The 144,179-nt window shown below is 36.1% G+C and overlaps 12 protein-coding genes and 1 long non-coding RNA gene across 17 annotated transcripts; 8 read left to right on the top strand and 5 right to left on the bottom strand.

The window, feature by feature from the left end:
- Positions 1 to 23,353: 23,353 nt before the first annotated feature.
- Positions 23,354 to 31,007, bottom strand: LOC6644078 (striatin-4). Of its 3 annotated transcripts, none has more exons than XM_015178009.3 (5): positions 30,891 to 31,003; positions 28,969 to 29,551; positions 25,486 to 25,954; positions 25,198 to 25,395; positions 23,354 to 24,590 (listed from the first exon to the last, which is right to left on the bottom strand). In XM_015178009.3, exons 2-5 carry the CDS (start codon positions 29,332 to 29,334, stop codon positions 23,479 to 23,481), a joined length of 2,145 nt encoding a protein of 714 aa, XP_015033495.1. In that variant the 5' UTR covers positions 29,335 to 29,551; positions 30,891 to 31,003; the 3' UTR covers positions 23,354 to 23,478. The 3 variants fall into 3 exon arrangements, with proteins under 3 accessions (XP_015033495.1, XP_002066783.1, XP_046866844.1); XM_002066747.4 differs by having other exon boundaries at positions 25,198 to 25,419; XM_047010888.1 differs by lacking the exon at positions 23,354 to 24,590 and adding an exon at positions 24,684 to 24,876 and having other exon boundaries at positions 25,198 to 25,419; positions 30,891 to 31,007.
- Positions 31,008 to 31,814: 807 nt separating this feature from the next.
- On the bottom strand, positions 31,815 to 32,517 carry LOC6644079 (barrier-to-autointegration factor). Its single transcript, XM_002066748.4, has 2 exons — positions 32,306 to 32,517; positions 31,815 to 32,191 (listed from the first exon to the last, which is right to left on the bottom strand). The coding sequence occupies exons 1-2, from the start codon at positions 32,429 to 32,431 to the stop codon at positions 32,045 to 32,047; spliced, it is 273 nt and encodes a 90-aa protein (XP_002066784.1). The 5' UTR covers positions 32,432 to 32,517; the 3' UTR covers positions 31,815 to 32,044.
- A 5,374-nt stretch (positions 32,518 to 37,891) lies between these two features.
- On the top strand, positions 37,892 to 39,205 carry LOC6644080. The gene is made up of 4 exons (XM_002066749.4): positions 37,892 to 38,145; positions 38,213 to 38,510; positions 38,570 to 38,785; positions 38,840 to 39,205. Exons 1-4 carry the CDS (start codon positions 37,981 to 37,983, stop codon positions 38,962 to 38,964), a joined length of 804 nt encoding a protein of 267 aa, XP_002066785.2. The 5' UTR covers positions 37,892 to 37,980; the 3' UTR covers positions 38,965 to 39,205.
- A 3,020-nt stretch (positions 39,206 to 42,225) lies between these two features.
- On the bottom strand, positions 42,226 to 61,493 carry LOC6644081 (protein pinocchio). Of its 2 annotated transcripts, XM_023176631.1 has the most exons (6): positions 61,386 to 61,493; positions 61,208 to 61,326; positions 60,659 to 60,818; positions 44,620 to 44,692; positions 43,562 to 43,811; positions 42,226 to 43,494 (listed from the first exon to the last, which is right to left on the bottom strand). In XM_023176631.1, the coding sequence occupies exons 3-6, from the start codon at positions 60,816 to 60,818 to the stop codon at positions 43,285 to 43,287; spliced, it is 693 nt and encodes a 230-aa protein (XP_023032399.1). In that variant the 5' UTR covers positions 61,208 to 61,326; positions 61,386 to 61,493; the 3' UTR covers positions 42,226 to 43,284. The 2 variants fall into 2 exon arrangements, with proteins under 2 accessions (XP_023032399.1, XP_002066786.2); XM_002066750.4 differs by lacking the exons at positions 60,659 to 60,818; positions 61,208 to 61,326; positions 61,386 to 61,493 and adding an exon at positions 46,220 to 46,577.
- LOC111518811 lies at positions 47,323 to 49,116 on the top strand. The gene is made up of 2 exons (XR_002724093.2): positions 47,323 to 47,864; positions 48,804 to 49,116. It is a non-coding gene; the product is annotated as an uncharacterized LOC111518811 (long non-coding RNA).
- On the top strand, positions 60,829 to 64,511 carry LOC6644362 (TBC1 domain family member 23). 2 transcript variants are annotated; one of them, XM_023176630.2, is made up of 2 exons: positions 60,829 to 60,851; positions 62,010 to 64,511. In XM_023176630.2, exon 2 carries the CDS (start codon positions 62,086 to 62,088, stop codon positions 64,087 to 64,089), a length of 2,004 nt encoding a protein of 667 aa, XP_023032398.1. In that variant the 5' UTR covers positions 60,829 to 60,851; positions 62,010 to 62,085; the 3' UTR covers positions 64,090 to 64,511. The 2 variants fall into 2 exon arrangements, with proteins under 2 accessions (XP_023032398.1, XP_002066787.1); XM_002066751.4 differs by lacking the exon at positions 60,829 to 60,851 and adding an exon at positions 61,657 to 61,833.
- A 5,088-nt stretch (positions 64,512 to 69,599) lies between these two features.
- On the top strand, positions 69,600 to 71,450 carry LOC6644363 (UDP-glucosyltransferase 2). Its single transcript, XM_002066752.3, has 3 exons — positions 69,600 to 70,724; positions 70,786 to 71,002; positions 71,074 to 71,450. The coding sequence occupies exons 1-3, from the start codon at positions 69,605 to 69,607 to the stop codon at positions 71,366 to 71,368; spliced, it is 1,632 nt and encodes a 543-aa protein (XP_002066788.2). The 5' UTR covers positions 69,600 to 69,604; the 3' UTR covers positions 71,369 to 71,450.
- A 4,354-nt stretch (positions 71,451 to 75,804) lies between these two features.
- Positions 75,805 to 85,501, top strand: LOC6644364. Its single transcript, XM_002066753.4, has 5 exons — positions 75,805 to 76,183; positions 81,536 to 82,000; positions 82,059 to 82,281; positions 83,804 to 84,096; positions 84,162 to 85,501. Exons 1-5 carry the CDS (start codon positions 76,003 to 76,005, stop codon positions 84,281 to 84,283), a joined length of 1,284 nt encoding a protein of 427 aa, XP_002066789.1. The 5' UTR covers positions 75,805 to 76,002; the 3' UTR covers positions 84,284 to 85,501.
- A 5,012-nt stretch (positions 85,502 to 90,513) lies between these two features.
- LOC6644365 (sialin) lies at positions 90,514 to 95,138 on the top strand. Its single transcript, XM_002066754.4, has 4 exons — positions 90,514 to 90,785; positions 93,195 to 94,223; positions 94,287 to 94,573; positions 94,641 to 95,138. The coding sequence occupies exons 1-4, from the start codon at positions 90,746 to 90,748 to the stop codon at positions 94,827 to 94,829; spliced, it is 1,545 nt and encodes a 514-aa protein (XP_002066790.1). The 5' UTR covers positions 90,514 to 90,745; the 3' UTR covers positions 94,830 to 95,138.
- Positions 95,139 to 110,554: 15,416 nt separating this feature from the next.
- On the top strand, positions 110,555 to 112,257 carry LOC6644366 (5-methylcytosine rRNA methyltransferase NSUN4). Its single transcript, XM_002066755.3, has one exon. It carries the CDS (start codon positions 110,641 to 110,643, stop codon positions 112,156 to 112,158), a length of 1,518 nt encoding a protein of 505 aa, XP_002066791.1. The 5' UTR covers positions 110,555 to 110,640; the 3' UTR covers positions 112,159 to 112,257.
- Positions 112,258 to 113,418: 1,161 nt separating this feature from the next.
- LOC6644367 (general transcription factor IIH subunit 3) lies at positions 113,419 to 114,716 on the bottom strand. The gene is made up of 4 exons (XM_002066756.4): positions 114,397 to 114,716; positions 114,143 to 114,338; positions 113,665 to 114,083; positions 113,419 to 113,601 (listed from the first exon to the last, which is right to left on the bottom strand). The coding sequence occupies exons 1-4, from the start codon at positions 114,624 to 114,626 to the stop codon at positions 113,535 to 113,537; spliced, it is 912 nt and encodes a 303-aa protein (XP_002066792.1). The 5' UTR covers positions 114,627 to 114,716; the 3' UTR covers positions 113,419 to 113,534.
- A 66-nt stretch (positions 114,717 to 114,782) lies between these two features.
- On the top strand, positions 114,783 to 115,521 carry LOC6644462 (vacuolar protein sorting-associated protein 29). The gene has a single exon (XM_002066757.4). The coding sequence runs from the start codon at positions 114,872 to 114,874 to the stop codon at positions 115,418 to 115,420; it is 549 nt and encodes a 182-aa protein (XP_002066793.1). The 5' UTR covers positions 114,783 to 114,871; the 3' UTR covers positions 115,421 to 115,521.
- An 11-nt stretch (positions 115,522 to 115,532) lies between these two features.
- Positions 115,533 to 119,705, bottom strand: LOC6644463 (adenylyl cyclase-associated protein 1). The gene is made up of 7 exons (XM_023176542.1): positions 119,381 to 119,705; positions 118,313 to 118,835; positions 118,111 to 118,235; positions 117,308 to 117,638; positions 116,697 to 117,244; positions 116,115 to 116,632; positions 115,533 to 116,057 (listed from the first exon to the last, which is right to left on the bottom strand). The coding sequence occupies exons 1-7, from the start codon at positions 119,688 to 119,690 to the stop codon at positions 115,974 to 115,976; spliced, it is 2,439 nt and encodes an 812-aa protein (XP_023032310.1). The 5' UTR covers positions 119,691 to 119,705; the 3' UTR covers positions 115,533 to 115,973.
- Positions 119,706 to 144,179: the final 24,474 nt, after the last annotated feature.

Here is a 144,179-nt window from a genome sequence, read left to right on the forward strand (position 1 = left end):
TTTCGTATTGAATTACACAGTTAAGAAATCCATCGTACGTATCAAATGGTTTGCCGACTCGAAAAGTTCAGAAGTTCCTGAAAGCAATAATGTCTTACCGTTCCAGAATCTAGAAAAAACGAACAAATACAAATATTAATACAAATATTTAAGAATTTATAATTATAATGGTATAAATCAATAGTTATTAACAATAAATAGATAATACTTATAAATGAAGTTGTTGTTTTTTTACGCCTTTTTTTTTGGTGTTGACCAAACCTTTTGTTTGCTGTTTCGAGGTTTAAATATAAACAAAAGTTTTTCTAACAATTTTATATCCTGCTAACCAACCAATCCGTTGCATAATTAATCAACTTCAAGTAACATTATGTAAAGATAAAAATGGAAGAAAATAATTTGATATTGTTTTTGAGTGGATTGACAGAAAAATTGTTAATAGTTACAAACCAATGATTCCAAACACAAAATTTAAAAATAACTACTTGCTTAATTATAATAATGCTTTAAATAAGAAACAATTTAAGATGAAGATGAGGTTAATAAGTATTAAGTGCAAGTCTGAAAACTAAAGTAATTAAAAGGTATTCCAAGAGTAGTTTAACAGGCTCACATTCTCTTACAATACATGGAAATTCAGGCCATCAGTTCTTTGATATCCTAAAGAAGATCGCAAATGAAAACATTTAGAGAGATCTTTGCTTTATTACATATCAAGTTTACCCAATGGATTCCTTTTAAGAGTAATTACTCTTGTTTAATAACAAATAGACTAAATTTTTTGAAAATTCATGGTGCATATTTTTGTTATTTTTCTGCTGATTAAAGCAATAAATTGTCCTGAAAATGCAGCCGTCAATTAACATCAATTTATGGACAGAGGACGAGCGGCACACGTTTCGTTCTCGACTGAGATTTCCGCTTCCTGGGCAGCAGCAGCAACAACAACAACAACTAAACTGAAACAATTAACAATTGTTGTAGTTGGCAACAAAGCTTCTGCGCCTGCGCGCCCCGGATAACAACGAAAACAAACAACAAATCAAAAAAATATACAAAAAAACAAGAAACATAAAAAACTGAATTCTACTGATGGCGCGAAATGGAGTGCGCTTTAATTTGCATAAATTAACCAGGAAACCTGGCAAAGCGGAAGGGGAGAGGCAAAGAGTTGGACAGGGAGTGAAAGGGTTGCAAGGCTGAAGTGGTCGACGCCGCCGCCGCCGTCGCCGCCTTCTGCACTTGAACAAATCTGTTGCAAATGTACAGACACCACATGAACAACTCGCAACGGGCAACTCAGAACGTTTTGAAGGCTCCAGGATATCTTTTTTTTTTGTTTCTAATAAAAAAAAACGGTTTTTTTCTATGGCTGGTTGAAGTGGTTGATTGCATTTATGGACTGAATTGCCCTCAGGACGATCTGTGCGAAAGATGCAAAGGATGCTGGATGGACGAATGGTCGGATGGATGGATGAATGGTCGGATGGCTGGCTGAAGGTGTGGCCGTTTAGCTCAGCCGTGAAAATGTAATGTACATGGCAATTCCATTTAATATAGACACACATGGAGAAGAGTTAAGCAAATAGCCCAAGGGCAGCTCGAGAATGGGCAATGCAAAATATTGGAGTGAGTGGAGTGGAGGAAACGTGTGGGTTAGCCTCTCGGTTAGCAATCATTTTAAAACCCGCATAATTGTCAGGATTTGCACGCCAACTAACAAAAAAAAGAGTATAAAACCCAAGTAGGGTGGCATAAAAGGGTTGAAAATAATTACAAGTCTCAATTCTAGATGAAACCGTAAACTATATACATATTTGCGAAATGGAAAAGAGGAGGGGTATACAGTTTTCCAAAAGTCAAGCTAAAAGAGAGAAATTGAATAAAATCTGGTCGACCTATATGATGAAAATACTCCAATAGCATTTTGACTAACTCTATTAATACTACTAGACTTGACCATATTACATACAAGATACATATACATAAATAAGTAACTTGTTATTTTTGAACCTTTTTTTGGATTTTTTAGATTACCAAATAACTTAATGAAGATTTGAATATGTTTTGCTTAGAAGTTTTGAAACATTCAAAACTATTTCGATTGTTATGCTATTTACATGTAAATTGTGTCATTTGAAGAGGAATTTGATTCACTTTTTATTTGTAGTACATGAAAGAAAATAATTGAGTATAATTCAGTGTTTTAAAACCAAAAATTGCATAAATAAATATGAAATCCAATTGACCCCAAAACCAATACGCAGCTCTAGAATCTAGAAACCCATTTCCAAGATCAAAAACTTCTTCAAAAATGAAAAAGCAGTTGTTGAAAAAACGGAAAAGGCTGAGATGATCAAATGAGATGATGAAAATTTTACATGACACAATTGTACATCTACATGCTCATTTTTCTCATAAATTATTTCCAAAATTGTATGTTTATATAAAGTAAATTATACCTTATAAGAAAATTGATCGAAGATAAGATTCTAATGTCAAATACTTAGATTATTTTCTGTAAAAATGTATGAATTTTGAGAATCAATAACTTTAACAATGCTTCTTTATTAGTTAGGCGATTGGGTATATACATATATTACGTTTCGATTTTCAAAATACTTAAAAGAAAGAACTCCCCAATTGGGAATCCAATATCTGGATCATTGATTAGGTCTCCAGGTCTTACTAATGCGTTTTCTCTTCAACTAAAACGAAATAAATATAAAAATCAGTTTTTCGCCTTTATCAATCGTAATTTATTGATCTCATTGTTCACTATAAAGTTATGTCTTTTTTTTGCAAAACCTCCAATTTCGAAATTTGCAAAGTATTGTGAAATCTATAATATCCTGTTATTTACTGCTAATATCTACTTAATCATTCAATTTATGGTCAAAACTTCCATAAAATATAATTACCAAATAAAACCAGGTTTAAAATTGTTAAAACTATTGATGAAACTGCACAAATTTTAACCGTAGAAAGCTGAATTTTTAATTTTCATAGTTTAATTTAATTTTTATGATTTTTTTTTTCTTTTTCAATTTACTCATTTATCGATTTAGCATGGTCCAATACTTTTGACCACATTCGGCTGGCAATTAACGGGTATTTAATTTCAGATTGTGCATAGTGACATTTCCTTTATACGACAACACACACACACTGACACACACAGATACACACACCGCGGGTGACAATTGCAGACATTGCGTATTGAATGACAACCAACCGCAAAAACCAAATAATAATAAAAAAGAGAAAAAAAAAGTAAAATGAAAGGCGAAAATATAAAAATAAAAACCAGGCTCAATCAACACGCACCGCAGGATACTTGTGAGCCAAATAATAAAAAACACGCACAGGATTATAAAAACAAAAAACAACAACAACAACAACAAAGAGAAGAAAGGTAAAGTATCTGCGTCTGGGTGAAAGGAGAAAATAACTAAAATTAATCGCTCGCACGTGCGATTCGATTTCGATTTTCGTTTGCAATTGAAAGTTGAGATAAGAATACTTCCCCAGAGGAGGAAGCGGCCTCCATCACCTGGTAAAGCCTCTCAAGCAATGACAAAGTGTGTCTCCGTCTTGACGACCAAGACGTCGACGTCAACAATGATGATGACGATGATGATGATGATGATGATGGGCAGACACTTGATATGTCTATCAACAACTTATTGTTGTTATATGGCATAATAATTGTGCCTCATGTGGTGATGGCATAAAAGAAAGTTTTCCTCTTTCGATTTTTTTCTCTTTTTTTCGGCTTGTTTTTTTTTTTGGCAACGAGCCGAGCATATAGAAACTGAGTCAAATTGAAACCAAATAAACAATTTTGTATGATAAATATATTTAATTATGTCATAATGGCCTGGATTATAGGCACACTGCTGTGATGATTGCTCCGATCCGAGGGTGAGTAGGTGCCAGGGGGGAGAGAACCAAATTGAGAGGAAAACTCATAAATATTCATGGTACGGATTTTGCTCAATAAATAAAATGTATACCATTTATATCAAATTTATATCGAACAATGTTTGCAAGAATTCTTTTAAATCAAAATAAACTATATGTAGGATCTAGTCGACATACAACAGAGCAACGAAAAACTGCCTTAATTTTTAATATAAAGTTTACTAAAGTTTAAAAAATGTTACGCTTTTAGATCACAATTGATAAGGACACATTCTGCAACTAATATAGCTCAGTTAAAAGTCCAAATGAAAACAATATCCGGCTTATTATTCAAAGACACAATTCCAATTTCCAATTTTTATTTTAAAAAAAAAACCTAAAGGGTGAAGTCGCTTAAGAAAATCACTTGTCCCATATTCTAAATGTCTTTTAATATTCATTATCATTTAGTTTAGATTGAGAATTTATTCTTGAATATTTTTGACTTTTTCGTATTTATTATGACTCGCATATTTTCAAAAATTAATCCATCAACCAAATCAATAAATTTTCTAGTTAAACTAAAGATGCAGTAAAGCAATAAGAAAAATTCTTTAAATAAATGGTTCGAATCCCTTTAAAAGCTTTTTAATCACCGTTTAGTCAAAATTTTGAAAAATATAATTCTTTTCACATTTAGTTCAGTGTCAGAAATCTTATGTAAATCATTTTTATGAGTCAAAGTCGACAAAATGTAGCTAACAGGCATATGAAACATACATGCGATCGGCATCAAACAGGCAGAAGGAAGCTTCTTCGACTCCACAAATTATATATATTCCTCATGACCATCAGTAACCGAATGCATCTGACCATGTCCATATTGATATGAACAACAAGATGTCAAAGACTATACGACTTATGCATCGAAAACTCTTTTTGGAGACTCGTGTAATAAGTGAGCATATAAAGTTTCCTACAAACTTATTTACCATGTTTACTTCACTTCCGAAAAACTCATTAAAATTTTGTAACCTTATACATGGTGTGAATATCTATCGGCCTACTAAATTTCATAAAAATCTAAAAATGACAAATAACATTTTTAGGCTAAAGTGTCAGTGGGCTTGTAAGCGATGGAGCCTGTGATTAAAGTTTTGCATGGTGAATCACAATAGGCACGACGATTTCCTTCGATTAGTTTTACATAGACATATTGTCACTTGTTTATGCATTTACAAAATTTTGGATACTGTGTACTTACCATAATCCGCGTAATCTTATTAGTATGTTGGGTCTGTCCTCAAATCTTCATTAAAAAACTTTACATTAGGTAAGAGTTTAACCACCAAAAAACGAGAGACATTCGGCCAAATTCACAACTAAATGAAATAAAACATTTTATCAAATAACAAAACGCCCCTCGACTGTTCAAAAACTCTTTAGTGCATGTCTATCCAAGCATATATCATAAAAAGTCCGGTCCGTCAACACAAAAGTCATATAAAACACTGCGAAAAACGGCAAAAAGAATTTGGTCCTCAGGCCAGCAACCACCGAAAAACGAAAACGTTGACAAAATGTTAGGGCTAAGGGGACATACCTACCTACCTACCCGAAAATACATATAAATAAAAACAAAAAACTACGCGGCGTATTCCTCCCCCCGTGTATGTAGTAGGTATGTAGGAGGTCAACAACGTGAAGAGGTCACTCGTAAAAAAGCCGTGGAAAATGTAGTCGAAAAGCAGAAAAAAATGTTAGGAACTGAAATCGGAGTGGCTAAATGATTAACGATCTGCTCATATTCACATATTCAGTCGATAGACAGATGGACAGAATAAAAATCGCCTGTGTCGATGCGTCGAAGTTGCGCCTGCGCCTGCGCAGCTTGCTATCAAAAACACTTGAGGCTAATTTCCCAGCGGCAGTTGTCGCATGAATTGATTTTCCATTTTTTCTCTCTCCTTCTCTCTTTTTTTTTTTTAATTAAAAAAAGCGCCATGAATTTTAATAGCCGAATGTCGACGCAATTTGTTTTGAATTGAATGAATAAGTAAGTGAGTAGTGAGTAGTCGATTCGAGTGAATGACAACAACAACAACATCAGTTGTGTGCACACGCATATTGAATTTCCTTGGCGACAACGAGAACATGTTTTTTTCTTTTTGTTCGTTTTCATGCGAGAATAATTTTGAATGGCGGAAAAACTGGTGAAGAAAAAAATCACTGACCATACATAAACACTTGCGAGCCGCGGCCAATGGACTGACATTGACCATGTTCCATGTCTCAAGACTGAATCGTTTGGCATCTCAAATTGCCCAGATCTAAATAAGCAACGTTTATTTCTCTTTAAAGTTTGATTCGGCAAATGATCGTTAGATAATGGCTTTCGGCTAGTTTTATGTTATTAAATAAAACGGTGACTCCAGCGTTAATATGTATATGTATCTGATATCAATGATATAAATACTTCTATAAGTATGTAGGTAGTTTTTGTCTAGTAGTCCAAGTGCCATTTCACAATTAAAGTTGTCCATAAATGTTTATTCAGTCGTATTTAGTAATTGTATTCTCTTTACGACTTATTCTCTATTAGGAATTATACAAATAAATAAAAAAATCATATAACAGATTTATATAACACATAAGTCCACCTAAATAAGATGTAAGCTTAGGATGACCATCCATCCCAAAACTCTGAGAAATGCTTCGGTGGTAGTTTTCGTGGTCATTCCGTTTTGGAATAGTCTCTGGCCTCGATGGTCACCATACATAAAGAATAAGGAAAGGGATATAATTTTCTACCAAAAGAATTCTCTATTTAATAACTGCCCTTCACCTATTGAGGAAAATCTTTGTACACAAGAAGGAACCGTCACTGATAACATATATAAAATATAATTCTTTCTCGTAATCATTCAAGGCATTTAGATCATACCATACTTAAGAGGCAAATCTGAAGCCGATTTACACAAATTTCCTGATTCCATTAAGCCACGATCTCGCAAGAATAAAAAGTAAAATCGACAGCCGATCCGTTGATGTCTATCTCCAGTCACTGAAGGTGCGATGGTAGAAGATCAATTATTTTAAAAGTCTGTTTACAAAATTTCTGATTCTTTCTCAAACTCGGATCCCAATGGAAGATTTCATTTTAATTTATTATTATTATCAGTATAGATTATAATTGTAAACTATAAACTTAACTATATTTCACAAGCAACTACCAACTAGCAAGCAACCTTTAATTTAGACGAAAACTACCATCCATACACTAGCCTACAAAAACATCTTCTAAATCGGAGAAGTTCTTCAAGCGGACATACATTACCATTTATGTGCTTCAAAGCCTTATTCAATTATTATAACTATTTTCGATTTTAGAGTTTGATTAACTCAATTAAATACAATCACAGTTCGATGATAAATCTGAATAAGTCATAAACGTCTAGTACTTGGAAACCGAAACCCGAACTCCTTTGATTTAAATAATTTTTAGGTTAGAAGTATTCTTTTGATTCTAATATCTATTTCTCACGGCAATTTGTTTAACAACACTTTTATACTCTTTCTATATTTTCTAAGCTTTGAACTTTTCTTCAGATTTCTAATCTTTAGAGAACTATTTTAAGTTCTTATTACTAAATATTTTGGATTCAGGATCTCATCAATCGTATTATCGTAAAACCTGTTCTCAGGAAAAACTTCAAGTCTCACTGTTATCCTAGATTTTCCTAATATTGCCTGTCTTTTGGGTACGAGTTTGGTTTATTGTAATTCTATGGCTGAATTGATATTAACTCTAGTCTGACTCTACTTTATCTCTTTTCTGTTCTACTCTATTATCTGCTTTCACCCATAAATCTCTCCGTTCGATCTCAGAACGGCAACGCCCCATAAAAATCGAATCGTCAACCCTTGACAGAGACCATAAACCACTCAACCACTTCAAAAGGGAAATCAAGGCTATAAATCTTTTGAAAAAGACAACTACCTAAAATTTGTCACTTTCACCGCGGCAAAAAAAAAAAACAATTGACAAATGTGCGAAAAGCGACTTAAAACAGAAAGAAAAAAAACATGAAAAAAGGAAAAATACAAAAAAATTTTCCACAATAATAACACAAAAGTAAAAAATTGGTTGAGAGATGGATAGAATGAGAGAATTTTACGCTAAATTGGTCGGGGACAAAGGCAACCGCGAGAAGTTCGTTTAATCCTTTGAATGCAACCCAACGAAATTGCCACTCAAAAGGTGAAAAACTACCGAAAACATCGACAGGCTGGACCCTGTGTCCTGCTGCGAGCACGCGCTGACTTATTGCCACAGGACGAAATGAGGATAGAGCAGGCAGCTGCGCCTGCGCCCAAAAGTTGAAACTGACCAAAAAAAGGGGTCGAAAAAGAGCCGCCCGCCTGTGGTTTGTCGGGGGAACTAAAATCCATTCGATTCCATACCAAATATATGTATGTATGTGTGTACATTTGTCTGTATGTATGATAATTACAAAAACCAACAACAAAATGCGATTAACTGGACAAACTAAGCAGAGCGCCGCAGGACGAAAATTCACGCCTCGCTACACAAAAGCATTGTAAATTATATTGTTATTTGCTTCTGACCAGTGGCCAGTGTCGAGTCCGAACTGTAAAATTGCCCATAGATTTCGAAAAACATAATTGCCAGCTTCTGAAACAATGGCAACAATCAGTCACACCATATACCAGGACACAGAACACCGGACGACCCCTTGTCGAACAATTGCTCAAATAATTTTATTAGTTTGCTGTCATATGTGCGCATCGATTGTTTGTTTAGGATGCTGTGTGAAAAGGAAAAGGAGTGGTAGTGTAGGAGAGGAAACAGGAATTCTGACATGACAGGACATAATAATAAATACGGCAACTAAATTATGAAATGGGTCACTGTCATTCTCTCTATCGTAACAATTTATGATTTCGTCACGCTTGCGCAACTTCCTCACCCAATAACCAATCTCTCTGGTGATGCAATTTTCTTAATAAGAGGCTCGCTCTAAGTTGCAGGGAGTGGTAACTTGGGTTGATCTTCGGAATGGCAATCTCTGGCTACTAACAAATGATCCATAGAATTCCTGTGTTGGTAATTTATCTTAATTGGTTAATAAACTGGGAAGACAGAGTGGGATATAACGAGAGATTCTTGGCCGACTTCAGCAATTGGGTCACTGGGAAACCTGTTCATGTTGTAGGGAAAAGTGATTGCATAATCGATTGGAAAATTTGAGGAAGTAAGTTATCACATCAATTGGAAACATTTTGTTACATTTTAAGCGTAATTATAAACATCTTTTAAATTGTAAGAACCATTTGGTTGGGATTTAGGTTTATATCTGAAAAGAATGATATGTAAGTGCTCAATCCTTGCCTTGTGTAAATTATGGCAAGAAATTTGCATTTGCCCATAATCCATTTTTAAATATTTTTAGTTTCTAATTTTGTTCTAATTATTATCCTTAATTGGAGATATAGGGCTGTAGCTGATATAGGGATATAGCTGAATTGCCTTTTAAATTTTATTACACGATCCTCTATGCTGTATTGTACACAACCCGGAATGAATCCAGATCATGTTCATCCCATCTTAGTCAAAGAATCTTCTTTGATCCAAGAAGAGGTCAGGTTTAGCCCCTATAGGTTGTCTCTCACGCAGTCCCTAATCATCAGATGGGCAAGAGTACCACAAATCAGGACGAAGCCAACAAATACGGGCTTAATGTATCGAGAAGTTTGGTCCGGGTGAGACTTCTGGCCGTAGGCTAGCAAACATTCTTGGGGGGTTCTTTGGCCCAGCATTACTCAATACAAAGTCCCTAGAGCACGAATATTACACAATAACTTAATCAAAAGAGATGAACTAGAAGGATAGAGAAAAAAGAGTATATTAGTATCACACGAATAGGGAAGCTATGGGGATGTTATTATAGCTCCGCGTCTAAACCCTCCCAACCAATGATTTTCCTGTCCCAAGATTCTGAAAAATCCCAATACAATTTGGCTCGCCGCTCACATTTCGCCACAAACATGATCACACAACTTTTACTCAGACATTATAAATGATATTTATTCACGAGGTTTACGGAATACCAAAATACTTCAATAAGTCGGAAACATAATCCGACTTGACTAAACTAAAATGATAGTTCTTATAATAAACGGTGGATCAATTTGGGCATCCAAAAGCCAAATTAGGGATATTATTTTGTTTTGGTGCATCTTAGTTGTAAGGGTGATATATTTGTTTTTATAGTTTTTTTTTATATTCAAAATAAAAAGTGTCAAATGGAATTTGGAAGTCTCCAACTTAAATTATGATATCAAATTTAAATAAATGTAGGCGATTATTAATGGCGTCTTAGTTTTAAAACAATTCTTGGCTATTTTCTTTTCATTTTCTTTTAGCTTTACTGTACTAGAGAAAGTTTTTCTAATTTGCAGATAATTTGACACGAAACTTCCTTTGTTTTATGCAAATGAATCAGGGAAATACCAGAACGATCATGATTTTCTTGTCAAGAACTTAGGACTTACCCATCCGTCCGGTCCGTCGAAGGCCTTCGTCGTCCGCTGGATGATGCTTAGGAGTAAAATGTTAGGTTAATCAAGCGACTGGTATTCCCATGCAATACATTCGGTCCAAGGGACTCTCAATCCGCAATGAAGAAGTTTCTCAAAAGTATCCCTTGCAAATTTTCGGAATTCAATTATGAAATTCCTCGCTGAGGTTTCCAGCATATACTTTTTATATCTCTAAATTTCCAAAAGAACTTATTAGACAGATTCACAAACCTCCACAATAATTATTGTCCTATAGGCTCCAGATTAGTATTAAGTTAACAATTCGGCTTGATGGCCGAGAAAATTTCAGATTTATATTTTTATATTTTTCCTGGAGGAACAGCGTGGTTTAGGCGTCTAGCCAGGGCGGAAGTTCGTCAGAAAAGAGGGTGACCAATGCACTAGTAAAACTATCGAACTTCTAAGCTATGCTGATTATTTTTTGAGTATTGTGATTGCGATCTAGTATTATGGGTCTTCTTGTTTCTGTTACTTATGGGACCCTCGGCTTGATCTGATATTATATGTATATTGGACTAAATTTTTCTGGTGGCTTAATTTCTTGCAGAAGTTATATTCCTGATGTTCTTGTATATAATTTTCTATACACTCCTGATGGAAAACGTGATTACATTTAGTAATCCTAAGGCTATTCTGTTTCTAATAATACTTTCGAGCAAATTGTACATTCTGCTTCTGGTAGCACACTCAATTCTTGCTTTCAAGTAGAAATATGGGGAATGTTTATAAGCAAAAAATTGGAGACGTGAGCTACAAGTTAAATATTCACAAGATTTTTTGGATAGTACAACATGTGACATTAAATCATGACTCCACACTTTCAATGTTAAAAATCTTTGAATCTAATAGACCACTAACCTTAGCATTTCTTAGTTTCAGATGATGAAATAGTAACAAATAATTTATCAAACCATATGATGATCTAAACAGAAGCTTTGATCAAGCTCGGTTTGCAATGCTTTATGACATCTATGTGAAATTTCAAGAGAGCTACTACATGAGGGCACCACAGCCACTTTTAAGTCCAGAGGAATTTAAGCAAAAGGCTCCCATTATCGTGATAGACCTTTCACATCAGCAGGAGGCTGTTAAAAGTGGAACCATTGATATACCTATTAACGTCGATCTATCAGCAACCACAACAGCTTCAAATACTTCAACTGGAGCATACTGCGTTCTTATTCATGATCAGTTAGTTGAGTACAATCCATCAAATAACTTAGTTAGGCGGCCACAGTAATACATTTTCAAGACGACCCAATCTTACAACACTCGAAAAGTCTTACAAAGAAAACAGCGATAGATGAATGTTTATCAAAACTCAGAAATTCTCAAAAAAACTCTCCAAAAGAACCAGAGTCTTATCAAATGAAACAAAAGGCTAACATAAGCAAACGCTAACATACATAGCGCAGGAAATAAGAAGCAAACGGAAGTATTAACTTATCCATATCAGTAAGAAACAGGAAATATCAAGCAAGTAAGCGATAACATAACAATTGAACAGAAAAGATGTCTTTCTTGTTAATTTTTAACTACTGAAGCCATCGCACTCACTTGCTCCACAAAACAAAACATAAAAAACCCCAAAATGAACTCCTGCACCAACATGCCTCTCGACTGACGCTCAAGTAGCATTCATTGTAACTTACGGATGTAAAGGAAAGAATAATGAATATGTTATAAAGGAAGTTGGACTGGCCTTCAGCAACTATCTATATGGTGGAATACACATATTCATAGTGAAGGCGCCAAGTTGAGGATAGTAACACCGACATCAGTTGGACTGCTGGACATGATGGCTTTCAGCATACAGTAAAGTTTTTAACAAAGAAATGTGCGACTTGTATAGTCCTGGCAGATAGTATCAATACACTACAATTTGTGAATGACAATGGGATTGGAGCGCGGAGAGAAATATTCAATCAATATGTGTTTGATAATGAATTAGTTGATAAAACAAAAAAAAAAGTTTATCTCAATTATGGGGAGTTTATAAACAACTCCCACAAGATTCTACAACTTTCTAAAACTTTTCCTCCAGCTAAACTATGTGAAAAGAGAGATAGTGAAAACTATAAATATTTTAAAAAGAAAATTTCAGAGTATTAAATTAGGGAAAGCTGAAGCAGATTTACAGCTAGAAGAATCATTGAGGCCAATAACAACTCCATTAGAAAAGCATATAAATAAAAGTGAATCACTAAATAATCATTTGATTACCATCAAAAAATAAGAAGAAGAATCAGCTATAAGCTCAATTCTTGTAAAAGAATCACTTTTCAATACTGATGTTAAAAGAGAAAATGAGCATGATAATGATGATGTTACTTTAGATAATAATCGTAGTCAATTATTGATTCAAGATGGCAATTATGAAATAGAAAAAATATTGAATAATTGAAAAGAAAAAATGTTCTTCTTGTTAATTTTTAACTACTGAAGCCATTAGGCATATGGTCCTTATAAAGATAATAAAAAAAAGTGTGGTTAGGTAACTCTGAAATACACATATCAGATGGGAAATTCAATATTTTGGGCAATAGCCAAAATTGTCTTTTAACAACTGGTCTATATTCATTAATTTATAAAAATTAATTATAAAAATTATAAAAATATATTGAATATAAAAAATGCTCATAGACGAAATCATATGAGTAATTCTCAAATGAATAAAATATACGCAAATAATCAAACCTTTTTTTCCCAAGTGAAAAACTGTTTTCTCAAATGTCTTCTACCATTTTACCAACTACTCATTCATTATCACACTCAGGATCATCGTCATCACCATCCATTCTTACTGGTAATGGTCTGATGAAATTGAATGTGGGTAAACCAAATTATATATATTGGGACGATCCTAATGAAATTGTAGATAGACTAAAACTGTTAGTTGCCTCGCAAACAGCGGGTCATAACAATCATTATAACGAAATAATATCAATAATGGAAGAATTTCGAGAAGCTAAAATTATATACTAACATATAAAAATTCATTTTTTAAAAAAGTTAACCATTTTCAACATGCCCGTTGATAAGTTTGGACAACACTCATATGAGAAATATAATTTAGATGGTTTTAAGAGAAATGTATATAAACGGTTGGGATTGTTTTTGGACTACAATCAAAATAATAATCTTCAAAACAAACGTCTTAAACGTTGCGATAACTCAAGATAAATTGGTTCATATGAAAAAAGAAAATTCATCAGTTGAAAATAAAATTAATGAAAATATTAAACTCCATATAGCTAAAAGTGAAGAAAATATTAAAACCTTCGTATCATCATACATAATTGTCTTAACAGAAAATCTAAACGCTCTTGAAAATTATATCTTCAATTCGTTTGAACGTCCAAATTCACGAGTGAAAGAAAAGATTGAAATAGAAGGGGAGCTTGTAAAGAATAGAAGGCATGAGTAAGAGAGATATTATTAATGAGATTCACGCTCCTGCAAGAAAAAACTTTAGGCGGCGGAGAGTTATTATGAAGCATATTGATGATCATTGGCAGGGTGATTTAGTTCAAATGGATAATTATATATCATCATATTTAAATTATAGATATCTTTTAACAGTAATTGATACATTCTTTGAATTCGCGTGTGGTAGAGCTCTTACAATCAAAAATGCAGAAGAAGTCGCTAAAGCAATGTTGAGTATTTTTGAATTGGGGCGGTCACTCAGGAATTTACTAACTGATGATGGTAAAGAGTTTTTTAACAACAATTAATGAAGCAATATAATATAAAGCACTATTCAACATATAGTAGTTGAAAAGCTTCAATTGTTGAAAGATTTAATAGAACTATTAAAGAAATAATGTGAAGAGAGTGGAGAGGGCAGTAGCAATCGAAGCAGAATCGCAAATCCCGACAACGTCTGGATATGCCAGTTCTTCGAGCTGCTAATGGGGAACATATGAAACAACAGCAGGAGCAAGAATCGACCCCAGAAAACTCTATGTTCATACCTCCAATTCAGGATTCAATGCAAATGGCGAACCAATTTAATGAAGTGTCAAAAAATTAAGTGTCTCAACTTCTAACCATAACTAAAATGGACTAAAATGGAAAAATGCCACATTGGCCATACCTATCCTAAGAGGTTGGTCGAGCCTAAACTAGATATGGGGAATCGATTGCTTTGAAACTCCCGGACCATGTTTTATATTTAACCAAAAAATATAATTCTATGATCAGTGATGCATTTATTGATCAATGGAGCAGTCAGCGATTTTCAGTTGTTAAAATAAGTCATAACAAACAAAATTATATAAATATCATTTCACAAGCAATGTAAACATATATGTGAGTATATATGAATTGACTCAACAATAAATAAATAAAAAGAATCAAAAATAAAAAAATGTGATTTCCTTCATTGTCAAACCTTGCCTTCGCCTACTTCATGGCGATCCTGCCTACCATTGTCAACAAATAAAAAGACAATAAAAAGCATTGCAAATGTTTTAACTGCTATTGATGCAAATAAAACATAAATATTTGAAAGTGTGTAAAACCTACAAAGCGTAATGCGTAAACTAATAACTGAGTCGAGTGATATTTGACCATGAGAGAGAGAGAGAACAGTAAAAACATAGTTTAACAATATTGTATGTTTGTTATCTGTCTACAAATTGAATATTAATAGTGAAAAGAAGAACACTAGTTTGTATCTATGCCTCAAAGTTGTTATAGACCCTTAAATTGTCTCTAACGGGTAGCAATTGATAAAGAGATTATAAAACAACCCGGGAATATGAGCGTTTACTTTTTGTAAACGCTGAGATGGACTTTAATGTACGGGATACTCGTGTACCTCTTATTGAACTCCAAGATGTACCCGTTTTTAAGCAAACCCCATATGTAAAGGAGCTTATGAACTGTAAGCAGTCAGAAAGCGAAGTAGTGTTTGGCTTACTCCTAAAAATGTATGACTGGAGCGAACTATCTGCTGATAAACGAGCTCAAGTAAAGGCAAAATTAGCCACGTTTTTTGCAATACCAAAGGAATTTGTTTACTTGGATTCGATTTCAAAACATGAGTTAAGCGCCATGCATTTGTTGTCCATACACAAGGAAGGACAAAAAATACTTTTAAAAAATGAGACAGGACATAAATTAGAAAACAAATACACAGGCAAATATAAAATACAGAGCATAGGTCCTAACAATCATATTGTAATAACTGATGATAGAAACAAAAAGCAAACAGTACATTTAGATAGAATAAAAATAATATAAATAAGATATAAGAAAAATATAAATATTTTTCTTTTTGAAAAAAAGGAGGTGTAGTATAGGATTAGGCCACATACTTTTAGGGATAGATTATAAGTAAGATTATAAGGACACTAGCCATAAGACCAATGTAAATGGTCCCCTATAAATACCGGGCTTGCGGCCCCAATAAATCACTTCAAGTCAAACCTTGCCTTCGCCTACTTCAGACTCCTTCAAATTCAAATAAAAACTGATTGATTCTAATAATGTTAGAAGAAAACATTTTTAAAATCTATCTTAATTGCCCGATTTCTTGAACTTTTTTAACCTTGATAAAATAATAATAAATAAACACAAAAGAAGGAAAGGATTTCACAACACAATAGAAAAACCAATGATTTTCGAATGTCAAGATAAGACATAACAATCAAAATTTCTAAAATAACATTTCATAAGCAGTGTAAACACATATATGAACATGAAATAAAAGTAAACACCCGTAGAACATGAAATAAAACAAAGTCCCTAGAGAACGAACATGACATAATTACTTAATCAATAAAGATGAACTAGAAGGATAGAGAAAAAAGAGTATATTAGTATCACACGAATAGGGAAGCTATGAGGATGTTATTATAGCTTCGCGTCTAAACCCTCCCAACCAATGATTTTCCTGTCCCAAAATTCTGGAAAATCCCAATACAATTTGGCTCACCGCTCACATTTCGCCACAAGGGAAATTACACATTTTTTACTTCACCAGGGTTACGGAATACCAAAATACTTCAATAAGTCGGAAACATAATCCGAGTTGCCTAAACTAATATGATAGTTCTTATAATAAACGGTGGATCAATTCGGGCATCCAAAAGCCAAATTAGGGATAATATTGTTTCGTTTTTGTGAATCTTAATTCACAAGATATTCAAAATAAAAAATGTCAAATGGAATTTAAATTATGATATCAATTATAAATAAATGTAGGCGATTATTAATGGCGTCTTAGTTTTAAAACAAAGATTGGCAATTTTCTTTTCATTTTGTTTTAGCTTTACTGTACTTGAGAGAGTTTTTCTAATTTGCAGATTATTTGACACCGAACTCGCTTTCTTTGATGCAAATGAATCAGGGAAATACCAGAACGAACATGATTTTCTTGTCAAGAACTTAGGACTTACCCATCCGTCCGGTCCGTCGAAGGCCTTCGTCGTCCGCTGGATGATGCTTAGGAGTAAAATGTTAGGTTAATCAAGCGACTAGTATTCCCATGCAATACATTCGGTCCAAGAGACTCTCAATCCGCATTGAAGAAACTTTCTCTGCCCGTATCCGATTGGGGCGGCTATTCCAAGCTAGTTGACTTCGTCGAATTGTCTCTATGCCTTTCACGGTGTGCAGATTTTGGCCTCACGGTGTCTCAAAAGTATCCCTTCCAAATTTTCGGAATTCAATTATGAAATTGCTGGCTGAGGTTTCCAACATATACTTTTAATATCTCTAAATTTCCAAAAGAACTTATTAGACACTTTCAAAGACTTAAATATCCACAAAAAAATAACATACGATAATAAGATTCACAAAACTCCACAATAATTATTGTCCTATAGGCTCCAGATTAGTATTAAGTTAACAATTCGGCTTGATGGCCGAAATAATTTCAGATTTAAATTCCTATATTTTTTCTGGAGAAGCGGCGTGGTTAAGACGTCTAGCCAGGGCGGAAGTTCGTCAGAAAAGATTGTGACCAATGCATGCGATCGCGCATTATGCCACTTCGCTTCTAAGCTCAGCTGATTACTTTTATCGACGCAGTCCCCCACCTCTTACCGAAATTGAAACTAACGCCTCAAAATTAAAAAAAAAAAACTAACGGCAGAAACTGGGCACTACAATGCTCAGACCAAATCAAAAACTATTCATATCTATTTTTTTCCTTCTTCTAGTTGTAATTTTTAACTACTTTGTTAGAGATACATATGTATACAATTTTAAATTCTGGAATTCTTAAATTGCAACCTAATTCCTATGTTATGATCCACATCTTCTTTGTTAAAAATAGTCGGAATTCTTGTATTAATGAATTTACATATATAATTCGTAGCTCACTGCATATGATTTGTAAATCGAATGTCCCACACACCAAAAAGTAATAGAAAATAAAAAAATTAATAATCAAATAAATATTCATACTAAACATCATTTCAGAATATAAATTAATCAATCTTATTTTATAGGAAAATTGATTAAAGTTCCATTAAATATGATTAGTTTTTTTTTTTTTTTTGATATGAAGCGCTGGAATTGAATTTGAAAATAACGTGCTCTACAACAACGGCGAATTCAACTCGGAGTGGCGAATTCCATTCCCTTTCGGCGAATTTCACCCCGAGTTCACCACAAATTCACCAAAAACGTTACGAGGTGAATAGGTAATTTGAAGGAACCTTTTCGTTTCATTTTCAATTTTAGATATTTACTTCGCAAAGATGGCCAGACGGCCAGATATTTGCATATTTCCATATACATCGAAATATAAGGCAAATAGGGAACAATTTTTAAGCATCGTATATGGAATATATAAAACTACCTACAAATACGAAAAATAAACACTTTTTGAAAATTGTCTAATTTTAGCTGAGATAGAAGCGAAGAAGTGAAAAAATTATAAGTATACACTAGTAGTATTATATTTATAAAAGTGCAGTCCTCTGTAGATGAGTTGTCTAAGTGGCTTCAGTCATTTAGTCAACTTAAAAACGAGGATCCGGGTTCGAATTCCAGGCTAGTGTATGGATGTAGTTTTCGTCTAAGCCGAAGACCTTAGTTGCCAGTGCTTGTAATATATAGTTACGTTAATAGTTTACAACTATGTATATTCTATTCTTTAATAATGATAATAATAAATGTATAAAAGTATAGTATATACATAATATATGATATTGTTGACTGCAAAGTAAATATATACAATTTTAAATCCTGATTTTCGTCATGTTTCAACCCTATATATCCCGGAAACTACAAGAATTAACTAACAAAATTCTTTATGTTATAATCGCGTCCAATGTCGATGTTTTTTAGGAAAGTATATATATTTAACAATATTTCCTGAATATTTCAACCAAATTGGCTAAAGAATTTTAGAGAATTATGTTTGTATGAATTTGCAAATCGGTAACCAAAATTTACCAAAAATTAATGAAAATTTGTTTTTCTTTTTTTGTAATTATTCTTTATAATCTTATCTCTTTTTGTTTTTTTTTTTCCAGTCGTTTAGTTTTTATTTCACAGTCTAAATAATATAAAATTTGTACCCCAAAAACGTTCTTTTCTCTACATCTATCCTTTTGATCAAAATTAATGTCGTCAAAAATATAACAAATACTAGATTTCAGCAACTTGTTTTATAATCTTCTAAGCTTTTTAATTTCTTACAATATTTATGAGTGCTAAATGAATAATGATGCTTTTTGACCTTTTTAATAACATTTAATCTAAAACTGTTCTAAAAAAAATTCACAAAATTTACTATTATTTGGAGCACTTCTTAAAATTGTCATTGTCATTGAACCAAAATATTTAATATGATTTCCAAAATATAAATATACATCTACGATAATACATATTCTTTGCAAAGAGTTGGGGAAAGGGCCCAGTTATGAGCCGGGTTTTGAAAAACCTCAAAATTTTTTCCTCAGTTCCGGGAAATGAAAAATGAAGAAGTTTAACATTTAAATATTAACCAAACGCAACTTTTTTCCAAAGAAAGTATGTTTATTTGAGTTACTCAACAAATTTTAGAACAGATTTAATCTGGATAACTTTTTTTAGGCAGTTATGAGTCACCTTAAGAAATTCACTGAAAATAAGAAAATATGAAAGGAATGTCACACGAATTGTTGTGATTTAATGGTTTACTTATTATGAAGGCCTTCAATAGCAAAAACAATGAAAAACACATAAGAAAATGGCCTCCAATGGCCATAAATGACAATGATTTTTATTCCTCGTCGTCCATGTCACTTTCGCAGCCTTTCAACACGATATTTGGTACGCGTATATACAATGCGATTATTAACGTTGGTGTCTGTCCAAAAACTGCAGAACGTCTAACGAACATGATTTACAGGACTCAAACTGTCATTCAATACCGCATTTCAAAAATATTTGAGAATGTCATAACTAGGCACAACTGGGACCTCTCCCCAATAGAATAAATGTACATTAGTTCCTTTCAATATGCCGGGAGATCGATCCATTGCTCTATTATTTCCAACTCTGGTAGTTACAAATTTTGTTAAGAGCGAAGCTCATTTAAGAATTCTTATTGCGATACAACGATTAGATGTAATTCCCAACTAGTTTTCGAGTGAACAGACGGTTTGGCGATGGGATTTGTGATCTTCAAGAAAGTTTGCTGATGATAAAGCTTAGAACCCTTGGAAAAATCTATAGAAGATTCACCTCAGTCGGCCCTAACGCCAGGGTTGAATTAAATTTCCGAAATGACGTTACCTAGACAGGTTTCCAACAATCTCAAACTGCTCTCCCAGACCACAATTTATCGAAATGATGTAAACCTGTGTGAATTAGATTACCAGCAATTTTCGATGATTTATCATTGAAAACTAGATATTAATTTGATGTATTATGTACTTTTTATTTGTATTTGTATTCTTCTCATTATTTTTAGACTCGGATTATTATGTTATGTTATGCACGTTTTCGTTTCCGTATTTCTATTATAAAAGTATTCGTGTTCCGTTAATAGGGTTTCGGGATATATCGAAAAATCAATTTAGCCCTAAAAACGCACAAATTTACATAGCACCTTTGGACTAAATGGATTTTTGATGATACCCCGCATATGATTTGTATTATATTTAATATATGTATTGTATAAACTTATGTGCTGGGGGTGAAGGGAATCTCTTTGGGCACCTTCACTTCGTATGTTCAAATCTACAATGAACTTTGTTTTTCAATTAGTTTAAGTTTGTTTTTTGTTTGTATTTTTCATTTATTTCTGTTATTTGCATTTCGCCTTTGACTTAATGTTTAACTTGTTGTTGTTGTTGTTGTTGTTGCTTATTACTGTTGAATTCACGATCCTAGGTGTCCTTTGAATTTGTTGAACAAAAAGTTTTATTTTTAACTGTTGTGACTTATGGCAGTGGATTTTAAAAATGTTTTACAAATTATAAACAAAAACCTTTCGTTTTTTGCAATAAACTTATGGATTTTGTTACAATTTTAAATGATAAAATGCTGCCAGCAGCGGAATCTTTTCTTATCTCTTGTCTATAAACTTTTAAGAACCGAAAATTGAACTCAGTTTAAGTGATTTGGTGTTTTGTTGCTCCTCCGCAGAGAATTGTGTTAAAACTAGAGCCAGCTGGTTCTAACAACTTTTCCAGTAGATCAATAAACAAAAATTAATTAAAAAATTAACAAACCATAAGATGAATGGAAAGCCAATTGGCATTGTCACACGGTTTTTGTTTGTTTTGTTTAATCATTTTGTAAAACTTTATTTCAAATAAAAATACATGGTAATAAAAAAATCAAAAAATGTACAATTATATTAAGAAATCAATAGATTTGTTTTATGTATATATATATATATATATACATATACACAGGACATATATATATACACATATATATATTGTGTTTGTGTGTGTAAAATGTATATCCGCTATATAACTGTGCATATGTGTGTGTTTTAAGGCAGGAAATGCAATCGAAAATTTAATTATCGCAAACGAATTTCAAAACTGTTTAACCAATACGAAACAGAAGCAAAATTAATTTCGAATCTTTTCGATTGCATCTCCGCATTGGGGTATTATCATGTTTTTTTTTTATTTGTTTTTTGCATTATTTTGGTTATCCAAAATGTCAACAACTAAAAATTAAATTAAAATTACATACATAATTAAAATTAATAGAGGATTTTTCATTATTGTTACATGTATTCTGTTTGTTTGCTTGTTTGCATGGATCGTTTAATCGTTTCCTTTCCACATTTGTTTCGAATATCAACATTTCTATATGTGTGTGTGTGTTTTGTGGTGTAGGGGGGAGGGGGGGCATTAATTGCTGAAACGCTTCGCATAATCATCATCTTTCTCCATCATGGTCATAATAATAATAATAATAATAATTTGTAATACTAGAACTAATATTGAGTTGCTCGGCATTCATGTTCAAGTCACGTATGCTATGTTTTATCATTTTAATTTCTCTTTTTTTTTGTGGTTTTTGTTGTTTTTGTGTTTGATTACAATTACGAGTACGCACATCCGATATCGTTAAGCGATTCTAAATGTATATTCAACTACGAAATCCATTGGATCAGCGATTGGCTTTTAACATTTGTTTCTTTTTTCCTTTCTCAGTTTTCGTTAATACTAGGCATAAATTAAATAAATAGCTTAGCATACAAGTTTTATAGCTTGCCGGCAATTTTAATATATTATAATATATATATATCTCTCATCTCATGGATTAAGCAGTGGGTGGTACTCATTCATTATAATGTACGAAATTATAGATGCATTTTTATTTTTCTTTTCTTTTCTTTTTTGTCACTTAGTAATTAATAAAGTTCATTTGTGGTTTACTTTTCATACTACTTCTTATTGTTTGTTTTTTGTTTTTTAATAAATAATAAACATGATCATATTTTTGTTAATTTACAATTTGCTCCCCGCCTTCTCTATCTCTCTCTCTCTTTCGCATTACGTGTGGTTGTGTTGAAGGAGTAGAAACAGGAGTAGGTGGAGGAGGAGTTGGTTATGTTAATGCATATTGTATGGTATATATGCCCATCGTCTTAGTCTATATAGAATTTGATCGTCTACATCTTTAGATTAATTCTTAGATGAGTTGATTTAACGTTTATCTTAATGCTCATCTTTGTGTGTGTTTTTTTCTTATTTTGGAATGAGTAAAATTGAATTTTAGAGCATATAAAATTGAATTTTACTCGAATTTTGTCAAACCAATTTCCCGGTATTAGCACATTAGTTTCGTTTCGTTTCGTTTTGTTCAGATTGTTGTGTCACGGCGAATGTCATTAGTTTTCTTATTCGCATTGTTTGCACAGCGAAGTAAACGGAATTTCCACTATGCAAAACTTATAGTAAAACGAAAAATATTGTACAGGAAAAGACTTTAAACAATCGCTGTGCAGGTGACAGAACTTATAGCTAGACTAAATATCTGAGAACTCAGACGGACAGAATGAAAAGCCAAAAAGGAAAATCGATTTTAAGGCTTGCAATGCCTTAAACGATCAAGAATCCTTTTTGGCTTTTAAAATGGATAATTAAGGTGATTAATTGCTGCCCTTTTTGCATTAATTTTAATTTGGATTTTACAATTCTTTCTCTTCGACTTTTTGCTTCTCTTCGAAATGCAATATTTCTTCATTTTATGTTTATTTGTTAATTATATTTTTCCTTTTTTTTTTAATTTTTGTAATATTTTGTTGTTTTCCTTTTCTTGATAATGAGTTAATGCATAATTTGTTGTTCTTCTTCTTGTATTAGTTTTTTTTTCTTCTTTTAATTAAATTTAAATATATAGTGTGGGTTTGTTTGTTATTGGTGTGTGTGTGTGTGTGTGTATTATATATATATATGTATGTATATATATAATATATGTATGTATATTTATTTAACTTGAACTCGTAATCGCTGATGCGGCTGCTGATGAATCTTAGACAAACACCTTGGCCAAACCATCAGCTCCAGCACTAGCTATATACGGCTTGGTGGCATGGAAGGCCACATCGAATATGCTCTCATCGAACTTCTTGCGATGCGCCGTTATTTCCTGCACGCAGGTCTTATTGTCCAAATTCCACAGCCGTATGGAGCAGTCGTGTGAGCCGGACAGCAAGTACAGGCCATGTGCATCGACCGCCAACGATGTGACGGGCTCCAAGTGCGCCACCATCGAATGGACCAGAGTGCCCGATGTGTTGTCCCAGAAGCGTATATGCCGATCCTCGTGCGCCGTGATCGTGATGGGCAGTGTAGGATGCGAGACGACCTTGTTGATGAACTTCCCCGTGTTGCCGGACATCTCCTGCGCAGCCTCCAGCTTTATCACCTGCTTGCCCGTTTCAGTGTCGTAGATGATGCAGTGCGCACTGTTGTAGGCCACCACGATGTGATCCACCTCGTTGCGCACAAAGTCAACAGATGAGGGCCCGCCCTCTGCCTCGGCAGCCGTGTAGGTGCGCAATAGTGGCTCCTTGTTGTATGGGGACCACAGCTTCACTGTGCCATCGGCCGAACACGAGACAATGTTGTTCTGCATGGTGGTCAAGCCCCATACGGCATCCGTGTGACCCTCCAGTGTGGCGGAATGAACGCTCGGATCGTAGCAGTCGTATGGATCAATGTTCGGCGATGGCAGTTGCCAGCACTCAATGTTGCCGTCCAGGCCGCCGGAATAGCATGTCTCACCGTTGGTGGACATTCCCAAACATAGCACGGGACCAGTGTGGGCACGGAACGTATACAGCGGCTCCACATCGAGACTAGCGGACTTTTTGGCTTGCACGGTCTTCTGTAGATTCCACAGCTTGAGCGTGTGATCCTCGGAAGCGGTAATTAGAACCGGCTCCTCCGGATGGAAAATCAGCGAGCGTACACCATCGAAATGGGAGCGTAGTGTATACTTGGCATTCCAAGTTTTGCGGTAACCAGCACCGCCAGCACTGCCGCCAGTTCCGTCCTTGGAATTTGCATCATATGAACCATCCGAATCATTGTTAACCGTCAGCTGGGCCAATTCACCCAATCCTAATGAGCCGTCCACTTCTGAGAAGAGAATTGAAATGAAAATGGATTAACATCAGTCCAATAGTTGCCATAATATTTAAATGAATTACACATAGAAAAGCAGAAAGCGTTTGTTTATTTCTTTCAGGGATGCAGAAGCAAATACACCATCGATATCTAAATTTATCCCAATTATTTTATTGTTATGGATTTCTGATCTGTGTGATAAGCTATTACTGCATCCCTGGATATGTTTTAAAAGCACCTTCGGTCATAAGATTCATATCGTTCAAGAGCTGCTCTCCCACCTCGGCCTCAAGATCTACTACATGTTGAAAGCGTTGAAATATATATGTATATTCGTATAGAAAAAAGATTTGCCAAAAAAGAATGGAATGAAGTTTAAAGCATAATACATAGAGCATAAGAAAATGCGGCTAAAGCTATATATAGTACAGGATATACAGGGAACACATTCAAATGCGATAAAAATGAATAATGAGTGTTTTCGAAATAAACTCTGAATATTTATATGTAAAATCGAAATGAAAATTAATGAAATGAAGTTTTCTATATATGGGCCCATGCGATAGTTAGGTGGAAGAGGATTCTATTGGTTGTTAGTCATTTCAGGTGTAAGGATTACCTTCTGTCAGCATTTCTTTGCCAGACTTCGGCCGCTTTTGATCCAGTTTAACGTCTGTGTCATCATTGTCGGTGGCCACCATTTCCAGATCATCGGATATTTCATCATCATCGGACATCTCTGTGGTGCCAAGGAACTCAAAGTTCGCCATAACCGCCGCCTCCGTGTCCAGAATAATGGCATCGTTCGATTGTTGCACTTTTTTAGCGGGAGTATGACGGCCTAATGTGAGCACATTATTCAAATCTTCAACAGGGGGGGAGGGGTTCGAGGGGTTGGGATGCTTACCTTCAGATTCAGATGCCCGTTTATTGCTCTCGTTCCCATTGATATTCGGACTGAGATTCTCTCCACCGCCAGTGCCAAGACCAACACCACCGCCGCCGCCATCGTGTTCGGCGTTATTGTTTAGGCCAAGAATAGAACGCACCCGATTTGATCGCACATCGATAATGTTGTCTGTGTAACCGATTTCCGCCAAATATTGCCGTAGCATTTGCCTGCCCTGACGCCACGTGGTATTTGACACCGAGCTGTAGGGCACTTCCGAATCGGTAGCCACATCGCCGGCTAAGCCGACATCGTCATTCGATGGCTTGAACTCGTTTAATTGCGGCGGATCGGTTCCATATTTTAATCGATAAGTTTTCGATCGCTCCTGACGCAGGGCATATTCCAGCATCTTGATCCGCCGCGTCAGATCCGATTTGAGACTCTCCAGGCACTTGCGCTCGCCCAACAGCATGGCAATGCGAGCCTGAAAAAGAAGAAAAATTAATATAAAATCACTTTAACTTATTTGCTGAAGGTAATTTTAGGTGAATGAATATTTATTCATCATCCGAGCATCATCAAACACTGCCCCGTTCAGTGGCCTGTTGAATTGGCTTAAGAAATTCTCGATAACAATTTGGTTTGAGGAATTGAATTAGGAATTTTTCAAAGGATTCAAGTCACAAGATGTAGGATTCATCAAAGTAGTATTCAAAGCCCTAGTCGAAAAGAACCACTTAAAAACAGTGTTTTAGCCAATTTAAACAGGAAACATGAGAGACAGATCGATTTAAAAAAAGAATATTATACTCTTTAAATTGTTCTGAACCATTAAGAGCCATTTGTGTAGAGATGGCATAGACATTCCGCCACTGGGCGGATCATGTGGGGCGGGGAAAGGGGCAAATTGACGACAAATTATTGTTGTCAATATCTTGATTATAAATAATAAATAGAAATTTGATTTAACAAATCTTGGGCGGAAACTTTCCACAGGCTTCCGCTTTTAGTTAGCCCCGTTCAACGTTTCTTCTGCTCTCCCATGCTCCGTTTTGTTGTTGCAATCCAATTGCGTTTAGACAGCGGCGTCGCATAATTGGACGCTTCGCTGCGTCGATGCAACGAAAAACAATTAAATTCAATTAATAGTAAATACGAAAAAATTACAGACAACTGGCACAATTAAAATTATGTAGAGAAGACAGAACGATGGGGGAAGAGAGAGACAGCAAACGTCTGTTGAAATGCGTAAAGAGTGCACTACTACCACCTCACATCCTTCTTCGCATCCTCCTCCTATTTTAGTATTATACACACACACACACACACACACGCACACACTTTGTGTGTTCATTCAACAGCAAGAAGCGTAACAACAATGTGCAGTTATGACTGCGCAATTGGCAGCGAAAAAACACACGATGCGGGAGGGGAAAATTTGCTGGCTGCACCTGACATACATCCGTAAATACATAGTTACCAATAGAGGAGCGAGACAGACGGAGAAAGGGAGAGAGATTGCACGATAAGGAGAGAGCGAATGTTGTGCGTACAAAAACAAAAAGTGCAACTTTTTCTGCTTCCTTTTCATCCGCCCACGAACAAACGTGCATACCACACACTCACACACAGACAGATCCGAATTGCAAATACCCTTTGCAAAATAAATTAGATTCAAAAATGAAAAGGAAAATCTACAATTACAAAGAAACACACGTTCTTTTCGGTTTATCGATTGTTGTTTGACAAATTGATCTATTGGTTGGTGCTACTCCACTTCCCTTTTACAGGGTATTCAAAATGTTGCTGTTAACGAAAACATGTTCTGCATTCGAATTAACACTGAATGGCATTTCGCTTGGCTAATTAAAAGCAAGTCGTTAATTACAAATGCTAAACTCATGAAGATCATCTCAATTTAAGAATGGGTGAGACGAGAAGTACAACTATTTCCTTCTGCACAAATTGGCCCACAACATGCAACAACATGTGAAATTACGAATTACAAATGGCATGACAAATGCGCATTTATGAAAATGATGGCAAAATGAAAATTAATATTTGAATAATTAATATAATCGCAAATAGAAAAAATAAAAAGAAAACGAATCAAAAATCGCAAGAAAAAGAGAGAGAGAGTAAGAAACAGTGAGAAAAGACCATTTGCATTACATAATACCCCGCTTGGAGATATTCGTTTTAGCTAATCAATGAGATAAATAGTCGACTTGGAAATACCCGGCAGAAAATTGATATGCTGTTTAAACCATTAATGTTAGGGTATAGCAAAACATATAGATACATACAAATGTGTCACTTCCTCTAATCTAAATCTAAATGTGAATGATTGAAAATCAATTTATTTCAAATTTGCCCTCCATTTGACAGTGAAACAGACAAGTTCCATCGATAAGAAGTGTATGTAATGAATGTGTAGGTCTTACATTTTCCTAAATGTTGATCGAGACATTTAAGCCAGTTAACGAATTAAGTCAATCAGGCATATTGAGGATACCCTGCATAAACTGCAGAACAATATCATTTAATAAATGGCAACATAATATAGGCTTTTTGTCGATTTTAATGTATCCCTTTACTTATATCATCTGCCTTCTATAGTTTGTCAACAGAAAGAATCTTGATAAAATCAAACGATGGAATGGAATCCAAGGAGTGAAATAGTTGTGAACTTAAATTGCAATATGCATATCAATCAAGTGAAACTTGAACACAAGGACGTTAGCCAACAATTCTGGGCCACACAAACAAATGGAGCCAGAAATAGATGCAAAAATCGCAAAGAGAGAGAAAGAGAGAGGGAAAAAGGCAACTAAAATGGCGTCCACAAATGGATTGCTGATGGTGACGGTGGGCCGAAGTCACTGCCCACTCAAACTTTTGTGTAAACACAAGGCGAACGAACAGGTTCAGTATTTTTTTGCTTCTTTATTTCTTTTAGCGACAACTTGTTTGGCAATGAGAGCTGCAAGCAAAAGAAGAAGCACAGCAAACAGATTTGAATGTCATTTAGAAGAAGTTCGCGGAGCGGAGGAAGCGACACCTCCAAGGTAAATGTTATCGATAACTAGTTGACAGGTGAAAGCCTTAACACTTCTGGCATAGAACTTAAAACAGGATTCACAATCAACAGATGAAATCTGCATGACAAATGGAATATCTAAAATGTCAAGTCTATGACAAAAATTTACATGTTTTCAGTAATTTTCGTAACCTTCTAATGCCTTTATTTGCCTCAAAACCGTTAGAAGGTCGTTCTTTGACATTAGCGAACCATATAGAGTGGTGAGAAGTGATCGTTGGCAAACTGATGCACTGATGACCACTAACATCTCAAAGTCCGTCACTGTCCACCTTAGTTCGCTTCCTTTGGTAACAGCTCCTCCATGGGCGATGTTCTATGATGCCTCGGCGAGGGAAATTCATTGAAATGGAAAGTGATTGCTCTTATGGGTAATTGGGTATGGTAAAAGAACTCACCTGCAATTCAGCCCTATCTACATCCCACTGTGAGCGCTCTAGTTCAAAGCGCGACCATTCGTGTTGAATAAAATGCAAGATTCCGGGTATTGTGTATTGGGGCGTAGTGGCCTGCTGATTATTTGGACCGCCGCCGACACCGGGCATACCATTACCGTCGTCGCTGCCATTGTTGCCGCCGCCGCCCACAAGGCCGCCAACATTGGCGTTCTGTCCGCCAGCGTTTAGGCCGCTGATGCTCAGACCGCCGCTGCCGACACCGCCACCGCCTAATAAACTGTTGGATAGGACACCGCCAATTCCAGAATTGGCACCGCCAACCGGCTTATTGTTGATGCCAGCAGTGGCTCCCGAATTGGTTCCCATTTGTTGTAGTTGTGTCGTCGTCTCCGTCGCCGTATAGCTTCTCTTCTCTGTTTGCCAGCTGTCCCGCGATGTTGTAGGAGTAGCTTCCCTCAAATTGTTGTTGATGTAGGATGATGATTTGTTTTTATTTTTTTTTATTTTTTTATTAATATTATAGATGATGAATCGAGTTCTCCGAGTTTTTCTTCTGTTGATTTCAATTTTTTCTATTTTGGTCCTGGATTTTTGGTTAGAAAGAAAGCAAAACGAACGGAACGTGAGACAAATGAGGTCATTGAATTTTCCATACGGAAAAGGGGGAGTGGGGGGTGTGGGTAGTCACTGTTCAAAAGGATACTATACTACTCTACTACAGATTTGAAGGCTCCAAACTCATGTTGGCTCTGCTCACTGTCTCAATCTCTCTCTGTCGCAAACGCCCCCGCCCCGCTCTCTCAATCTTTAGCACAGCCTTTTTCTCTTAATCTCTCTCTCTCTCTCTCATACACACACGCAGGTCACGTATCAGTGTTGCTCATCAGGCAATAGGTAAAATGGCTAAAACTTTACGTAAAAACAAATCTAATGCACGCAAATGCTCAATTCTCATTACTTTACACTTCTGGAAATATTTTACAAAAATTTTGATACATTTATTTGAAACTACTTTTCTGAATTCAAGAAAGATTTAAGAAAATTGTCTTGAATTTAGCTATAAGCTTACATAAAATGCTAGTTGACCATATTGTGGCTAACATGTCAACACTGGCACACTCTCTAATTTCTCTCTCCCCTTTTCGTCTCTCTCACTATTCCAATCACTTATTATTTGAATGGCGTTGAGGATGATTAAACTAAGCAAGTTTTAAATATTATTGAAAGAATTTATCCCGGTGAAAATCACGCCCTGATGCAATTTTCGAAATTCCTTTTTAGAAGCCTTCGTCTCTGCCCCGCTCTTCAGGATGTTAACTATTCCCTTCGGCATGCATTGGCAATACACTTGCATTTCAACTTAACCGTTGATTTTGATTATTTTACTTCACAATTTTGTTTACTATTTACAGCTTTTTCCAAGGAAACGTCGTTGCTACCTTTTTAAGTTCCCCGTTTCTCGTTTCCCTGTTTTTCTTTTTACTGTCGTTCTTATGAACAGATCGAATTAAGTTAGTGATGGAGAGACGCCGCAAATGAATATAACAAAACCGACGCTTCCATACGTTTTTGTTTATAATTGCGAACCCAACTGCTATTCCTAATATAATTAATTCGTTTTTGTTCCCTTCTTGTGCTGCTGCTGCTGCACCACACACATACGCACACAAACACACACACAAAAAAAGTCGATTTCGGAATGTCTGGCTCTCGCTCGCACTCGCGACACCTGCTCGCCCGTCTGGCCACTCTTTGGTATTGCTATCTCACTTTCTGGTGAGTCTATATACAAAGAAAAACACACACATACACGCATACGCAGCCAAAGCCGAACTATTTTCACTTTGTCGATTAATGCTATGCGTCTTGTTTTTTCCGTCTTTTAACACTTGTGGGTGTGAAACCCGTTCGTATTTGCTTACTTTGCACTTAAATGCACCGTACAGCTAAGTTTTAAAAATTTTTTCACTTGATTTTCATTGGTATTTTTCACGCGTAATTCCTGTTTTCCGCTAATTCTGGCAACACTACTTGCCTCAAAACTATGGCAGCACTAAACTGCCAACAGTGCTGCCGGATGGACATACAACTAAATCGATACTTTTTAAGTCACTAAATTAAATATTTTAAACAAATTACCAAGCCATTTTTAAAATATATAATATCAAAATGCAATTAAATTGGATTTTGGCTTTTGTGGATTCCCTGGGTCAACAAAAATATAGACGTCATTTGTAAAAACTAGTGATGGCCATTTTAAACGATAGTTAAATAAACAAATTTTTCTTTCTTCGCTCTTTTAAAAACTGTACCTTTTGATTTAAAGTGGTCCAGTCAATTAGGCAAACGAACAGCGAGTAACCGGGTTGAACCCCAGATAATTTAATGGATGTATGGATTCTCGTCTAATCCAAAGGTCATAGTTGCTATGGCTTGTAAAATATTATTTGTTGTTTTGTTATTAAAGTATAGGATATAGTTATAAACTATCAAACCTAACTATATTTTACAAGCACTGGCAACTAAGGCCTTCGGCTTAGACGCAACTACATCCATACACTAGCCTGGGATTCGAACCCCGATCCTCGTTGTCATCTACCGAGGACTGCTGTAAAATATAGTTAAGCTAATAGTTCACAACTACATCCTATACTAATATTTAAAATGTGCATCCTGCAAACATTTCCTAGAGGAATGTAACTCCTAAACAACAATCTAGCCTTGAATATTATTGTGCCAGTTAACACATGTGTATGTAGTTCGAACTTAATTTCCCGCGATCGCGGCTGCCCTTGCCACACTCTGCGTCGTTGAATTCAAGAATACTCAGATAAAAGTCCACTGGATTAGTTTACATTAAATATTAGTTTACATTTTAATTACATCTTAATGGAAATACACATGAAGTTGTTAATTTCTTTGTAACGACTTTAACAGATAGATATTGAGGATAGTGTCTACATATAATTGTTGTACTCTAACGCTACTGATGTCCATTTAGCTTCGAAACGACTTGTGTTCCCGAGCAGATTCTCTCTTCTTGAAAATATTGCATTTATGCCAATCGCATCGCCGTTTACAAGAATTCCTCGCACCAATCGTTCAGACAGTTGTAGCAATCGGAGGCCTGCTTGGAACTAGCATGGCACACTTCCTTCATCCATTCTTTGAAAATTTCCTCATCCTTCTTCAGCACCAAGTACTGACCGAGCACTGTGTACGCCTGCAAACGAACAAAAAAAAAAAAACAATGGTCAAATTTCCGTTGTAATCAAACACGCGCGTTGTTTATTTTAACACATGGCGTCATCTGCTGGGTAAGCATCGTCATGCATACTTTGTCGAATCCAGCTTCCGTCAAGCGGCCGCCCAAAGTCTCTCCAATTCCTGCTAATTCCGTCACTGACTTCTCCCCCATGGGTTCGGCAACGAAATTTCTGTACTTTTGTGTGGTTCCCGACATTTCTTTAATTTTTTAAGGAACAAAACGATGCGCAAATTGCTAATATGTAAAAAGCCGCGATGTTTTGTCTCTTTTTACTTCGTTATCGAAACAGGAAACAATCGATTGTTGCCGATATACATCGATTGTTTCGTACTATATCGTAAATAATCGATTGTTTACGATATAAAATAGTACGATAACAATCGCTTAATCGATATATCGAGCTGAGGCAAATATTTCAATTAAATTAAAAATTCAAATATGAGAGCATTTTTATTTAAAATATCTTTTGTATGTATAACGGTAATAATAATGTATTTACAGAAACTTTTTTTTTGTAGCACATGTTTGGAATTGGTTTAAGACCAATTTAACTATATTAGAACAGTCTTAAAAGAAAGTAGTGGACGCTCGGAAATTAGAAATCTTTCAACAAACTGAACTCTCCAAAATTAGAACCAATTATTCTTTTTCTTTACTTTTGCTGCGATTTCGTCTTTTTGAAAAAGGGGGTTTGCCATTGTGGTAAAGCCAAGGCAAAGCCAACTCAGTTCAGAAGAGCCAGGTGTACAACGATGTATCGTTAGGAAAATGTCTAAGCTAAAATAAAACCAGAGGGCCGGGGCTAGTTTGTATTCCCTTGCAAGTTTCTTTGTTACTCTTCCCTTACCAATGCCCATCAAAATGGTTATACGTTGTATCCAAAAAGTCTAATGTTCGCGATAAACAGCCTTCAAGCTTAGGCTGTAGCAAACGCATGTAGTATGCTACTTAATCGTTTGTTTATATGATAACTATATAATTTAATTATTCGGTCTTAATCAAATTTGGCAGAGCCATTAATACAAATGCTGAACTGAGAAATATAAAATTTTCATGACGAGTGCGTAAATAAGTGACGAATTTATTGTTAAAAGTTACTGTTTTCGACCGATCGTTCCTATGGAAGCTATATAGTCATCCGTTTTTGATCAAATTTGGTACAATTATTTGTAGGTATACGAAACTAACAAATATTAACTATTATGGCTCAGAAAATAACGAAGTTATTGAGTCTATTAGAAGATTGCGTTGATCCAGAAGAACAAACGAACGGACATGGCTAAAAGGAAAATTTAAGTGTGATCATGGCATTTGTTTTTTTAAGAATTATACCCACCTTATTTAGAATTTGGTTCTAATTAATATATAATATTCTCTTTTGTAAAGGACTCTTTCAACTTCTTCGTTTTCTTTGATATTCAGATCAATACTATCAGACTCCATATTAGGAACAATATCAAAAATTTTTGAAGCGTTCAACAAAAGACAAAAGCATAGTATGGACCGGGAGAACGTGTCATTTTAAAACCGTTTACTTTAAGTAAGCTCTGTTTTTAAAGTATTTCTATTTTATAGAATTTGACATAATGAGAAATTTTCTTAATATATCTACTGATATATTTCTTCTTCTTTCTTAAGAGCGTAAAGTTAATAAACACAGACAATCTGATGAACATGGCTATATCGATTCGACTTTTCAGTCTGATCAAGAAAATATGTACATATTTGTTTGTGGGGTTAGAAACGTCTCCTTTGCTGCTTTACATAATCTGACTAATTTTTTAATACAATCTACATGGTATATAAACTAATTATAATCCCTTCCCATTCCACTTCACGTAACGTAATTTGATCAGATTTTCTCTTTTAATGCCACCTTCCGAATCAGTACTTAAAGTGAAGGCATCCTCCGTGTCTTGAAGGCTTTTGAAATCAATATTTATGTCGTTTGATTCTGTTTCAACAATTACGACAATGATATAAGGATCATCGATTGTATTTTCACTTAACTCTAGTGACAAATAAATGAGAGCTAAAAATAAAACAAGAAAATTATAACATTACCTAGAAATCATATCACAAAAACAACTTAAACCCTAAAGACTTCAATCATGGGGTTACAACTATATTCTTGAAGATCCACGAACGAAAAAATGCCTATTTGAATTCATGAATCATAGCTATGGAGACAAGTTAAAAAAATTAATTGCTTAAATCGAATCTGGGCTAAGTGTCTGAATCATCAAGCATTTACTCTGCCTCTCTATTATATTTAGGTGCTCTATCTTACGTTTCAAGTGGCTCGAACAAGTGTATCAATTAGTTACTCAGAAATGTTTGATCAATCAAATTTATTACTCAACGTTTGTAAGAATAATAACACTTTATTCTGTACAATTCAAATCATTCATTATGATATTATTATCTCTCTAACTAAATATAGTTCTCCTATCGTTTCTCATCCATAAATAGCAAGTCAAAATAATATACGAAAATAAAATAAAATCAATCAATCATTAAAAATCGTAAAAACAAATAAATTGTTTTTGTTTAAAACACCTAGTATAATTGTGAGCAAATGTCATGATAAGGACGATATTTTCCCAAAAAGATTTCTGAAAATTATGATTATTAGTCTGTCAAAAGAATCCAATGTCCTTTGTGTAGGATTTATTAAATTGACGAGGACGAACTAGGTTGATGAAAAAACCAACATAACAATAAGAGAGAAGTCATGCAAAAAGTGATCAAAATCGTTTTTAATAACAACTTTATGAGTTTGGGATATAAATATAAAGGGTATTAAAGCAGTCACCAAACACAGAGAGGCGTTTTAGATTTTGTATCGGATATATGTATCTTATTTATTTATTTATTTATTTAGACTATGATTAGTAGGTAATTGCAAATTACCTCTAATCGATATGCTAGCTATAACTACTATGGTCTTAAGCTAGTTGTAAAATATACAGTTCTTTATAATTAATACTAATTTTTATTTCTTTTGTTAACCTATATTTACATGGGTTGGGTAATATTTTACAATAGGTGGTATAGGTTTATTTCTTTAAAGAATTGGGAGATAGCGACAATATTGGGGTTACTTAGGGATAGGGATTCAATAGGGTTAGGGTGTAGGAATTTTTTCCTCGGCTCATTATATTCCTTGCATTCTGTGAGTATGTGGAGAATTGTAAATATTTTGTTGCAATGTACACATTGTGGGGGGGGTTGTTTTTTGAATATGAATTCGTGGGTGAGTTTTGTGTGTCTTATTTCCTCTAGTTTCATTAAATAGTAAAAGGTTATTTAAAATTGTGTGTGTACCTTTTAATTATACAAAACAATTCCAAAAAGGGTACAAAAAATACAAGCACAATAAAGGTTCAAGTACATACATAATAAGGAAATACCGATTTGTGTTTGAATAAATCCGATCCGTAAATACTTAGTAGGCTTAAAAATTCAAATTTTATAGAGTGAAGACACATGGACACAATCATAGATTTTCATTTTTTTCGACCCGTTTTGGTTTACCCTTTGGCCAGAGCTGCTACTTTCAAACAATAAAATATGATTATATTTTCACTCGAGAACCAATCCAAAAATGGTCCGCTTTTTGTGAGAAATTTTTATTGTCAAATGACTCGACCAAATGAGAATTTAAATGAAATAAATAAATTTTGTGTTTCATATAGATTCCTTCGAATTTAAAATGGTTAAGTTGTCTTCATTCAAAGCGTACCAAATATTTAAAAGATCTTTTCGAATTGAAACAAAAACCACTAGAATTTAGATTATTTTGATAGTACTTCAAAACAAATGTATCGAGCACGGCTTTAGTCTGTATCAACGCCAAAATGAGAGAAAAAACAAGTCGAATATCAAATTTATTGCAAATTCTGACCTAAATACTTGTTCAGTATATTGGAATTTGATACAAAACGGAATACGATTTGTTCAGTTGTATTTCGTAACGACGCACAAGTATATAGAATATATCGAAGAGTTGGGGGTTTCAGGGATTCCTGAATCGTTGTTTCCATTATTGGCTTCCATTTGTATCACTAAAATTGTGCAGCGATCAGGTTGAATTTCAATAGTAAAAGAGACTGAATTCTCTCAACCGCACACTAAGCCACACTCAACGACAGCATATAATGTCATGGCACATTTCTAGTGTTATACAGTTATTTATCAGTCATGTTATTCATTACTCAACACTGATCAATTCGCCTTAAAAGAAGGCACACATTTCAAATTCTTAGAAATTCAATCTAATTCAATCTTCGACAAATATTCTTGATCAGCATCCACGGCCAAGTGTCCGTCTGTCTACTTACATAGATATCGATGACTATAAAATTACCAAATTTCAAATGTGGTGAACTCGCATAGTAAAATTTTTGACACGCCCCAAAACTAAATTTAATTAACTTGCTATCAATTCTATTGGCAAGCAAATTTAATGCCCGATCAGTGTGTGGATTAATCAAAATGACACCTCAAAATACTCACTGAGAATAAAAGTCGGATATTGGTAAAATCAAAGTCGGTTCGACTACTATTACTTTCTTAAAAATGTTCGAATATCTGCAGTTTCCAAATCATAAACACTAAATAGGTTCAAATTTGTCTATTCTCTACCCCACCTAAAGAAAAGGCCTCCATCATTATATAAATATCAGTGGCGTAGCCTGATGGGGTCCCAACTCTTTAGGGGCGACAAAATTTTTCAATATGCTTTGTTATTATTGAATGTATTTCAAATTTTTATGGAAACTACAAATTCGGCCAATTGGAAAACGAGGAAATGATACATACATTTATAGGTAGTTGATCGGTCTTGTTGAAACTTTACTGAATTTAAGAAGAATCGATTGAATAATGACAAAGGTATGGATAATAGGCACTTTTTTGTACGATCCTTTCAATGGAATCAATATTTCTAGTATGAGATTCTCTGAGATATACAATGGAATAAATGGATGACTGAGAAATTTCACCACTTTATTATAAGTAGAGACAAATTCATTTAGTCGAGCTGATCACGAATGTATATGCTTTTTATGGTTGAAGAAACTTATTTCAATACTGCTGGTTAAAATTAATGTATCATCCCTACAAGGCTATGAAATAGGTATGTATGTATGTACATATATACATAAAGATACCATATTTTTCCTATTGGAGCAGTTTTATGAAAACTTTCCGCAAGGGTTTAAAGTTTAAACATTAAAGCCTGGAAAACTGTAGTAAACAAGTCTTTAAAGGAAAGTTCTTACAATTAGTAGATACCTTAAAATTCTCGTACATAGTTAAAAGTGCGCCAAATTTGTCTTCCGCCCCCAGAAGGCTTTTTAGCTTACGATACTCTACGCCTCTGTGAAATATGCAACATTATCCGGAACTTGCAACAGGGGGCTTGGAGGTTTGGACCTTTTTTTGTTTGTTTGTTGTTACGTGGCTCATTTGTTGTTGTTTAGCAGCCGTGACTTGTTGACACAAGGTAATGAGACGGCTGCAATTTGCTTGCATAAGATGACACACACCCAACAAAATACACATACATAAATACATATATACATACATACATATATTTCTATGTATGTCGTTGCAGATGCTGTTGCAGTTGTCTAGTTGCCTTGGTGGTAATAGAGGTGGCTTGTGGCTAGGACACCCTCTTGGCCTTTTTATAGAAAACCTAGAACATAAACCATTCACTCTGCAGTTAGCATTAAAACATGGCTCAAGTCGGAAGTGCAACGGTAGGCACAGATCCCTATTTAGAAAAGCCAACTGGAGTGGCTAGTAGCACGGCTCTGGCTATACGCAACTCGACGATAATTGCCCATAGGTTGTCCATCTATTTGCCCCAATTACTCTTGCCCTCGAGGGATCCTCAAAAGGTTATATCATTAGTTGGCAATTAAAAAGTGTTTTGTTAGTATTTGCCTTCTCTTCCACCTCCTGCAGCTCATTATGGAAATCAATTGTCAGGTGGCTCAATTCCGTGAGATGCTCATCTATATTGGACAAGCGCGTGACTCACCCGAGTTGCGTGAGAAAATCCGAAAATTACGACGCACCTGCCTGGAGGCTTGCAAGAATACGGCTCATCTGATTACCCCTCAGTCTCGTCACTGTCTCAGTAGTCCTTCGGAGAGGTCGCATCTCACTTTGCTCTATCATCTGATCCAGCAATTCCAGAATGAGTTGGTCAAGAGTCATCGCCTAATAGAACTGGTGCCCCTCGACATGACCGACTACTATGGTTAGCCAATTCGTAGGATGATTCCGTAGAGAAACCTATAAAGTAAACTCCTTTTCCAGCCCCCTCACGAACGGCTCCGTCGAATCTAGGCAATGTCCTGAGTCAAATTCTATTGTGCAAGCAAATCAATCCAGATTTCCAACAGGAGGAATTATGTAGCATAACCAAAGATTCTCAAGAGCTAAGTGAGCTATTGGATCAAATGCAAGTCCATTTGCCTGTATATGATCCATCCACCGTTTCAGATGACACGGACATGGATGCCAATCCGAACAGTGAGTAGAGTCTGGCCAAGTCGTTGTCCCAACTAACTTTTTCATTCTTAACAGGCAGCAGTTTTATATCCCTCAATACTCCGGCTTGGTATACCCGACATCGGCGACGTAGCTGCAAGAGTCGAAGCCGGAGTCTTTGTTGTTGCTTCACCCCATCGCAGGTCAAAAAATATTGTTGAAAATCCGGTCACTAACCTCAATATGCTTCGTTTAACTTTATTGGTCATAGTTAGAGTATATTAGAACAAACATTTTATATCCAATGCTTCTAAACGCTTTACTTTGATCCCCTCTAAAAATCTTATTTTACTATAAACGTTAAATAGGATTAGAAAGATTCGAGTTTCGTTCCAAAAACAGAAGCTAAATGATTTTAAATAAATCAAGTGAAATAGGATTTCCTTATGGCACAAGATCATCTTAATCTTGATCACACAAAATTTTATGATACTTTCTACCAATCTAAACTTTTTTTCGTTCCTGAGGAAACTAAAACTTAAATTTTGTCCGATTCTATTTTAAGTCGACAAGGTTTCCGTAAATTCATTTAACCCTGTGATTGTTACCACTTCGTTTTATTAAATAGTCTCCTATCAAGCAGAATCCGAAATAAACAATATCTTTAGTTTGAACATATGTATATAGAGTCCTATTGAATCATACAGATTTATAGTGCTCATCAAGAATATATTCATCTGTGCTTAAATACATATTTAAATTAATGTAATCTTACATGAATACATATCAATAAGCAACATATGCATTTAAATACTTACGATTCCCAGTAGCACAGCCGATCCGTCAAAACAATTAGAAAATAGTTAGAATGACATAAAAAAAACTTAACAAAGAAGTACAAACGAATATAGTTCAATAGAGATTCGAGTACATACATATATTATGCATGAATATATTAATCTATTCAAATCAACAACATAAAACATTCAATCCCATAATGAATCGAATGATTGAGGCGTTTATCTAAAGTGAATGAAAATAAACTCATTCATTAATTTAATGTTCTACTAATTTAAATGAGTAGAGAACCAAATCAAATGAATGAGACGAATGAGTACTCATACACAGGAGTAAAAATTAAAAATGTACCTACTAGATCTAAACAGATACTCAATTGTTACTCTTAGCGATATTTTACAAAATCTTTATATTCTTCATATTCATATGATAACATATTATTTAACCTGCACTAATAATGTGAATGCATTTACATTTGTGGTGTTTAGTGAATAAAATGTTTATTATTATTATTATAGCCCCTGACGATATCGCTATGAGTGACCATTGGGTATCTGTATATATCCGGAAAACAAAAAAAAGTTCAATCTAGTGTGAATCTGTAAAACTTATGAGCAAACTAAGATTACGCGTGAACAAATCCTTCATTCATTCGGTGACGGTTGAGAATGAAAAAACCTCCAACTACTCAGAGCAATCTATTTTGGAGTCTCTAATTTCGATAGGTAATTCGTTTTATTAAGTTTCGTTTTTGTTTCAAAAACGTTTGGAAATTTCTATGAAATCAAATTAACTAAAGTTGTATATATATACCTATATATATATATGTACATAAATAATTACATAAGTTAGTTAACAATTAAAATTTTTAGTTAAATCATTTCTATCAGCAATAAGAATCATCTCTACAATTCGTAGAAACTTTAAAGAAAATAAAATACACAAAATTCTAGACTTATATTTTCGATTAGTTTGTAATTTGCATGTAGATTTATATTCACAGGATACCTTAACTCAGTCATGATAGGTATAAAGCCTAGGCTCACCAGGAGTGGGATCTGAATTTTAAGCCGGGTTTTTATTAAAAGTTTTTTACGTGATAACGTGGTATAAATAGTATTCTGTCCTTACCCGGCCACCGGCTAGCATGCACGAAAAAAGTGTCCCGAACCATTTCATCATGACGGTGCGAGCGAGATAAAACAGAAAACTTTTTGACGCAAAATTTGACACTTTTCAAAGAAGCACAGGGCTTGAAAAACATCGCACAATAATTTCTTTTTACAATAATTTCTTTCTGTAAATTGAAAAAGGTTTCAATTTTACTTTTGGGTCTTATAAATGTTTCATAAAATGACGTTGAAATTAGTGTAACCCAAATGCTAAAAGGAAATTTCAAGCCAAATTCAATGATATTGGCTATTCTCAATGACTTTGCTTTTGCCATATTACGGATCTAACATATCGTTGGCCCGAAATACAAATACAAAAATACACAGGATCAGTATGTGGAAAAATTTGGATAGTATTAACTATTGGAGTTTATAAGATTCGAGATACTTTAAATATAATCAACTATGGGAGTGTATAAAACATTAAGAATCGAGATAGTACGGCTAATCAATAAAAATGATTTCGAAACTGTATTAAATACTTTGAGGGATGTTCTAAACGATTTGAATTTGAATGAAAGTTTTACTGTTTTCGTAGAAGTTCTTTAAGTTCGATGATTCTTTGATTGACTCCTTGTATATTAAGTCGTTTAGATTGGGCAAACTGGTGTCGGAATCAGTAAAGTTTTTTGATGTTTTGAGCCCGAGTTGTGAAAGAAAACTTTACACTTTACACATCGATCTCATTTAATGGACTTTTTTTTGTATCTCAAGAAACTTAGTAATTAGGAATGAATGAAGTTTTGAAAAAAGGCCTAAATGTGGCAATCATCAATAAAATTCTGTTTTATTTTTGGGATTTTCCTTCAAAAATTCATGAAAATTTAAAAAACGAATACGTTTAAGAAATTTGTATAGAGCAACGACTTTAGATAATTTATATTAGAGTTTTTTAAACCCACATATATGTATTTTTGATAACATTGGATCAAGAAAACATAAACATCAAAAGTGCAAAAAATAAAAAAAAAAGAATAAATAAATGAAGGTGTTATCAATGAGTAATGCATTAATTAAGTGCACATTGCACTGTGCTATAAAATACAAATACCTCCTATATATAAACCATTGTAAATGTTTCCACGAAAAGAAGATAAAGCCAATATGGGACATCAAAGAGCCACAAGTCAATAATTATTATGGTCTTGCAGCCATTAAATAAAACGACACACAATTTCTCCATAAAGATGCCCTTAAACCGCCGCTGACAAAGTGAAACGACAACAACAAAAATAATAATAAAATAAACAAGATGAGAGAATGATGATGAAATTTGTTCCCATTTTTATAACGACCAGCAAATCAAGTTGAGTGTAATCCGAAATTCGTGGGAGGTGTAAATCTCCAGCTGGTGTAGAGACAAGTAGCAACTAACCAGGTGACTGGAGGCCATAAACGTTGATTAAGTCCACACCTAAGCACTTTTATATAGGTGGGTCTAGACAATGGGAATTGTCTAGGGTTGAGAATTGGCAACAAACTATAAGTCATCGGAAAGGAAAAACATTTTAGTTTAAATGTATTATTGGTTTTTTTAATTTTAAAAATATGCTTTCGTCTTTTACAAAAGATATCTCTACATTAAAAATATAAATATATAGTATGTATATTGTATGTAGATCTATTTAGTATATATATATATATTTAATAGGTATATATAATGTAGGCATATAAACTTCTATGTCATTTGGATTTTCACAGAAAATCTTTAACTTGCTGAGTAATGCTTTTTAGTTGTTTCTCCTTGTGCGTTTCCTCTCTCTCTCTCTGTTTCTCCCTTTTTCCTTTCTTGTGCACTATATTATGTGTATATCTGTACAATTCCTCTTGTTTTTCTTCTTGGCTTAATTTAGTTGTTGAGCATTATGCATTTTGGAAGATTCAGTTATTGAGCCAACGAATTCTTAACTTTATGTAATATTCATAGTTCTCAATGAAAAGAAATATTAACAAAAAACACTTAAGCGCACGCACAAGGCAAAAAGCAACAACAACTAAAACTAAAAACTGTTAACAACAATCTCTAAACGATTACAAAAATTATCTATATAGCTATATCGTTAGACTTTTGTTACCTTTTCTTTGTAGTTGTTTTGTTTTGTTTTTTGCTAGTTGTCTGATTTTTTGTTTTCTTTTTTTGTTTAAATTCTCTATTTGCTTACGATTCTTTCTGGCTAATATCACCGTTATCACTTCGGGTGCCTAAACTTGGCTTAAGTCTAGGCAGAAAGTAGTCTTTTTGTTTAAACAAATTTTGTGTGCCATTAAGAAGCAAGCAAACAAATAAAAATGAACCAAAAAACTGCTTCACATACAGTCCAAAAAGTTAAATAGGCAAAAGGAAAACTAAAGTAAAAAGTTAAATGAAAAAAAAGAAAGAAAAACGCGACAACAATTAAGAACCAAAAGCTTAGTAATTAAGCCTTAAATTAAAGGTGAGAGACTGCGTTTTGTGTGGTGGTGGTGGTGGTGTTGGTGGTGCTAATGAATGGGCCCATTTTATGGTTGGGCCCATGGAGTTGGGTGGTGGAGCAAATGTAGCAGGAACTGTTCGACCAACGAATCAAAAATTCAAATGCGTGTAGTTTTATTCGTCGCCGATGTGGTCGATAATTGTTCCAGACGCGAACACAGCTCCTGGGCCAAACGCAATTGATTCGCTGCAGCAGCAGCGCAGGAAGTGGCGGCGGTGGCGGTCACTGGCAGTTGGAGACCAACAGCCGATGATTCGGGATAGCTCATGCACACACCCAACCAGCGGGCTTGACTGCAGGCATGGGACTGTAAAAGGGGAAACAGAAAAGGATTAGTTAGCCAACCGAGATGGGTAAATGCTGCTGCAACTCACCATGGCAAAGTCACGCTTCCATTGGACACCGCATTGGCCATCACACAGGGGGCAGGAACGCTCGAGACTGTAGCCACCGCATTCGCTGCAATCGAGGGAGACATGATCATCGGTCCAGGATACACCGCAAGTGAAGCAGGAGCCCATATGTTGACGCAACTCCTCAATGGTTAAGACATTATCCATGTTGATCTCCAGGGGACTACCAACCAGATCTGGCAATGAGGCTGACAGGCCAAGATTATGATGACTGCAAGGAAAAGAAATTTTTGAGCAATTAGAGATTAGCCATTATGACAAATCACATTGGAAAGTACACGCGTTTTTGACCTTGGCGTGATTATGATAATGAGTTGCGTGTCAAATGGGCTGAGGGACAAGTGGGGGGACGGAAACTGTACTCGACGGCGGCGGCCACGACGAATGAGCAACCGATGCGACTTTCGCTCGATCATGTGAGCAAGCGCCTGGCGTCGTTTGTTGGTTTTATTTTAGTCAAAGAGCGAGAGCGAACGAGTGAGAGAGAGCGAAAGGTGAAAATGATAATACAGATATTCAGGGGCGGATTAAGAAGTTAGTCAAAATGATTGATATGTATTCCCTATTCTCTTCATTGTATTCTGGACACATTTTGTTGACTTTGGTATTAGGTGAATCCGCCACCGACTTTTAGTTGGATACGACAACAACGAAAAACAACGCCTTCTTTCAACTGAAATGGGCCAAAGTCGTGGCCACATATTCATTCGTATTGCAGGTGCTTGTAGTTAGTTAATGTGTACTCTGCACCGATCGATAAGATTGCAAAAATCATGAATGAGTCTATATAATTTACAGGCGGCGTCAACGGCGTCGACGGCGCCGTCACCCGCCCATTTCCATTTCTATTTGGTATTTTAGCCCTGACATTGTTTATAATGAAAAACCACAAAACGGAAACGACGCTTCCAGCTAAATGTGAATCATTTAGATGTATTCAAAAATGTGTAAGCAATCTAACAATACTGTGATGAGTTTAATTATAAGTATATATACATAGATTCCATGGAAATACTTACGATAGGGGGCTGCAAATATCGGCTATTTGGGGACCATGAACGCTGGCAATCGACATGTTGGCTGCTGTGGGTACTGTAAATATAATAAAAACAAAAGAAAAACATAAGGAAAAGTTCATGTACAATAAAAACACAACAACATGCAAGGTAAAGAGTCATTTAACATTAAGAGCAGAGACTGTGGAGAGTGCGGAGAGTGGGGCAAGTGGAGAGTGGGGAGTTCAATGCTATTTGTTGCAAGGTAAACAAGATTGTTGTACAGGTGCGTGCGTGTGCCATTTAAAATGTCACAGATCACAACTGTACCTCGAAACAAAAACAAAAACCTAAACATAAACTCAAACGACATTCTTTGTAAAAAAATTAACAACTAACTGTGTGGAGGGGGGTGCGGGCCAGAAAAAGGGGAGGGATCGGTGGAAGGCGGGGGTAAATAACCGCTAAAATCCGGTTAAAAGACACAATGGAGGCCACAACATTATTACTGCTGGACACCATCATGAAGATCATCATGATGATGATGATAATGCGTCATCTTTCTCGATAAGTCTTCAATGATTTTTATTTTGCGTTAGTTTTTGGCAGACAATTAAAACCAAAAAGCATTAATGAAACAATGTCATTTAATGGATGTGGGGGGGCGGTTGGACAAATCGGGGGTGGTCTGAGTCCATATAAAACATTATTGCGGCACGAGCGCCACATGCCAGTCGTTACGCTGATTTTGGCAACGTTGCAAATTTAATTTCTGACATCAAACAGGCCCAGAGACCACGGAGCCAGAGGCTGAGAAGTGTCAGACGGACGGATGAACACATGACTTTTCGTCTCATTTTTGTTGGTTTTTTGCGTTGTGCTATTATTGTTGTTGTCTGTATTCTATATTTAGTTAATATATCATATGAGGAAAATAACATCAAAATATAACAAAGAGGAGACGTGCTAAATTTAAATTTAACCATGGCATATGTAACCGAGAGAAGCCCCCAAGAGATCTTGCATTGCATTGCATTGCACTCATGGTAGCCAGAGGAACGGAATGGACCAGAACGTGCTTTGGCATGGACTGTACCAAAACTATGGAACAGCTGATTTGAATCGAAATAGAAGACAGGATCAGTTCCAAGTCCCTAAATGTCATTTGAAGGTAGGCAAACTAAACAATCTTCAATCAAGGCGAAATATCACCCACGATAGACAGATCTGCGAGATTAAATTAATATATTAAATATATGTATGTATATATCTTGTTTGTGTTCATTTTCTTGTCTCAGTTGTAAGCGAATAATGTCAGGGTAGGATAGGGGGTGATCGGCCCTAGTCTAGCATATATATCTTTAGTCGTTTCAGATACGTCGCAAAAGCACACAAAAAATTGCTGTAATTTATCCCATACACACTCACACACACACACACACACACACACACAATGTATAGTTGCATTTAATTTGATTTTATTTATTTATAGAAGGCCACTCACACACACTCACACTCTCTTTCTACACAGAGACGACGATTTGTAATAGTTTTTATTTCTATTTTAGTTCATTTCATTTTTGTGTTATGTTTTATTTAGGGAGTCACGGAAATAAATACTTACGTTGGGGCTTGTTTTAAGTTTTAACAATTGAAATTAATAAATCCAAATTGGGCTTTGATTTCAGCTTAGTTGTTCACCTTGTTTTTGTTTTGCTTTTTGCTTTTTTAATTGGTTGGAAATTAACATTAACCGTTGATTGGTATTGTTTTTACTTGTTGCTTTTGTTGTGATTTGTTGTTGTTTTAGTTGTAGTTGCTAACTTTTCACACTCGCTAGACAGTTAACACTTTTGGGGTAAAATTTGCTTAATTGTGTTTTGAGGCTGCAGCGCACTTTTATAATTGGGGGCAATAATTTATTATTATTATTATATTTGGAACCAAAAGACCAAGTGGCATGCACGACAAACTGAAAGACTCAAATGAAGCCGTTGACTGAATTCACTTTGCTTTTATAGTGCGCGAGAGACAGAGAGAGCAACACAAACAGACAGAGAGAGAGAGAGAGTGAGTGCGAGAGCAAACGAGGCACACTCGCTCAGAGACAGCCAACGTACACAGTGGGTCGGATTATTGCAAAGACCATTCATAAATCACGTTGAACACAGTCACCTGATCTGTATTGAAATTGCCCGATCGAGCCCAGAAATATACCTAACATGATCGACGAACCTTAAGAGAGATTTAACACAAAGGAAAATTCGAAAACTACATACATTTTCAAGAAAACTAAATGTGCAGGTGTTTTTAACGGTTCGCTGAGTGTTGTGATCTTTTGGGAAATTTCCACTTCACCAATTTTAAGAGAATAAAGCAAACCAAAATGGCGGATTTAGTAATTGCTAATTGTTGTTGTAATTACCTTCTTCCTTAAATTTAAAGTTTGCAGTTTTTAAAAATTTAAACACTTTTGCTTAATGAATTAGAAAATTTCTACTCTCGATTTACTATAATTTTACCACTGTGAGTATGGCGTCGATGATATTGCTGGGCATATGGAATGAAAAAGGCAAAGCTAACGAACTGAACTTGTCAGCCCACTCACACGCACACACAGGAAGAGATAGAGAGAGAGAGGGAGAGAGAGACAAGCTGATACACATGATATACGGACACACGTCGGAGACGTAATAAACCTTAATATGAGGGGGGTCTAAATCAATGCGAAATGCCAAAACAAAGTCAGATGCTGACCAAATTAGCGGTATATATGTAGTTGGCAACAACAGAGAGACAGCAATCAGAGAGAGAGCAGCAGCCATTAACGCAACAATATTGAGAAAGAGTAACAACAAGAGGGAGAGAGAGAGAGAGAGAGACAGATAGGGAGAGAGGGAGGACAATAGGCTCCATCATGAAGCGGTCAAACCGATGCAGTTCAATGTGAAATCAAGTCAATACGTATACGTACCATGGGACAAATCGGACAGTTTAGTATTTTTAACTAAATGTAATCGTCAATGATGATGGGGTTGTTGACGTAGGCAATTTGGACAACAAGTCGAAGACGAGCAAAAACAAGAGAATTTTGAATAGGAACAACACGGTTGTCAGGCGTCATCAATTCATTTGAATAACAAATCATTTCCCTCTGACAGGTAGTTCGCAGCGCCGCGAACGCTGGGAAGGACGGGGACAAAGAGTAACCCAGACACTGGCCAGGCACAGAGGGTGGCGGGCAGTGAGGCAGGTGCAGTTGTGGGCAGGTAAAATGCCGCCTTTTTATGATTAACCTGAAAGTTTGCCCTTTTTCCACACACATAAATACACGCTACATAAACAATTGTTCCGCTTTATCAATAACCTTAATCTTATCTTTAGCACCAATTTCATTATAGTTTATTTTGTGTGTTTTTTTTCGCATTTATTACACGGGGCAAATTCCCAAACAGCTGTCTTTCAAACTGATTTCAAAGTGTAACAGATAAAGTGGAAATTTTGAAACAAAAAAGAACATTATTCGCATGTTAAAAGGAAAAAAGTTTTCCACACATGCAAGGTCTAAGATTCTTGAATAATCCACACTGCAAGTCGCACGACACAAAGATCAAATTTCGCCAGCTTAACGAAAAGGGCGCACAACTAGACAACTAAAAAAAGAAGAAATAACACCTAAACCCAGACCCCCAACCCGGCTTTCAAAAAAAAAAATTAATGCAATTCAGCAGGCACGTTGAGGTTCAACTATAGTTTATATGTACATACATACAAATGTACATATATTATAAACAATTAATTTTTATTTAGAAAGCTAAATCGAGACCACTTACACACATGTGTGTGCATGTATGTGTGCCTGAACATTCCCTACTATTCCTATGCCAATCATTTTACTCCTCCATTCCATATTCCATATTCCGACACACTTTTCGCGACTGGCATTCAACTTTGCTGCGGCGCAGTTTCATTGCCTTTTGGTTCGGAGGGGTCCATTGTCATCTGGGAAGGTCGCACGGCAATTGCTTGGGAAGAAGACACCTCATACCTCGCAAACACACACACACACACACACACACGCGCCAAAGCTGACTGAGATTGCGTCAGACAATGGAGATGAGGATAATATTAGTCCAAAAATAACAATATTTGAATAATATTCATAATTTCCAAACCTTTTCATACCCCTTCTCAAAACATCTGCTTAGCAGGGAGTTATAAGATTGTCAGGCCCCTTGCAATCGCCTTCCTCATCAAAGTTCGATTGAAATGGCAAAAGGGAGATGCATTAAACTAGTCGTAAGAAAGGCATAACTAAAACTATTATGGCTAAGCGGCGCCAGGATGACAGTAAAAGCGGCGTCTGTGCGAGACATGACAGGAAGAGGAACTTATTTAATAATTGCTTCCCCCACTTTCCATTTATTTAGTATCTGTACGGTATTTTAGAGTCGATTCCACAACTTGAGGCGCATAAATTTTGCGTTTTTTTATTTAATAAAGAAAAGTTTTGTATTTTAAGTTTACTCTGTGCTTTTTTTTTTTTGTTTTGGGTACTTATTTTTATACTCTTGGGGAAACAAAATACTCGAATTTTCTCAAAAATAGATTCAGGTGAATATGTATTGATAACTTAAACGTTATACTTGCAGCAGTTGTGCAGTGATATCAAATTACCCTATATAGAGAAATATTTCGATTTATTAAGTCATGATTCACATTTGAAATAAATTTCCACTGGTGATATTCGATTAAAAGTCATTGATCGATGTATATTGTTGGCAGATTAACCGTTATTTAACCGTAACCGATGACTTGAATCAAAATGTTAATTTAACTGATTCATCATTGTTACTCAGACTGAACTTACTGTGTTATAACACTCATCAAAGTGTCTCAGATCAGCAAAGTTAGCCAATCATTCAAATATAATATAATTGATATAATTTCCGTTATTCATCGTATAACCGATTTCACATGAATCGACAGCTGTTTTCTGGTCTGTGTTTTACAGAGAAAACACATTTTTACTAATAACAAATTGACTTCACATTTGCCATTAGCCATCTAATTGTAAGTACAGAAAAGTGACGAACTAATGGCGATATGTTCTAAGCTTTTGTAACTAGAAAACTAATTGAGTTGGAAATGGATATCTATTCCGAGATGTGTTGTCCTTGTTGTCCCTTGAAGTATCTTTGTTGAGTGTACTTATGGAATTAAATCTCGATTTGGAAACACTCGCCTCATTCATGAATTCCTGTTAAATAGACATGACATCTCTCTATATAATCCTAGAGTGTCTTAAATTTAACACACGAGAAAGTAGTTCATTACTTACTCTAATCAAGAGATTCCCTTAATAACTCTACATTAAATCTACAAGGGGCACATTTATACCATCTAATATAACCTAAATTCCATCATAAAATATATACAATTATATATACACTATATACTTATATATAACTACCACTATCGCATGTTCATAATCCCCATCTGTAAATATTATTTTAAGTAGACCAATTAAGAATAATTTAGCTTAAGGCCTATCAACTATACCTAATTTTAAGAATCGGGAGTAATTTGCAATTACGATTCAAATTAGATTTGAAGTAAATTAATATATTTTCAATATTTAATACAAAGTGAAATCAGAAAACAGTTAATAGATTCTATTTGTTTCTTTTTGGCAATTTTGAAAGGGAGAAAAAAAAGTAAAACTAAGAAGTAAATAAGAAAGAAACATTGCTATTTTACATACTTATACCGAAAAAACTATAGAGACATTTGTTTAATAAGATCATATTGTTGTTACTACTAGTCTACTTCTAGTCTAGTCCATTGACTAAAGAGCATTCTTGGGCTTGACAGAAAACATCAATGCTTACAGTTTATATAAAATACTGAAACATTGATGACTTTTCAGAGGTCTAGCCAATGCATTTAGATGATGCCAAACAGATTCCTTTATTTTTACTTAAATAATATATATTTCGTTTAATGGATATGCGTCTGTATCTCTCTCTCTCTAAGTTAAAGAGGTATTTGTGAGGTCGGCTTAGCCAAGGTTTGGCATGGTTGGTCTTGGCATTTGTTTTTCAAAGTTAAACGCTTGAATTATACATAAGAAATAACTGTGCGAGTGCAGAGACAAGTGCCGCTTGAAAAGACATGCGCTTCCTCTTTGGCTTTGGCTTATTTGTTTTTGTATTTCGTATTTTGTATTTTGAATTTTGTATGTGTGCTTTTTTATTTCTTTCATGTCGGTTTATTTTTGTTTTAAAACTTTACTTCGCAGCTATGTAAATAAAGCTGCTCCTGAAAGTAGCAAGTCTTGTATTATTTTTTATTGGTTTTGTGAGTAAATAAAAATAATAAATGGGATGTATGTGCCCCCCACCGCCACCCCTAACCCTCTTGGCCGCCTTAATGAAGCCAAAATGCAAAGACAAAAGGCAACCAGGGCTCCCCCTTTAAACTCATTGACGTCAATGCGAAATCAGGAACAGAAACTCCACTCCCCAATCTCATCCAGAAGTCAAAAAACAATACATGCTTATTTTTACCTATAAATGTACATATATATATGTAGGTTTCTTCGATCATGAGCCAAAATGGTGGGCGATATCATCTGATTCATGACTTACCAAGAATCTTTATCTATCGACATACACAAACACACACATACATACTACATACTCATGGGTACATATATATGAATTTAGAGCTGATATTGTTCGTCACATGTTGATGCTAATGAGTTCATTTGAACTGAGAAACGTAAACTCGTTTCGTGGGATTTCCTTGCATAGCTCTGTGATTTCGTGAATAAACAAACTTTGGCTTAGTGGAATTCCACCAAAAGTCGTTTACTTATGTACTTAATTAATGGGGGAAAAGTACTTCAAGTTAAGTAAAATGTAGGTAAACAGTTAAAACGGGCGTGATCGAACGAAAGTGGGCAGAGATTGTGTGCTTTCGATTCTGATTGCGATTGCGAATGCGATTATTGCCGGACGGAGACGGGCCCCAAAGTGCCCCTCGATGAGAGACAGAGATTTACGAGCTGTGCCAGACGCAGAACTGTTGACAATGGCAATTAGAATATGGCTAGAGCAAAACAAAAAGCCCTGAACTTTGGCATCGTTTTGAAGGGTAAATGAAACAGAAACTATTTATGAAGATTTCTCTACAACAATTGCATATGTTTTGTAAGAGTTCCGCATAACAAATTTACATACTGTGAAATATGGAAAACTATTTAGAGAAAGAGAGAGAGAGACCGATAGGGAAAGAGGGCGTCTCTATGACGGATATAGCCTATTAATAGACTAACGACTGCCTGTTATCTATTCAGATGCAGTCATTGAGTGCAACCCTTGAATATTCTACGTAGAAACACACAATGAATGCGTTGCGACTTACTGTGGGACTTTCCCTTCTTTTGCTAGGTTTCAGATGAAAGGTCATTGAGGGTGACCCCAAACTAAGAATATGACCCAGCTCTAGGTTATCGCTATAATATCATTAGAACTTCTTCATGGTATTTCTATTTTTTGTTTTAACATTCCTCTTTGAAATCTGAATAAATATTTACAAAATCTGTTCCATTGTCAACAATGAACTTTAGTCTCATTTTCTTAATGACAATGAATGTAATAGTTTTGGAGTTTCTTAATGACAATGAATGTAATAGTTTTGATTCTGACAATTCTGGGACAAAGCCATAAACTAAAGCCCTTTCATGTGACCCAAGACACCTCATCTTACCCTGTTCAGAACCCGATCTCTGTAGAGCATTAAGCGACAAACTCTAACTTGTGTCCCTTTTATTACTCGAAACCTTAATATTTATTCAGACAAAATATGTCTGGATTAAAATTGTGTCGTCGCTTAAGTTTAGAGCAAAAAAAACAAGAGGCAGGTCTATCTAGTTAAATACCTTACGTGTAAATACAATGGTTATCCAAACTAAATTGGAAGAAGTTTCCTAGACAAACTAATGAAATATATTGTTAGAACGGCATAGGACTTATGTATACACCTAGAAGGTCAGAACAAATCGACCGAATCACCAGTTCGTGTCCGGTCTAAAGGGTCAAGAGGGTAACTTTTTTTCAGACGTTTGGTCTTCATGCTGGTATCTAGCAGATTCAGGACCAGTGCATTGTCATGGGTTTCTAGCCTGGAGAGGTACCGAATGCCGTACCTCCAGATCTTACATTTAACTGACGAGATGTAAAGGTCTCTTTGGATGACTGAGTTCCGCACGTAAGGAAGCGCTTCAGCAATTTTGCGTAGAAGCTTGTTCTGGAATCGCTGAAGAATTTCAAGGTTTGCCCAATTGCTGTGTAAATAAGTTCATACAGGCTTCAGAATGGCCTTGTAGAGCAGCAATTTGTTGCAGGTGCTGAGCTTAGATCTCCTGCCTAGTAACCACTGCAATTTTGAGAGTTTTAACTTTAACTGAGTTCTCTTGACTTGGATGTGAGCTTTCCAGGTTAAACGCCTGTCAAGGGTGAGACACTTAATCTAATCCACACTCGGGAGAAGGCTGACTGGGGGCAGTTGCGCCTGCGAGTAGCGAAAGTCACATGAAGCGACTTAACCGTGTTGACGGAAACGTTCCATTTGCGCAGCCATTGTTCCGAAAAATTGGTCTTGGGTCTTAAGAGAAAAATACAAAGACTGAGTCGTTGGCATATTTGGCAATCAGGAGCTGCTCTTGTTCTAGTGCCGGCAAGTCGGCATAGTAGGAATGAGTCTAGACCCTAAAGGATGGGATGAGACCCATGTGTTCTGGGGGACACGCCTGTTTTAATGCGCTTAATCCTAGACATCAAGCTCTCACACGTGACATAGAAGCGCCTGAAGCCATAGAAGCGGGTAGTAGTAATTTCAGAATCTGTACACATATAGTTAGCTTATCTACTGACAAGTTGAAGCCAATTCGACTACGTTAAAATTTATGTAATCGACAAGAATTTTAATAAGCTTTCACATCGCTCAAAATCCTCTTTAAATTTATCTATATTTATAATTTATATATATAAAATGCCAAATAATAAATTTTTAAAAGTTCTTTCTCGGGATTCCAGCTGTATATGTTCCCTTAAAGAGAACTACTAAAGGTGATACTAGAATTGTTAAGAAAGTTCTAGTTTATTCTGATTTACTGTAAGCAAGTTGAAAGTTGTTCGTATTCTTTTACATGAAATTTTTTCAATATTTCGTTCGATTTATGAATTTTGTTTATAAATAACTTATACCTTCAGGAAAGCAATTTGAAAAATGCAAAAGGTAAAACTTTTCTAAGCTATTTTAACTGCATATTTAGTATACATTTCACTACCTGAAATACGATATCTAAATTTACTGAAAATAATGACTGTCGCTACCTTAACACATAATTAAATATTTTTTCTCCGTTTTATTTTGCTTTGTGGTTTAGAATAGGTCCGGAAAACAATTTTTTTTGTTCTACTTATCGCTTTGATCGTTCAAAGTATTAGTTCAAAGTTTGCATTATCGCAACCGCAATTGCGTCTGGCGCATATTGAATCTGATGAATAAATAAAGCGACTATATGTGTGAGTATATACTATTACTTCAAATTCCAATTTTGCCATCAAGTGAAACCCCCAAGTGGGGGATACACAGAATGGGAACACAGAATTTTTTTCTGGCCGTTTCCTCCGTCGTGCGCACAATTAACACTTTGCAAAAGTCTGGAGAACTGGAGAGACTTAATTAGCAATTTTGCATAATGCAACAGTTTGTTAATTACACGTGAGACAATGAAGCGGGGGGCGCAATGAAGGGCCCAACAAGTGGCTGGCCCCCCATGCTAATGGGAATCAACAACGACAAGTTATTGCGGGTAAACCTAGTTAGTCAATATAAAATATATACTAAAGTCGTCTGACGCTGTGCCCATCGTCAACGCAGTCGTTTTTGTCGTCATCATGATGATCATAATGGTTACTCGTCTCTCTGTTAGATTTGCGTCGTACGAAACGTTTACTCAAATGTACCAACCAAACAGAGAAACTGAAAAATGGACGAGAAAAATGTTGAGCGAGGTACCAGTTTAAACCGATTTCTACTGCCGTGACAAGAGTTTTTCTGTATGCAATGTGGACATGTTTTATCAGCGAGAAGTTTGTGTGTGTGTGTGTGTGTGTGTGTGTGTGTGTGTGTGTGCTCGTGTGTGTGTTAAAATTGTAAATTAATAAAACAATGAAGCAAACTAATAAATGAATGAATACGGAATTCGAATTGAAATCAATCCTCCATTCACACACACACAAACTCACACATCGATCCACAAATCTGTACACGGCGAAAACTACTTTTACTCCAATATTTTCCTAAACAACTATTCACCTATTAATAAGCATAGGGTTATATCTAAAAATTCACTTGAAAAGTGTAGAAAGACTTCTGTTTTTAGGACTAAGATCAGTCATATCGTTCTACAATAGTTCTGTTTTGTTTGCTTTACTTACTTCAGACCGTGGGCGGATCCACAAAATAGTTTCAGAGAGGGTCCGATAAAAAAATTCCAGACTTTCTGCTCGGAAATTTGTGTAATTTTCAATAAAAGTCTCTTTTTAAGTATGCGGATTTATCAAAATTACACGACGTCTTCAAGATAGGGGTATAGAGAGGTAAAAACATTCAAAAAATATTAGATTTTATTATCATTTTGGGGGTGTGCAGACCCCCGGATCCGTCCGTGCTTCAGGATGATATAGGTACGAAAATGACTTTAATTTTTTTCAAAGAAATAGATTTAATTCTTTTAAAAATGTTTTCTTCCAAACATTTTAGGAGTAATATGAGAAAACTTCTTTGAAATCCATGTTGGAGTTAAGGAACTTATCATACTTATCAAATTTTTTATAAGGAACTTATCATACTTATAAAAAATTTGACGTTTTGAAGAAAAGTAAACGGAAAACAATTTATTTTCTAGAGTAGATTTTTATTGGTATAAGCCACTTAACTTTGCAGAGAAACTTTCTGATTAATGTTACTTTGTTCAAAATATAACTCACTTTGCCTTGTGTACATTATAGACAGATCAGAAAGAAAAAGTATTTCTGAGTATTTCTCCCAATAAAAAATAATCAAGATTTTGCAACTCAAAACAATTTGAGTAATTTTCGCTGTTGATCACTTCAAAGACTCACAGGTTGAGCGTAAAGAGGTCAAAATATGGTGGAGAGCCCGATATTTGGTGGGGTGTACAGACCTGCCTGCTGCCCCCAAAATCCACTTGAACTCAGAAGATTGCAATCAAGAGTTTTTAAATGTGATATAAATAATTCTCAATATCAAACATTGGTAGAATGAGGTAAACATTTTCACTCTTCACAGTTATGCGTAATGTAGGATTAAAATTTTACTATAAATCAAGCAAACTATATATTTTTTATATAGACTTGCCCAACTACCAACTTAATAACTGCTGACTGATGCAACCAATTCCAAAATAAACTCCACTTTTTTCTCACAGTGTGGAAAATGTATAACCCCCTATCCAGCCCTGAGACCGGCTGAATGCCAAAAGAATTGCTGACAATGTTCATGTCGTTCCTTGCATTAGAGGAGTCAACGGGGCGGGGGCTTGGCTTAGCTGGGAGAGGTTATAACCAGTTGCTTCTCAAATGAATCGGCGCTTGGAGGCCGATTCAGGTTGAAACCAGAATCTAACCATGAACTCAGAGCTGGTTAGCTCGATCGATGGTGCTAAAACCTCAAACAGAATTATCAGATTGCATACCGAATGGGCATTTTCCATGATCACCTGTGCCCAGACGGTCGGTCGGTTGGTCAGTCAGCACACTTCCACTTTTGTTGCTATTACTGGAACTGCTGCTGCTGCGGCTATCAACTTTCGATGCGGTGCCAAATTGGAGGTGGAACTGGCTGCTGCGTAATATGAGGCCATCCAATGAGACTTATCAGCCGAAAGAGAGAGAGGCTACGACGTCGTCCCCTTTGCCACAAGTCCGAATGGACTGCGCGTGGCGTTTCGTTCAGTTTGACTATAATGAGCATGGGAACATAAAAATTGACAGACAGACAAAATACATACCTACAAGTACACACATGCACACATACATATGTATGTGCGACGTTCTTATTTTCACTAAAACAAAAAAAAAATTGTCATTACGTTTGTCATTTTTAATAAGCGTTTATGTAAGCACCTTATGCACACGGGTTGCATGAGAAACCGCCAACTGAATTCTAAGTGCAATGAATTGTGTAAGGAAAATGTTGTTTAGTCTAGACTGTAGACAACTCCCGCGACTGCATGAATCATGAGAAGATCTTTCAGTGGAAGCCACTAACAAAGCGAATTAAAAAATTCCAAAAAGGAGATAAGATGTGCGGGATGATCACTCCCGCATGATAAGGAATCTAAATATGTTAGCTATAGAATGTACATACACACATATACATATGAAAAGATCACCTGAGTCAGGGTAATGGAAAGCAAATCATTCCCCGAACATCTGGATTACAACATACCTAAAACCAAAGGAATGTTACTAGTCAAAGGCCTAATCTCAGTACGATGGCTTTTAAATTTAGTGACTAGTTCACGATGATTTAGCTCTCAGCTCTTCTTTCTAATCAACATATAGTTTAATATTAACTCTGTTGATATTAGAGATCATTACGAAAAGGGAACTTTCTTTACCAACAATCATAAAAGCGGCATTTCCTTGGGGGATATGGCTTTAACTTAAATTAATAGTGGACCGAAATTCACGATAATTTTTTATTATGCATATTTTTTATTTGAAGGGTATACACCACTTGGAAAACATACACTGCCATGCGATTGAATAGGGACAAGATTATTACTTTTAAATTGACTTCTTTTTACCAAAAAAAAAAACCAACCTTGAATATCGTTTTTAGCCATCAATATGTCATTAAATGAAGTGATAAAAAAGAAATTAATCTCTTATTGACAGGACTTTTTCTAGAATTTATATTGTTTTCTACTGACTACTTTTTCAAATAGGACTACTTTTTTTGCAGCACTTGATTAGGAACATCTTTAAGTTTGTGTAATAATTAGTTTAATGACTGAATTCGCAATATTTATATTTATTTAAAAGGGGGAATTCGTCCCACCATTCTTCGAAATAATATCATAATTGTGGTTATCAAGGGAATCATACTGGTTCCTTATAGAATTCAAAAAGATTATATTCCTGGCTTTGTATATAAAGTTCAAAAATTTATGATAGTTAGGAATTTATTATTATTTTCCGTAATTACCATCTCCAGTTGATATGACAAAATGTTGAATAAAATTTTCATACAAATCCCAGAGGCAGATAAAAGAAATTGACACCTAAATTGATTGAAAAGAAATCCAAACAAACGAGTGGGTAAACATTTGCAAATTACTTTTTTTAACTTTGTCATGACTTTTATTTGCAGTTGAACCAGAGACATGGAAATATTCATGTCGTGCTTCCGCATTTGAGCCCGGATCTTAAGGACTCCAATTTCTAGCAAGCTCATTGCTTACAGCCAGGCCCATTCATAGCCACGACTCACGCAATTGGGTCTTAAAAGCCTTAAACGACAAACACGTGTCGCCTAGAATATTATGCATGCCGAATATTGGAGACTCACGCTAATGTCATAAAGCACTTGTTTTTTTTGTTGTTGTTCGTCTCATTTGTTATTTAATTTCGTCAAAATTTCCATTCCCATTGAATGTCAACTGGCACAATCCCACAGATTGATATTTGCACAATTAGTTGACGGTTTAAGGAAGGGTCGAACCGGCGGAGTCACATGCTAAACTCGTGAATTTCACAAATTCGCAATGGACAAGCGGAACGTGTGAACAAAAGCGAGACAAGTGGAGCGGGCGCGTCGCACGCCTAATCTCAGATCGTAGATAAAACGTACTTTCAACAACAACAACAAAAAACACAAAAATATTAGTAGACAAAGCAATTAATTTTGGGACTGGACACGTAATTGATGGATGGATGAGCTAGGTGGGTGTTTTTTGTACTGCCTTTGGTCTTCTAAAAAAAGTGGAGACAAAAATATCCAGAGTAATTTATATATATACCTATATATATATATATGCCTATATATAAAACAGGCGATTATAATCAAACATTCTTTTAATATAATAAATTGTATAATTGATAGCCTTTTAGTATTTGCTATAATAAATATAAACTTATTGTTTGGGGCTGGGGCCTGTTGTTGAAAAGCGATAACTAGACCAATTGATGGGGATTAATAAAAGTATTTAAGACCAAACAATCAGTTTCCGGCCAAGTGAAGTCTGTCCCCTTCTCCCCAAAGAGAGGACTCTCCCCCTCTATATTGAGCTATCAAATGGCGGTCAAGAACAACCTCTTGATTACAAATTTTCCATTTGGTGGCGAAATGTTCCTTGTTCTCGTAAATCTATTACGGCGGCAATCTCACTTAAAGGAAATGAATTTAATACCAACAAATTTGTTAAATTGGGACTGACCAAAAAAAAAAGTAAATAAACATATTTAATGATAAATGGTTTTCAACTTTTTACGATTCAAATAAATTTCTAAAACTGTCTAATAGACTGAGAGAGAAGTACTAAACGTTTCTGGATAAATTCGGTTTAACTATTAAGTTTTTAATAATCTTAATTAATCAATAACACAGGCCAACAAAACTGAGACGAGCCTCAGACCGAGACTAATGGATTTTAATGCGTTGAATAAAGAAATAAAAATAAACTTAACAGCCTACAAATGAACCAGTCATACTCTCAACTACAGTGAAAGCTCGGTTTCCGCAGGCGGACATCTCCCGTAGCCGGACGGAAAATCCGTTTCCCTTTGGCGGCAAAAACAATGGAGCCGTGTCTGTCCGCCTACGGGAGTTTTCACTGTATATTCATTCTTTTTCGATACGAAAAGTGGGTTTTGATCTCTGGGTTAGAGTTTTGTCGGCTTGCGTAATTATCAGCAGACAACTCAATAGAGTCCGAAAGAATTTCACTATTACTTGTTTTCGATTTAAAAAGGGAATAAATTAATATGTAAATGGCCCGTTCTTTGTTAAAAGGAACTGGGAAAGTATATCCCTTATTATCTTGGTCTTAAAAATGTTTTGGACTCTTTCCTGCTAATACCATTACTGGAAATAGTATAAAGAACAACATTTTCACTGAAGGAGATCTGTTCAAAGAATATTTCAAGACTAACATAGGATCGTTCAAATCCTCCCAGAGAATTTCGGATACAGCCCTGTTTCCTTTCACAAAGAACGCGCCATACACATGAGATTAGCTTTAATGGGATCTCGGTCGGACTCGACTATATATAATTTGCAACTTTGGAGCATAGTTTGAAGCTTCAAATATACATATATTGACATTCTGAAGTCCTCGGTAGATGAGTTGTCTAAGTGGCCCAGTCATTTAGTCAACTGAACAAAGAGGATCCGGCTTCGAATCCCAGGCTAGTGTATGGATGTAGTTTTCGTCTAAGCCGAAGGCCTTAGTTGCCAGTGCTTGTATATAGGTTGATAGTTTATAGCTATATCCTATACTTTAATAATAATAATAATATTGACATTCTTTGTGGAGGCACATATGTATATGTAAATGCTGTTTGGAATTTGTATTATTTATGTCAAGTCATAAAACCTTTCAAAATCGATACAATAGACGGACTGGAAAACGCCAATGTAGTAGATAAGTGGCGCTTATCTAATACAGATAGTCTAGTATATTATATAGGGTATTTACAGTTTTAGAGTTAGCACAGTTTATGGCTAGGAAAACCCGTAAGGCGTTCCGTTGATAAGGGGGGTAACCAGGTCTGTTGCAAGGCCAGAACAAAGGTAAACATTGCAAAAAATTTTCCAGCACGCGATTAACGCGTTGAACGTTGATAATAATGGGGAACAATAATCAATTGATTAACCAGTTCTAGTAGCTTGTCTAGACTATAAATACACACTTGGTTGACTCTACACTAGGCTAATTATAGTCATATATGAATGTATTTACCCATAAAATTCAAATTGCTTAGAGCAGCAGCAGTAGCACCTGAACCGGCAATGTTACAAAAGTCGGGATCGTCTACATCGAAGATGATGCCATCTTCCCACTCGGTTACAATATGAGAATCGTTGTTGTTGTTGTGGCTGCTGCTGCTGCGTTGTTTCATCTGACAAAGAGGAGAGAGAAATCGAGAGAGAGAGTGAGTGGGAGAGTAAAGTAATGCATTTTATACACGTGGCCAAAAACAAAACCAACAAAAAAAAATGCACCAAAGTTAATGACAAGACACAAATAGTAAAATTGATGGCGTGGGCCAGGTGGATAGTTGGAACAGGGCGCGGGGGAAGAGTGGAGGACAGCTGTTGCTATCCCCCTGCCTAGTCACACACACACACACTTATGTACAGACGCGTGCAAGTATGTACATACATATTAAAGTGTCTTTGGTGATTGGACTGCATGCAAAATCAATAGATAGACGCGATGCATTTTATTAATGTAGGTGAAGTTTTGTTGTTGCTTTTGCTATTTATTTTTGCCATGTGCAAATCTCACCTTTACTCCAAGCTCAAAGACGAATCTTGGTTTATCCTGCTGCCACTACCTGTCTGCGCTGTATACGTCCTGTTAGTCCTTTGCACAGTTTTTACGAACACGAGAAGCAAGCGAAATATCTGCAAAATAAATACTTAATGTTAATTGTTGTAAATAGGAGCGAATACTTTGCACCCACCAAGAGCGACAAGAATCCATTGTGCACAGATGACAGCAACAGAGATTAGGGACCCCAAAAACACAAGATTTTTCGGATAAATACCGGGGCTTGAAAATTCCTTGGTGTTTTATTTTGTTTTTAATTTTTTTTCCAGTGCAGACGATAAATTTGTATCGTTTATCAAAATGTTGATTTGTCATCGATAGACGGAGCACAACCTCGATATATTATCGTTTATAGTTAACGAAAGAAATGCAGATGGCGCCTCTGTGAAAATGGGGGCAAATGGTCAAATGTACTAACGCCTGATGAGACGAACAACAACAACAAGTATTTGGCCAAAATAAATTTGGAAAATCTTGAAACAATCAGAATAAACAACTCAAGAAACATGCACATACGGATTTCGACCAACTAAAAGAGAAAAACAAAATTGAAAAATTAACAAAATGGAAGAGAATATGTGGTAACTAAACCGTTTGAGTCAGCAACAGAAGTAATAGTAATGACATTGGCAGAAGCAGAGGCAGCGCTGCGACATCGGCGTGACGTCGACTTCTTATCAGCGCTGCAGCTCACTAATTTAAATTAGACACGTTGACGTCGCTCCTGCCATGACTAATTCTTAATTTTCTATTACAGGATAATTGAGCTGGAATCGGCTTTGCTTGATGACTGCAATGTTAACGACATTTTCACAATATGCCAGGGGAAAGCAATGCCAGAGGCACTACGTCCAGATGTGTGGCAAGTGTGCTTGGATGTGCGCCACAAATCGGATCAGATGTCGCTCTTCAATGAGATATACGATTTGCCATTTCAAAGCCAGTTGCGTGAAGATTGCCAGCGACATGTGGATCGGATGGGAAATGAGGAGGAGGACAAGGTGTCGGTTGTCTCGGATCTCGAGTCCATTATGACTTTCTACTGTAAGAATCGAAATTTGCAATATGAGCCGGACAATGGCTGGATTGAGTTGCTCCTGCCGCTGTTTGCTCTCAAGCTGAATCGCTCGGACACTTTCAATCTGTTCGAAGCCATACGGGACACTTATATACCCAAAGGATGTAAGCCGAAGGGCAATGTCTTCCACGTGTTTCGTCTGCTGTTGCTCTACCACGATCCAGAGTTGTGCAGTGTCCTGGATACCAAAAAGATTACACCCGATCTCTATTCGTTGTCGTGGTTCCAGTCCTTATTCGCCTCTTGCAGCAGCCTTTCGGTGATAATTGCCATGTGGGATCTGTACTTTCAAAACGCTGATCCGTTTATGGTATTTTTCCTGGCGTTGATTATACTGATCAATGGCCGCGAACAGATACTACAAATGAAGAACAACTCTTCCTCCAAGGAGGAGATTATCAAGTTCCTTAGCAATATGCCCTGTGCTTTGGAGGTAGATGATGTCCACGACTTTTGCTCCCTGGCCCAGTATTATGCCCTGAAGACGCCCACTTCATTCAAAACGGATTTCCTGAAGGCGCTGTATGGCAAACAAAACGACTCGCCCCGCAGCCAGGAGGAGTCCACCAAGGTGTCGCAGGCCCTGTGCCTCCCCGTGTCTGTCTATGAACTTGTAGAGAATTCGGCCAGTGAGTTTCCCATACCAGATGCAGTGCGTTTCTTTCTGGTCGACTGTCGTCCAGCGGAGCAATATAATGCTGGACACTTGTCCACAGCATTCCACTTGGATTGTAATCTTATGCTGCAGGAACCAGTGGCCTTTGCCACTGCCGTGCAGGGCCTTCTGGCGGCTCAGCGCCAGTCGATCGAGGCCAATTCGAATGCTGGCGGAGAGCATTTATGCTTTATGGGCAGCGGACGGGTGGAGGAGGATCAGTATACACATATGGTGGTGGCCTCATTCCTGCAGAAGAACACCCATTACGTGTCCTTGCTAACTGGAGGCTATACCTCGATACACGATTACTTTGGGGATCACATGGCCGACTGTCTGGAGGATCACAATGTGGCCAAGTGCTTGGTTTGTCAGCAGCATCAGCAAGTGAAGCAGGTGCCCCTCAAGGCATCCTCTGCGTCCGCCTCTGGCCAATCGTCCACAGATCTTTTCAGCAAGTTCTCGGCTGTCATGAAATCGAAATCTGCAGAGGTCAAGGGCAAACTATTGGACATCATAGTGAATCCTAGTGCCCAAAATGGTAATCACAATTTAGGCGCCGGCGGTCAAATGCAGGCAGCCCCCTCCCAGGATCGCCATGTAAGCGCCAAGGAGCGCCAGGGCAAACGTTACAGGAATGTGGCGCCTGTCTTTAGCATCGACGACGAGACCGAGGACACCTTTAATTCAGACCTCAATGGGGCGGGTGGTGAAGTTGGCACACCGACGGCCGATTCCAAGGAAATCGTTCAGCTGAATCAATATTTCAAAACGGCCGACATCATCAATGCATTCAAATGCCAGGAGGTCCATATCAATGGCTATATGTATGACAGCCATTTGATCATCACGCCCTCTCAACTGGTCGTTCTGCGGGAACTAGGCCGGGGCCAGGCCCAGGTCATGGTGCGGCGTCCATTGGCCAGCATTGTCAAGATCACGGCCAAGAAACGACATCGGGACCTCATCACCTTCAAGTACGGTTTTCCCGATGGCGATGGCCTGCTCATTACCGATATGGATCGTTTCCTCATACCAAACGCCACAGCGGCCACTGCCTTGGTCGCCAAGCATATAGTCAATGTGCTCGACGATCCCAAGTAGGAAGAGCGGCAAGACAACCAAACACACCCACACACACACACACACATAAAATACACAAAGTGCAATCTTCAACTAATGTAGTTTTAAACAAAAAATTGGCAAAATGTTTTCCTTGTAGTCAGTAAACAATTTTCTAACCAAAGTGGCAACTGTAACATACGAAACACACACACACACATACTCCTCCAATAATTTCAGCCCATTCCCCCTACCTCCAACCCCTCACCTTTCTACCCGCTCAAATGATAACCAGGTGCAAATCTAATGGAAACCTTTACAAAAATTCTGCCTTGTGACTTATAAACATGTAAAGATACAAAAATGAACGCAACGTAGAGAAAAAATTTAGGAAAATACAAAACCGAGAACTAATATTTATTGCAATTATGAAACGTATAAATAAAACAATGTATTATATTCAACACGAAACATTCTTTGTATCTATAGAAATCAGAGGAAAATTCATTTTCCAATAGCGACTTGTCCTAAGTGAAAGTAAAGAAATGGCTTACATTGCAAAGTGTTTAACTAGTTTAGTAGTTCTGCATAAACAACCGAGTTGGAACCGATTTAGTTTCACTTTGAACGTGTCATTTTTACCCTTGCAGTTAGATGTTTGTAACTTATAGTTAAAGGGCTAAATTTTTAGTTAAATTTCGATATTTAAGGTTCTTTTAAGGTCCCATCTTCTGTTTCAAGAAATTAACGTAACTAACTGTATAAAGTATAAAAGGACCTTTATACAGTTAGCTTAAGTTTTTTGAATCAGGAGATGGGGAACAATCGGTCGACAAAGAGTTCCTAACCAGATTTTGTACGAATCCATTTGAATAGGATTTCCAGGGAGAAGGAAATAAAACCATTAATTTAGTGAATTGAAAATGTGAACTGATGTTTTTTTTCAAAAGTACGGAGTTTATATAAGAAATATTAGGCCCCAGTCAGTGACAATTGTTCTTAGATGATCTTATCATAGTGATTTCCACAAGTTAATGTATGATATTTTCTTTACTGCATCTGATTTAATGACCCACTTCAGATAAACACGATGATTAATTAATCTTAAAGATTTTTAATTCAAAATAATCCAATTCTTATGATTAAATCATTCTCTACTTTACTTTACTAGCTATTCATAGAATTTTCCAGTTTCTCATATAATACTCATAGGATTTTCAAGTAAAATTTAATGAAAGATATGTATGTAAAAGCTTAAGCTTTTAAATATTTTAACTAAATCATTAAAATGACTTAGAAATCCTTTTCTCTATATATCAATAGCTGATTTATCCTAAGGCCGCTGCTTGTTGTTGGGACTACCTAAAATCTTACAAATTGTTCATCCAATGTTATTATTTCTTTTAATTTTTATTAAAAGATTCCGCTAAATATGCAATATTGAGGACCAAAAAACCACGAATTTTTGAATTTTCAAGTAGTTTCGGTTTTTAAATTTAAACATAGTTTTAGATTGAACTATATACTTTAGCCGTTACAATTCTGGAGATCTTTAGCAAAGCCTCCTGATGTTAGAGTGGAAACCTGATATATATATATAAATAGACAACTTGCTCCTGTTTTTTGCCATAATAATTAGCCAATACTATCCTAAGTGTTGTTAGTTCATTTGTCCCATCGTGCGTATACGTGATGACAAAGTGATGAGTTGTAAATGAGTTGCAGCTAATGTTAGTGAACCTGGGGCAAACCCGACATTGCTCCATATAGAACATGCAATTTGCAAGGGGAAAACCTTTTATTCAGCTCTAAGCTGTTTCGATATCAAATTCCCCCCCATATGTTTTTTTCAATAAGTCATCAGTAATTCCTCATAAAAATGTATGTCAGCTGTTTTATATTATACACATTTTAATTTTAAAAGTGCAGCTGGTTTCCGACCAATTATCATTGGCTAAATTGGAAAAAGAAAAAAAATAAGAAATAAATTAATGGTTTCTTCAAAAGATTTGAAATTTAACCAAGAACCAAATGAAACGTAAATAAAAGTCTTAGATAACTCAGCCCCTCGCAGGATAATCGAGATGGCGGTTAGCTTTCAGAATAGAAATTGTTTGACACTTTCATCCTGATCCTCCATGGGACATGCGCGATATTGTTGATTGAATGATGTTTTTTAAGGGAAAAACTCCTTATATCGCAGCTTTCTGCAGAATTTTCCAGGGTCTGTCAGTCGTTATTTATCAAAAAAACCACTAAAATTTTTTGTAATTATACAGGAAGATAAAAAATGATGATCGACACTAAAAAAAACGTTGCAACATTTGAACTTCCAGGAAACTTTAGAAAGTAATTCAATTGAATAATTAAACGAATTTAAATTCGTTAAAAGCGAAAAGAAAATGAGACCCCTGGGCCAGGCTAACTTAATACTTAATAGAAGTATAAGTATTAATACTAAATATTAATAATATTAATACTAAACACCTACAAGAACACAAATTCCATACACTTACATTTAAAACAAGGAATTGAAAAATTAGATTACAAGTTACGATATTATCATCGTAATGAAGTAGATCATCGTGGAGTAAATCTTATACAGAACTACTTTTGAAACTTATGACTCACTGAGACTCACGTTTGGTATTTTGGGTCTAAATTTTGTCAAGTTGCCGGTAGATGTAGATAAGAAAAAATAGTTAAATAAGCTAGTTTCATGGCGTCTAAGATAACACACGCAATAGTTTAATAGTTTCTAATCAGTATTCTACAAATCGGCATAACAACAGATCTTATGAGGTAGGTTAGGGACTCAAAAAAACTTTAAACTTTGAAGACCTTTAAATTGTGTATACATAGATAAGCGTTTTGACGGGAGAAATTTAAGCTGTGACTAATTGAAGGTCTGTTAGTTAACTTGATACCCTGCAACTAGTGAGATAGTGGGTGTATTAAGGTCATCGAAGCCGTAGCCGGACAAATTTTACACTCCCAAGAGTACGCCGACACTATTTTTTAAAGTGGTGTGTTAATATTTTTGAAAATTTTAGAAATCAGCGACCTTAAAAAAAGTAATGAGATTCTTGCCGCAAAGTGGTTGTTGACTTGTAGGACCATAAGAAATTGCAATTTGGTTTATGGAAAATTCATAAAATGGATATATTAAAGCATAAACAACATTTCTACAATAAATGAGGATGATTTAGATCGGATACATGAATAAGAAATAGACATAGACCTTATATAATATAAGTCATATTTAGCTCTTATGACCAACTAAAAAATATATTTTAAAAAACGAGGTAACTGTTGTTCATTATGTGCACTTACAGAAAAGAAAAGTCCGGTGGGCACTGATTTCAAGAACCTACAATTTGTCGCACAGTGTAATCCGCATCAACTATCGAGGTGAACTCACTATGTCAGTCTGTATGAATATCTAGATCTCGGAGAGCAGTCAAGGAAGAGACAGGCAATTCGGTATAAAGACTTCTGTACATTGTACACAGATTAAGTTGGTTTTACATTTTTTTCACGCCATCTTCCGCAATTTCGAATAGACTTATTTCCCTCCGTAATTTGGAAAAGACTTTATTTATTGGAAAGCTAAAGATATCAAATTTCGTAGTATACTCGTGTACGATGTGGGCATATTCAGTTGGATTCAATCATTTTTACACTCTCAAATTCTTTATTTCTTTTATGTTTCAATATAAGAGCATCAAATTAAGATTTGCTATTAGTCCATATAGTTCTGCCAAAAATTATTCAAATCGTATGGAACAAATCATGTTTTCAGTTTAGGTTAAGTTAGTCGTTGTGCAAGCGAGCGAGATAGGATTGAATTGCTAAACCGCCTGTGAAAAGAAATTACTATACCATTTATATTAAACCTATCAATTAGGTTTTATCAACATCAAATAATAGTTGTTAAACTTGGTACTTTGTCTACTTAATTCTATTTCTTTTTATTTTTAAAGTATAATTTCATGTAAATAGATTGTTACTAGATTTTATATATAATTCCTTTTCTTCTATACTCATAGCAAATTTTATCACGATACTTAATCGTCAAAGTTCTTATAAAGAGTTTATTATTTTGGTATGTTTTTTGAATCGTTAATTTTGTCACTTGGCTTATCGAATGTTGAAACGAAATTGTTAGAAGCCTATGAACTTATATTTGTTTGTAAAATTTGAGAAGAAATTTGTAGCGAATATATGTTGTACAACACAAAAAAAAAAGGTTAAGGATTAATTCACTTAAAAAATAATTCTTAAGGTTACAAGCCTTTATATGGCGAAATTCCTATTAAGTGGTAATCAAAATCAACTCTTATGGCGATGTATACACATGGAAGACCAAAGAATGATCATTTTTAAAAAATATTCCAACGAAAACTGTTTAAAATCGATCATTGGGAATTTATTTATCCTTTAAATAATTATATACCAGTATATTTAGTTATATTACTTATCCTTTAGACCAGAGATGGACTGGTGATTATTTTCCAAACAATAAGAATTATAATAAAAATTGTTAAGTCCTTGGGGCCTAAAAAAATACACTCCACGGTATTTAATGATGTTCCCACAAAAAATTGTCTGATTTGAGAAAATAAAATGATTATGATACTAGATACCAATTTACACTTTTTGTCATAGCCGATTTTGAAGATATTGACTTTTGACCTTGAAAATAAGTTTTGGGCCCAAACACTTCATCCTCTTGGAAAATTCCCTGTCAAAAACTGCATATTTTCCTGTAGAGTATTTAAAAAAATAAGGGAATTAGTTTTGTAGTTTTCGAAAAACTATGGGCACCGATTCGAAAAACATGGTATTGTGATAAATACGTTTATCAGCAGTTCCTTGCACTCTATTCGATGTGGTACTTTAAATTGAGCTAAGTAAATATACTTATATATATACATACATTCCAAAATTGTGGTAGTTTGCTTTATTTTTTATCGACTTATTGATTAATGTTTCTTAACATGTTTTTTGACATATCAAAACACACGAGTTATAGTTAAGAATATTGCGAGATAAAATTACTTATTTTTCAAAAAACAAGGTCGAAAGTGGACGTTTTGAAGTAAACTTGACTTGTTTACATCCTTGACGAGTCTGCATGTTAAATTTGGTGGCTCTATCACGCATAGTCTACTAGATCTAGGTGTTTATAGAGACGGGCTGACTAAGAAAATATATACATACATTATGAGGTCGAATTAGCTTTCCTCTGTCTGCTACATACATTTTGGCGACTTTAATATACCCATTATTTCACCCTCTGGGTGCGTGGTATATAATTAATATAAAACAGATTGCAGTTGTATTTGTTATCACCTGAATTTATTTATGCGTCATTTGGCAAATGTCCAGCCAGTTACCAGGGCTGCGGTTTGTGCAACTTTCACTTGTCTTTCTAGCATTTTGGCAATGTCAAGTCTACACACCTGCGAACTGAATACGTTATCAAATGGCGGACGAAGTGTAATCATGATGATAGGAAAAGCATTCGATCGAGAGCAACGCAGCAACGATGTTGATGTGGTCGTGGGTGCGGAACGGGATGAGTGCCATAATTTCTGTTGTGCTGCTGCTGGTGTTCCTTGGTGGATCAGGATCTCTGGTCTCGGCTGGCAACGTGCTGGTTGTGTTTCCATTTTATGGATTCAGTCACTTTAAAGTGCTGATGCCCATACTGAATGAGTTGTCCAGCCGTGGTCACAATTTGACAGTGATATCCTTTGTGAAGAATCCGCATGCCGACGATTTTCCCAATTATGAGGAGTTATTGATCTCGGCACCGGATAAGGATCAATCGAACACCACAATCAATCTGGTGCCCTTGACCAAGTATATTCCAACAAGAAATCTGGAAGCCTTCTATACAGAGTACAGAGATCTATATAGAATTGGCCAGAACACCTGCGATCAGCTGTATTCCAGTGGACATGTGGAGACGGTGCTCAAGCGCCACCAGGAGATCCCCTATGACCTATTGCTGACCGAGTTGTTCAACACGGACTGTCCCCTGGCAATAGCCAAAGTGTTGAATCTACCCATCATCGGGCTGAGTACCAGTGCTCTGATGCCTTACTACTACGATCGGATCGATCTCCCAGATACACCCTCGTTTGTTCAGTCCGAGTATATTGGCTATGCCGAACCCTTGAGCTGGACCGATCGTTTGTTTAACTTTTGCCAGGCCAAGTTACTGAAACTACTCTACAGATATCATTCCAATCGCAAGGACAACGCGGTGGTCAAGAAGTATCTTAATATCGACGTAGACGTGGACGAAGTGGCCCGCACCCAGACCGCTTTTGTATTGGTGAATCAGCATTTCTCCCTCATGGGCAGTCGTCCTCAGACCCGACAATTTGTCGAAGTGGGCGGAGTGCATATAACGTCGCAGGCCAAACAGGAGATACCCAAGAAGATAGCCCAGTTTCTGGATCAATCGGACCAGGGTATAATATTCATCAGTTGGGGCTCCATGGTTAGAGCCTCTAGCATGGACCCAGAGAAATTGGAGGCCATAATCAAGGTGCTGGAACAGCAGCCCCTGCGAGTGATCTTCAAGTGGGAAGGTGACGTAGCCCCTCAGGTCGATACCAAGAAATTCTTACTCGTCAAGTGGGCACCTCAATTGGCCTTGTTATGTAAGTGAAGCAAATGAATGAGTTCTGGTCAAAATTATTCAATATTTTTGTCTGCCCCTAGGCCATCCCAAGGTTGAGCTCTTCTGGACACATGGCGGACTTTTGGGCACCACCGAAGCAGTCCACTGTGGCACCAAGATGCTGGTGACCCCCATCTATGGAGATCAGTATTTGAATGCCTATGCCGTGCAGAATCGTGGAATGGGCCTGAAACTCGACTATCACGACATCAATGTCCAGACCCTGAGCGATGCCCTCAAAGAGCTGAGCAAACCAAGGTGGGTCATCTTCAACTGTGCCTGATCCTAGAGTGCACTTTCTAAAGATTCTTTTCGTTTCCCTTCTTCAGCTATGCTGTGCGTGCCCGCAAAATATCACAGATATTCGAACAGCGTGAACGATCTCCTCTGGAGTCGGCCGTGTGGAGTGTTGAATATGTCATAGAACATGGCCTTTTGGCTGCCGAGATCCTGCAATCGCCGGGAATCAAGCTCAATTGGTTTGTCTATCATTCGTTGGATAGTCTAACCGTCATACTGATTGTCATTGCCATCCTGATGACCAGTTCGAGCTTCATTTGTCGGGGAAAACTATCGGATGCCCTTAAACTTCAAGGCAAACGTCATAAACGGAAATTGCATTGACATTGACTTTCAATTCAATATTGTTATAGTGACTAATTCCAGAAATGAATCAAATAGTTTACAACTCTACATTTTTACATTACAATAGAAATAATTCCTTTTCAGTTTTTTCTGATATGAATATATTTTTTTTCTTGAATAAATAATCATAATTCATACTAATACTTTCATCTTTTCCTTCTTTATCTACCGCAGATGGAGACCAAATCTTGCAAAAAGAATAAGTAAAAAACAATACTACTAAAACGATATCTTATCAATTGTATATAATGCGTCTCAACTGGCGTGTGCCTCAAGTATCATGCATTGATCGACTGATTTTCTAGTATAATTCAGCGAAAAGCGAATTGCAAAAGCGCATTTAAACCTCTGAAATTTTGTTATTCGGAGAGATATTGAGAGTACTATAAAATATTATATGGCATAAATAATAATTGACCTTCGGCGCTGGCATTTCTAACGAGTTGTTGCTACCGTGCCCAAGTCTATGTTGATAATAATCAAAACGTTTTCAAATTCTTTGTTTTTGCTTTCGGTTCTTTCTTTCTTTCTCTTCTCTGATTTGGGTTTGGGGCTTACGTCGGCAATGAAAATGAAACTGATATACTACTCTATATATATACATACCTCTACTTATTAAAGCGATTGGCATTGGTAGACGGTAAGTACCATAAAATATTTTTGCCAATTTTTGCAAACATTTATTGTATATACTTGAGAAATTGAAGCGTGGTCATTATTCAACAACTAGTGCGTGAAAATAGTTAAACCTGACCCACCACTTGGACCCTCTATAATCTGATTAGTCATTATTTCGGGTTGACAACGTAAGTAACATATGTACATATAAAGTGCGTTGGGCAACTAACGTCTCAGACATCTCGGAAATCTTATCAACTCAAAGAATAGTTTGCAAGTTTTTAGCCATGAACTTAGTTGTTAGTTAGTTGCTAGACTTATTCCCAGACGGCTGAATCTTATCAGAATTATAAATAGTCATTAGTTTCCACTATCGGGCATAGGTAGTTGCAAAAATTTGGCAAAAAAAGAAATTATAAAAAAAGGGAAACTTGTGAGTCTTATCAGATGAATTGATATACATACTTCATATAAGTTTGAAGTTTTTTTTTTTGTCGTTAATGCAAATCCAAGGTCTTGCACAAAGGTTAATGCACAGAAAAAGGTAACTAAAATAAGTATATGGGGATAAAATCGTTTAAGTGGATACTTTCTAGTTACTAGTGTAATCGAATCGAATGCTTTTTACTTTTGGTGTAAATAATTGGTTTCTTTCTTAATACTTATAGTGAAACGCCATAAAGATCAATAAAAATATAAGATTTTACTAATCCTAGATCCAAATTAGTGGCTTCTAGATATCGGTAGTCAGATTGGCTTAATTTCTGCTAAACTTTCTGAAGACTGTACTAAAACAAATCTTACGTTTAAGTCGGTTCGAGGTCAATCTTCTAACGTATAAAACTATACAAAAAAATATTGATGTTTCAACAACCACCAAGTTCTATTATCAGCTGATTTGAATAAAAAATTGTAGAATGGTAATGGCCATACAATATCTTTAAAGCTTAAACTAATTGACACACCCAAAATCTCTTTGGCGGCAGAAGATCCTTTGCAAGTAAGGATTATTTCTGTCATATATACATAAATTTGATTTGAATTCATTAAGTTGTTGCATGGCAAATGAAAAGATATTAGCTTAACGATTGGTATTAAGAAAAAAAAAGTATGATAATTTCGATCTTGCCGAAGTTTTTTGACCCTTTTAAGTTTTTGGGTTGGCCGCTACCCTGCAGTTTGTGTAAAAGCAGAGTCGTTGATTAAATTCAAAGAATTGAATTATAAAAGTTAAAATCATTGTCAGGTATAGTCATCCATATCAGCTATAGATACCAGATTGTTGACTATAATAAATACCCTTAGATCCTGGATTAGATTGAAAACAATCAAGTGATCTAATTAGTTGATTATTTCTTTCAGTGAGTTGATTGTTGTTTGGCTACACCCATAAACATTTTATTAACCTGTCTTTTATTGTATGGTAGCAATAAGCAAATTTATTGTTGAAATAAATTATAGAAGTATGACTGTGAAGAATAACTTCCAACGACTTTTTTGTCCGATCTAGATGCATTTGGAATATGCAATGATTACAAAGAATTCTCTCGATCCGTGACGGAGACGCCTTTTCTGACGAAGATTAATTAACACTTGGGATCTGAATAGGCCTTTTACGACTTTGGATAAGAATTTCACATGATTAACATGGAAGGGGCATCCATACTCAGGTGTACAAGAGAGTGAATATACCATTATTGTGAAGAGTATCAAGAACTTGCTTTTATGGAATAGCAAACAAATAAAGCAAAGAACGTGTAAGATAAGGCTGCGAGGCGCGTTTCAAGTTCAAGTTTCATGATATGGTGTAACACTTAGTAATACGATTTCAGCGAGTGAACAGCTGTCAGATATAGCGAAGAAAATGTTTCACCTAAGTCAACTTAACGACGATTGTCTACGGTAAGTGATCCTTAGTTATTTGTCTCTATTTACAATTAACAACCAAATGCATTTGAAGACAACTTATGGACTACTTGACATTGAAGGATCAACTGACACTTTGCCAGTTAATTGATTGCACTTCACAATTGGGTTGCAGAAAACCAAACATATCCAAACATATGAATTCGAATTGAGTCCGGAAGTCAGTGAGGAAGTAGAGGAATTTCCCCTAGCACAATGTCTGGACAGAGCAATGCAGATATTTTTTGGTTTTTAAGCGAAATCGTTTGATAAAAACAAAAGAGATATACCAAATTCGGTGTTATACTTGTTAGCCATGCTGACAACCATCAAACACAAGGGTAATGAAGGTTAAGACAATCTTTCTGAGACTCGCGTTACCACTTGATTAGAGAATCATTCAAGGGAAAGAGAAATATAATCCCCATATAGAAAGCATAATCAGAGTGCACAAATTGCCTGAATCGCAAATGAAGTAGACAAACCTTGAACGAAATCGTGTTAAACAACTACACAGCGATGGTGAAGACCATCACATCTTTAGTTAAACAACAGAGCTGACTGGAAGTCAATAATACTATGCCCCATTGAAAAGCATTTCCTGGCATTTTCCACACTTGAACTAAATAAATAAATGTGGCTGGGAAACTAGTGTGGCATTTTGGTACAAAAGTCTGGCATTTGGTTTGAGATTGCCCAAGTCTCAGATTTGTCTCTTGAATAAATTGCCAGGACTTTGATGGCGGCTATCAAAATTTGGTAAGTATAGAGAATATAATTGAAATTAAAATAAGTAAGCATTATTTAAAAATTTGTAGATACGTCAGCGTTTCCGGCATAAAGCAGTTTAATCGTTACTTTTGATAAGAAAACGAGAAAGAACTTTCCAAATATTTTTGTGGTTTATAAGATTTTTCTATATTTTGAAAAATTTCTCACCTATCTTAATCAGATTTTTCTATATTCCTAAACGAACATGGCTTCATAGACTAGGCTTTTCAAGCTGATCAAGTTTATATTTTGTTTGTCGTCACCTTCTCTGCATTTTAAACATCTGACTAATTTGAAATACTCTTTACAAAAGTACAAGTCTATGAAAATCGAAACCTTAGATAAATTTTCTATTCAATTGAAATTTGATGAGCCTAATGAATGATTTGAACTTACAAATAATATAAGTGCATAGATACATATTGTACATTTGCATTACTTCTGTTTTGTTACATCTTAAGTTAAGTGGAGTTCAGAGTTAACACTTTAAGGATGAACATTAATTCAAACTTAGTTGCTAGAATCATAAATTCTAATGGACCTTAGATATTAGTCTTTCGGTAGTTATTGTTCATAAGGCGACAGATTAGTCATATTCACAAGGGCTATGATAGTGCGAAAAATATAGTGATAGTCCTCGATAAACTTAACTTCTATAGTTAACAAAAATTAAAAGAAATTGCATATTAAAAAGGTCAATAACTGCAAAGCTAAATTGATTGAAAATAACTTTTTCGTTAGGAATTTTTGTTCAAAGAGAGTCCCAATTTTCGAGATTGGATTACCAAGTTGCTTTTAATACTATTTAATGGAATTATTTTAGTCCAATTTCTGATTCGCTTTAAAAGAAAATGAGAATGATCGTAAAAGTTGTAACATAGACATGCAACAGTCTCGGGTTGTTCTGTTAAATGAGGGGCAAGATTGTGTGCAGACATTGCGCATGCGTTTTGGCCACATACGTAAGCAGGAGGTCCGCAATTCTTATCAATGACAGTGACGTAGGTTTTGTACAGACACAACAGTTCCCATCGTTGGGTGTAAGGGTAGGGGGATTGCGTCTGCAAACTCGAAATCGAGGCCAGTACATTAAAAACTGTTGCACCGCAGCATTGGGACGTCAGTTCATTCAGAACAGTCGTAGTGCGCGAACAGCCAGCCAAGCCAACGAGCCATTGAGGAGTTGAGTTCTAAAAAGGAGTCAAAGTGGCCGTCCCACCACCATAACCACCAACACCCACCAAAAACTAAGGAAAACAAAACCATCATCGAAAACATCTCCATAACACCTTTTTGGTTGGCTTATTTTTGACTGAAAAATGCAATTGTCCATTGTAATGGTAGTTGGCCTGATAGCCCTAATTGGCCAGAAGGTCAGGGCAGTGCCAACATCTGTGTTGGCCCAAAATTCGGAACTCTTGACAAATGCCAACAATAAGCTACAGGAGCAACAGCAACAGCAACAACAGCAGCAGCAGCAGGAACAACAGCCGGCAGCAGGTGAGTGTTAAAGTTCAATTTTTTGTTTGAAAATGTGTCGGCGGAGCTCCGCCTTCTTTCGCTGGCTGGAGGCAAAGCACGTACATACATAGTTAATGTTAAAGGTCATTGAAAAATTTCATGTTTGAAAAATGGACAAGGCATTGCCGAACAATGTAAACGATTGTGTGTGTGTGTGTGTGTGTGTGTGTGTGTGTGTGTGTGTGTGTGTGTGTGTGTGTGTGTGTGTGAGTGTTGGCATATTAACCAAGAGTAAACGCCTACGCTTATTTAAGCTTAGCTTTTGCTAAGGGTCTGTCTGCTGGCATCCGCTTGGCTGCTTGGCTGATTCCATCTTGTGCTCTGTGTTCCTCATTTTCGTTTAGTTTTTCCCATTTCCCGCTTAACGTTTGACAGGAAATTGCGTAGGTGTTTTTAGCCCCGACGCAGCTGTCGCTTCACTTTTCTCTCTCTACCTCTCTACCTCTCTCTGTTTTTCACAAAATTTCCATTCTGCGTTCTGGCTTAGTGTATCATTACTATCACATGTACATAAATACATACACGTTTACATGCATATATGGCTCTGTGTGTGTGTGTGTGTGTGTGAGGTACGTAGAAGAAAATCGCGTAGGCGTCTGGCATACAACATGGCGGACGACAGCCAGCCTCTTTGAGTGTGCACTTCTCTATGTGTGTGTGTGTGTGTGTGTGTGTGTGTACGTGAGCGCGATTTCATTTCTATTTTTAGACTTTGAGTTCAGCAAAAGTTTGGTTCTTCTTTTTTATCGGTCCTGCTGCTGTCGCCCATCTCATCGCCCACTCCTCGGCTGCTGGTGCCCATCTTAACCGCATCGCCCACATTATAAATTTGTTTCTTTAAGACTTTCTTGCCGCAAGCTGTTAAGCCTTACGCTTACAACTTTATTTCTCTCATCTTAAAGGATGCGCCTGAAAGTATGCACTAAAGATCTAAATAAACCCTACACATGCATACGCACATGTGGTTCCCCTTCTTATTCTTAGAGAGGGCGAGCAATATCTAATAAATCCATCATCATTGTGTAAAGAAACTTGAATCCGTTTTAACCAAACAAAGTTTGGCAACATTTTCTGACAACTTCAAGTCCGAGAATTAAGCAAATATTTCAACCCATTTCCCATTAAATTATCAGCACTTTTAGTTAGTTTCGTTAATAAACATTTATAGTGAAAATCAACTAGAATAAAAAATCTCTTTGATCCTACTTAAACTTAATCTTCCCGCTGTGATCTTTGAGATAGGATTTCCAGTTTCCATATTTTAAGAAAATTTACCTTAAGTAAATTTATCTTTGGCGTATTTATCATATATTCAATGCATATAACTTCAATATGTATGTAATTGTTATATAACTGAATTCAATTAATTATGATATATAATACATTAGTTTCCCATGAAGAATTCAAATCTCATTAAAGCCAGAAGCCTTTGAAAAAGTTTAAATATTAAATATTTATGCCAAAGAATGTGTTTTGGGTGGGGCATGGATTTCTATAGGTACATACACCCACACAGAACCATCATTGAATGGCTATTAAATATTCATGCAATAGCAAGGACTCAATAGCTGTAACCAAAACCAAATTGTGACTCCAAAGTCGACCGCAAAGTTCTATTACTTTGGCCATATAGCCGCCAGGCTAAGGCTTACCCAAGAGCCAAGCGCCAAGGAGACATTTCCATTTTCGTATAATACATTTAACCATATGCTGTTATTATTAAGTTATTTCGTAAGTGCTAGTCCCTGGTCCCTGGTCCAGTAGCACAAAGGCAGCCTCAAGGATGCTTTTGCCGTTGTGTTAATTGTGTTGGTTGTTCTTGCTGTTGCTGTTGTTGGGGCTGTCCTTAAGCAGCAGCTGCTAGTCCATCACTTTGGGGCCAACACCCAATTGCCAGCCACCCTCTATTCCATAATGATGTAGCTAGGTAGATAGGTAGGTAGGTGTGTGTGTGTACGGTAGGTGTGTGTGTGTGTGCGTGTAGTAGGTATATGGTAAAAATTGAAGAGCAAACAACTTGTTGATATTTTTACAGTTCAGTGAATATTTTCATGTTAGCCAAGTGGCAACAACATTCCCTGCTTTTGCAGTGAAAGGACAATGACAATGATGAGGCATACACACATACATACATACACACATACATATGTATGTACGACCACACCGACGTCAGCAGACGTCAGCGCATGTAATTTAGTTTGCCTGTTTTATTTATTTATGTGTATACCCATCGCTCGACGGAAATGGTGAATGGGGGAGGAAGGGGAAAGAGCTGTAGCAGGGTGGTATATTTTAGATGTTGTTGTCGGCAGAAAATATGAAAAACAGTGCAGGACTAAATTATGGCTGGGGGAAAAACTGTGTGGACTGTGTCTCCGCCTAAGGATTCTTGGAATCGTTTAACAAGGCAAACACAAACATATGCTTGAGTTTCTGGAAAATGCTGCTGCTTATGCCTCAAGGGAGCTACTAAAATTGGGTTAAGTGGCGATTATAAATAGTGAGCAGGACCAATGGAATGTTGAAAAAATATGTAAACGTACGTTTTTACAATTTTCCATTAGGATTAATTGAAAATAGGATAATAAAACAGTCAAGAATATTGAGCAAAACAAAATCTGTCCGAATAGAAAGTTCTCAATCATTTTCAACAGTTTCTTAGAAAAATGTAATTAATTAGTTGTGTAGTAATTTCTACTATACGTACACAGGTGGACGATAAAGTACCTGGTTTAATAGGTTTATAGATTCTGGTAAATGAAACATAATTCCATTTGATTTTCGCAATAGTTTGAGTGGCCAAGAGTGGAGCAAAGGCAAATGTGGATAATAGTACGATAAAAGACTCAAAAACTTTCCAATTTAAGAAGATTTGCTATGTCTCATATTATTAAATAAAAGTATCCCTTGGCCAAATTGAGAAAGAAGTAAGATACAGTGGTGGTCACGAATTTATGACGATGTTTTTATACCATACACCCATAGGGTGAAATGGTATATTAAAGTCGCCAAAATGTATGTAACAGGCAGAAGGAAGCATCTCCGACCCCATAAAGTATATATATTCTTGATCAGGATCAACAACCGAGTCGATCTAGCCATGTCCGTCTGTCCGTCCGTCCGTCTGTCCGTATGAACACCTAGATCTCGGAGACTATAAGAGCTAGAGCCACCAAATTTTTTATGTAGACTCGTGTAGTATGTAGAGTGATCAAGTTTATTTCAAATTTTTGCCACGCCCCTTTCCGCCCCCGCAATTTAAAAAAAGTGTTTATCTCAAAAACTATTCTAGCTAGAGACACCATATTTGGTATGTATATTCGCTTAGTAAATGCACACATTTTGTATGTATAAAAATTTTGCCACACCCTTTTCCGCCCCCGTAATTTGAAAAACTTGATTATCTCCCGTATTTTTTTACCTCATGCAATCAAATTTGGCACACTTAAATTTAATACTAATATCTATCAAAATACCAAATTTGATCAAAATCGGATAAAAAACAGTCGAGTTATGCATATAAACGTTTTTCCATAAGGCCGGAGTTGGCCGTTGGCTGGTGGGGGCGCTAGGGTGCTCGTATGATTGAGTGAGCGAGATACTAAGATATGCTTGTAAGAAGCATGTGAAAATGCTTGAAATATTTGCTTTACTGGTGTATGGTATACCAAAGTCGGCGAGACGACTTACTTACTTCATTTTAATTTAGTTATGGTTTTCTCAGCTCCTAAGTAACTTAATAAAATATTTGTATTGATACAATATCTTATTTTCATCCTATTTTAATGAAAATTATGTCATTCCACGGGAAATTCAATTCAAAAGTACTTTAGTATAGTTCTTTAGTATAAATTAGTGTCGTAAAACGTCCTCGACCAAATGACCAAAAAAATCCATACAAAATTCAGGGTTTAAATCGAAAGTTGAGGCTAAATTAAAAATTCGGTAATTCAGTTAATCTTATTTCTGCTAGGTCTACAACTTTTTCAGAGTTTATAGTTCTTTATGTTATATTAAAGATTTTAGCAAAAAGTCTTAAACATGTGCCCCGCTAAGTTGACCATTTTTACGGTCCATCATTTTAATACAAGAACGAACTAATTGCAGAAATATATTTCATTGGGTTACTTAGAAGCTGAGGAAATCATAACTAAAGACAAAAACAAAAAACGTCATAAATTCGTGTCCACCACTGTATGTCAGGCAGAAACCTTTTCAAACCAAATACATCAATGTGGTTGTCTTTTAAACTAATCTCTTAAACTATTCTAAACAAATGGATTATAAAGTAAAGCTATTAACTGTAAAAACTATTCCAATTCCAAAGTATGTTTTATGGTTGAACTTTAACTGCATTGTTGCAATAAATTTAAAGTCAGTTATTGATATAGCATGAATAACTAAAATTCCTTTCAATTTGAAGTGCTCCAAAATTAATTTTCTTTATTACTTCTCTTGGGTGTTGGCCCCATAAAAATGGCAACAAAAACAAAACAAAATTTGAATGTGCAAAGTTAATAACATCCATAATGATTGTCAATTATATAGTATAGGTCATAATCGATTCCGTCTTATCTACGCTTAGTTCCCGATTCCCCCCATAAAGCATTCCGCTATCGAGGGGTGCTAAGTAGATAAGCGTGTTGTTATCAGTATAGTAAAAAATCCCCATCATACTTTATTATATATACCCACACACATACGACACACACAACATTGATTTGACAAACATTTCTTTGGCATTTTATGAAAACCTTGGAAATTTGGTATCTGGTTGGTTTAAGTCACGTCAGCGACTTGGTTCACTTGGTGGACATGTGAATCTCTCATGGTTTTTCTCAGCCAGATGCGTGTTAGTGTTAGGAATAGTTAATTGATCTCGGGTTAGCAGTTGTGACGGAGCAGATGGAGAGAAGAGTTTGATTAACAGTTGATCCAGTTTTAATTAGCAGGCTCAGCGTTGCGTGAATTGAAGGAACAGAAAATATGATTAGGTCGACTGTTAGGGGTTTCTGCTAATATCACAAACTACCATATTCTATGGTCATAATATACAAACAAGACTTTGACAGCGCCAATTCCAATTAGCGGTTGTGGCAAATGGGAAAAAATATGTATTCGAGTGTATAAAACAATTATGGAACTTGGCGCCCGTGTTGGCCTGTGGCGGCTAATTGCTTTTGGCAACGCGGTGGGGGGGTAAAATTGAATTTATTGAATCAACTTCAATGTCGAGTCTAAATGGAAATGGAAATTGCAGGCAGGCTATAGAAAATTTCAATTTCATTTTCCCTCCCTCTCTCTCTCTCTCTCTCTCTCTGTCCCCCATAGTGAAACGGTCACCAGAGGATGTCAATGTGGCGGCCACTGTGGCACCTGCCGACAAAAAGTCAAGTCCGGAAATTGTTCCAGCTTCCTTTAGTAATGCTCCGGCCGCAAGAAGCCCGACGAATACCCAAGAACAAAGAGCGGGCATCTATGCTCTCCCTTCCAATGATGAGATTTTGGCTGCTGTGGCCGCTGCAGCTGCCCAGAGCAGTCAACTGCAGCAGAATGATCCGACAGCCCTAGAGGAGGCAGCCAGTTCCACTTTGCATAAGCGAGGCATTAACTACGAGTACAATCCCTATATGCCAGCCGCTTCCAATGATTACGACGTGCCCAGCGGCATGTGGGCAGATGAATATGAACCGTCGGCATCCGGAGCAGCTACAGCTCCAGTCTCGGTGCCAGTTCCTATTGGCTACTCGGACCGCGATCTTCAGGAATTGGACGAATATGCCCCAGAGCGGCGATGTAAGTAACTAATTACTTAACAACTCTTTTGGGTACATCACATTATCCTCCACTTTAGTGAGCAGCTCCAGTGCCCGGAACAAGGCATATGATAACCTGCAGAATCTGCTCAATGCTGAAGCCTACTTGGAGAGCATTCCCCTGTCTGTGCCCCTCACCTACGCCAATCGCAACTACAATCTAGATGAGCGCAACAAACGAGGCATCTACTACAACATGGAAAACGGCCTGGCCAACGAGAATATTAACTTGAACAAATATCGCCGATACGGAGATATGCGGTAAGTGTTCAAAATAAAAAATTTAATTATTTTCAGAGATTATTAAATGAAAGCCACTTTCAAATATTTAAAAAAAAAAAGCTGATTAAAGATTGTTTCAAGTGCAGGAACTTCCAAATTTAAGAATGAAGAAAACTTTTGGGAATTTTCGCCGTCTCAGTAGATTTCGATTGATTAACAAAAGAATACAATTTAGATATAATTGAAGTTATGGAATCTATTCCTAGTATATTAAAGGAACAAAGTTATCCTTAGTGATATTTCGATTTGGTTGTCTTTGAGGGGTAATAAAAAGAAGTTTTGTGATGTAACCAACAATTAGATTAAATGAATAACCGATTCAAAATCAATCCCAATGGATATAACATTATGTGGTTTTCTTATATGCACTCCTCACTCGTTTTTCAGGTCCCTATTCAGTTCGATTGTAAACAGCACAAAGTTCACGAAAGTTTACAAGAATATTTAAGGGAAATTGTGTCACCAAAATCTAGTTTCTCAACAATCATTAAAACAGAGTTTAATTAGATATATGTATATTATGGGTTAAAAATACTTTGTATAACCTAAATAGCATAGTTTCATATGGTCGAAGGGTCTCAGTTTAGTAATTTACCTTTTTAATATATTGCACTAGTTGCACCAAAAGTAAACCTTCGAATTGAAACGCGAAACGCAACATTTTTCTTAAGCACAGTTTTCGAGGTATTCGCAAAAAGCTAGTTTTTAGACATCTGATCCAATTATTCCTAAATATCTCGTGAATCGTATTGCACAGCCACTTATATGGCACGAATCAAATCATGAATCATGATTGGACACTTTTTAAAGACCTCCAAATGTCAGTATCTCTTCTAACAGTAAACAAAAAATATCGTAAGTTCAAATATTTGTTTAGATTGTTTGTAAAATACGTTGCTAATTCTTAATTTTCATGATTGACCTTGCGACAAGTTTAGTCAAGTAGTAGTGCAAAAATGTCAATGTAGCCAGTTAAGATATCTAGTCAGGGACCAATTCAGAGGTCTGGTGGAAGGACGAACCATTCCCAAACTTCAAACTTCAAGAAACAAGAAGAAACTGTAACCTGAAACTGAAAAAGATTATAGTTTCTTCTTTATAATGGATCATTGATATTGTTCATTGCTATAAGTTCAATGTGAATTGAATCCTTCATTGAATTGAGATTAGATCTTCAAGGAAATCTTTGCCTGATCTTTAAACCATTTACCTATAACTAAAAGAGCATATTGATTGATTGACTTTTAAGGAACGATGAGTATAGAATGTGTACAAAGAATTCCACGAAAGGCAAACCTAAATTTCTCTCATCTAAAACAGATTAACTGAGTTTTAGTAGTTGAGTTTTAGGGCATGTAAAAAGAGAAGATGTAGAAAATTAACAATTGTGTAGATCCTAGTTAGGGTTAAAAGAGGTGTATGTTCCTAGTGACTTCATTAAAACTTTGCAGAACATAAGTGTGATATATTATTAATGTCCCCATTTTGATTATTATTTCAGCCTAAAACGGGACACCACCAAACTCAATCCCGCCGATATGTTGGCATTGGTGGCTCTGGTCGAGGCTGGTGAACGTGCTCGTAAGGAAAGCGATGTGGAGAGTGCACCTGTATCTGCCCCCCTGATGAATAACGAAGATGTTGAATATTTGCCACCTGGCAGTTGGCTAGAGAGTCCTGTCTCCGTTCAAGCGCAGCCCTCTCTGGTGGACTACTATGGCATGCCAGTGGAGCCCCAACTAATGAAATACGATTATATGCCCCGGCAACACAAATATGGATCGATCAATGGCCGTAAGTAGAGGAATTGGAAATACTTTGATACAGATAAACAGATTCAATGTGATGTCTTCCTTTAGGTTTCGGATCGTCTAAGCGCTTTATGGTGGCCAAGAAGAAGCGTTCTGTTAGCCAGAGTCAGTTCATGAACGAACCTGTGGCCGAACGTGGACCCAGCTATAAGGGCGAAAAGTATTTCTAAATATGTTCCAATATCTTTGTTTTAATGATGCAATTGTTGAAATCAAAGGCAGACAGAATTATAGTGAGAGAGAGACAGAGCAAGTCAAATATGAACGTCAAAAATCTTGTGCAATTTTTGTGTAGAATTTCAATTTTAAAAACAGCAAAGAAAAACAATTAAATTATTGTTATACATATATATTACTACCTACGAAATATTGTATGTCAAAAATGAAAGCATAATCAAATCAATGTTTTTGAAACACTGACACAGGGTTTTACGATTTTGTCCAATGGATTCTTACATAGCCGAAACCAAAACCAAAACATAACCTTACCTAACCTAACCTAACCTAATCTAACCTAACTTATCGATGTCTATGTATGGCAACTAAGTGTACAATTAAACTACAGTATCTATATAGATATATATACTTATCAAACTAGAGGCTTCCGAGGTAGTACAAAAGAAAGAAAGTGAAAGCAAATTACAGAGAAGAATGAACAATCGATAAATACAATTACAACCGAGCTCCCAGATTATATCTGCTGATTTGCTTTAATATTTAAATCTATAAATATCATAATATATATATATATATGTGCATATATTTTCTATGAGACGCCATCAACCTCGATCTTACACTGTGCTACAAACTGTATTTCCTTCCTTCAAAAACCAGAACATACGATCGCCGACTTGAGGACAAGATGTCGATAAAAAACAAATGTATGACAATGATGTCTATTTTAAATATTATGTATATCCGCAACCTAAATATAAATTAAAACCATATAAATAATATACATACATACATATACATATATATATATAGATATACACACATAATCCTATTTGTCAAAACGATTAAGTGGCTCAGTGCATAAATATTTTAAATATTTAAATGCCCAAAAGGAAAACGGAAAGGAGGCGACATATAAATTTATTTGATGAAACAAAATTGTCTGACTGTTTTTTGCAACAAAAATCCAAACAAAAAACTTAATATATATATATATACAAACATATATGTAAAGACATTATATATATATAACTAAATACACTCAAATAATTATTAAAGAAAATCATTTTCTCTCTTACGCAATTTGTTCAGACATTTTGCTATTAATTTTTCACTATTTAAGTTGATTTATGTGAGCTTAATTTAAATAGATTAATTTACAACAAAAACTTAACTGATTTATAACTAAATAAAATATATTTTTGGTTTGAAAATTTACTTTGGAAAATCACAAGACAAGGCCAACAAAGTGGGACATTTTTTACCCTTCTCCCATTAGAAGCACAATGAACTCTTCTCTCTTTTCATCAATGGTGATAGAATTTTTGAATATCTTGTAATAGACATGGCCATAGATGGGTAGCAATTGATCAAATTCTATTACCATGGCGAATCATGTGTCACCAATCACCAAGCAATGTCGCAGTTCTCTTGTCTGTTGTCAACGTCAATCCAATCCAAAAAACAACAGCAACCTAGAACTCTGAAAAATTGGAAGGCAATTCAATGAAGGCCAATTAACAACTAAGAGAATTAATATCATATACATATATGTTTGTATGTGGTAAAGAATTCTTTCCTATTAAAGTGTGTGCAAAAATTGAATAAAAACCAATTAAATAACTATAAAGAAAAACGCACACGCGTGGTCTAAACAAAAATTGAGACAGTTTCATCATTCAGTTATCGTGGCGACTATATACGATATAAAAGATTTAACCTTTTGTTTAAGTATTGCTTCAGTTCCTCTTGCCACCCTCCCCTCGTCATCACCCACTGATGTGAGTGATGGCAAACAAAACCTAACCAGGTAAATATGTACAATGTCGCATTGTTGGAGCATGGCGAGATAAAACTAATAGGAATAGGAATACCAGGAAGTGCCATATGTAGGTATACTTTGTTTAAATCATTCATTAAATACCCTAGAAATAGTCGCAAAGTAGAATGTTTAGCAAAATATTAAGTAGATGAATTCAGAAGAACCTTCTCCTTTCCTACCAATTTTTTGGGATTTATTTGGATTCATTTCTGTATGTTCTGAATCAAAGTAACAAAAAGTTTTGTTTTAAACAAAACATAAACATGGAAATGAAAGTATAGCTATCCCAAGTCTAGACAATGTTTTGATTAGCTTGTTTTGAAATTGAAGAACGTAAACAATATGTAGAAATTGGAAAGGTCTGCGATTTCTGTTGGATGTGCATATTCAAAGTAGTGTCCTTTAATGTAGAAAAATCATTAGGGTTCCTTTGACAATTAAATACTATTTAATAAACTGTAAAGATTACTAAGAGGAATAAGTCGTAATCTATACCGAAGGGTTTTCAAAATTTCATATTTTAAATTAAAGTTACAAAAAAAGGACTTATATATTTCGTTAGTTTCTGACTTCTGTCAGATATTTTCCAAGGACGAAATCAGCTGCAACTTATTTTGTGGTTTCTGGTCTGCCACTTTTCGTTTCATTTCGTGCCATAAGTGGCCAATAGGGTTTAAGTCGGACGAATTTCCCGGCCAAGTCAAGCGAGAAATTCCTATGTCCTTAAACACTTCTGTTAACTAAAAATAACCAAAAATTTTTAAATTATTTTTTTTTTAGTAATTTCGTGTTTGGAAAAGGTCAAATAAAAACAATACTTGCACATTTGGCTCGGTGGCATGTTGCAGAGTCGACTTGGAAATATGCTTACTAATTCTACTACAAATGCTCTTCTATTGCCGGTACCAAAAACTCGTATGTTATATATGTAGGTAGCCATGTCCGTCCGGCTCGGGACTATTTTATAGCTCTCATTAAAACGTTTAAGTCATTTCATTAAAATTGGATGACTATATTATGTAGTAGGAAGGAGCGGTCGAATAATAATTTCGATAGGCAGATAATTATATTAATATCCAAACAGAATTATCTATAGTTCTATAATATATATTATGGAAAAATTAGCATACGATATGCTAATTAAATTTGTAGTACAATATTTATCGGAAATTCGACTTTTAAGAGTAACAGGCTTAGAAAAGTCTTAACCAACTTGACTATTGTAGACTTAAGTAGAATATTGATTCTCACGGAGAGATGAACTCATAACGTAGTCATGTCCGTCCGTCTGGATTAACGCAAACTCCACCTTGAGCGTAATTTTACATGTGAAAAGATTGTTTATTAGGTACCTAATAATCTTACTAATACAAAAGTCTATAATTCTATAATATACCTTTATAAATGACAAATTTGCATACGATATGCTAATTAAACTTGTAGTACAATCTTTGGCGGAAATTCGGCATTTGAGACAGACAGACTTACAAAACTCTTAACCAATTTGACTAAAATATATTTTAAAGTGACATGTACAAATAATATATTTTGAGCTTTTGCTGTTACATGAAACGTATATACCCCATTTGGCCATATGGACGCAAGCGATAAAAGTAGAATAAATAAATATAAAAAGATATACTCGTAGCGGCAAACAGGCAGAACAAAAAGGGGGCATTAATTTGTATTGTATATTTGTTTGTATATATAGAGAGAGTAAGTTTTGCACAGGCCACTGCAAAAGGCACTAGAGCTTAAAGCCGGTCAAATTGAGAATATATACATATATATGTATTTGCATTCCCCTTTTACATTTTTCACTACGAACACATCGACCGAAACTCATCCAAAAGGGCAACTCAAATCTTGAATGAAGAAGATCCCATTGAATATTCTTTGCTAAAGTTGATCATATACGCTCCACACGATGTCACACCTTTTGTCATGAGACTTATATTTTCCATTTCAGGCAGATCATAGTACGTTAGTTTTACCTATTAGTGCTTAATTAATAAATAATACAATGGATTACTGAAGTGTGTATAAACATCTTCAAACTGATTGAAAATTCATTTGAGAGAGATAAAACAATAGTAACTTGACTGAGACAGTTGATGGCTTCGATAGACCTATTCGGCTTATTTCGGTTACCATATTTATACTAATTTTATGCACGCGTTTTGAATGTTTAATAATCCACAAAATATACAAACTTATGTACATACAGATGAAGGTATAACCACATATTTGGATATTGGCAGGAATGTTGTGTAAGGCGTCGTAATCACAAATTTGTCTATTATATGCACATAGAAAGTGAATGAATATAATACGTACCATGACTAGCAATGAGGAAATATTAAATACATATGAATACCTACTTACTGTTTCAATATGGTTTGATCTTGAAAATGGGAATTCAAGTTAGTTGGATTGAGCTGATAACCCTATTTTAATAAGATCTTTAAGAAGTTTTACTAAAAATATACGTTTAATTTAAATAAAAGTTAGAAACACTGTTTTTGTTTAATTTAATCGCAGTTTTAAGTTTATTTTAATTTAATTTCAATTTGATGCATAAAGTTTTTAAACTTTACATCGTTTTTTGTCAAGCTAGCTATACAATGGCAACAAGTTTATTTTCTAGGCACAACTCGGAAATTTCCATAGTATCCTGGATCTTGATAATGAAGTAAACGCTCAGGAAGACGGACATACATATACTATATGTATATGTAGGTCAATTGACTCTGCTGTTGATGCTGATGGCTGATGCTGATAAAGATCATTACAACAAAATGCGGACTAATTTTTTGTTTTATTGGCACGACAAAAATTTAGTTTTATTTTGTTTTGTCTGCCTAGACTCTAGACATAATTTTCATCAATAATGTTCCAATTCGATTGGTCTTATTGGTTTTCAAACAGTTGGTGTCTATTACTTGATTACAAACCATAAAAACACGAAAAGGCACCGAGATCTTGAAATTGGAGCTTCCAATCTTATATTCAAAACTACTTGTTGTCTTTCTTTCGTTCGAGTTCAAGAATCAAAATTTTATGTTCGCACATACAAGAAATTGATTGGGTTAATTAAAGTAAATTATAATATTAAAGAAAACTAACTTTATTTAAAATCTTTGATCATTAAATATTGCCATATCCTAAAGTCTGTTTCTGTGTCTCAATATTAAGGATTTTTACAAAAATATTAAACTCTTAATACTCGGTTCCAAATTGTTTTTGTGTCTTTTATAGATACTAGCTAAAAGTCTTCATGGAAACGAAATGTCAATGTCTGTCAAGTTTATCCTGAGGATCCGTTGCCGACTGAATTATTTATACACTTAGCTGTTAGAGTCTTAAAGTTAAAACAGATCTGGATGGGTCTCTAAGATAGCCCGGGCGGCTAAGTTATTTTTATGATTTCGGTTAAAAGGAAAAAGGGCAAGATTTGGCAGTTCCATGAAGCATTTATAGTAAACCCGTTAAAAGGATATGAAAATATAAAATTTAAACTGATTTGAAATGAAAACTTAAACTTTATTTACAACACTTTTGCTTTTCATCATTCCTATCATGAATTTCATTAGTTCAATAATAATTGGAAGTCCAACCAAGAACACATCTATTTAGCCAAGACATAAACCAGTTTTGAGGCTCACAGTGTGGCAAAAGAGGCCAAACTATGACTGCAACTGCAATTAAAAATCATTTTAAATCGTCCAAAACATTTCATAACAAACAAATACTTGTGACCTTAGTAAACAATATTTATATAAATATTAATTACCTATTTTAAAATATTTTAGTGTTTGCTTTTTCATGTGAAACTTAAGTAGTTTTCATTTACATAACATTACCAAATTTGTGGTAAATTCAATCAGAATTAGACAACTATATATATTTATAAGTAGATTCCATAGAAACGATTTGTCCAAAAAAAGTTGCTTTATTAGAAATAGTTTAGATAATAAATTTTAACATTTTGGATTTAAATCTTATAACTCCTATTAGAACAATGGACGAATGAGCTTTTAATAAATCTTTGATGTGTAAATTTCGTTTCGATAATTGTAATAGCCGACCCAATGTGCGACGCAATAAAATGAAATTTGTATGAAATATTTTGTGACGTCACGAGCTGAAACGAACCGAAGCCAAAACGAAGAGTTTGCCTTTTCACAAGATACAAACACAAATAAAATCATATCTACGCGACGGCCGACAGGCACGCCGGGTCCCCTGGCCATGTCATGAGAACCAGATCCCAAAAATGAGACCAAATACACAAACACACACACATACACACGCTCGCATACAAACACACGCATACGCACACGCACAACAAAATGGCTTTGAAAGAGTCCCCAAAAAACAAAATGTAAACCAAGAGCATTCCAGCGGGTGGGTTCAGTTGGTCCGCAACCGTCTCAGGCAACGCACGTGTCGCAGTCTCAAAATTCGATTGGAATATTTGGATTTGGGGATTCTCGGTTAAACGCGCGCGCGGTGTTTAAATAACTAAAACAACTGTTTAATAAAAAAACGAATAAGAAGCAGGCAAACTAGATTCTTCTTCTGTTTGCATAAAGAATTCTCGGTTTAGTTCTAACCCAGCAGCTGCAGCTTCAATATGCCAGAGGAAGTGCCCGCAAAGGGCAGTGTATTAGGCAGTAAGTGTATCTGGTTGGTGGGAAGTGGTGGGAAAAATTTCACAAATGCATTCGGTCTGTGCATCAGCGGAGGAATGCGAGTGCAACAAGTGTCTGAATGTGATTCACTTTCTGATGAAAGTTTCCTCCTCCGCCCATAGACAATGAGGAAATGTTTTGGAAAACCATAATTTGACCTTAAAACCGGCCGAAAGGTCGTACATATCCGTGAACCGAAGACTCTGTACCTATATAAATAACCATATATGTATGTGTGTTTGTGTGTGTGTGTGTGTATGCTTAAGTGTTTTTGTGTGTGAGTGTATCCTTCTTATTGGAGTTTTTGCGTCTTTTTATAGAACTACGCCTTCTTCCCTGGGCTAATAAAATTTTTTGTTCTTGTTATCCCAAAAAAATGTCTGTCAACATTTAAAAATTCCTCCAGTTGAATATTTTGAGCAAGGTCATTTAGAAGTCAACAATATAAACAATAAGTTTATACAATTTTTATGTGTTTTATTTTCTTTTTTGCAAAAAAGACATCACGTTGCCACATTTCATCTTTGCCATATTATACCTAGGCCAACAAATTTTAACTTATTCAAAAAAACTTGCTGATTTCATAAGTAGCTTGGCATAAACTAACAATATTTATGAGACATTCTAGTATTTTTATATTCCCAGAACATATATATTTAAATTTCAAAGTTTCTTGAATTTTTATCAATGAGTAAGTTATTTTTGCAACTCAGATAATGTATAATGTATTCAGCGTAATCAAGTATATATACATTTGCATTCTGATAATCAGAGACTTATGTAGCTGAATCGACAACCCATGAATTGTAACTTATTTAAGGACCCACCCTTTCCCCCTCCGTGCCTTTGGCCCAGATCTACAAAGAGCATTCTTGAATATAATACCATCTTGTTTACTAAAATCACAGCATAGAATCTAACAAATTACATATAAGGCTTCTTGGTATGTAATTACTTCAACTGATTGATTCCGTGAAGCATATGAATAGGATAATCAGCATATGGGCATTTCCGCGGTGGTTTTGCACGCCTTCGAAAGTAAAATAAAATTTTAAATGTTAAATAAATTACACGAAATTCAATTTTTAATTTTACATATGTATATATATATAGCATTTTGAGAGAACTATCAACAATTGAGGACCTCTGATTCTTATCTTTTGAGATGAAAGCCACAAAAGAGCAGTTAGTTCAAATATTGAATCTCTGCAAATCGTGTGAGAATTTTGGACTTTCAATATTTTCTGCATTAATTAGATTGGCAAATTGGCCATGTTCTTTTTTTAAAAAGGCTCAAAAAGATGTTCCAGTGCAATCACAATGACTAAAATTAGTCATTGCATTAGTATTTAGGCAAAAAATACAAGCAAAAACAATAAAGAGATGTCTATGAGATGCAAATAACTTATTTAAACAACGAATTTAGGTAGGAAAACCCTACTGAACTTACCTTCACTCTACTTCTACCCAAAAATATTATATTTTTACACTTTTAGTTAATATACATATATTAAAAAAACAGCAAGATTTTGGGTTTTTTGTGTGGGATCCCGTGGTTGACCTTTTTGCAGAATTTCCCATATGCAAACAAAAAGTCATGGAAAGGGATATACAAGATTCTGCGGACTTGTAAAACTTTCCTTTAAAACCTCTTGGTCCTCAAGTTTTTCGACTAAGACGATCGTAGATAAAATTCACTAAAATTCGTTTTCAGTTCAGTTTAATCGCTTAGATTTCTTTCACAAGGCATATTCAAAATATTTAGACACATCTGAGGTAGAACTTGTTATAGAAAAGGTTCTCATTTCATTAAGTTACTTGTGCATATCAATTGTATATGTCTGATGAGAGACTTTGGAATTCGCAGGCAAGTGCGAAAGTAAAATAAACGATTATTATTATTCTTTCTTTTCACATGGGCACAATCAATAAACATTGAGGTACTATTCCAGAAGCAGCATTTGAAAACAGTTATTAAGATTTCAAATCTTTTGTCGACACGTTTGAAATGAATTTATGAGGGCGCAAACACTAATCAAAGAAGCCCAAAAAAACACATGAAAAAATAACCCAGATAAGCAGCTCCCACTCGAATCGATTGATATACATAATTGTAAATATTGAGGCAGACTGATGGAATCATAACAATTAGCCGATATAAATTCATTTGTTACCCGCTAATGTTGGACAGGCATGAAATAGAAATGGAAATGAAAATTGAAAACAAACCCCCATAAATTATGTGATTTGTGTGTTTGTGTCTGCCGGGGAGTGGTCATAATTGGGTTTGATTACACCTGAAGAGAAAATGTTGAGGCGCGTGGAAGACATTCAACACTGACCCATCCCAAATTTTGATACAACTAAATTATTTGTTATTTTCACCCACAGAACTCGTGCCAGCCCGCTATGTTCTGGCCCTGCTTGGATCCATTGGCATGGCCATTGTGTATGGCCTGAAGGTGAACCTCAGTGTTGCCATGGTGGCCATGGTGAATCACACGGCAATTAAGGCAGCTAATGTCGACCTAGGACACGGACACTTGCAGTTGAATGTATCAGCATTGGCGCCCACCCAAGACTTGCCGGAGGAGTGTTCGCCACCGGGCGAACCCACAAATAAGACGTCTGTCGTTGAGGACGGACCCTTCAATTGGAGTGAACCCCTGCAGGGCACCCTGTTGAGTTGCTATTTCTGGGGGTATCTGGTCTCCCAGATTCCTCTGGCCCATGTGGCTGAGAACTTCTCAGCTAAATGGGTGATGTTGTTCTCCGTCGCCATTAACGTCGTTTGTACCCTGCTAACGCCTGTCTTCACGAAACTTCACTACGGGGGTCTTATTCTGATGCGAGTGCTGGAGGGTGTGGGAGGTGGAGCTTCGTTCCCGGCCATGCATGTCATGATTGCGTCGTGGGCTCCTCCAACCGAACGAATGGTCATGTCGACCATTATCTATGTGGGCACTTCTGCTGGAACCGCCCTGTCCATTCTTCTAGCTGGTCTCCTGTCCGCCGAGTGGGGTTGGGAATCGGTATTCTATGTCATGGGTGCCCTCAGTTGCATTTGGATGCTGTTGTGGGTGATTCTTGTACAGGATAATCCCAATAAGCAGCGGTTTATCAGTCCCGAGGAGCGTCAAATGATCACCAGTTCTTTGGGCACTGAGGAAAAGACGGAACATCATCCCGCTGTACCGTGGGGCAAGGTCTTCACATCGGTTCCCTTCTGGGCCATTCTGATTGCTCATACATGCAGCAACTTTGGTTGGTACATGTTCCTCATCGAGATTCCTTTCTACATGAAGCAAGTCCTCAAGTTCAATGTGGCGAGCAATGCGGCACTCAGTGCTCTGCCATATTTCCCGATGATCATTTTCAGTATTTGTCTTGGCAAGCTCCTGGACACACTACAAGCCAAGGGTGAGTTATTCCTCCACAGATTTAGTGTGAACCAATAAATTTGACCAATTTTTCATTCTGCAGGAAAAATCTCGACAACGTTTGCTCGCAAAACGGCCACCTCCATATGCACTATCATTCCGGGCATCTGTCTGCTGGTTCTCTGCTACATCGGTTGCCGGCACTATGAAGCCGTCACCGTGATGTCTGTGGGTATTGTTGCCATGGGCGCCATGTTCTCAGGCTTCCTCTCGAATCACATCGACATTGCACCCAATTTCGCTGGAACTCTGGTGGCTTTAACGAACACAGCAGCCACCTTGCCCGGCATTGTGGTGCCTCTCTTTGTTGGCTTTGTTACCCATGGAAATGTAAGACCACTCCCATGGCATCATAAGTGATTCCACCTAATTTGTTCCCTCTTTGTTCGTTTTGTAGCAAAACATTGGAGCTTGGCGCATCATTTTCGGTGTCACCATTGTTCTCTTCGCTCTGGAGTTCCTGGTCTTTGTTTTCTTGGGTTCTGGTAGCGAACAGTCCTGGAATAAGGCCGGCGTCCAAAAGGATCCCGAGGCTAAGGACGAGAAAACTCCACTGAAGGAAACTGTGCCCGTTGCCAAGCCTTAACTACAGGATCCGTCGTCGCCGCTACTACCAAAAGCGTAATCGTAATCTCGTTTCCCATGATCAATTTTGCAATCTGCAACTCAAGATGACTTTTGAACAGAGCATGCACCGACTAACGGCCAACTTGACGGTCGTACCACCGGACTGTAAATACTTAACTACCAATTACCAATTATATAGTTTTTAGTTTCGCTATAACACTAAGTACGAGTATCTCTGTACCTCCAAGACAACTCAAGCCCGCCTAATGTACTTAACACCCTAGATTTCAAAAGTTATCTACAAATAAAGCGATGTCGTAGTATTCAATGGCAATGATTTTCAAAATAATTGATTTTAGGTCTACATGCGTACATCGAATTCCAATTGAAAAGTAAATATGTTTTTTATATCAAGGTCCATGATCCAACTCATAAATATTGCGATTAAACAATCTGTGACTAATTTATCTATTTGGATACATAGATACATTTGTATGTATGTTCGTACTATTGTGGCTATAAATATGTCTGATTACTCCATGTCTATCTGAATGAGTTGGTTGGTTCATGATAAGGAAACCTATCGGAAGTCCAATTTGACAATAAATTGTCAATATCATGAACAAGTAACATTTTTATGGGTAAGTAATATCAACTATAAGTATCTACTTACATAAATAAGGAGTTTTAAAATTCAAAAGCCAAACTGTTGTTGAATTATCGAATGGAAAATTAAATAAATTCTATAGCGTTATTAATTTTTAACATATTACTTAATATTCCTTTGTGTAACGTGAAAAACGTTTTGCATAATAAAATCGAATGTTCGTGATAAAACGGACAACATTTTTAGGATGGAGCAATACGGCGCAAGTAGCTATTCTGTGTGTGGACAGACGGACATGGCTACATGAACCCGTCTCGTCGGGCTGATTTACAATATATATACTTTACATAGTCGGAGATACTTCCTTGATGCGTTGAACACCTTTGACCAAGGGTATAATAATTTGGCTTCCATATGCCCACCTAGGTTTAACCTAACAGTGTTCAAGCTTAACCACTAAAATAAACACAGTTCAAACTAAGCGCCAAAAAACAACAGACTGGCAACGCTACAATCCATAAAAATAGCGTCTGCCAACACTCGCATTTTAGCCGATTTTTCCAGTTTTTCTCATGTTCGAGTTGGCATCCATTGCTCGATTTTCGCTCGATGTTGGATTCGAATTTTGTATGAAGAAACTCCCAGGGGAATAGGGGAAGGTTCGACATTTTGAAGCATTAGTGCTAACTTATTAGTAATATTATTATAGAAAAATTTCGTTGTAACGAAGAATTTCTGAGTCCATACAACGAAAATATTTTTGTTTCATTATATGATTAATATCCAATGTATCCACCATTACCTTTCTCGTCCAGTTGGGAATACTCTTAATCAACGCTTGCCAGGACTCTATCGCAATCCTTATTCAGTTCTCGGCACCCTTTTCAGTTGCTGCCTGATACTATAGCTAGAGCAAGTTATTGATGAGATTCAGATCAGGAGACTGATTGGGCCAAGCGAAAACAACTTCAAAATTCGTTAAAAGCGACCCTTTGAAATCCTTGAGAGCCATTAGGTGCAAATTTAATCATCTTAATCAATGTCACAAATGTCTAAATTTCGGCCACATCAAATACGGCTGCCATAAAATAGCTCGATGTGCTAGTTGTGGAAATTTTTGAAGAACCCAATTCACTCAAAACCTGTTCTCTCTGCAATGAGAACCAATCGGGTCACTACAGAGAATGCTCCGTTTATCAAAAGATCCCCAATTTCAAACCCTATCGCTGTTCAAGGAAACACCCAAACTGAAACCCCCTTCAGCAGACCAGGTATGACATATGCCCAGGCGACGAGAGGCATACCACCTAGGGAAACGCCCAGCAGTCCGAGCAACTGGTGGGAAACTGTGCTTCATACAGCAGAAGCAAATCCAACAAATGCAGTGATGCATCCATTCTGTTTAGATCAGACATCCGACATACTCCCTTGCCACCATCTTCTTGCCGGGAAGTGCAGCTAGCAAGCATTGCTGTGAAATTCAAAATAGGCTCAAACCAATTTGGCACCATCTATCTTCCCCCTAACACAAACATTTCCCAACAGGATCTTGGGGGTATATTTGATGAGACATCACCAAAAACTTCAGTTGGAAGTAATTGGAGTGCCAGACACTTTTTTGGGGTGATTCACAAAAAACGTATATTATAACCAATCGATGGTGCATCTCTATTAATACCACCAAGTCAATCCAAACCACATTTGCCCTCAGAAGTTCAACCTGCGCTGCAATAACATTCGACAATGAAACGATTGCGACTGCCAGCAATGCCACATATTTAGGCGTTACGATAGACAGAAGATTAAATTGGAAAAAACATGTTCAAAAAACAATAAACAAATGTACCAGAAAACTCAAAATGCTGGACTGGAGAAAACTCGACCTGGGCCTACCCACGATAACTAATAGGCCATGGAGACCGTCCTGAAGCTCATCCGAATCCCTTTGCTAGCAACTTGGCCGTCAACAACTCTAGGCGTAGGCTAAAGCGTCTGCATATAAAAATATATAAACGCTAATCGCAAAATTCAAATTGGATCATCCAGAAAGAATATCCTAATAGATTGATAGAAAGAATAGAATCGAGCCAAAAATGCTTTTAAAAATTATTTTTATGAAAGATACGGAAAACAATAAAATAGCAAAGCACAGCGGAAAGTAAAAACATCAAACAGTTTCGGTAAAATTAAGTTAAAATACAAAATAAAATAAATTTAAAAGTTAAACATAAATTCGAAAAACAAAAAAGTATCCTGGAAAATGCTCGAATTCAATTTTTTGTTAAATATAAATTTCAAATATAAAAATATATGAACACTATTCGTAAAATTTAAATTGGATCATCCAGATAGAAAACCTTAATAGAATGAAGATTATTATTTTCCTTCTCCCTGGAATCCCTATTCATTAAGTTTGAAATTAATGTAAAGCACAATGAATTCAAAATGCTTGTTATAATATTTTTTAATTAATATTTGAAAATTCGATGCTTTAAATTTGTTTGTAATTTTTTCATACTCAATTTATTTGGATCAAATAATAGACTGATAAAAAACATGTATCTCAAGTTTAGAAAATATATATATGAGTATTTAAACAAAAAACGATATTATAGTATTGAATAACTGCATCGAATGGCTCGACTATCGATAGTTTGCCAGCTCTAGTACTTATACAATTTTGAGTCAATGCCTACTTAATAAATAAATAAATAAATGTAAAAAGTCAATGTCAGGAGCAGGATAGATTTTTAGTCTCATTTCAATCGAAATTCAGGCCAATACGGATCGTTTTGTGATTTCCGAAATTTTTTGAAGTTTTATTAATAACAACTTTTTCTTTAAATATCATTATTTTTCCTCTCATTTGTTATAATGGCAGAGACTTGAGTGGATTTATCTTCACTATCAAATGCAGACCATGGATCCCATGAAGCGTGAAACGGTAGCAAAGCAGCTGCATGAAGTCTTGAAAACCTCCACCCAGTCTGGTGTCATACAGAAGAAGAATGAATATTACTGCGCCAGCACCCATGTGGAAGATGTCCAGAGGATCCTGATGGATGAAAGTAAATGGTTCACTCCCACTACCCAAGACGATGATTAAAAATTGGCTATTCAAATTGTAAAGACAGCAGATCTGTTAATAAATATAGTTCAACAAGTTCAACTGTATGAAGTATTGAAAACCTCCACCAAGTCTGGTGTCATACAGAAAAAGAATGAATATTACTGCGCCAGCACCCATGTGGAAGATGTCCAAAGGATCCTGATCGATGATAGTAAATGGTTCACTCCCACTACCCAAGACGATGATTAAAAATTGGCTATTCAAATTGTAAAGACAGCAGATCTGTTAATAAATATAGTTCAACTGTATGAAGTATTGAAAACCTCCACCCAGTCTGGTGTCATACAGAAGAAGAATGAATATTACTGCGCCAGCACCCATGTGGAAGATGTCCAAAGGATCCTGATGGATGAAAGTAAATGGTTCACTCCCACTACCCAAGGCGATGATTAAAAATTGGCTATTCAAATTGTAAAGACAGCAGATCTGTTAATAAATATAGTTCAACTGTATGAAGTATTGAAAACCTCCACCCAGTCTGGTGTCATACAGAAGAAGAATGAATATTACTGCGCCAGCACCCATGTGGAAGATGTCCAAAGGATCCTGATGGATGAAAGTAAATGGTTCACTCCCACTACCCAAGACGATGGTTAGAAATTGGCTATCCAAATTGTAAAGAAAGCAGAAAAAAATAGTAAAAAAAAACCTTCGCCGAATGCTGACACACTATTGTTATCAAAAAAATGATACTTAGACCTCGCGGTACCCAATTCGAATTTAGTGGTAGAATTAGAGTCAGAAGAAATTAATGATGAAACATTGACTTTATTAACTGGACGCCATGCTTTGTTGCAGGTTTGCGCATTGAACAAACTTAGAACAAGAACAAATCAAATGATCACTTTGAAGAACGGTTCCCCGTTTCCAAAAGCCATCTTGACAGCTTTTTATTTTGTAGTTAAAGAAATTTTTTCAGAATAAGTAAATCTGAAATGTACATACATATATAGAAAGGCTTGATGCAGTTTAAGGAAGCGAATCAGCCACATAAAACAGTTTAAAGATGTTTCTTTAAGTGGCGATTTAAAAAGAAAAAAAATTTAATTTAATTGAAGTTTCCATTAGACGGATATAACCACAATATTTTATACGAAAAATAAAGGACAAAGTACAAAATAAGAAGTTATCCCGGCGGAGGCAAGCAAGTAATGAATTACTTTAAAGTCTTGGTGTAGTATTTATTCGAGCTGGCGACACTATTGATGGCACTATCGATATATCGAATATTTACCTTCCAGCGATAGTCTATCGATTTTTTTACTATCGATAGCAAGAGCATTTTTCATAGTTACCCTTCACGGTAAATTTCAGTGTTGAAAAGTAAAAAAATCGGCTACAGCTAGATTCAGTGTTAGCAAATGCTATTTTTTATATGGCGCGTTGTTTGATATAAATCAAATTGTAGTGTAAATCAAATTCGGCGTCCATTGCTGTATAAATCAAACGTTCCAAATGAGTGTCAGTCACATTATTTAAGCAGTCGAAATGTTTTCGAATTGTTGCTAACATTTTGCTTTAAATAAAAGAAAAAGAAGAAAAAAAGAAAAAGAAAAATTAGAAGATTTGTTCGAGCATTCGCTTTAGCATTCGCTTCAGCAAAAGTACAGACAAACAAAAAGTATTGAAAAACTTACTTTTTAATTTACTTTTCGTCTTGCAAATAATTAAAACAGAATTGTATATTTCTTCTTTCTCTTTTTTCGTCCCGCAAATAATTAAAACAGAGATATATTTTATATTTCTTTTTTCTCTTTATTTTATTTTATTTGGATAAACCATTATAATAATACATATTGTTTCGAACCAAAAAATTGCGAGTAAAAGAACGGTAAAAAATTGTTGAAAAAAATGTGGAAAAAAGTAAAAAATGGATAGTGAAAAACTCCAAACAATAAGCAACGCCATGGCGGCGTTGAGTGAAATATTAAGGGGCGAGAACGGATAGATCCGTACACGGAGCCGTCCGACGCCGCCAATAATAGGCGATTCGGAGACGTACGAAACGGTTCGTAGCCACCGATTAACGCCGCCACTGAGGTACAGAGAATCGGAAACGTACGAACCGATCACCCCAAGGAGCCGCTGGTCACCGGCGCCATCGGATACTTCGGTATTATGTATAGAATCGAATTCGAACGATTTTGATATATACTATAAATTAAAGGTGAGTTCATTTTCTAATCTTTTTTGTATTTGCAAATGCAATTAACATACATATAAATCGATTAAAGGTATGCAACACTTACCCCAAAAAATGGAGCATACTTTTAATCGATTTAATTTTCATCCTTTGTTTTTTTTCATAATAACAAATAACATATGTATATACATTTATTTCATTTTTTAAACAGAAACCGTTTAATGTAAACAATTATTATTTGAGATACGATCGACATTATTATTGTTTATTTTGTTGTGGACCGGTGGCCTCCAAACTCAATCTGAAAGAATATTTAATAAAATGTTGCAAACATGTCATACGGGAGGAGTACAATTTCAATATTTAATATTTTTATTTAAAAAAAAATATTAAAATTGAAAAAAAATTTAATAAACTATGATTTTAATATTTTTAGTACATAAAAATATTATAATTCAACAATTTTGTTTTTATTAATATTAAGTATTTAGTTTTAATTTAACCATAATATTAATTAGTTTTAAGTTAACCTCCTTATCTGTAATTAAAAAAAAAGGCAATTCTATTGCTTGTTCTGTTGCGGACCGGTGTCGTCGCAACTAAGTCAGATGGAACATTTGAAAAAATGTTGCAAACATATTATACGCGATGAGTATAATTTTGTTTGCGCAAATTGTAAGAAGAAGAACCCCTTGTCCCAGGCCCTAACCGCACATCGACGATCGTGCCAAACGTGTCAGATCGAAAACAAGCGGTAATAAAGGCGCGGAAACGCGTTTTGCCACTACCATTCGGCGATGTTGCGTATGCAACGGCTATTTTGAAGGGAATTAAGAATAGACCTGGGACGGCCCGAATTAAAGACGTGGCCGCCGGTCGACGCCGTCGGAGACTTCTTCTGTCTCCAGTGATGAATCGTCCAATTCGTGGGACTAATCTATGTACATATAGTATAAGAAACAAAACATTTTCAAATTGTTTCCTTTTTTTTTCCTTGTTATATAAGGTTTTTAAAGTCCACGAAGGTACAAGGTAAAGTACATACATATGTACATATGTGTGCATGTACACTGCTCGTACATATATTTATACCGTTGCAAAAAGGGTATATTAATTTTAGTCAAAAGTGTGCAACGCATAGAAGGAAGCATCTCCGACCATATAAAATATATACATACATATATTTTTGATCAGCACGACGAAACGAGTTCAAATAGCCATGTCCGTCCGTCCGTCTGAATCAACGCAAACTCCTCCTAGACTGTAAGAGCTACAGAGCTGAAATTTTGCATGTAGGCTTATATATACTGCAGGTATATCTCGGATTCAGCCGGATCGGATCACTATATCATATAGCTCCCATTCAAAAGGCAAAGTCACGAACAGTGACTTTTCCTAATAACTTCGTTATTTTCTGAGCTATTGTCGTTAAATTAATATTGGTGAGTTAATTACACATATGTATAAACGACTATGCCAAATTTGATCAAGATCGGGTGACTACATCATATAGCTCCCATAGGAACGATCGGTGGAAAACAGTGACTTTGATCAATACCTTCGTTATTTCCTATGCTAAGATTGTAGGCCGTTCTTTCGGAAATATTAGCCTTTTTAGCTTAAACGTTTTTCCACTTTGATGGCCAGAGGAAAGAGTTACCAAAAAAGTTGCAAGGGTAGACAAACTTTGACGCGGTCGAAATTAGCCCCGGCCCTCCGGTTTCTAATAAAGCGTTGCTGTACTTTTTTGTCGAGGTCGTCAAGCACAAGTAACGGTTTTCGCCTTTAGCAGCAAGCAATTCTTATCGTCTGTCTTCGCATGCATGTATGTATATACATACATACATATACATACATATGTAGGTATATATTTTCAAATACAGTGTGTCAAGCACAAGTAACATACATGCATACATACATATACACCTAGACCTCGCTTTGCGTTGGGGATACGTTCCAAAAAAACACGACGCAAAGTGAATTAAGATTTTCTATAGGCAACCATGGAAAGATCAATGATAGGTTCCCGGGCTATGAAAATACTAATTTCTAATAAGGAAAATTGAACAAAGTAAACTTTTAAAAACAAAAATTTTATTGCATTCATTCATTGGAAAAAAAAACTGTTTCCATTAAATCAAAATAACCTATTCAATTATTTTATCTTTATGAGTTTTTAGTGGATTCCTTCACCAAAAATTTGTCCAGAGTTTGGTGAATAGCTTTTTTTTTTTGTAAATTTAAATAAATTTCTTGGTAGCAGTTGCATCTGGCAACACTATCTCAAAATTTGACAGCTTCTTTTAGACGGAAATAGCTACTTTTAGCTATAATCCCGCTAAAAACATAATTTTCTTTTGCTAATTACACAAAAACTACATAATAAATCGCCAAGGCGCACCTGAGGTCGTGCTCGTGGAATTTTTCTCTTTGTTTCGTTTTGATACCAAATTTAACTTATGTAAGTACATATTTACCATTTGAATACCTCCATACAACGAAAATTAAACAGGGCAAATTCAAATTTGTCGCAACCCGTTAAAGTTATCCCAAACCTCAGCATAATACACGGTATTTTTATCGGTCAAGGCACGGTAGTCGTAGGCTTTGGCTTAAGACTTAGAAGCTTACTGATTCCATAGGGTTCTACTATATTTTCAACATGCCACAGCCTGATTACTGCTGTAATCCCTTTAACAGAAAAGGTGTGTCCTTTTTGTGTAATGCATTTTTATACCATACACCCATAGGGTGAAATGGTATACTAAAGTCGCCAGAATGTATGCAACAGGCAGAAGGAAGCTCTCCGACCCCATAAAGTATATATATTCTTGATCAGGATGAAAAGCCGAGTCATTCTAGCCTTGTCCGTCCGTCCGTATGAACACCTAGATTTCGGAGACTATGAAAGCTAGAGCCACCAAATTTGGTATGTAGACTCGTGTAGTATGCAAAGTGATCAACTTTATTTCAAATTTTTGCCACGCCCCTTTCCGCCTCCGCAATTTAAAAAAAGCGTTTATCTAAAAAACTATTCTAGCTAGAGACACCATATTTGGTATATATATTTGCTTAGTAAATGCGCACATTTTGTATGTGTAAAGATTTTCCACGCGCCTTTTCGCCCTCGTAATTTGAAAAAACTCGACTATCTCCCATATTTTTCTACCTTAATACCAAAATTTGGCACACTTAAATTTGATACTAATTTCCAGGAAAATATTAAATATGATCAAAATCGGACAAAAAACAGTCGAGTTATGCATATAAACGTTTTTCCACAAGGCCGGAGTTGGCCGTTGGCTGGTGGGGGCGCTAGGGTGCTCGTATGCTTGAGTGAGCGAGATGCTAAGATACATATGTAAAAAGCATCTGAAAATGCATTTGTTTAATAAATTTGAAATATTTGCCCTACTTGTGTATGGTGAGAAGACTTACTTACTTCATTTAAATTTAGTTAAGGTGACTACAATGTGGAACCCGAAAAAATTCGCAAAGTTTGAAGAACAGTTTATATGCAGATCGTGTAAAATCCAGGTAAATAAGTAAAACTTCGATTGTGTTGGAAAATCCACGTGCAAATTGTTTCAATACGGGTCCATAAATTGCCAGATGACGCGTTAAAACAACTTAAATTGTCTAATGACCCAGAATTTGAGCATAAAGGCGAACATTTAGATCCAGATTACAAGCCCTCAGCCAAGAAAAGGCTTAGTGAAATTAATGAAAAATGGTTTGGTGACTGCAATAATGCACTAGAGCATGAAAAGTTCCACCATGCGAGAATCCGTTTGCTCACTACAGTACCCATTCAAATGAGTATTAGAAGAATGCCTACCATGTTTAATGCTGTGTGCGGAATGGCATCAAATTGCAAGCTCCTCAAGGATATGGTGCTCATTTAAATCCAAAACTTTAACGACCAATAGACTCTGAAACAGTTAAAATAATTCAGGAGTTCTTGGTGACAGATGATGCTTACATCAATATGCGACTTATCGCATATTGCCTGGTCGAAAGGACTGCAAGTTTGTGACTAAAAAACCTAAGTGAATTGCGCAAAAAATTCATGCGGAAATTTTCTGATGTGAACATAAATTTGTCTTCTTTTATACGACAAATGCCCCAAGAATGTATTTTGCCAGGCCAATATGAGTCGCATAATGTTTGTGTCTGCAAAGTACACAAAAATATTAGACTGAAATTGTTTGCATTCAGGCAAGAATTAAAGAAAAACTGCATCGATTTTGACCTGGGTCGGCCATAATTTCTGATACACTTCGATCTTTGTTAGGACATTTTTTAAGCAATGCACTTGTACACAGGTCAGTCAGACTAACTTCAATACATTCGTTATGTGCATATATGCAAACATTTTCTTTAGGTATGAATTATTCGATCATCAGTTAACGAATTTCTGAAGGCCTAAAAAAAAGATTTACTGGAATTAGTAAAGCATGACTTTCTTGCAAGAACCCAGTACAATTATTTAAGTAAATCCAAAGAAGCTATGTCCAAAGATGGATTTATCATCACTTTAGACTTTTCGGAAAATTAGACTTGCCAGATTCAGGATGGGAATAAGGTGAAGCATTATAATTTGGTAATGATTTCGGAAAATTTGCATCATGAAGCACATTCGGTTCACTTATTTCATTCCAAATTAATGGGGAATCTAGTGAATTAGTTCGGAAACGTAAAAAAAGTTTTATATTTGTCTGATGGAGCAGTTTGCCAGTATAAAAACAAATTTAACTTTATGCATTTATTGTACCACGTACAGGATTTTAGAGTTAAGGCTGAGTGGAATTTTTTCTCACGGCGAAGGCGCAAGCGATGCAATTGGTGGCCTACGAAACGAAAATATAAGTTCGGCAAAACTTCTCTACGATTGGGCCAGGGAATTTTTCAAGAAAATTGTTTTGGAATTTTGTACAAAGGAAGACCACGCTATTCATGAGGAAGCTTTTTAGAGCCGGCACGACTTGGCGAAAACAATATCAAATACTTGAGAGGCAGAAAAATTGACTCCATTTACGATTTTATTGTACTCTAATTGTAAGGAGGCATTGATAATAGATTCTCTAAGTATTGGTCTCTTGGTCTTCTGAAAAAGCGTGTGTTTAGTAAAAGATTTGTAATTAAAATAAAGCTATGGCAGCAAATTGGTCAGAATACAAGTCAAAGCGCAAGTATAAATGGCATTCCAAGTGATTTCTCAAAAATAAATTTCCCAAGTTATCAGGATGTACTTAAACATTATTTCTACTTGAGCATATGCAAAAAAGGTGAAACAAAAAAACAACAACCTTATTCAAGTTTTACGCCGGAAACTAAAATAAGCTGAATTTTATGTTACTACAATAATGCGAAAACGTCAATTATTTTTAACCTTCTTGGTGTAAATCATCTATGTACATAGAAATAAAAGAAGAAAAAGTCCCGGAGCAGCAAACTGATGATGAGGACTCCGTACCAAAGTTGGATGAGAATGTAGACGATAAGGAAGAATTTGTTGTCGAAAAGGAATGTTATGGCAAAGACTCTAAAATGAATAAAGGGAAAATAAAGGAATAACAATGAAACGATTCCGACTGCCAGCAATGCCACATATTTAGGCGTTACGATAGACAGAAGATTAAACCCCCAGCACCCATGTGGAAGATGTCCAAAGGATCCTGATGGATGAAAGTAAATGGTTCACTCCCACTACCCAAGACGATGATTAAAAATTGGCTATTCAAATTGTAAATAAAGCAGATCTGTTAATAAATATAGTTCAACTGTATGAAGTATTGAAAACCTCCACCAAGTCTGGTGTCATACAGAAGAAGAATGAATATTACTGCGCCAGCACCCATGTGGAAGATGTCCAAAGGATCCTGATGGATGAAAGTAAATGGTTTACTCCCACTACCCAAGACGATGATTAAAAATTGGCTATTCAAATTGTAAATAAAGCAGATCTGTTAATAAATATAGTTCAACTGTATGAAGTATTGAAAACCTCCACCAAGTCTGGTGTCATACAGAAGAAGAATGAATATTACTGCGCCAGCACCCATGTGGAAGATGTCCAAAGGATCCTGATGGATGAAAGTAAATGGTTCACTCCCACTACCCAAGACGATGATAAGAAATTGGCTATTCAAATTGTAAAGACAGCAGATCTGTTAATAAATATAGTTCAACTGTATGAAGTATTGAAAACCTCCACCCAGTCTGGTGTCATACAGAAGAAGAATGAATATTACTGCGCCAGCACCCATGTGGAAGATGTCCAAAGGATCCTGATGGATGAAAGTAAATGGTTCACTCCCACTACCCAAGACGATGATTAAAAATTGGCTATTCACCCAGTCTGATGTCATACAGAAGAAGAATGAATATTACTGCGCCAGCACCCATGTGGAAGATGTCCAAAGGATCCTAATGGATGAAAGTAAATGGTTCACTCCCACTACCCAAGACGATGATTAAAAATTGGCTATTCAAATTGTAAATAAAGCAGATCTGTTAATAAATATAGTTCAACTGTATGAAGTATTGAAAACCTCCACCAAGTCTGGTGTCATACAGAAGAAGAATGAATATTACTGCGCCAGCACCCATGTGGAAGATGTCCAAAGGATCCTGATGGATGAAAGTAAATGGTTCACTCCCACTACCCAAGACGATGATAAGAAATTGGCTATTCAAATTGTAAAGACAGCAGATCTGTTAATAAATATAGTTCAACTGTATGAAGTATTGAAAACCTCCACCCAGTCTGGTGTCATACAGAAGAAGAATGAATATTACTGCGCCAGCACCCATGTGGAAGATGTCCAAAGAATCCTGATGGATGATAGTAAATGGTTTACTCCCACTACCCAAGACGATGGTTAGAAATTGGCTATCCAAATTGTAAAGAAAGCAGAAAAAAATAGTAAAAAAAACCTTCGCCGAATGCTGACACACTATTGTTATCAAAAAAATGATACTTAGACCTCGCGGTACCCAATTCGAATTTAGTGGTAGAATTAGAGTCAGAAGAAATTCATGATGAAAAATTGACTTTATTAACTGGACGCCATGCTTTGTTGCAGGTTTGCGCATTGAACAAACTTAGAACAAGAACAAATCAAATGATCACCGTTTCCAAAAGCCATCTTGACAGCTTTTTATTTTGTAGTTAAAGAAATTTTTTCAGAATAAGTAAATCTGAAATGTATGTAGAAAGGCTTGATGCAATTTATGGAAGCGAATGAGCCACATAAAACAGTTTAAAGATGTTTCTTTAAGTGGCGATTTAAAAAGAAAAAAATTTAATTTAATTGAAGTTTCCATTAGACGGATATAACCACAATATATTATACGAAAAATAAAGGACAAAGTACAAAATAAGAAGTTATCCCGACGGAGGCAAGCAAGTAATGAATTACTTTAAAGTCTTGATGTAGTATTTATTCGAGCTGGCGAAACTATTGATGACACTATCGATAAATCGAATATTTATCTTCCAGCGATAGTCTATCGATTTTTTTACTATCGATAGCGAGAGCATTTTTCATTCACGGTAAATATTTACTTAAGCTTGTTATGGCTGGGGTGTTTTTTTGTTTATAGTTATTGATAGGTCAGGAAATATGTAGTGTTGGATAATGGAGACAGGAAGGTAGGGAATTTTTCCCCTTAAACGGGTAAGGGAGCGGGTAACAAATGAGAAGATCGGTAGCCCGGCTTTTCAAATCTGAGAGAGAGGATTTCGGAGTTTGGACTGTTTCTGGTCGGGATAGTCGGGACAGATGAAGGTCAAATCGGTCGAAGAAGTTCTCGAGAGTGGTTGGTTAGGGCGAGAGCCTAAGAAAGAAAAAGTAAAAGAAATTAATACCAAAGAAAAAACGTGATGTGAGAATCCAGAAAAATTTTATGCAGTGATTTATTCCAAGAGGGAAGCCAAATCCTGGGTATATGCCCATACGGGATTGGACAAGATCGAGGGGCCAACCAAATCGGCAGTCATCAGAGGTCAGGCCGCATATTTTCGGGGCCTGGCCAAGTTTTTATTCCCCCCCATGATTATGAGGATTCTCCATGGCATCGTGACCACCACATATTCCGCCTTCAGGAGCAAATTATAAATTAAAATAGAAGAGGGAGTTCCGGCCTGAACACGAGTTTAACCTGAAATATTAACAGAAGCCGGCGCGGGATAAATCTCCTAAACTATCCTTTGGGAGTCGTAAGGTGAATCTGTTCCCCACGTGATCACCCAATACGCTCCCCGCAAGACCGATTTATTTTTAAATTGTAATCCCCCGCCTATTTTTATCGTCCTCGTTTTTTTATACATATATATTATATACTCATACAGAGCTAATTTATTACTTAAATCATACATAATTATTTATTTATTCATATAACCTTATCCTAATTATTTATACATTTATTTATTCAATTATTGATTTACTTAATTATTAATTGGCTCAATCAATTATTTATTTAATTTATTTATTTGTTTTTATTTAATCGCTCGAATGAGCCTCGTTTTTTTTTGTTTGCCAATATCGAGTCTCTATATTAATAATATCGTTTGTTCTTTTTTTATTATAATTAATCTTATTCTTGTAAAACGTGCCGCCGCTACATCTCTTGTCGTAACGTATTAGTCCCACTAAAACTCCAATAGGTGTAATCTGCACGTAGTCCTTATCGTAAAAGAAGAGCTCTTTTTTTAGGTAGGTCCTCTATGGTCAGGTTGGCGTCTGAAAAAAAAAGCAAAGGAGAAATTATCAAATTTATATTTTTTTTATTCTTTTTGTTGCCCGAATACAGAGGGTCATTGGAGACAGAGTGATGTCTCGGTGAGCGCGTAAAAATTTGAATTAATTAGATTAACCCATCATTTTCTAAATTATTATTGAGAAAAGATGATGCGTATCGAGTAGTTTGGTTTGTCGGAAGAGGGGGGGACGGTGAGTAAAACCCGGAGAAATGGGATGAGCGATCGGTAATGAACCGATAATACCATCGAATGTGTTTAAATGGGGGCAGTAGGATACCAAAACTGCCAGGAAGGGTGGGTATGCCGGGATGAATTCAAAGCCCAAGGCCAGATCCCCAAGCCGGTGGGTGTGAAGCGTTTGTGTGTGTATAATGACCGAAGTATATGTAGTAATATTTTTTTTTAGTCCTGAGTAACAGTCTCCAGTGGATGTCGTCCTCAATGATGTACCCTGGATTGTGTTTGATACATTTTTTTTTATTGTTGTGCGCGAAAGAGGCAGGGTTATCGAATCCCACGACCCGATTATAGCTAGCCGGCGAGCCTCTTCGAGTTATCGACGCGCATAGGACCAAGTAAGGTTTTAACAAGCTGTTAATATTTAATATAAATTTTAATACTTTATGGATTTTGAATATATGTATATTCGCTTGCCGTGATGAGCGATTCGAATCGAATAGTTTACATTGTGCCAAAAATAAAGAGATTCAGTGATAAAGAGAAACTAAAAATGGCAAAAAAAAACAATATTAGAAATTTTGGTATCAAACCAAAGAAACAATTCCACTAGCACTAATTCTATGAAACGAGGAAATTTTGGAAAGATAATAGTGCGAAAAGTTTCAAATAGCCCGCTTATTCGTGAACAGCTGTATCCAAAATGTGGCATCTGGCAACACTATTTTAAAAATGGATAGCTTGTTTTTTAGCCGGAAACAGCTGCTTTCAGCTATTGTCCCGCTAAAAATATAAATATTCTTTTGTTAATTACACAAAAACTAAATAATAAATCGCTGAGGCTCACCCAAGATCATGCATGTGGAATTTTACCCTTTCATTTGATACCAAATTTATATAGTTTTGGTCCCGAGTAGCTTAAGTAAATATTCACTAAACTATTAGTTCCGGCCGCTACTGAGTGTCATAATAAGGTGGTCATGAAAGCGTAAATTGTTATTAAAAAATGCTGAAAGTACGCAAAATATGCTGGTTACCGTGCCGGTGGAAAAGCGGAAAAAAACGCTGGAATGTTCTTCAGCACAAGAAGACCAACTGCGACCGGGCCCTGGATAGTTTTGATGACTTCTATGGTTCCGTTTACGGAGGCAGGTGGAAAAATATGAGAGCGGCTCTTTTGACGGAGCACAAGTATGTTGCCATGGTGAACAATTTCGGGGACACGGAGCAGACATGCAGCATGCTGGAAATGGATGGGGCTATAAATATCAAGTCACTTATCCATTTGGCCCAGGAACGCAAGTCCCAGGTGCAGGTGCAAGAAGAAGGGCACGTAGCCAACAGTACTGAAATGGATAGCAAGTTGGATGCTTTGCTTCGAAAACAACAGGAACGAGAAGTCGCTGCCATTTACCCACAAGCAGGAGAAGATGGTGCCGCTGTGGAGCTGCCACAAAAACTGAATTATTCCAAAGATGAGAAGCGCCCGGCAGAGGACAAAAAGGAAGACAACTTGGACTATAAACAAAGTCTCACCAAAGCACTGGAAGAGGACATGCAATTGGAACAGGATCGCTTGGTCGATCCCCAGTTCGGCACTGGAGGATTGTATGAGTACATGCCGGCCAACAGCATTAAAGGCATGGAGGATTGGGTAGCGGAATCCGAGCACTATAAATACTATCAGACAAATGTAGACTTTCCGCTGAAAATTGAGCCGGAGACATCGTTCTACTACCCCGAGCACTTGGCACTCTACACCTATGAGATGGGCAATTGTTCCGACTTCAAGTCACCTAAGAAGTGCCTCACCGGTGTGCTCTCCCACTTCCTCATGGATGGTGGGTCAATTCTACCTCCTCTTTTCCTACAGGTACAACCCGGCGAACGGGTACTTGATGCCTGTGCGGCTCCTGGTGGCAAATCATTGCTCTTGCTGCAGACCCTGCACATTGATCACTTGGTTTGCAATGACGTCCAAGAATCCCGCCTCAAGAAACTGAAACACGTCATGCAGGAGTACTTGTTCGACTATAAGGAACGTTGGCAAGGCAAGCGTCTAATTTTCAACATGGGCGATGCCCGCAACTTGGATGAATACGAGAGCTACGACAAAATTCTAGTCGATGTGCCGTGCACCACAGATCGGCATGTGCTCATGCAGCAGGACAACAACATATTCAAGCCAACTCGCATTAAGGAGCGACTGCGCATCCCCGAACTCCAATCGGGCATCCTCGCAAATTGTTTGCGTTTGCTGCGTCCTGGTGGAAGCCTGGTCTACTCCACCTGCTCCCTGTCACCGGTCCAAAATGATGGAGTTGTTCACATGGCCCTGCAAAAGGTCTTCAACGATCACGGGATCACGACCACCGTTAGGGATCTTAGCCAACAAGTCGCTCTCTTTGCGGATATATTTAAGTTCGAGCAACCGAAGGGACTAAAGTATGGTCAAATGGTCGTCCCATATCTGCCAGCCAATTTCGGCCCAATGTACTTTAGCAAAATTACTCGAAATACTTGAAGTCAATAATTCATTATTATTGTAACAACTATTGTAACAATAGTGTAGTTATGCTTAAGCCATCTTCAACACAAAAAATACAAAAAGAAATGAAATTTACAAAGATTTTGTTTAAAAGATATATCATGTGGTCATATTTAGATAGATTAGCCATATAGCAGGATCAGCAAATGTTGGGCCAGCGCCAATCAAAGCGCATAAGTTAAGTTAATTCAATGTTCATTCAATTATCAAAATATGAACAGTAAATTGCACAAATTTTGAAAATTCTTAAAAACTTTTAACTTTGGAAATCTGTAACTTACCCAAATTTTAGCCGATTTTTGAATTCATATTTGATTCGAGATCTCAATTTTTAGAAAATTGTTGTAAAACTCATATATACCTACATCATTGGATCAAAATTCGTTTTTTGTTTGAAATATCCAATAGTTCAATTTTGAAATCGGGGAAATTGGCAGAAGCGAAAATACAGTGTGAGGAAAATAGGTGGAATCAATAACCAACTTTATGGATTATATTAGTTTTCTTATTAAGTAATCTAAATTAATCTTAAAGTTTGCATTAAAACCTTAAAAACAACATTCCGATTTAATTGATTTAAATCGGTTAGAAATTGCCGAAAACACAGTTTGGAAAAGAGAGGCAGAATAACCAAATACTAAAAATTCGGAAAAAAAAAATTTTTGGTTCATGTTTTCTCTTTCACATTGGAAAATTATGTTCTGATTTGCATTGTGACACCAAAAGCTAATATTTTAAAATTTTTGTTTTTTGATAGCTACAGGCAGATACATATAATTTATTTGGGACTGAAATTGTTTACATTTAAAGAATTACGATCTAATTTTTTGATAGTTATATAACTATTTCGTGTGAGCAACATAATAAAAGTGCCTAATTTTAGTTTGCAAAAGTTACTTGAACTAAGCATTTGATTATTACAGATTAATATTTTGGGGAAACATGAAATTGTCTAAATTTTATATAGGTAAGTCGACAAAGTGGCAACAGAATCCCAAATAAGAATAAATGTTGCAATGCAATAAACTTTTAAAAACATTAAGTGTTTTAAAAATTAAACTTTTATTGTACTTTGTTTTAATGAGTAATTTTCCAGTTTTTTACTTGAAGTCTTGATCCTTTACTTAACCATGAGCTGAAGATGAATTTGTATTAGGAATTGTTACGATTGGTTTCTAACAATGTTTAACCAAGATACTAAAAGCATCAAAAAGAAAGCAACCTTTAAAAGTAACGTATTTTGACTATTTCTTGTTTGTATTTTGGAAAGTTATAAAGAGCATTAGAATGTGCTTAAGACAAAAAAAAAAAAAGATTCATCTTCTCGTCGGATGTGACATTCACGACTACATTTACTTTTCCGTCTTCTTTTTTTTCTTCCCCTTGGGTGGCAGTGCAGCCGGAGCCTTGAACACGGTACTGAAAGAATAAGCGAATTGAAAAATTAAAAAAAACTAAGAGAATCATTTTGTTGGTACTCACTGGCATGTGGTGCAGATGGGGCTATACTTGCAGAAGACTGATAGGCAGACAGAGCAAACGTAGCCAATGTCGATTAACTCGCGATGACAGAAACAGGAGGCGCGGTAATCCACTTTGGGTGGCGGCGGCAAAACCAATTTGTGACGCATCTGGGGAGATGGGAGGAAGACCCAGAGTAAATACTGTAAGAGACCATCCAGTTGGGTGACTTTCAGGAACTGGCCACTGGTTATATCACAACCCTGCTGCAATAGACTGACAGGATTTTCTAAGGAACAAGTGTCGATGACAATGCCCAGTTTTTGGGCTGTGAAAAAGACATTCATGAATGTCATGTACTGGGATGAGCACTCATTGCTGCCCGTCAGAACGAGAACGCGAGAGTGCATCTTAATCCCAGGTGGTGTATTGCGCTGCAACTACAGAGCAGGAATCAGTCAGCTATATGAAGAATTAATTCCTTTAAATGCAAACTTACTCTCGATATGTAGCAAAGGGCCCGGCCTATGCTCCCGGCTAGCAAACTCTCACAAGGGGCAGACAGACGAGGAGCATTCATCAGTATATTGCCCAATTGCTGTTTGATTGTCTTCTCCACCTGGCTGAATACCTCATATTGACCATCAATCTGACGTACTTCAACCTGACGTCCTGGTAGTGGGTACAGGAAATTCCTAAGCACAGGAAATCAAATAAATTACAGTCGCATTTGAAAAGTTTGGTTAAACTTACGATGCATGATGTGAGCAGGATATGACTGCCAATTTATTTTGAGCCTTCTGCATAAGATGAGCATTGCCGAAGGCTATCATTGCCTCCAGGATTTGGGTGAGGTTCTGTGGGTTTTGACGCACTATGCGCTGAGATGGATTCGTATCCAACACAATGACCAGCAGGTCAATGCTCGATTCCGACTCCTTAGCCTCCTTGGTGCTTGTACTTACGTCGGCTGCCGCATCCATCTCGTCCGATCCTCACGCAGTCAAATTTAAAATGGAAATGAAATAAAATTAAATAAAATTAGCCGGCTTAGATTCGTTTATCGGGGCAAAATGTCATTATGCTATCGATGTGACATCGATTACTTTTGTTCCGTCACTGATGAGTAATATTTTAACGTTGACCAACACTATTTCTTTGTGGGGGCGTTTCACAATTGAAATTCAGTTTTTTTTTGTTGTTGCGAAAAGGATAAATCGGCCTGGACATGCTCGTTCTGGTACTCGGTGATCTGCATATACCGCACCGCTGCAGCAGCCTACCTGCCAAATTCAAGAAGCTCCTCGTTCCGGGTCGTATCCATCACATTCTGGCCACCGGAAATATCTGCACCAAGGAATCCTATGACTATCTCAAATCGCTGGCCAACGATGTGCACATAGTGCGTGGCGATTTCGATGAGAATCTCAGCTATCCGGAGCAAAAAGTGGTAACAGTTGGACAATTCCGAATCGGTCTCTGCCATGGCCATCAGGTGGTGCCTCGCGGCGACCCGGAGGCATTATCACTAATACAGCGGCAACTGGATGTGGACATCCTAATCACCGGCCACACGTACAAATTCGAGGCGTACGAGCATGGTAACAAATTCTACATTAACCCGGGCTCGGCAACGGGAGCATTCAATCCACTGGACACAAATGTGGTACCTTCGTTTGTCCTGATGGACATACAGAGCACGACGGTGGTGACATATGTGTACCAGTTGATTGGCGATGAGGTCAAAGTTGAACGCATCGAGTACAAGAAGATCTAACTGAGTATTAACACGCCATTCCCCGCACCCGCAACCCCTTAAAACTGATCTTGGCTTTATAATGAAAATATAATTGTATGTAGAAAATAATAATAATAATAAAAACGTTTCCTTTTTTTATTTGATAAAAAATGTTTAAATTTTATTTAAATAGATTATAAAAAAGATGATGATCTTGATCTTAGACATGCTCGAGTGCAAATATTTTCCGAATTTCGTGCGGATTTTTAATGTTTTTTTTGTTTGTTTTCTTTTGTGTTTTAATCAGTTTTCAGGAATTCCCTTGAACTTAAACACAATATATCTTTTGGGCTGACCGTCATCCTCCTCCCCCCGCATCATTTCAATTAAATTAATTTAAATGTGGTGTATAAACTTTCGCATTGGCCAGCTTTAAATTTTGGCAACAATTTCTGTACCAGATCGGTCAGGGACAAAAAACATAAAACTTTCTGCTTAAAATTAGAATACATATATTAATGCTTAATGGCTGGCCAAATGCTCTTCTAAACGGAGGGGGGAACGCTACGGATAGAATTGATTCTCCTGAAACTTAGCCCAAACTGTCCACGCACACAGTCTTGAGGGTCTTGCCAGCTATGGTGGTCTTATACTGCTCCGGTAGAGCCAGTTCGGTCTGAAAGAGACAAAATGGTTAATGAATTTTCACGGCATGTATGAGATTTGAACTTACATAGTCGCCACTTGGATCGGGCAATAGAATATTCATCTCGGAAGACTTTGAGCTGACAATCTCTACGCCAAGCGAATCCTTTGACAAATACATTTGACATCCGTCGCTCTTATCGATAGAAACTGTGGGCACTGATCCCAACACCTGCATCTGGACGCTCTGGCAGTTCACAAACTCCACAGAGGCAACCACCGAATCGAAGAGCAACGAACACTTCTTGCAGGAATCGAAAACAATGTTGTTCACTTTGCCCTTGACCGTGAGTGTGGAGCCCTCACAACGGAACACATAGACCACATTGTTCATCTCTGCGTTGTCCACAAGGAGACCGGTGTTATTCTTCTGATATTCAATCAGCCACTTTTTGCCATCACGTGTGAACACGGGATCCTTCGCAACGGCAGCGGCCGCCGATTTGGAGGCACCGCCAAAAGTAGCTGGTGTCTTGAAAGGAGCTGGTCCTGTTCGCAGCGAGGGATTCTTGTGGGTTTGCATATCGCCAGTGACCTTTTTCAAGTCTACAAAGACAAATGGCAAATGTTAATTATGGAATCCACCTCGTTACACACGTATTCTACTCACTCTTTGTAATGTCAGCACCCTGATTGATTTGGGCAAAGAGCGCACTCCGATCATCGCCGGCACTATCCAGCTTGAGAGCATCCAAGTCCAGTGGGGGTGGTGGTGGCGGCATGCCCCCAGGTGGAGGTGGTGGCGGGGCACCGCCAGCTGGAGCTGCTCCCTTGCCGGACCACACAAGACCTGTGGTATGATACTGCTTGATGTACGCCTGCAACTCGGTCAGCGTCTGAACCCATGACCGAGCCCACTCCACATGCGTGGCATCCTTCTCCTTCCACTCCTTCAGCACACGATTCGTGTAGAACTGGCCGGCGTCATTCATCTCCTTGACATGAGGACCTGGTGTGGGCGACACACAAACCCAGCCCAGAGCGGGGATACTCTCGCTGATGGCCGAAAGATGATTGAAGAAGGGCGACGAGCGATGCTTCTCACGGAAATCCTGTATGGCGCTAATCTGCGTCGACGTTGGCTTCAGCAACTCCATTTGCTTCGGCTGCGGTGGCTGAGCAATCTGCGTGGCCAGCTTCACATACTGCAATTGGGCACTAGAATGATAGAAGACACCAGATTAGGTCTCGACCAAGTAAACTCTTTTCACTCTTACTTACTCAAAGGCCGCCTTTACCGACTGAGCATGCTGGGCAACATCGCCGCCAATTTTCACGGAATTGGCTAGATATTGGCTCAGCGGTCCCGCGACAATATCCTCAAAGCCGGCAACACTCATGATCGCACTTCTGACCAAGGGAGCAGGTGGCGAAGGCAACGGATTTGCAGTTTCTGGCAACGGAGGCTTTGGCGGTTCTTCCGATTGGGTTTGCGTGTTAGACGGCGCGATTAGTGTGCGCTCCAAGCGATCTACTAACGTCTCCAGGCGTTCACAAATGCTTTCCAATTTCTGAACAGCAACAGTTGGGGTTTTCGAGTCGGGTTCGTTATCTATGGAAACACAACATTGATTAGTTTCTATATCATTTTTATGCGTTCATAAGTATATAAAGAGTTTAAAAGAAGTGCTTTAATCGAAGATAAAAGGAGAAATAAGACTAAAAAACCCCTTAAAAGAAATAGAGGGGCACAAAAATATGATTTATTAACCAAAAGTCACATGAGTGTGAATGATGATCATGATGAGACAACATTTGACAACTGTGACTACAAAAAAAAAAAAGAAATCTACATACATGTACATACACATACATCCATATATACACACTGTGCTGTGCTGTGCACTAAAAAGTACTTAAAGGAAACCAAATTTTCCAAGGGGGGTAAAAACAAAAGTTTTTTGGATAACGCCCACATGCAAAGACGGTAACAAGAACGAAATTCAAAGGCTGTAATCTGTAGGATGTGACTTTGCACATCGCACAAACTAAGCGAAACAATGATGACGATGTTCATCATTTACCACGCACTGCCACACTGTGCTCTACGGCCGCATGGGCGGCCCGTAATAGCTCCGTGTAAAGACGCTGCCGTTTCAGCTCCAACTCATCGCGTCCCACTGGTGTAACAGGTGGCTCAATGCAGCCGCTAAGGGATGATAGTGATAACAACAAGGTAGAAGAGTTTACATCACAAGGAATCACACAGCAAATTGGAATTCATACATCTCATTCAGCCGTTCGTCGTCGAACCAGGCGGGTAGTCCGTGGGCAAATGCTAGAGTCTCCGATATCAGATCGCCCTCAATATATGGGGCACACATGCTCTCCCGCTTCGGCGGCGGCAGCGAGTCGGAGAACACCTCATCGTCATCCAGCAGAGAATTGTTGTTATTATTCTGATTTGCCAGCAGGAGCAGCGGTAGTGGGTCCGGCTCAATAATCTCGGCACGATTGCTTATGTTAACCTTCTTCTTGATGGAATGATGCGTGGAGTTGTGCCTCGAGAGGCAGCTCTTTGTCGGTGGCGCAACAGCAGATGGAAGCGGTGGTGTTGGTTGTCTTGTCATGGCAGCAATCAAAACTTTGTCGACATTATGGTTGCTCTCGTCGTCGTGATGGCCGTCCTCATCTCCAGCACTCGTCATCGATGCCGGCGGCGCTGTTGATGTGGATGAGTGGGTAGAGCGCACGGAAGGTTGCAGGATTGGGGAGGACGACGTGGCTATATCCGTATCCCTGGTAACTTCTTCACATGTATCAAGGAATTAAACCAATAATTAGTATTACAGTTCCATTGTCTCAGCGATAAGAAAATAGTATCAGATTAGTATTGACCTACAAAACGAAGATCTCTCTTGTTGAGAATGAAAAATAGGATTGCTTCTGAGCAAGACACGAGTAATAATTCCATAAGTTGGCGCATCCTGACCACAAAATCAATAATTATTGAACATTATAAAAACATAAATTACAAGGATCTTTGATGGTAAAAGTTCTCCTAACTTAATTGAAGTTCCATTGAAACATTAACAATTTACAACTAAAAAGCAATTGAGATAAATAAAAGCTCAGAGTATGTCTGTCTGGGGGACTGAACTGGTCACTTGCAGTTACAAGTCTCTCTGACCCTGAAGCAGAACACAAGAAGCCGAGCGTGGAAACAAAATATAAATAAACGACAAAAATTATTTAGCAGTGCGGCGCCTCCTTCATCTTCCTGATGAGTTCGGGCGGCGGCTCTGGACAAGGGGCGTGAGTTGTGTATACTTAGGAATATAATCATGTCAATACCAGTTTGTGTTTGAGAAGGTTTTGTAACATCTTCGACGACAGCATCTTCATCATCATCATCATCATCTTTGTCATCATTGTCCTCTGGCACTTCTGGATGAGACATTGAGACGTCGACTTCCATGTCGTCCTCAGGCTTCACATTGCCGTTTTGTGGCACAGCCTTCATTTCCACTTCACTGGATTGGTTGGGCGACGGCGCTTTCTCCTCGTCGACGACTTCATTATTCTCCATGGTGGGTTCGCCGTTCTTGGTATTGTTCTTGGACTTTTTCCCTGCCTTGGGATTGGCTCGACAGCAAGAAAACATTTTGCCACTGTTTCGATTTGTGTATTTCTTTTTGTGTACTTTAATTACTGACGATGAAGCACAACATCATTATGTAAGTAATGGTATTTAATTTTGATATTTTTCTCAGATTTAGTTTTGATCACAACATTGAGAGCATCAGTAGCAGGCATTAAAAAGCAAAATACTTAATTCAGCTTCGCCTTGTTAATATCGATTGGCACACAGTGCAAATAGTCACTGTTGACTAATTTCTAGTTTTCTTATACGCACCGCAGGAAAATGTTTAACACAATTTTCCAACTTTAACCAAAAGGAAAGCAAGAAAATGTCCCCCCTCAACTGGGTCAACTGAAATGTTGCTACAGCTGCTGGAACACACCCTAAGCGTGCGCAACGCACAGGATAAAGAGGAATACTCGGTAGCTTTTCATTTAAGAGAGAGCAACAGAGAGCATTAGCTCCGGCTTAGTAAGTACGTATGTATATGCATATGTATGTATGTTTGTGTATGTGTAAATGTCTGTTTATGTTTGCACTTGTTTCCTTTTTTGTATGGCACGAAGCTTTGTCCAATTCGGGACAGAAAATGAATTGGCCATGAAACGGAATTTTAAGTCATTTTTTGCCTCGCTCTCTCTCCCTGCCGGATCCTCTCCCGATGCTACTGATTGCATGCAGTTGGTGCAGCTGTTGCAGAAAAAGCTCAAGCTCCATAAAAAGAGAGTTTCGATTCCCCGTAAGAGAGTTGTGCGACAGCTGCTGCGCAGACTTATCTTCTTTTTCCCTATACCCTGCATCATTTATACAAAGTACATTAAAGTCGTTGCGAAAAGGGAAAAAGTTATCTTAAAACTAAAACATACAATGATAAGTAGAACAGATATTCTTTTAATTTGACCCTTAAAAGATTTAGCAATCTTAATATTTACAAGTTACTAATTATGTATGTATATAATAGTTTATGCATTCAGTACTAGTATTTACAGCCTAATGCAAATGAGTGCTCATTAGGATAAACTCTTTTTTATTCAATTCATAAAATCCTCATGGGCAGTGAAAGATATGTCAAAGTCGACTCTTGTATAAATTTTCTCATTTTTTCTGTCCAAAGTTGTTTTTGTTTGGCTGGCAATTAGAGTGAGAATCTCTAGCAACTTTCGCCCAGCTTGCAGCGGCAGAGACAGAGGCAGTGGCAGAGGCAGTGGCAGAAGCAGCGGCAGATGCGTGTTTTCAAACTAGAAATGCAGAAGAGATTAAATGTCTGCAGAAGATGTTACCGTTAACTCAATATATGCATGTAAGTATGTACATACATATGAGCATATGTGTATATCTATGTATGTATGGGTGTATCAAATTACAATCCAGTAGAAATTCAAACTTTTTCGCCGAAATTTTGCCGGAAACCAACACAACTTGTAATCTCTTTTGCTGATAATAGTTTTTTCGACCAACATTTTGAGTCACCCCATCCACATTAACCTCTACGACAGGTGGGGCATTCGAGCATACTACGCGATGAGTCACAACATAAAAAAAACTCCTAACAAAGAAGACAGAATCAGTGGATTGAGGGAATCCATCCAAATGCACATTCATACGTATACATACATACATACATATATGCAAATTTATAATATTAAGCAATTAGGTTTCAATGAAATGGAATTGGTTAAATATATATGAAATCATCATTATAAATACACTCACGACACTTGTGTGTGTGCGAGTTTAAATTTACAAACAAAATGATTCACACAAAAATAGCCAAGATATCTTGTTGTTCCCACCCTACCCCCTCCAACCGCTTCACCACTTCTCCTAATTTTCTTAGCAGAGTAGTCACAGCTGTCATTTGTATGTATGCATATATGTACAAACATACATATGTACATAGGATTTATAAATCATTAATTTTCATGCAACATATACTTTTTTTGGACATACATATATGTACACATATATGTATTCACCCACACCCACCACTCGCAATACAACTACAAACACAGAAAATGCAGTTCCAGTCACTCAGACTGCCTGACGCGGAGCCCAACCCAAATTACATTGATACCAGGCACTTGGGGCAGCGTTGAGGCGCACAAATATGTAAATTATTTATATTACACTCACCTTTTCTTTTTGCACAAGAACTTAAATATCACCGTGATTTTTTTTATTATTTGTTAATACGACAGCGAACGGATAGACACAGAAACGACCGGCAAATTGTGACAGCTGGTGACTAGTGTTGGCAAATAATCGGGAGAAATAGCGGGGAATTGAGAAACTTTAGTGTTAGAAGTTGCAAAATAGTGTAAGTGAAAAAAGTGTTGACAATCGGGTAGTTGTTTATTGGCGCCATTTTAAAATGAGAAATGTCGAAATAGTGACGAAGACAATTAATTCACCAAGTATGTAATTTAAGTATATTAAAAGCTGTATAATTTGACCGTGTCTTAAAAAGAAATAAATAATAAACATTTTCCGATGCACTGTATTAGACTTTTTTTTTAATTTATTCATTTATTTTTGTCTGTAACATTTGAATTTCAAGCATCGAATTTTCAAATATTAATTCAAAATAATTTTAACAAACATTTTGAATTCATTTTGCTTAACATTAATTTCAAACTTAATATATTTTTCAGCTTTTTCCATGCTTAGAGCCAACCACATCAATTTAAGATAATCTATATTGCAATTTTGTTACAAAAGTTGTTATATTTATAAAATATTCGATATATCGATAGTGCCATCAATAGTTTCGCCAGCTCTACCCCCCACCGCAACCCGACACCACGTTATCGAGAGGGCAAGAATTTACGGCGAGATGGCAAAAATTTACGGCGAGAGAGCAAGAATTTACGGCAAAAAGCTACCGCGAAAAAGCAAAAAGCTAAAAGGATAAACATTTAAACATTTTAAACACGAATGATTTTAATAAATGAATAGAGGTAATATTATACATAAGTTATTAGAACTGTGTCAATAAGGAAACCGATGGTAAAATTTTATACTTTTGCTGCAAATAAAAACTAATGGCAAAAGGATATAACTTATCCATTCATAGAGAGCTGGATAAGTAAGAACTGTTGAAGAAAATGAACAAATATAATTAACTAGCAAACCCGGCGAACTCCGTTTTGCCACCAGATGGATTCGTTTCTTGTAACATTTCGTTTGGGGATTAAAAGATGAAGACAAATTATTTTTTTGTTTGATATTTGAAAAGGAAAAATTTTATTTCATTTCACAACAGTAATGAATTCATTTCGATTACAAAAATGTAATTTAGTTTAACTTCTCTAATTAAAAAATGAAAGTGAATTCAAAGTGAATCAATGCGTGTCCCTTTCATTGAAGTGCTTTTTAATAAACCACATTTTTTGTTTTTTGATCTGACGTTAACACAAACAAAGCGGATGGTTTCCCAACTCATGAACACGCAACGTATAGCTGCCCATATGAAAAACAATGATTTTCTAAATTTATCCCGCAAACACTAAGCGATTGGCCTTGCGACTTGTTAATTGTCATTGCGAACCCAGGGCGAACCGGAAATTGCAAACGTTTGAAGTCAAACGGAAGATCAGTCGGAATTCAAGCATTGATCCTCAATCAGAATCAATCCTTCAGTGTAGATTTCATCGATTATTTGCATGTCGGGATTATTTGTTCGAATACGCCAGTGATGCAAGATATCTTTACATATGTCGTGTTTGTATGTATTTGTTCCATAACTGAATTGGTTGTGAAGGGAAACATGTGGTGATGATAATTGCGAACAGCGTTCGTATTTGGTGCGCTTTTGATAAAACAACTGAATCCGCAAGTGTTAGGTCTCCATATGGATTGTTTTCCAGCATTTGACATGCTTCTCGATATGTTTGGCATTGGTGGCCATTCACAGTTTTCAAATGCGCAAATGATTTTGCTCCAGGTACATTTACCAACCTTGTTTGCGGCGTTGGAATTTCTTTGTTGATTGATTCCAAGTGTAATACTTGGGCACTTCAACGTAAATCAGCGTTGCGACGCGTCGCTGCGAATGGATCCGATTCACACACTGCAAAGAAGCTACATAGTCAATGTTGTCGATGGTGGTCTCTCAGCTCGTTGTGACGCATTATCCTCAGTAAAGTAAACTCTTTGTCCATTTTCCAAATGCACTGCTAAATGTACAATTGTGGGATATCTTTCATGAATTTTAAATGAGAATAATCGCCACATTACTTCATTAGTACTGACGTATCTGCCCATTTGGAAGTTGCTGATTTCGTCATTCGCATTTTCCGACGCAATACCAAACACAGCCATGTCGCTGCCTTTTGTGACGTACTTGCACAAATATTCGACTGATTTGGCCGAATGACAACACTCAACATGTGCTCCGAAAAAGTGATAGCAGCGGGCAATATGGTACAATGAATTAAATTTCCGATCTCAATCTCTTGATTTTGAACGTCGACGGTAAACTGTATATCCATCGTTCCCTGTGACCGTTTCAGCAACTAATGGGTTGGGGATATCATTTTTGCATTTTCTATCAGCCATGCAAGGCGATAATGGATTTAATGCGCCGCACGGTCCATGGACCATCTGTGTCGTCACAATGTCGTGCAGATGGGGATCAGTGACTGGATCAGGAATTTCTGCTGATATGATGTCATCCACTTCATTTGAATGTAATTTGTTCAGCAACCAAATTAGGATATGTGACATATGGACAAGGAGTTGTGCTACACCAGAGGAAATTTTAACTTCGTGATCAAGCTTTGTAATAATAATGTTACCATATCTAAGAAACAGCAGGCTTAACAATGTTGGCAAATGCTTATTTTAGATTAAATTTAAATGATACATAACACTTTCTGTCAAATATATTTTCATGAAACATAAGCATTCTGATGTTATATCATCATCTTTATAAGCAATCAGGAAAAATGCTATCAATGACATTCAATTTATTTCCTTACTTAGTGACTAAGTCGCGAGTCGGCGAGACCACTTACTTACTTCATTTGTCAAACAAAGCGTCCAGCAGATTCTATGAAAAATTCTAAGACTTATTCGCCAACAAAACATATGTCTAGCACAAAATGAATTTTTAGCCCGGTTTCTTTGGGTTTGAGGTTTAATATTTTTATATTTTTAATGTATTTAAAAAAAAGGAACATATTTTTTCAAAATGTCAAAAATTTAGTAGGCATTAAAAAACTTGTCGGATTAAAGGAATTACACGAATGTTATAACTTACTAAGCTTACAGTATGTTACGAGGGTTAGATTAATTTAATTAAGTTATGATAGGAATGAGATTGAAACCGATTTATATTATGTGGAAAAAAGTTACATATATCTTTGATGGACAGAGAAAACAAATAAAATCTGATTTAAGGGTATCTACCAGAATTCTTTGTGATATCCAGAGAGCCTTAGAATCGTGAAGTATTGCCACTTGTGTGGTTGATTTAAGGCACCACACGAGGACGTGAAGCACCACTCGCCGACTTAGAAACAAATGTTGAGAACTGTCGTCAGGTCAGGTCCTATATTAGAAGGAGCCCTCTGGATAGAAAGCTTAAAACAATAAACCCCAGTCTAAATAACCACACAGCTTCTCCGAAACAAAAACTGAAAGTGCTAATAAACAAACCGAGTAAAAAGTTAAATTCAAAAGTAAAAAGTGTTAAAAATCATGAGTGAACTAAATAAGAGTGTTATTGAAAACGACGCCCCGACAAATACATATGTCCGACAGTTAAGCGTGTTAGACTCTTAGTAGGCATTGATAATAGATTCTCCTAGTATTGGTCTTCTAAAATAAATCTATGGCAACAATGTTAATTGACACCAATTCAGAAATTGGTAACACCTAGCACATGTCTATGCTAGCTTGAGTACAAATCAGAGCACAAGTATAATTGACATTCCAAATGAGTTCTCAGAAATAAAAAAACTGTTGAATTGTGGGAGAAAACTAGAATTCAGCTAACAAATAAAAAAGATTTATAAAAATGCTTAATATGCTTCGCAAAAAGTATCACCGTTCTAGATCTAGTTCGTATACAGAAACAGACAATAATTTTCAAATTGTATTTACTTGAGAAAGAAATGAACCGGGCCGAGTCTTGACGTCCGACATGATAGCAGGACGCAAACTGGCCAGTTGAGGTGCACAACAAAGATGAAAATTGAATTGGAATTTGCATCTTTTGGAACTAAAGTCGCCAATAATGCGACAAAAGTGAAAAAAAATGCAGAATCGGGATGGGTTGGAAATTGCTTCCGAACCAAAACTATTAAAACCAGCCAAAACAACAGAAACACCAGAACGAGAACAAAATCACCACAATATGACACGTTGTGTTATACTAGGAGAAATAGCAAGAGAATAAGCAGTCTCTTTTGAACCCAACGAGATTGGGAAAATAATATTTCGTTTTAAAACGGTTCTGCCAAGGAACACGACACGCAAGTCATGAGCGAGGAAGAATATTTAAGTTTTTGATAAAAACATATATTTATTGTTAAAAAATACAGATAATGTACAGCAAAGTTATTGCAAATACCTTTTGTGTACTTTTTAACTGCAGTAACACATGAAAGTGAGTGGGAGACAGTCTGTAACCCAAATATCAAATATAGGATTTTTCATCAGATAAATAGAAATTATTACCAGAGGCGGCTGGAGTCCGAATTTAACCAATTTCAAAGCATTGCGCTCGATTCCCACAAGTTCGGGACCTGTCGCAATTTTTGATTCTTTCATCCTGTGAAAATTTTATTATTATTTCGGCACGGCAAAATCTTAGCCATGGTGGATGGTCGCCAGTGGAAATCGGGCTTTAAATACCGAATTTCCCACTTTAAATTTAAAGCGTTTTTTGCATTTAAGAGCCGAATCCGTTCACTTTAAGTTGAAAGTTCGGATTTGCTCACTTTATTTAAATATAAAGACATTTAATGTTGTCTAAGTGGCCCAGTCATTTAGTCAACTGAACAACGAGGATCCGGGTTCGAATCCCAGGCTAGTGTATGGATGTAGTTTTCGTCTAAGCCGAAGGCCTTAGTTGCCAGTGCTTGTAAAATATAGTTAGGTTGATAGTTTATAACTATATCCTATACTTTAATAATAATAATAATAATAAAGACATTTAAAACGCTTTCTCACATTTGTGAATGAATAATCTTGGAATAAATTTAAGGACAAAAATTTTATATTAATGTTTTGCTTTGCTCATTACGAGACCGTTTATTTGATGCTGGATGCAACCGCCTTAAACTATGTCTTTGGGTGATCGAATTTGAATTCTGCGATTATTATTTGATGGAATTTTTATTTTAAAATAAAAAAGTTGACTTCCAGCATTGTTCAGGATATTTTTAATTTTGTTCTTGCTTTTATTTTTTTCCCTTTTTTAATTTTGTTTTTTTATTTACTTAATTTTTAGCTATGAAAGTACCCTTTTAATGATTTACCAATCGGTACCATCTAGTCCAAAATTGAAATGCCAAAGAAAAACAAAATAAAAAACCATTTCAGTCTATTTTATTTAAAACTAGTATATATACTATGTATGTATATGTATACTAGTATTAACTATGTATGTATGTACATACATATGTACATACATAGTTAAAACTATAGGTCTGGCCTTGTAAAATTTCTAAATCTCGATATGGATGTTGCAGGAACACTTACAACTTTTGGTACCATTGTAGTAGTAGATCTTAGGCTTTATTTAAAGTATTTTAGGTTACAGGCTTATATTCATTTTTATATTTATAGCCGCTTTTGCTTTTACGTCTGTCTTCTGTGCTCGTAGCCTACCGAATGAATCTCACTCTCCGTTCGTCTGTCTGTATCTCTTCTCTTTGTTCAGTGTTAATCAACGTGCATACTGCTCTGCCACAACAGTGTTAGTAATTCCAGCAGACTTATCAGTGGTCGTTAAAACTCTGGATAAATATTTAATTTGGTAAATATTTACTTAAGTTACTCGGGCCCAAAACGCGCTTAAACTACATAAATTTGATATCAGCTGCGCCTTGGCGATTTATTATGTAGTTTTTGTGTAATTAACAAAATGTTTTTTGAGCGGGGCTATAGCAGCTATTTCCGGCTAAAAGAAGCTGTCAAATTTTGAGTGTGATAGTGTTGCCAGATGCGATTGTTGAGAATAGGGCGAGCAAAAGTTTCAAAAAGTCCGCGTATTCGAGTATCCGAAATTTGGCATCTGGCAACACCTTCTCAAATTGTACAGCTTATGTTAACCGGAAATAGCTACTTTTAGCTATAGTCCCGCTAAAAACATAATTTTTCTTTTGCTAATTACACAAAAACTACATAATAAATCGCCAAGGCACACGTGGTCGTGCTCGTGGATTTTTCCTTTTCGTTTGATACCAAATTTATGTAGTTTACCCAATTTATATTTAAAAAAGCCAGAATTCCCGCTGCCCACTGTTTTTTCCCGCAATTGAACTTTAAAAAGTTCCCGTCACATTTGACGGGAAAAAGGCTAATTTGGCAACACTGCTGACAAGTAAACATTTTTTTCGCACTTGCCGACGGGACCACCTTATGTTATTTCATCATGGCTTGTACAAGAGAAGCAGACCGGAACTCTCTCCGCCAATATTAATAGACATGATTTAGAGGATAAACACTTAAACATTTTAAACACGAATAAATTTAACAAATGAATAGAGGTAATAATATAAGTTATTAGAACTGTGTCAATAAGGAAACCGATGGTAAAATTTTAAACTTTTGCTGCAAATAACAGCTTATGGCAAAAGGATCCAACTTATCCATTCATAGAGAGCTGGATAAGTAAGAACTGTTGAAGAAAATGAACAAATATAATTAACTAGCAAACCCGGCGAACTCAGTTTTGCCACCAGATGGATTCGTTTCTTGTAACATTTCGTTTGGGGATTAAAAGATGAAGACAAATTATTTTTTTGTTTGATATTTGAAAAGGAAAAATTTTATTTCATTTCACAACAGTAATGAATTCATTTCGATTACAAAAATGTAATTTAGTTTAACTTCTCTAATTAAAAAATGAAAGTGAATTCAAAGTGAATCAATGCGTGTCCCTTTCATTGAAGTGCTTTTTAATAAACCACATTTTTTGTTTTTTGATCTGACGTTAACACAAACAAAGCGGATGGTTTCCCAACTCATGAACACGCAACGTATAGCTGCCCATATGAAAAACAATGATTTTCTAAATTTATCCCGCAAACACTAAGCGATTGGCCTTGCGACTTGTTAATTGTCATTGCGAACCCAGGGCGAACCGGAAATTGCAAACGTTTGAAGTCAAACGGAAGATCAGTCGGAATTCAAGCATTGATCCTCAATCAGAATCAATCCTTCAGTGTAGATTTCATCGATTATTTGCATGTCGGGATTATTTGTTCGAATACGCCAGTGATGCAAGATATCTTTACATATGTCGTGTTTGTATGTATTTGTTCCATAACTGAATTGGTTGTGAAGGGAAACATGTGGTGATGATAATTGCGAACAGCGTTCGTATTTGGTGCGCTTTTGATAAAACAACTGAATCCGCAAGTGTTAGGTCTCCATATGGATTGTTTTCCAGCATTTGACATGCTTCTCGATATGTTTGGCATTGGTGGCCATTCACAGTTTTCAAATGCGCAAATGATTTTGCTCCAGGTACATTTACCAACCTTGTTTGCGGCGTTGGAATTTCTTTGTTGATTGATTCCAAGTGTAATACTTGGGCACTTCAACGTAAATCAGCGTTGCGACGCGTCGCTGCGAATGGATCCGATTCACACACTGCAAAGAAGCTACATAGTCAATGTTGTCGATGGTGGTCTCTCAGCTCGTTGTGACGCATTATCCTCAGTAAAGTAAACTCTTTGTCCATTTTCCAAATGCACTGCTAAATGTACAATTGTGGGATTTCTTTCATGAATTTTAAATGAGAATAATCGCCACATTACTTCATTAGTACTGACGTATCTGCCCATTTGGAAGTTGCTGATTTCGTCATTCGCATTTTCCGACGCAATACCAAACACAGCCATGTCGCTGCCTTTTGTGACGTACTTGCACAAATATTCGACTGATTTGGCCGAATGACAACACTCAACATGTGCTCCGAAAAAGTGATAGCAGCGGGCAATATGGTACAATGAATTAAATTTCCGATCTCAATCTCTTGATTTTGAACGTCGACGGTAAACTGTATATCCATCGTTCCCTGTGACCGTTTCAGCAACTAATGGGTTGGGGATATCATTTTTGCATTTTCTATCAGCCATGCAAGGCGATAATGGATTTAATGCGCCGCACGGTCCATGGACCATCTGTGTCGTCACAATGTCGTGCAGATGGGAATCAGTGACTGGATCAGGAATTTCTGCTGATATGATGTCATCCACTTCATTTGAATGTAATTTGTTCAGCAACCAAATTAGGATATGTGACATATGGACAAGGAGTTGTGCTACACCAGAGGAAATTTTAACTTCGTGATCAAGCTTTGTAATAATAATGTTACCATATCTAAGAAACAGCAGGCTTAACAATGTTGGGAAATGCTTATTTTAGATTAAATTTAAATGATACATAACACTTTCTGTCAAATATATTTTCATGAAACATAAGCATTCTGATGTTATATCATCATCTTTATAAGCAATCAGGAAAAATGCTATCAATGACATTCAATTTATTTCCTTACTTAGTGACTAAGTCGCGAGTCGGCGAGACCACTTACTTACTTCATTTGTCAAACAAAGCGTCCAGCAGATTCTACAAAAAATTCTAAGACTTATTCACCAAGAAACCATATGTCTAACATAAAATTAATTCTTAGCCCGCGAATAGACGCATAGAACTTAGTAGGCATTAAAAAACTTGCCGAATTAAAGGAATTACACGAATGTTATGACTTACTAAGTTTACATCATGTTACGAGGGTTAGATTAATTTAATTAAGTTATGATAGGAATGAGATTGAAACCGATTTATATTATGTGGAAAAAAGTTACATATATCTTTAATGGACAGAGAAAACACATAAAATCTGATTTAAGGGTATCTACTAGAATTCTTTGTGATATCCAGAGAGCCTTGGAATGGCACCACACGAGGACGTGAAGCCCCACTCGCCGACTTAGAAACAAATGTTGAGAACTGTCTTCAGGTCAGGTCCTATATTAGGAGGGGCCTCTGGCTACAAAGCTCAAAACAATAAACCCCAGTCTAACTAACCAAACAGTTTCTCCGAAAGAAAAACTGAAAGTGCTAATAAACAAAACATGTAATAAGTTAAAGTCAAAAGTAAAAAGCGTTAAAAATCATGAGTGAACTAAATAACAGTGTTATTGAAAAGGACGCCCCGACAAATACATATGTGGGGTTGGGCTGGCAACGCCGAATGGCCAGACTACCTCAGAACAGCTGTTTAACGACGGTGTGGCAAGCGATCCATATGAGACGAGGTGGCAAGCGACCCACAAAAACGACGATGTGGCAATGCTGCTACGAGACGACGAAGAAGAACTTTTGAAGACGAGCCAACGACGAGAAGACGTGTTTTAAAGAAGCATAAAAGACGAAAGACGTGTTTTAAAGATGTTTTAAAGACGAAAGACGTGTATTAAAAGAAGTAAAGAAGTGTTAAAGACGAAAGACGTTTAAAGACGAATGAGAAACGACGCTCTCATTAAAAACCTAAAGACGAAACAATTACCATTCAATTCAATCAATTTATAGTTACTAAAACCTAATTATACTCTAAAATAAAACCTATTACCATTTAACTCAATATAAATCAAACAGGACTACTTATTTCTACACAATCGGAACCTAGTCCCACACATATGTCCGAAAGTTAAGCGTGTTAGACTTAAGAGTAGGCATTGATAATAGATTCTTTAGTATTGGTCTTCCGAAAAACGTGTGTTTAGTAAAAGATTTGTAACTAAAATAAATCTAATGCAACCATGTCAATTTACACCAATTCAGAAATTGGTAACTTCTAGCACATGTCTATGCTAGCTTGAGTACAAATCAGAGCGCAAGTATAATTGACATTCCAAATGAGTTCTCAGAAATAAAAAAAACTGTTGAATTGTGGGAGAAACCTAGAATTCAGCTAATAAATAAAAAAGATTTATAAAAATGCTTAATATGTTTCGCAAAAAGTATCAAAAGGATATCAAAAACCGTTCTTCTCTCTTTTCAATTCAATTTCAATTGTATTTACCTGAGAAAGAAATGAACCGCGCCGAGTCTTGACGTTCGACGTGATAGCAAGACGCAAACTGGCCAGTTGAGAACGACAACAAAGATGAAAATTGAATTGAAATCTTTTGAAACTAAAGTCGTCTATAATGCGACAAAAGGAAAAAAAGTGCAGAATCGGGATTGGTTGGAAATTGTTCAGAACCAAAACTATTAAAACCAGCAAAAACAACAGAGTAACCAGAACGAGTACAAAATCACCACAATATGACACGTTGTGTTATACTAGGAGAAATAGCAAGAGAATAAGCAGTCTCTTTTGAACCCAACGAGATTGGGAAAATAATATTTCGTTTTAAAACGGTTCTGCCAAGGAACACGACTCGCAAGTCATGAGCGAGGAAGAAAATTTAAGTTTTTGTTAAAAACATATTTATTGTCAAAAAATACAGCTAATGTACAGCAACGTAATTGCAAATACCTCTTGTGTACTTTTTAACTGCAGTAGCACATGAAAGTGAGTGGGAGACAGTCTGTAACCCAAATATCAAATATAGGATTTTTCATCAGTTAAATGGAAGTTATTACCAGAGGCGGCTGGAGTCCGATTCTGACCAACTAAACCACCTTCAAAGCATCAAGTTTGAGTCCCACAAGCTCGGGACCCGTCGCAATTTTTGATCCTTTCATTCTGTGAAAATTTTATTATTTTCGGCACGGCGAAATCTTAGGGATGGTGGATGGTCGCCAGTGGGATTCGGGCTTTAAATACCGAATTTCCCACTTTAAATTTAAAGCGTTTTTTGCATTTAAGAGCCGAATCCGTTCACTTTAAGTTGAAAGTTCGGATTTGCTCACTTTATTTAAATATAAAGACATTTAAAACGCTTTCTCACATTTGTGAATGAATAATCTAGGACAAAAATTTTATATTAATGTTTTGCATTGCTCATTACGAGACCGTTTATTTGATGCTGGATGCAACCGCCTTAAACTATGTCTTTGGGTGATCGAATATGAATTCTGCGATTATTATTTGATGGAATTTTTATTTTAAAATAAAAAAGTTGACTTCCATTTTTAATTTTGTTCTTGCTTTTATTTTTCCCTTTTTTAATTTTGTTTTTTTATTTACCTAATTTTTAGCTATGAAAGTACCCTTTTAATGATTTACCAATCGATACCAGATAGTCCAAAATTGAAATGCCAAAGAAAAACAAAATAAAAAACCATTTCAGTCTATTTTATTTAAAACTAGTATATATACTATGTATGTATATGTATACTAGTATTAACTATGTATGTATGTACATACATATGTACATACATAGTTAAAACTATAGGTCTGGCCTTGTAAAATTTCTAAATCTCGATATGGATGTTGCAGGAACACTTACAACTTTTGGTACCATTGTAGTAGTAGATCTTAGGCTTTATTTAAAGTATTTTAGGTTACAGGCTTATATTCATTTTTATATTTATAGCCGCTTTTGCTTTTACGTCTGTCTTCTGTGCTCGTAGCCTACCGAATGAATCTCACTCTCCGTTTGTCTGTATCATGGTGAAATAAGTACTTATTTCATCATGGGTCTGCATGTCTTTCTTCTCTTTGTTCAGTGTTAATTAACGTGCTTACTGATCTGCCACAACAGTGTTGGCAATTCCAGCAGACTTATCGGTGGTCGTTAAAACTCTGCAACGAAAATTCTGGCCAGATTGGACAGAAATTTTTGGCACGTTGAACAATTTTTAATTAAATGTTGGTTATTTCTGTTTGTGAATGGTAATTGTTTTCCAATGAAGGACAAATTTTCAAAGTTGCATTCGCAAAATATCGATAAAAGGTCAATCAAACCGCTTGAGATAGGAACGTCGGACTCGCACCTCTGATTGGAGTTGGCATCCTTTGCTCGATGTTCGCCACTTTCGCTCGATGTCGGATTCGAATCTGGTATTATCGAACAAGTTTGTGGCATGTCGCAATTTTTGATGTCTTTTTCCTGTGAAAATTATTCTATATTATTTATTTATCATTATTTTGCATCTTGGTTTTTTAAATTTGTTAAACACTGAATGAATAATGAAAACCGCCGTTGAAAATAAGTGTTGGCAACAAAACCAAATTATTTTAATAAAAACGTTTGTAAAATCTATTTTGTACTTAAATAATTTAAATTTATAGTCCACCCGGGTTGAGGTGTACGAACAGTTTAAAGACTTCACCGCCAAAAGTGAATAAAAACCTTGATCTGATCTTAATCATTTTAAACTTTATTTATATTAAAAAAGTTGAATAAAGAGGTCAAAGATTGAAGATTAAAAAATGAGAAAAAGTTTCTGCGTATAGATTTATCGGAGACCTTTCATTTTTAACGGTCGGTACTAGAAAATTTCCCTCGGGGAAAATAGCCAGCATAACCAGCAGTCATCAGTGAGGTCAATCTCGGCGTAACTCACCGGACTGCAGTGGAAAGCTTTAAAAGTGAACTTTGAGCTTACGAAGTCCTGCACGAAATGGTGATGCCATTTGTCGTCGTATTGGAGCGACACTGAAGTTAATTGTTTGCTTCGACGGTGGCGACACCCGCGACAAATGTCAAATTTAAAAAAAATTAACAAATCGAAACACTAAAAAAAAATAAGTTTTTTAATGCAGTTTCAAACTACAGACTAAAAGTTGCATCCTGTTCCATTGTTTTTTTTTTCTTTCCAATTTGGCAAAAAGTGCATTCATGGCCACCTGCCAGCAGCCTTTGACCCCAAGTTGGAACCCAACAAAATGTCAAAACGCCACTTGAAGTCGGTTTTTATTTTTATCCCTTTTTGGCCGCTTTTTTTTATACTCTACACGAGAGAGTATAATCATTAAGGTCAAGAGGATGCAGTGAAAGTAAATCAAACCAGCAAACTAGTCACATTTATGATATGATATTTTGATTCTTGTGTAAAGTATTGATCTTTAAAGTCAATATACACTATCTGATATCGTGTGTTAGTGTATAGAGTATAGAGGAATTTGAATATAGCTATAGAAATCTCGGTTTAGTTTTTTCTGTCCTTTGTGTGTGGCAGTTTTTCTGCATGGTTGTTCTTCTGGTTAGTTGGATGATTTTTGTTTCCCCCATTTTTTGGTGTTTTTGTTGGCAACAATTTGAAAACTCCCTCGCACTGACCAAAACGCAATGCGCATAATGGGTCATGGGTGGGATGGGATGGCTTTGAGGGGACGGTAGGTGACCACAGTTGGTCGCCACGACTTCTTTTGCATAAAAGTCGCCATGGAGTCCCATGTCAACGTTTCAGCTCAAATTCAAACTCCGAGTTGGGGGACCTCAGCCAAATAAAGCCAAAAGCCATTTGCCTGGTGTTGGACCAAGTTTGATTTTTGCATAATAATTTCCATTATTAAAGTACTAAAATTGTTGCTATACACCCTTTTCACTTTCGTACACCTTTATTTTGTTGTTGTTGTTGGTTATCAACTAATCTTCGATTAGTGAACGATTTCCTTTTTCAGATTTTATGTTTGAATTTTGCCCATTTACTTGGCCTTCTGCCTGTGATTTCCAGCACATTAGGCAGCTATTATTTGGCTAATTTTGCATCTTTTGGCCATATAATTTACACAAAATAACACACGATTGCACACTCACTCATACACAAAAAAACACAGACACACATACGCACATACGCCTGGGCATGTGACTATGCAATTGTTGCCAGATTTCCATTTGAATTTGGTAAAAATATTCGCGCAACACTCATACGCCATGTTGCTCCCTGCTGGTCGGCATGCCGCCTGATGTTGCCTAATCAATGATTTGGAACCTTACGCAACATTAATTTTACGTTACAGATTTTCTTTCTTGTTTTCCTTGTTGTTGTTCCATTTACTCCTTTTTGGGCAAACGGCAAAACTCGCTACGTAGTTGAGAAAGCAATTTGGTTGAGATGCAATTGAAATTAGGCAACTATTTGGAATATAAGCTTCTTTGTTAGCATTGTGCTTAAAGCATATGTATAGAACTCTACTATTTCTCAGTTTAATAATCATATTTAAATGTAAAGTATTTCTCCTCATCACAAATAGCTTATTTGTCCTATGTCAAACTTACAAATTTCAACAATTTTATCTGAATTTGAATCTGAATATGAATTCAATCTGAATTAATTGAATATTCTTCATTGTGTAAATCAGAATTGGGATTTCCTATTATTTCAAATCACAGCGATTTTGAAATGCTTTAAGAACAAGGTAGATTGATCGCTTTATTAACATAAATGATCTGCAAATTGATTTGTAAATTAAGTTTTTAGCTTAATGTCTTTTAACGCACATAACTCAATGATTAAATAAACTTAATATTTTGCAGCATTTTTCTTTTAGCATTTACAGATTTATTTACATTTCATTTACAGATAAAACTATTTATTTATAGTGCAATTTCAATTCCATTTCTTGATCATTTCTTCAATTAATTCCAATTAAGGATTTTTTTTTGGTCATTAATTGTCGTACAATATAGGACATGCCATAAATTTAAAACATGATGAATGATTCTATAAACGATTAAGATCACAAGAATAACTTGCATGTGGAAGCACTTGAATTTCATTGGTAGATGGAAAGTGTTTCTTATGTTTTCTCTGTGCGTATGTATTAGTATAACGACTCATTTTGATGATCTAGTTCACCAAGTTACTTGTTTAGTTCACTTGACTCACTGATTATTTTGCTCAGTCTATACTAACAATATTATTTTTCGAGGTCCCTGTACAGTAACATTGTGTATTAGCAGTTGTAGAAAATGCAACGATTAAAACATCTCCGGAAAAAAGAGAACGCTTAGCTAGCATCTACTAATCCATATTGTCAATTCAATTATAATAAAATTAACAAATCAATGATTAAGGTAAGTTTTTATCGTGTTTTTATTAAGGGGATTTGTACCTTGTTGGGCCGAAAAGGCGCTTTTTTGTAAGAATTTTTTTTGAGAAAAGTGTAATAGATCAAGGAATGAAATTTTCCACAGTTGTTGGGAAAACTTTATTCTATGTATAATAATTTTTTTTCGGTGATCCGTGAAATGGGGGAGGCGGGAGGAATTTTCCAATGGTATCACCATTTTGTCCTTATGGAAGTCCTACCGTTCGCAAATTAAGTCTGAATTCAAAAATGAAAAATTTTTCTTAATCTAGAGAATTTTCTGCTCGTAGTAGAATTGGGAAAAAAAGATGAAAAATGAAAAAATTATGAGCTTTTTTAGAAAAAAATTGATTTTTTGCCTATTTTTCGTTACTAATTAATTTTTTAAATTAACAATTTTTAATATTTTTAGCCAATTCCACTACCACCGCTGAACAATATCCTAAAGAACATGTGTAAAAAATTTCATGGCGATTGGTTAATTTTTGCGCCCTGTAGGACTTCCATGAGCTCCAAAAATGGAGTTTTGAGAAAAACGCGTTTGAAAATTTGTGCCACGGCACAGAGCGCTTGACACCACTCCACTTAACGGCCTACAACTTTCGTAATTTTACAGATTTCAACTTTACACAGTATTCTTCAAACATATATATATCCGAAAATGAAAAAAAAAATTTAACTTTTTATAACACAATATAGAAACCCCCCTTAAACAAAAAGAATGATCCATTAAAAAAAGAAAAAAAATAGCCAGGGACTCGAGTTGATTTTTCTAATTTTTCTATATAATTATAGACATAGTTGTACAACGCAGTACGAACAAAAACTAAACAAGTGAGTCATTAAAGTAGTAAGTCAGTGAACAACTGAGTCAAGCGAATCGCTTAGTCGCTGAGTTCCTGAGCCCCTAATCAAGTGAGTCAATCAAGTGAGTAATCAAAATGGATCAAGTTTGTTAGACATATTGTAGCAGGAGCCACGGTCATACTCCGAGTGTGACACTCGCTCTCTTGCTACTCTTTGATCCAGGTGTTTTTAATTACTCTCTGAGAGAGAGGTAAGTCTGGCGCATCTGGTGTGAGGGTCAATCTTTGCTGAGCGTTGATTAGAGGAAGACAAATATGAGAAACAATGACTCTGTGAAAATTGAGAGTAACTATAAATACAGTTAAGATCGTAATAAAGAACCACAATGTTTTCTGACTCACTGAACGGAGTCGTTAATTCACTTGTTTACTCAGTCACTAGCGGCACTATACTGGTATCTAAATCTTCGTTGAAACCGACGATTTAAATTTCAATAGATTTAAAGAAGATCAGAAATTTTACCCTGGAACTTGAAATTTTCAGTTGAAATTTCGGATAATGCTTTTACCTTAGTATAGTTCAAGGTAATGCGAAAACTCTCTCATGTCGAATAATAGCAGGGGCTTGCAACCAATTATTAAAATAAAAATAAGTAACTTTTAGTTGCTCGTTTCGAGAATTTGAAACGTTTTGTTTATTTGGATTATATGTAAATGTATGGGCATATGAACTTTATCCATTTTAGTCAAAAGACCAAAAGGTCTATTTTATTCTATCGAAAAAAATTACATTTATACAATCATACATACAATTTTGTTGCAAAATCATCATCAAAAGCCAAATGCAAAAATTTGTATCCTAAATAAGTTGTCATTTTTGTATCGGAAATTTCATTTAATTCGTTAAGGAATTCAAAATGTTTCATCGACTATTTCTTGCATTCAAATTTCGTTTTATTTTCGGCATTTGTTGGTCGAAATAAAATAGTTAGATATGAAGTAAAAGCATTCAATTTCGTAGTCCCAGACACAGTCAGTGGCACAAATTTATTGTCAATTGTGGAAAATTGCAAATCAAACATGACTATCGAAAAATCCAAAGAGAAAAGTGTCTTAGATGCGGGGGAATAGGGGGGAAATGGCAAATGCAGCAACAAGAAAATGCAAATGCAAATAAATATATATATATATATGTATGTGTGTATGTGTGTGTGTACATATGTACATAGCACAAAGTGGTTAGAAAATTTTACAGATGGCCGATGGGAAAGCAATGGAAGGCAAATGGAAATGGGGAATACTTGATAAGCAAGGGGAGATGGAACAGGGACGGGACAGCAGGAAAATATGCAAAAAGAAAATGCATTGTTGTTGTTGATGTTGCACAGCTGTTGCTTGCAGAGCACGAGACACACACATTGGGGCAGATAAAACGAGGCAGAGAGAGAGAGAGAGAGACAGAGGAAGAGTTTGCTTTTGGGAACTACAAGATTTCCTATGCCTCACTGCCTTCCTGACTGATTGCCTCGAGTGGTGCAAATCTATCGGTCGTTTAAGACTGCCTTTTACCCAACTGAATATGAAGGGGCACTGCATCCAGGAATCGAGCATCGGGACTTCTGGCAAAACGGTTTCTCCATCCAATAGGTGTGTCTATATACATATATATGCATGTACGTATCTATATAGTGCATAAATTTATGAATAATTTAGAAACCATCTTGTCGGGGGAATTCTAGCAGTTGCTACATCTTGCCAACATTATGGTGAAGAAAAAAAAAACACAATAACAGCAATAACAACAACATTTGTTTTATGTATTATTTATGAAAATCTTTTCGTGTATGTTTATGAGAGAAATTTATATATATTTGCATATATTTTCAAGAAATACTGTGAACAGGAGCGGACTAAATTTAGTCAGTATTCATTTTGTATAAAGGAATTACATTTGGTTAAACTATAAATTCTATTATCAGAATTATTGGCACTTTTTAACCTTAACTTACTGTTGGCTAAATGATTAGGTTCAAAATTACATAAGGCTCATAGAGATGGGTTGAAGCTATAAACAAAAGCTTAACTGTCTCTCAAAATATATAGAAACGTTTAAGAAATTCCTAAGTATCCTAAAAATATATATCTTGACACACGGCTATACTAAATGAATAATAGTTTTGTTCTTTTAACGTTATCTATGTATACGAATAATCCTTTTACTCATAATACTGAAATATAACGCTGTCATCAGTTGAATTTAAATTTTTACATAAAATTTAATGAGTTATACAATTGAACAAAAAATTCAAAATTCAGAGCGATAAATTGAAATATACCATTATTTATTTACAAATTATAATATATACAAATAGTTTTTTTTGGTAGAGTATGTTATTTTATGTTTTAGACATAAAAAAACGTTTGGTATGTATAATTTTGTTTCGTACATTGCAAAGGTTTAGTAGTATTTGGTAAAATAATTATTTTTAAAGTTATAAATCTTTTGAAAACTAATGAGCCGCTGTAAAAAGTTATTTAAAACAAGCGTTTATCTATCACTATTCTTTTTCCATTGATTATGTGATTTTCTGCGACTATATTAACAAAATCAATGAAATAAAGGATGCCATTCATTTAAGGGTTAAGTGATATTGTTTCTTACATTAAAGTGCAAATTAAACTAGAACTTTGCAAAATAAAAAATAAGTGATCTTTTATTTTAAACTGTAGGAATTTAAAATAGTTGCTCCAAGTACTTATGGGATTTTATTACAATGTAACATAACGTTTTTTTTAACTTGCTACTTTCTATTGTAGAATACATAAATGGTAAAACAATACATATTTTGATAAAGTTTTTGAAGAGTCAATGGTAAGCAAAGATTACAGTAGCACTTAGCATATTAGCAGATGATGTCATGTGATTTGAGAATGTAAATGCAGTACGAACAGGTTGTCGGATTTCTTTTGATAACTTTTAATCTTAATCGAATGTTGCTGTAGTGATGAAAGTCTATAAGATTGCCAAGAGGAAGAATTAGAGAAAGAAATCTATCAGCATTAGCCCAAAAGTAAGTTAACCAAAATGAAAATTTTGTAAATTTAGGTCATTAGCTGAGAGTATTTATTTAAGGTTAGTCCGTACCTGATTGACAAAGAAAATTTTTTAAAATTTTAAATTCACTTAATTGAATTTGCAAATTGTCTTCGACCAAAACGTAGATTTAACCAATTTTAAGCTGCTTATGAGCCACATAAACATATTTGGATTTTAATGCCATGCCACACAAACAAATTATATTTGTGTACATACATGTATGTAGAAGCATATATCATTGTGTGCCTTTGGCAGATTTTGGTTATTTATTGAACCTCCCCCGCCACATGGCACTCCATTCTGGCTATTCTCCCCTCGAACTCGGCCAAGCCAGTGAGCTTTGGTGGGAGAGTTCAAAGAACTTGCGTTTTAAATTTTATGCTTACTAGCTTTTTATTCACGTTCTGACCATTATGTCCATTTGTCTACTAATTTACCGCACTCTTGCACGAGGGGATGGGGAGGGTTTGGATATTCGCGCAAAATGTATGCATTTTTTTGCAGAGTGTTTGCAGAAATAAATGAGCATGTTTTAGTATTTCACTTCGTCTCTGTTCCATCTTCTTTTCCCTTCTTCAGTGTATGTGTGTGATGGTTTTTTTTGTTCGTTGCTAAAATAAAATATATGCAAATAAACATAAATAACATGAAAAGAAGGAAAACCGCAGGCAGACATAACTAACAGTGAAAAGTGAGCGGCGAACGATGGGCCACCGGAAGGAATGCAAGCGACCCCCTTTCTGTCTCTTTCACTCACTCTCTCTCTCACTCTCACTCACTATACATGTGTGTGTGCATGTATATTAGAATGTGTGCAGCAGGATATTCTTTTTGCCAATCTCATTCGTTTCCTCATCCTGTTATGTGCTCAAAAGTTGCAGTTTTTGGTTCTTCTGCTTATGAGATTTGAGAATTATACAAATCCCACAAGCTTGATTAGCCTACAAACATATATTGAAGTTGTGGACAAAAATATACCATCAAAACATACATTTGTTATTTTTAAAACGAAAAGTGCATAAATAGTACGAAAACCTCTGTACACATTAAACGAAAGATGAAGGATAAATAAATATTTATAATAACATAAAATAACAAGTTTAAAACTGGAAAAAATTATAACACCTACCAATAGCTGAAAGGTACCGCAAAAATAAGTGTCCATAGCTTTTAATCTGTAAACCAATGTGATAAGATTGGAAACTTATTAATCATTCATAATCATGAAATAAAAATGCAAAAATTGATAAAAACAGAGAAGAATAAGAGTCAAACATGTGCTTACTTTTTATACCCTTGCAGAGGGTATTATAAAATTGGTCAGATGTTTGTAACGCACAGAAGGAGACGTTTCCGACCCCATAAAGCCATAAAGTATATATATTCTTGATCAGCATGAGAAGCTGAGTTGATATAGCCATGTCTGCCCGTCCGTCCGTCTGTGTGTATGCGTTTTACTCAGCTGTCTTAAGAGCTATCGGGCTGAAATTTTTTTTCGGGGTTTTTTATTACTCGGGAAAAAATAAAGTATAACCATCAGGATAGGACCACTATATCATATAGCTCTAGAAGAACTAGAAGAAACATTTTCATAAAAATTGGAGTATGCTATGAAATTTACATATGTGATAATATTGGATATAAAACTCCAGATCCCAAAATTTGAATGTGATCGGATAAATATAACACAAGTTACAGTCAATATAATAATCGGCTCTGCTCCCAGCTCTGCCGGCAGCGCTGCTTGCTGTCTACTACGTCTTTCGTCATCAACAGAGTGCATGCATACACACACAGACGCAACGCTACATGAACTGTATGTGTATGCGTGAGTTGCTTAATGTATTGTCTACTTTTAGCCTTAACCTCAAGTTAATCCTTATTTGTGTTTATTATCTCTTGGAATTCAAATTCCCATATGTGAGGGACATATACATTGACTGATTGCTAACATTTCTTGTTCTTACGGTAAACTATAAGTGAATTAAAGCTTTTACCTACCTATTGTGAGCTAGACTAAGACAATAAGGATTATATCCGAAATAAAGACTTTATACTAGTTCCTATAAATAGGTATATGTAACAAAATTGTACATATGTATATGTATATAATTATAGACTGACACTGCAATGAAGAGATAAGAAAATTAGTCTCAGAAATAGTTTGTTATAGCTTCAAGCAAGTATTATAGCAAAATCTTGACAATAGAGAAAATTTAAACAAAAGACCTCAGAAGCTTAAGTCATAATGGCAAACTAATTATAACCCACATTTTTATACCCTTGCAGAGGGTATTATAAAATTGGTCAGATGTTTGTAACGCACAGAAGGAGACGCTTCCGACCCCATAAAGTATATATATTCTAGATCAGCATGAGAAGCTGAGTTGATATTTGGGAATGATTTGGGAATGAGGGAAGAAGAAGAACAAATTGTAAAATAGAAAGTAAAATTGTTTTGTTTGTATATTGATGAATTGAGTTGCAGAAAACAAACATGTAAAATTATTATTACCAAGGACTGCAAGGGTATATAAACTTTGGCATAGCCGATGTTAGCTTCTTTTATATTTTTTTTGAAGCGTGTTGGATTCCGCTCGGAATTGAAACTGACAGTGTATTCTGTAGCATACCTGATAAACTTATATATGTCTGATTTTAATTACGAAAGGGTATTTAAGCCATATGGCTTAAATGAATACCCCAACCGATTATCGACTTCCAGTTGTTTTTATATATATTTTAACCTTTTATAATGCCCTCGGCAAGGTTATAAAAATCATTCCTAAATTTTATTTACACATACATAAGTAGCGAAGAACACTGTGCAGCTAGTACACATTTTTATTTTTTTGAATATTTAATTGCGTTGACAGCTTTTTCGCTGTTTTATATTTTTCCTAAATTTAAATCATTTCAATTCAAAACTTACTTAGTTTGTAATAAATAATCTTTTTATTATTATTTATTATTATACATTTGTAAGTATCATTACAGCTAATCATGACAGTCTTTAGGGAAATGCCTAAAACGAATTTAAACCTTAGGGCCGGGTCTGGTAGCACAAGAATGTCGTCATAGAATCGGAAATAGGGTCTATTCTCAAATGAATATGGTTTTGGCCAGTTAAAACGTGGTTTGATCTTCTCTTAATTTGTATGATTATCTACCAGAGAGAAGTCAAACTACTTAAACTCTTGGTAAGATAATTTTTATACCTTTTTTTTTTATTTTTCCCCTAATTTTCTACATTGTGCAATCAAATTTGATACATTTAAATTTAATACTAATATCCAGCAAAATACCGAATTTGATTAAAATCGGAGTAAAACCAAGCCAAGTTATGCATATAAACTTTTTCCATAAAACCGGAGTTGGCCGTTGCCGGGTGGGGGCGCTAGCGTGCTCGTAAAAAGCAAGTGAAAATGCATTTGTTT

The sequence above is a fragment of the Drosophila willistoni genome (genome assembly GCF_018902025.1).
Source record: "Drosophila willistoni isolate 14030-0811.24 chromosome 2R unlocalized genomic scaffold, UCI_dwil_1.1 Seg167, whole genome shotgun sequence".
Lineage (NCBI taxonomy): Eukaryota > Metazoa > Arthropoda > Insecta > Diptera > Drosophilidae > Drosophila > Drosophila willistoni.

Coding starts and splice junctions, on each gene's coding strand:
- LOC6644078 (XM_002066747.4), bottom strand. CDS start 29,334: ATGGGAACCAATTCGGGAGCCACTGCTGGCATCAACAATAAGCCGGTT. Junction 25,420..25,485: donor ACGGGCATCTGAATCTGAAG/GTAAGCATCCCA, acceptor TGCTCACATTAG/GCCGTCATACTCCCGCTAAA. Junction 24,591..25,197: donor CAAAGAAATGCTGACAGAAG/GTAATCCTTACA, acceptor TTCTCTTCTCAG/AAGTGGACGGCTCATTAGGA.
- LOC6644079 (XM_002066748.4), bottom strand. CDS start 32,431: ATGTCGGGAACCACACAAAAGTACAGAAATTTCGTTGCCGAACCCATG. Junction 32,192..32,305: donor CGGAAGCTGGATTCGACAAA/GTATGCATGACG, acceptor GTTCGTTTGCAG/GCGTACACAGTGCTCGGTCA.
- LOC6644080 (XM_002066749.4), top strand. CDS start 37,981: ATGGCTCAAGTCGGAAGTGCAACGGTAGGCACAGATCCCTATTTAGAA. Junction 38,511..38,569: donor CGACATGACCGACTACTATG/GTTAGCCAATTC, acceptor CTCCTTTTCCAG/CCCCCTCACGAACGGCTCCG. Junction 38,786..38,839: donor CATGGATGCCAATCCGAACA/GTGAGTAGAGTC, acceptor CATTCTTAACAG/GCAGCAGTTTTATATCCCTC.
- LOC6644081 (XM_023176631.1), bottom strand. CDS start 60,818: ATGAAACAACGCAGCAGCAGCAGCCACAACAACAACAACGATTCTCAT. Junction 44,693..60,658: donor AAGCAATTTGAATTTTATGG/GTAAATACATTC, acceptor TTATATTTACAG/TACCCACAGCAGCCAACATG. Junction 43,812..44,619: donor GATATTTGCAGCCCCCTATC/GTAAGTATTTCC, acceptor TTTTCCTTGCAG/TCATCATAATCTTGGCCTGT.
- LOC6644363 (XM_002066752.3), top strand. CDS start 69,605: ATGTGGTCGTGGGTGCGGAACGGGATGAGTGCCATAATTTCTGTTGTG. Junction 70,725..70,785: donor ACCTCAATTGGCCTTGTTAT/GTAAGTGAAGCA, acceptor GTCTGCCCCTAG/GCCATCCCAAGGTTGAGCTC. Junction 71,003..71,073: donor AAAGAGCTGAGCAAACCAAG/GTGGGTCATCTT, acceptor TCCCTTCTTCAG/CTATGCTGTGCGTGCCCGCA.
- LOC6644364 (XM_002066753.4), top strand. CDS start 76,003: ATGCAATTGTCCATTGTAATGGTAGTTGGCCTGATAGCCCTAATTGGC. Junction 82,001..82,058: donor ATATGCCCCAGAGCGGCGAT/GTAAGTAACTAA, acceptor CCTCCACTTTAG/TGAGCAGCTCCAGTGCCCGG. Junction 84,097..84,161: donor ATATGGATCGATCAATGGCC/GTAAGTAGAGGA, acceptor GTCTTCCTTTAG/GTTTCGGATCGTCTAAGCGC.
- LOC6644365 (XM_002066754.4), top strand. CDS start 90,746: ATGCCAGAGGAAGTGCCCGCAAAGGGCAGTGTATTAGGCA. Junction 90,786..93,194: donor AAAGGGCAGTGTATTAGGCA/GTAAGTGTATCT, acceptor TTTCACCCACAG/AACTCGTGCCAGCCCGCTAT. Junction 94,224..94,286: donor GGACACACTACAAGCCAAGG/GTGAGTTATTCC, acceptor TTCATTCTGCAG/GAAAAATCTCGACAACGTTT.
- LOC6644366 (XM_002066755.3), top strand. CDS start 110,641: ATGCTGAAAGTACGCAAAATATGCTGGTTACCGTGCCGGTGGAAAAGC.
- LOC6644367 (XM_002066756.4), bottom strand. CDS start 114,626: ATGGATGCGGCAGCCGACGTAAGTACAAGCACCAAGGAGGCTAAGGAG. Junction 114,084..114,142: donor CCCTTTGCTACATATCGAGA/GTAAGTTTGCAT, acceptor CCTGCTCTGTAG/TTGCAGCGCAATACACCACC. Junction 113,602..113,664: donor CCCATCTGCACCACATGCCA/GTGAGTACCAAC, acceptor TTATTCTTTCAG/TACCGTGTTCAAGGCTCCGG.
- LOC6644462 (XM_002066757.4), top strand. CDS start 114,872: ATGCTCGTTCTGGTACTCGGTGATCTGCATATACCGCACCGCTGCAGC.
- LOC6644463 (XM_023176542.1), bottom strand. CDS start 119,690: ATGTTTTCTTGCTGTCGAGCCAATCCCAAGGCAGGGAAAAAGTCCAAG. Junction 118,836..119,380: donor ACCTTCTCAAACACAAACTG/GTATTGACATGA, acceptor ATACATGTGAAG/AAGTTACCAGGGATACGGAT. Junction 117,245..117,307: donor TCGGTAAAGGCGGCCTTTGA/GTAAGTAAGAGT, acceptor CTATCATTCTAG/TGCCCAATTGCAGTATGTGA.